This window comes from Lepidochelys olivacea (assembly GCF_965140295.1).
Source record: "Lepidochelys olivacea isolate rLepOli2 genome assembly, chromosome: 7".
Taxonomy (NCBI): domain Eukaryota; kingdom Metazoa; phylum Chordata; order Testudines; family Cheloniidae; genus Lepidochelys; species Lepidochelys olivacea.
Genome location: NC_140417.1, coordinates 9,743,940 through 9,888,118, shown reverse-complemented (window position 1 = coordinate 9,888,118; position 144,179 = coordinate 9,743,940). Strand labels below are relative to the sequence as shown.

At 40.7% G+C, this 144,179-nt stretch overlaps 1 protein-coding gene across 1 annotated transcript; it reads left to right on the top strand.

Annotated features, from left to right (window-relative positions):
• Nucleotides 1–59,000: 59,000 nt before the first annotated feature.
• Nucleotides 59,001–111,798, top strand: MDFIC2 (MyoD family inhibitor domain containing 2; the record flags this gene model as incomplete). The annotated part of the gene is made up of 4 exons (XM_084632804.1): nt 59,001–59,088; nt 89,613–89,651; nt 105,797–106,018; nt 111,539–111,798. The coding sequence occupies 4 exons, from the start codon at nt 59,001–59,003 to the stop codon at nt 111,796–111,798; spliced, it is 609 nt and encodes a 202-aa protein (XP_084488930.1).
• Nucleotides 111,799–144,179: the final 32,381 nt, after the last annotated feature.

Sequence of the window (144,179 nt, the reverse complement as noted above, 5' to 3'; positions counted from 1 at the left end):
TATTCCAATGCCTCATTTAGCAAGTGCTCTGGAAGACTATTTCTCCCTCTCTTACTCCAAGTAAGCCACAGGTCTGTCCTCCAAAAAAACTTGATTGAATTAGAGATGGACTCAAGCCACAGAGTTTAGATCCAAACACTGAAAATGCCAGGATGAGAGCTGGAGTCTGCTCATTATAAATATTGGGGCCATTTGCTAAATTTGGATCTGGACATAGTTTTGGATTCCAAACCACACCTCAGAGTTGTACATAGCTGAGAATTTGGTTCAGAGCCATCTAATTAAAGCAAATAGGATGAAATTCAACTCTGTGCAGAGAAAACAGTACAAGCCCAGCAGAGCACTTATGTCCTGCTTAAGCTCTAGTCTGGAGAGGCTAAGGAGGTCTTAAGTGGCACATAGGCCTTGCGCAGGTCCTTGGCTAGAGATGAATTTCATCCTAGGATAGGGAATAAATCTCCTCCTATTCACTCAGTGTACCTGGGATTTAGAAAGTAAGGCTAATGGATCCATGTCTTTACAGATTAACTGTCATGCTGAAATGTGCCCTGCATCAAAATGTGACCTTTTTGCTGTGAAGCATGTGCAAATTGCTGTGAACATATCTTGTGGGCATGTGTACATGTGCATTGAGGAACTGACATCTCAGTGAAGCCCCTGACCTTAACCTGCCCTTTGCCCTCAAATTTCAGTGAGTGTTTCCTTTTCTTCTGTGCACACTGAATCAGTGCAGGGATTCTGCAATACTATGTGAGACTGAACTGTGGTAGATGGGGTTAAGCCTCCAGAAAGCCCCTCTCATTCAGATTCTAGGCATTTTTGTTCGCCATGGAACCTAGACTTTGGACTCTGCTGTATGACATGGGGGTTAGCTTGAGATCTACAGGAGGGCACCTGTTGATGGCTATGGAGACCTCATCAAAATGTGCCCACACTCCCCTAGTTTTCACCCCGGTCCCATAGAGAGCACATTTTGATGGGCTCCCCGTGCCTGTCAAAATATGCAACCACAGATTACACTGTCTGAAGTTAAGATAGCAGACAGGCATATTTTGAGAGGAGACCACCCAGAGTGGAGAGGTTCTTATCCAGTCAGTGGCCTGAGGGCAGGATCCTTGGCTGTGTTCTGGATGCTACTGAAAGCACTTTCTACTTTTGCAAACTACTTTTTTACTTCATGAAAATGCGCAAATCTGAACCTTGTGAAGAGGAGATTTTTATGTTCACTCAGAAAGGGTGAAATTAACCCCTGAGCAGAGAGCCTGCACAAGAACTATGTACAACTTAAGCCTATATAAGCCTTCAAAATATGGCTGAAGCAGCACAGAGGTCTTTGCGCTGGGTTTGGTTTCACCCCATTGTATGAAAAAGGCATTTCATGTAGATTGTGCTGCATGCACAATTTCCCATACAGCTGGATTTACCACATACTGTAGTGGCTGAGTGAAAGCAGGATATCTAATGGAACAGGTAACTCGTGTGTCCACCCAGGAGGAATGCACTGCCAGGAATTATCATATTTACAATATAAAGGGAGACATATTTTACCTTTGTCCCAATTAACCTTGTAACGAGATGTATTGGTGTGCTTATTAATGACAGTAATGAGATGCAGACAAGACAATGCATAAAACATCATTGGGATATAAATTAAATTCAAACACACAGATACCTTTATGCACTGGACATGAAGGGAAATTATTAAGAGGCAATTTCATAAAAAAAAGGCTAATGAGAAAGAAAGTTCAATATTTTTCCTAGCTCATACCCATCAGTGTTAGAAACCTGTTTGACCACTGACTGAGGAACTGGTCCCATTGATATTACTGTGTAAGCTATCAAATTAATTTTATGATTGTTCTCCTGAAAGGTTTAGTTGCTACAAATAGTTATATGTCCATTATCCTGTGACTATATATTAGTCTACATTTTAATTTGCTTTGGTTTGTATGCATAATTTAAAAACAAAAATGTCTTTTCTTATCGTTAATATAAGCTAATGTAGATTCGGAAAGTTTGTTTCTCTCCTGAATCAAATCAAGATCACCTTACTCACGATACTTAAGGTTTTATAGATCAAGGTGAAGGCCCCAATCCTTTAAACAGTTTCCTCAATTGGCCTGACTAATTTTGTGCATGTGAGTAGTCCCACGGACGATAAAAGGTTAACTCACATGCTTGAAATTATACACGCATTTAAGAGCTTTCCTGGATTATGGCCTAACTCTTTCACTTCTACTGGCCCTCATCTTCATTAGAGTCAATGGTTAACTCCCATGCAACTCTGAAAATGTAGTGTGTACCTCTAAGTGAAATGCAGACTTTAAAATGCTTCTCATGAACAGTGATAACAACAAACTGATTACCATGCTGGGCTTTATAATAGCATTTCACTATCTTTTCATTTATTAGAATTATAACAAACAGATAAATTACAGACACATACACAAACAGCTATGTAAGCACAGCTGATATATCACTTTATCAGAGGAGTGATTGGATCTCAATGGATACTGGAAATTATATACAGTACAAGTACTAGCTGACGGCATGACTTATAGTCATCATGAGAGGCAGGAGGCCAACGAATAGCGCTTCAGATACATAGGAATTGTTCATGTTATTACAATCATACCCAGCAGTGTTATTTATTACGTCTTTAAAATACTAAATGAGCGGAAAGCACAGAAAAAATTGTTTTTAAAATGTTGCTTTATTTTGAACAGCATCGCACACCCATATGTGCTTTCTACAGTAAATGATTAGTGTATTATACTTTTACAATATTTTTCCTCTGTTTAATTCCATCAATTAATTTTAACCAAATGCAAATCCACGACAGCCTTGATTTTCAGTCAACAGGAATAGATGCTACTCAGCACCTCTGAAAATCAGCCTCTAATATTATTACTCATATTACGATAGCATCTGGAGACCCCCATTGAGACTGAGGTACTATTGTGCTAGGCACTGTACAAATACTTATAATGGAAAGAGACAGCCATTGCCCCAAACAACTAGCAATATAAAAAAATATATACAAACCAAAGGTGAATAATGGCAGAGCAGATATAGGTTATGAGCAGTGGTGAAAGATCACTGGGTGTGCCACCTTCACTTATACCTGTTGGCTTGAAAAAGCACTATTGTTTTTAAAACTGCTCCAAACCACTCTACAGTGATGAACAATGCAAATACAAGGAGTAGCATGAGGCAATCCCAGCACAAAAAGTTGGGGTAACCATGTTTAAATATTAAAAGGCCTGGGCCAGACTGTGACTAGCCCCTAAGATGGCAAACAGTGACGGAAGGAAGCTAAGAACTCCCAACTACTACCCCAAGCTCACACTGGGAATAGAACACAGTTTTTTTTTGACTCACAGGTCAGTACCCAATCCACTGGGTCATGCAGTAGCTTTCTTTTAAGAAGCGAACACCTGCCGAGCCTGATTTCCTTGCCAGTTGCAGTGCTATGACACAGTGCAGGATTAATGACACAGAAGTCAATAGAACTACACTGGTGAACGAGAGCAGAACTAAGGCACGCTGAGTGCAAAACTAGTATTTTTCATGAAATCAATGTCTTCCACTCAACATATGCCAGCCGAGTGGGTATAGATTTTGAAATCAGTGCTGTTTGGGGAGATGTGAGTCTGTTTACAGAAACTCTTATTTCAGATCAATGGCATTTTTTAACCTGCAGTAGTTTTTACAGTCTTCAAAATTTGGCTTGTGATCATGAAAAATTCTGTATCACTCCGCACGCTGCTTATTTCAAATCGCTTTGAGTCAAAGAAGAGAAGCAAAGTTATGTGAAAGCCTGTCTGGTTTTTATGCTCCTAGGACGAGTTACTGTTTGTTCACCAATGCCTTAGCTTGTCCATTTTATTATGTAATATTGCACGAGTGAAATTATAGGGAAGGGATGGTTTAGTAAGCTAAGCACTGGGTTGGAAATACAAAGGCTCCCTGGTGTGATAGGATTAAATCTCAGCAAAGTCAAATCAGCTCTTCTTCCCTAAATTAGATAAAGTAAGCTCCAAGCAATTTACTTTGCAGGGGTCTTTCAGGTGCGACTTTAGGCCATGTCTACATTACAGCAGCTATGGTACTGCTGTAGCACTGTGGTATAGACACTTTCTACATCAGGGATCGGCAACCTTTGGCACCCGGCCCATCAGGGTAATGCCGCTGGCGGGCTGGGACAGTTTGTTTATCTGGAGCGTCTGCAGGCACGGAGCCCCGCAGCTCCCACCAGCCGCAATTCGCTGTTCCTAGACAATGGGAACTGTGGGAAGCAGTGGCTAGCACCTCCCTCGGCCCGTGCAGCTTTCCGGGAACGGCGAACTGCAGGGCTCCGTGCCTACAGACACTCCAGATAAACAAACTGGCCCAGCCCAGCCCACCAGCGGCGTTACCCTGACGGGCCGGGTGCCAAAGGTTGCTGACCCATGTTCTACATCAACAAAAAAAGGTTTTCCATCAATGCAGTTAATCCACCTCTCTGAGCAGTGTTAGCTAGAATTCTTCCGTTGACCTCACTGCTTCTGCAGGGGGAAACGGGGGTTAGGTTGACCTAACTACATTGCAGAGGGTGCAAAAAATTTTCACAGCCCTGAGTGATCTAGCTAGGCCAATCTAGTTTTGAGGTATGGACCAGGCCTTAGAAACAACTTGGTGCAGACGTCAAAAATCCCCTTGCATTTTGGTTTATTTTTTAAAGGGTAAAAACTGGCCCCAGCATCCTTGGTTAAAAATGTCACCTTGCCACACTGTTCTGCAGAATGATGTGCGCTCACTATCACCCTGGAGGCTGCTGTGTGACTCTTGCATATATATGTCTTGGGAAACTTGATGATAAAATGGCCATGCAGTTTATGGCCCTGATCCTGCATTGAGAATCACTTGGGCACAGAATTCATGCACAAAGTTTCATATTTGGGATCTTTAAAGGTAAGAGTGTTATTGTTGAGTTCGCTTGTGATTTATGTTGAAGCAAAACCAGAACCAAACTTAAAGCTAATGGTGGCAAGGCCAGGAGTGATAGCAACTGTAATGAACGCAAGACATAAGTCCAGGGGAGGAAAGTCTGGTGTCCTCATATTAAATGATCAATTCAGTTTTAAATATAGAAAAATTCTCCTAGGAGCTACAACTCCTGGAGCATGGCTCACCTTGCTGGGCAGAGGCTGCTATGACATACAATCCCAACAGGGTTTTGTCAAAACCAGATATCTCTCTCTATCTGGAACAGAGACAGTGAGCTAGGTCCCCTCCCTGCTGCCTTTATGTAACTGTATAGCAAGTAACAAGCAATCTGTTTGCACCTGACATTTTAAGTGCCAGTTGATGTGGGCCACCAGGAACCAAAAGGTATTTTTAAATTTTATTTTCTAATCTAGTTATTTTTTAATCACAGCAGCTAAGTGAACCAAGGAAGAAAACAGAGCTGCTGAACAACAAAAATTAAATTAGTAACTGTGCACCCATTGCCAAGGGCAACATACATTTGACAGAGGATATGATAATGACAGATGAATCCTCACTCCCCACCTAAATTCTCTCTCTACAAAACAAATGCAGTGTCTTAGATATTTTCACGCACATTCCAGTCACCTTCCTTCCACAGCAGCTGCTTGGAGCTTTGTCAGTGAAGGCCAATAGAGGTACAGTTTCCTGTCATTAATATAATGGGGTCACCCCAGTTTTCAGCTGACAGCACTGGATTTTTATGGCTTCTCATGCCTTTTCTTTCCTGTTCCACCTTTGTCCTTTTTTTCATTTTTTTCTGGGAATTTTGCTCTCTTCCTCTCTCTGTTTCCCCTGTTACAGTCCCTGGTGCCCACACTTTGATTCCTACACCTTCCACACCTCTTCTCTCTTTTGATAGAGTTGGATTGTCGGACGCCCGCTGCAGGCCATAATGGCAATGAAACAAAGATAATACAATCCCATTTGATTTTGTTCATTGTCTTTCAAACTGCTACAAACCACTCTACAGGGATGAACAATGCAAACACAAGTAATAGCATGAGGCAACCCCAGCACAAAAAGCTGGTGTGACCTCATGTTTAAATATTAAAAGGCCTGGGCCAGACTGTGACTAGCCCCTAAGATGGCAAACAGTGAGGGAAAGAAGCTAAGAACTCCTGAATGCAAGGGCAATTCACACTTGCAGTTCCTGAACTCGCAGCATTGGAATATGTGTCCCTGCTGGTGGGAAGCAGGCATGGCACCACAACCAGCCTGCAAACCAGGCTAGATACAGCTGGGAGGTTAGGGAGAGTCTCAAAGGTGCTAGCCCACTGTCGCACTGGGGTCTTTAACAGTTCATATGACCCAATTTTGCAGCTCAGATCTGAAACAGAATGGTGAGACGATGAGGTGGAAAGATGCAAGAAGAGTATTCCAGCTGCAGAGGAGAAGGCTCTTGTGGCAACAGTCTTCAGAGGAAGAACGAGCAAAGGAGTGTTAGATGAGCAAAGGAGTAACAGAAGGCACAGAAAGCGTCAAGGGCAGATCAAGTGCAGAGCAAGTTTAAAAGAAAAACAAACAAAAAAGAGGGCAGCTATTATACCTAGGAACATAGGAACTGCCAAACTGAATTAGACCAATAGTCCACTGAGTCCAATATCCTTTCTCCAACAGTGACCAGAGGAAGGTACAAATAATCCTGAAGTCAGCAGTTATGGGGTCACCTATCCTGCTCACAGGTGCTACCTGTGATCCTGCTACCAGCCAAGATCAGCTTATATCCCAAAACTGGAGGGTCCACACCCATTATCCCTTATGTATGGTAAGGAGCTAAATCAGACTCATATGATCTCTATAATGTACCTGAGATCTCCACCAGTCTTGAAAGCGGAAGACCCAATGCTTTTCCTAAGCCCGGGCCTATGCACTGTTGTTGCTATGCCACCAGGTTGGCAACAAGTATTCATTATAGTTACTAATATAGGCCCCAACTCTTCTTGCCTTAGTCACAGAAATACTGCCATGTGCCTAGATAAAGTGACTAGGTTTGGCACCTGTCCGGCAACTAAATTTTCCCTTTAAGCTAACCAAACACACACCTAAGCGATGTATCAAATACAGCATACACCACTTACTAATGATTAATAGAAGTTTGGATCAAGCTTTTGGCTTTCCTAGGATTATCAGACACTAATACACAATATTTAGCAGGTTTCAGAGTAACAGCCATGTTAGTCTGTATTCACAAAAAGAAAAGGAGTACTTGTGGCACCTTAGAGACTAACCAATTTATTTGAGCATGAGCTTTCGTGAGCTACAGCTCACTTCATCGGATGCATTCAGTGGATGAAGTGAGCTGTAGCTCACGAAAGCTTATGCTCAAATAAATTGGTTAGTCTCTAAGGTGCCACAAGTACTCCTTTTCTTTTTGCGAATATTTAGCAGGATGTTCATGAAAGTGCACCCAATATAGAATACATTTTATTCCTTCAAAACCTCATTTTATGTAGAGAGAAGCTTTCTCCTTGTTTTCCTTTGCCAGATAAACTCCAGAGCTGGAGAGCTTTTGTAACAAGGGGCTAGCAAACAATATAGAATTTTGGAGTGAAACCACATTTAGACAGGAGACATGAGTAACAATACTGCGTGTGGCAGACAATGGAAAGGAGGGATTGCAAACTAATAATGACAGAGCTATTTTATTATTGAATAACCAGCCTCAAATTTTAGAAACATAAGCTCTTCCATTTTCTATTGTTAATTTTAATTAGTATTTTCCCTCAATAGTGTCCCTCTTTCCATATGCTATTTATACATGTGCAAAGAAAATATACAATACATGCAATGTTAGCAGAATGTCAACAAAGCGTGTTGTAAGCAATATAAGAGTTCTACTATGTCTGGATTGGGGAAGGTCCTGGCAATGATTTTAGCTTTTGTAACAGAATATTCCCTTTCATGCAACTCCCTTTACTGTGAGCAAAACAAATTGAAAAATTGCATACATTTAAATTTAAATTTGAAAGTAGATTTTGATTTGACTATGGTTACAAGCCTTTTCTGTTCACTCTCTAGGAACATCCTAACACACAGGTTTACTAGCACAACTACTCACAAAAAGCAAATTATCAACTTGATATTGGCAACAAATTGTTAAATCTGTATTGCTGACCACCAAAATTCAAAAATCATGAGTCAGACCACAAGAAATCAGGAGATCAGCCCCCAAATCATGAGTTTGTTTTTTTAAAAAAAAATTACATGGTGTTTTGGTGTGTCTTATGAGTTTTGAATTCCTCCTGCCCACCTATGTATACTTAAATATGCTATCTATGGTGTGTTGAGCCCTGATCTTGCAAAAACCATAGCTCCCAAGTTTTGTGCGGCTCCATGTATGACGTTTTATGCAAATCATTTCTAGATACGAAAAGTACATAATTTGCATACTGGCAAATAAAGGGAAGTTTATGGTCATATAAAAATTAAGGTCAATATACCCAAGGAATGGTGGGGGAAGGACATGGAGTGGCACAAAACTTGGCCAGTGTATTGTTAAAGGGTACGTAGGGAGAAGTGGGAAGCCAGGGCAGGTCTGTTTGTGGGGTGTGTGTGTGTGGAATATGGGAGTGGCTGGGGCTGCCAGAGGCACTGGGTGGGTGGAAGGGTCAGGAAGAAGCTGGGGGTAGCTAAGGGAAGCTGGGTTTGGGGGTGTATCCAGGGGAGGAAAGTAGGAGTAGGAGTCTAATGAGGGAAGTGGCGCTGGGGACAGCTGAATTTGCAGGGGGGGGTCCACAGAGGTAGATGGGGGGTGGGTGCTGAGGACTGGGTGGAAGCTGTGGGCAGCTGGGACCTGTTCAAGAGGGGGTGCTCAGTGAATAGGGCCCCTCATGTTCTGTTTCTCCTGCCATCTCCCTTTTTCTGCTGCTGCTTCCACCACCACAGCTTACTTGCTCTTCCAGGTGCTTTCAACCCACTAGGAGCCAGCTGGAGGAGCAGTGAGACAGAGGTCACTGGGGTGCCTGCTCAGCAGTTGTCAAAACAGCCTCTGGAAGTAAAGAGCCACAGTCGCAGGCCATCCCTACAACCCAGCTGGACACACAGCCTTCAGGCTGAGTTGCAGCAATGCACAAGGGGTGGTGTGTGAATGTTGCACGAGGTGCATGACATTTGGAAGGTGTGTCAAAAACTTACACAGGAACTTAAACATAAGACTTCAACGTCTAACATGCATATGTCTTTCTGGAATCAAGGGCTTTGTTAATAAATTAGCTCTCAATGAACACAAACATTGCTATGTGACAAGTAAATAATCAACGTAACAAGAGTCATGAATATTTACAATTAACTGTTTGCACACAATCTACATGCCTAAACATTTGTCATTATTTTTAAATACCTGAATATAAAAGCAAGTTAACATTTTCAAACAAATATTTTTGGGTCAAAATTTTGACCTTTTGGAAAAGAATTTTTTCAAGATAATTTTTCAATTTTTTTAAAAAATATTATATTATTAGGAAAAATATTTAGCCTGTTGGTAGTTCTGTTAACTGCAGTTTGGAAGATATGGTTTTGGTTTTCAATTTTTTAGGCCTTGCATTTGAATTTTGATTGGTCCGCTTAATTCCAGGGTGGATTTTTTTCAAAATTAAAAATTTCAGTTTTGAATGTTTCCAATGACTAATATACATATTTTCATTTACATTTTTTCTCACATGAAATTTAGGGAAAAAATTACCAAAAATAATGGAACAAAAATGCTTTTGAATTTGCACAAATGTCCACGGTTTAAAAAAAAAATCAATGAGTTTTAATAAATGCAAGATGAAAAAGAGCAAAAATTTGTCAAATAAATTATCTGTTGTGGAATATTTGCTCATCTCTATTGTGAAGTGAAATCTAGGCCATTATCCTGCAAAAACTTACACATGTGCCCAGTGCAACCAGTCCCACTGAGCTGGCCTTAATGTCTCTAACCTTAAGATAATTAAGTACCATTTTCATCACACAATTGATTAAAATGGCTTGACCCTACTCCTTCTATAGAGTCATTGAGAGATTGAAAGAGAAGCAGTGTCTGCAAAGTAATGAACAAGTTGCCTTGCAAATGGAAATAGAGAAAATATAATGTTCCAAAATAGATAAAAATAATATTTTCCACTCATATTAGTGTCTTGTCCTAGGATCTAAAAAGCACTTTACAGGTGGCTATTGTTATCTGCAGTTGACAAATGGATAAACCAAAGCATAAGGGGTTAAATAACTTACCCAGTGTCACATAGGACATCTCTGGCAGAGCCTGAAATAGTAGCCCCATTGAAATTACCGGGAGTTTTGCCATTAACATCAGTGGGACCAGGATTTTACTCCAGATTCCTAGGCCTGTGCTTTCAACAGCTAGAGACTACTGTCATACTTCTTCCCAGCTTCACAATTACAGACCTAAAATTGGTGAGCCTGCCTACCTATGGGTGACTGAAAGTAATGTGTCCAGGGGAGTGGAAAATACTTGCATAGAAATAGTACTGAAAAGATTACAAAAATGTATTGACAACACAACCAAGTATTGATTGTACCCCTGAGGTGAAATTGCAGAACAAATTAAAGACCCATCCTTGCAACATTCCAAAGACTTTGACCAACAGTGTTATCTGTTACAGTGTAAACCAATGATCAAATATTAAGCAAACCTATATAGAGTAATTGAACTAATTTGTGGTCCGCATGCATGTGGAAAAGGGGGTGTCAGGTTTACTGCAACATTCATTACTCAAAGGTAGTTTCTGTAGACTATCTCCAAACCTATGTTTTACAGAAGACAATTTACAATATTGCCTGCTGTACACACAAGTAGATAATTTTATTGTTCAGTTTAAAACACATTAACTAATAAGCTATAACAACTCTATCTTTCATGCTGCCAACTTCATAAACAATGCCTAAAGATAGAACAGCCACCAACATCCCCAGAAAGTACTCTTGGTTGGCATTAATTCATTCAGACAACTCCACTGAAGAAAATGCATCTTTTTAACTACCTGCACAGTAAAGAACATATGCTTCATTAATCTTCAACAACTCAACTTGAAAACAAACTACTCCACTCAGAATAATAAGTCCATGACTGTCATTTCAAAGATACCAACCTACTACCCATAGGAATTCAGTCACCCAGAAAGCATCCCTTACAGGCAGACACATTTTTCTTGCTTTAAGGACCAGAGACAAAAAAAGGGAGCACACATGAACATGTGCCTAAATGAGAAGACACTGAATTCTGGAAGCAGATGTTTCAGGAATGCAGGGATACCCTCTTGTGTATTTGCAGGAAGGGAGAAAGAGAGACTTTCAGATAACTCAATATTCCTAACTTCTGTATGGTTGCAATTTTCAAATGGGCCTAAAGGAGCTGGCCTGTATAATCCGTATTTAAAAACACAGTAAGGAAGAATTAAAAAGAACAGAAGGACAGTGACCCAGAAGGCCTTGAGTGGAAATCTATAATTCTCGTCTAACTTTGTTGATTTCACAAAAAGAAAACAAGTGCCAAAATCTTCCACAAAAGCTGATTGACTTGTTATTGATCATAATCAGGAGGCAGTGATATGATTTGCACATAAGTAAAAAAATTAGTCACCAAAGTATGAAAATGTAGAAACAAGAATTGAAGGTGAAGAGTAATTTCTTCTTGCTATGGACACACTCCTGCAGGCTAAAACCCCACTGCTATGTTTACTGGTCTTGCGAATTGCAGAAGGGACCTCAATTAAGCCTTGAAAAGAAAATGCTTTGCAAAATGTGCACGTCAGTGGAGAAGTTGGCATTAGCTCCTTTAACTTATTTTTCTTGGGTTAGACCTTGAGTTGGAAAGAAGTTTAGTGAACATTATTTTTCAGTTTTATCATCATTATTATTATTGGAGGGAAAACTCCAAGATGCTGCAACCATTTCTGGAGATTGAAGTCCTCTGGTTATCCAGAAAATACGGATAGTATGTGCAATTCAGTAGAAGCTGCCCTCAGATGGCTTCTGTCATGGTCTGAAGATCCGTCCTCTGTGAAATTAGCAATATCTGAGGCATCAATTTTGCTGAGCTCTATGGCTCAAGCTCCGACTGTTTGCTCTGGAAAACTATTTCTCTCTCCTCCTATCCTGCTGCACTATTGAATATTCAGGGTGGAGTAGGGTTTAGAATCCCAGACTATCACTTCTGACTGTTAGAGTAGCAAAACAAGACACGCTCCTTTATTTTTAAATTAAGTGTTAGTGCAGACGTTAGTTTATAATAGAACTGGTCAAAAACGGAGAGAAAACAATGGTGAACATTTCATTTTTGCTTCATATTTTTGTTTATGTCAAAAATTTCTGGCCTTCATGGCAGGAAGCTGGAGGTGGAAATAAGTAGACAGGCAGTTCATAAAGAATTGTTTTATTTCTCTTTGCTTCTTCTGAGTTTTGCTTTGAAATCCAAATTCAAATACACCCAAAGTTTCAATAGGAGATTTAGTTGAAAATCCGGGGTTTGGACTGGTCACAATCAACCAAAACTATCAAGTTTTGCATGGTTTAGGTCCCTGGGGTGACAACTCATCTTTTGCAATCTTTCAGCCTGATTTAGGTTATTATTATTTGTATTCCAGTAGTTCCCAGAGGCCCCAATCAGTATTGGGGGCCCGTTATGCTGGATGCTGTGCAAACACATAGTAAGAGACAATCCCTACCTCAAAGAGTTTACAATCTAATTTAACAATAGATGCAACAAGTGGGTGTAGCAACTACGCAACTGGAGATAATAGGTAAGGAGATAGAGGGTAACAGTGACAGGTCATTATATAGACCCAGTGTGAACACACCTAGATGATTTTGAGTCATTTACACTTCATATAATATATTTATTTATTTAATATCAGAAATCACTACCTTGACATTATCTGCTAGTAGTTTCCCATAGCCCTCACAGTAGAAGAGGATCCTGAAGAGGTATTTGAAGGAGAACAGAGTAGTAGCTTTATGGATTGGTCTGGAGAGTGAGTTCCATATGTAAGGGAAGAATGCCTGAAGACTATGGATGGAGAAGTGGAGACAGGGGGCCAATATGATAAGATACAAGAATGGACAAGGAGGTGGGGACAGAGTTGTAAAGGGCTTTGAAGGTGAAGGTGAAAGCAAGAAGCTAGTTTATGAGAAGTGGAGAAGATGGAGCCAGTGGAAGGACTTAAAATAAACATGGTGGCTGACATAGTCAGAACAACAGATATGTAAATAATTATAGCAACAATATTTTAAATGGATCTGAGAGTAGAAAGGGGATTTCATGAAGACCAGAAAGGATAAGGTCTCACCGGTCAACATAGGAAGTGATCAAGGCCTGGATGAGAGCTTTAGGAATAGGGACTGAGAAAAAGCGCTGGATCTTGCCTTGGAGGAAGAAGACACAGCCTGTAGGTGTGCTCTAGAGAGAGAGGGAGGGAGAGAGGGGGAGGAAGATGCTGATACCCAAGTTACTGGCATGAGTAAGAGGGAGAATGACTGTGTTGTTAACAATGATAGAGAAAGGGGAATGAGAAGGTTTTGGGAGGGAAGACAAGGAATTGAGTTGTGGCCATGATAAATTGAACTTGTCAGCAAGACATCCAAAAGGATGATTTAAATGAGACTTAGCTACCTGGTCTAGTAGACGTGTAGAGTCTTGCTCTCCACATGGAACATGCATGGAGAAAACACACTTGTTATATATGTAACCTGCTGTTCATGAGTTCCCAAAGTGCTGATTGTTTCCTATTTTGGGCTCTCAGTTAAAAGTCTATGGTTATGGCAGGCACCATCAATTGGTGCTGTTGCACAGTCTCCCAAGTTATTTTTCTTAGAGTGAGAGCAAGTTTTGATGTTTGAGAAGACACGCTGTGTTGTTAGTTTTGTGTTATGCAAGGTTCTGCATCGAGGTGCCTCACTCTTCCAGGCTAACTGGACCTCTGAGAATTACATAGGCAGCATAGGGAGTTCCTGAGGTGGAATGGGAAAGAGGAAGAGAAGAAAAAAGTTCCCTGAGTCACTCTTAGTTAGCCGTTGCTTGGAGAGGCAGAGGAAGAATTAATGAAATATGAGCCTTTGAGGGTGGCAATGAAGGGGAGCATATATGGGGGGGGGTTGTTACAGAAAGGATCACAGAAGACTACATAGAGAAAGAATACAAAAACACATGGCCTTTCAAAGCTACTGAATGGTGAGATTCTGATATGGGGTGGAAAGAGAAAAAGCAAGCATTGATATATAAGAGAACATCAATATTGATGGATTTTTAAAAACTCTCCAATTTTGAAGACTGTTTTTAAAAGCATTTTAAAAAAATCTCTAAAGAGTTTTTTAAAACTATGATTCCTATTATTATTCCCCATATCCATATATTACCATATCATTTAGCACAGAATAAAGACCCATCAATTTAATTACACAGCAAAAGACAGGTGGTTGTTGTTTTCTTTGATGATGATGCACTGTAACAATAAACAGGCCTGTTATTTCGAAATTAGCATATCGGTTATTTCTTTGATGATACAACACCTGTGGTTAGAGTGCATGTTAAACCTAAGAAAATACCTTCTGGAAACATCTCTACAGACCTAAGATTTCAAATTTAGAACAACAAAAGCTCCACTCCAATCCCCTGTTATTAGAAGGAACAGCAATTAATTATTAAAAAAGGAACCAAAACATCACCATCAATCCTGCTGACAAGGGGTGCTGTTGGTTACAGTGGACAGAGACAATTATGCACATATCACAGGGCTACAGACAACTTCTGAATTACAATTACTCCAAGAAACTCACTGCAAATATCACACATGAATGTAACTGAAAAACATTATCAGAACCGGCTTAAAGCATATGTTGCACTACAATTAGCGGGGGAAAGCCAGGCACCAACCTGAAAAATTATACTCACCCAAGCACTTTTTATATGTCTCAAAACTCCGTAATTCTGGAAACTGTGCCAAAAAAAATTTTAAAAAATTTAAAAAATTCAAGTACTGCACTGGGCCATGGTACATTAAATGAGAAAGTATCTGGGCTGATTGGAGGGATTTTTCAGGTACTTAGCTCAAGAAATTCAGATTCTCTTTTCTTGAAGAGATTAATCACTGCAGTGTTGGTAATATATACTATAAGAGATGGTTAAACAGGACCTTGCAAGACGTACTGCAAATAGAACAAATTCCAACACACAGATTAATGTTCCCTGCTTGCCCACCACATATGTGCTCTATTTGGCACTGGTGAGGCCACATCTGGAGTATTGTGTCCAGTTTTGGGCCCCCCACTACAGAAAGGATGTGGACAAATTGGAGAGTCCAGCAGAGGGCAATAAAAATGATCAGGGGGCTGGGGCACATGACTTATGAGGAGAGGCTGAGGGCACTGGGCTTGTTTAGTCTGCAAAAGAGAAGAGTGAGGGGGGATTTGATAGCCTTCAACTACCTGAAACGGGGTTCGAAAGAGGATGGAGCTCGGCTGTTCTCAGTGGTGGCAGATGACAGAACAAGGAGCAATGGTCTCAAGTTGCAGTGGGGGAGGTCTAGGTTGGATATTAGGAAACACTATTTCACTAGGAGGGTGGTGAAGCACTGGAATGGGTTACCTAGGGAGGTGGTGGAACCTCCATCCTTAGAGGTTTTTAAGGCCCAGCTTGACAAAGCCCTGGCTGGGATGATTTAGTTGGTGTTGGTCCTGCTTTGAGCAGGGCCATGGACTAGATGACCTCCTGAGGTCTCTTCCAACCCTAATCTTCTATGATTCTATGGTATGGCTTCCATGGTATTGGCAGTGGGAAGAATTTGTTCACAAACTAATTCCATTATAGAATGCTCACGGGAAGAATAAGAAAAGGTCCTAAGGAAAAAAGAAAACTGATAGGGAAAGGAGAATATAAATAAACTGGGGAAGATTAGTGAGTGGGTTAAACCAGTATCCTTGGATCCTGACACTGAACTGAGAAGGTGCCTGGATGCAGGACTGCATCTGAGTGCAGTGCACAGCCAACTGGGGCTGGAGGCCCCCAGGATGGGTTCAGACTGTTTCCAATTGGAGGAAGATCAGGGACTCAAGAGTGGATAAAAGACATTGTCCATCAAGGGTACCAGAGAGGAAGTCATCTGGGCCTTTGTTAGCCTTAATTAAACCTTGGATAAAATGAACAATGAGCAAAGGAGAATCTGCAAGTAGAGTAGAAGGGGAGGGAGAAAGAAATGTGGAGAATGAGATTAGAAGGAAAGGGGGAAAGGAACTAGCAGAGAGAAGAGAAATGAGCTGATTTCTCCTTCCCCTACTATTTCCTTCCCCCTTTCCTTCTAATCTCATTCCCCTCATTTTCATGAATATATATATCCTTACACAGAGTGGGAAAGAAACCCCACTAATCTCAGTAAAAATAAAAACAGTAATAATTAGAATTTCTCAAGCCCAGTCCAACTCTTCCAGAGGATTCAAAGTATTTTACAAACATTCAATGATTAATACTCTTCTCCTGAGCCCCCATTGAAAAGAATTGGAGAGTCACACATTTTAAGGAAATAGACTACTGGAGCAGAGTTTTGCCGCGTGGACCTGATATGCCTTTGGTCATTTGTGATTTCATATATCCATTCCTCCCTCTCCCCAACCACCTGCTAATCGAAATCTCCAAGCCAATCAGAACCTGAGCCACCAAAGAAGGAATCACTTTGTAACCACCAGTTACATATGCAGGGAAGACTATAACTATCATCCAGTGCTAAAATATGGAGATACTGACAACTGAGAATTAGAGAGAGATCATGCCAGTCCAATTCCAACAATCCATTTAGGTCACCATTTACTAATATTTCCTGTCCCATGACTTCCATTTGCAATATAACTTGGGTTGTCAATTATAGTGTGCTTCAACATAACAGGCCAGATTCCACTGAAATCAGTCACTTATTTATGCCAGTTGAAGATCTGGCCCATTATCATTGAGAAATATCTCTCTCTCCTCTCCCCCACCCCTTAGCTGTATGTGTCAATGAGCCCACAGACCCATAGAACTTACATTTCACTCTTTCACTAAATATTTTAGAATAGTGAACACAAAAAGAACAACCAGAACAGCCTAACAGTGGAAAGGCCATGACAGTATTATCTGAGCATCACTTAGCATCTCTGCTATAACCTCCTCCAGCCATGTTCCCCTTCTTCCAGAAAAAAAATCTATAATATGTAATGATTTAGAATTAATATATTGATTCCCTAGGTCCTTTAATGAATTCAAATACACCTAGGGAGTCTAACCAAGACATCTGTTCATGAATAGTGAGAATTATTACTAAGTCCTCATGGAGAAGGCAAGATGCCATATCTTCCCAAAGCATCTCCCAACTGAGAAATCAACTGTCTCATAGCTGAAGTTCCCTGTGTCAATGTTTTTCAGTATTGTGCCTTTTGGGGTTGCTACTAACAAGATCCCCCTCCCTAACTTATTATATCCCCCTGAAAGGAGGAAGAAGAACCCAGCAAATTTGATTGTCCAACTAAATGTGCATACCTTTATCATATAAACGGGTGACGGCCTCAATTAATAATAATTACTGCTCCGAAGTTTCACAGATCCCTTTTTAATCATCTTTGGGCTTAACTGATTTACCCCCAAACTCCTCTGTCTGCCAAAAAATTAACATTTCATTAGACAAATCCTAACCTACTCCCTATTCTCCAATATCCAACCCATCTGGAAATATTATTCCTCATCAAATGTCAAGTTTGCACAATACAATGGAAAACACTTATACATGTATATAACAAGAAATAATGTGTACACATGTGTAGATATGTTTTATATTAAATACACCCACATTCCCACCCATCCCTCAACACTCTGCAAAAGATGTCGGTATCTTCACTGGTTACCATTTTACCTCATCTTCATTCTTCTCAATTCTTCTTTCTCCCCACTCCAAGCACCTGGCAGAGATTAATTTACCTCTACTGTCAGAAATGTAAACCATCAGCAGCCTGTAATATTGAAGAGGTTAAATGAAACTTTTGACAAGACTTGTGTTTAAAATCTATCTTTAGCTGATGACATGTCATCCACTAGAAGATGTGCAATCAGGATAGCAGGCCTGAGAGTCTGAAAAGTCAGAGAATGTGAAGTTCTACTAGAGGATTTTTTGGTTTAGCAAGTCGTAAAATATATTTTCTATTTATGGTCTGAACAGTGACTGTGTAAAAATGGCACCTTCCTACTCAAAAGATCTGCTCCCTGTGTGGATTCAGAGACATTTTTATTACTGTTCTCAGAAAAACTATGGAGCAGATCCTCAGCTGACTTAACCAGTGTATGCAGATTTACACCAGTTGAGGATCTGGTTTATAGGGTTTTTCATTATTAATACTTTTTATTTATGTTAGCTCTGAAGAACATATAGTCCTGGGAGAGAGGGACATTAACACAGTCATGTGGCTGTTAGAACCAATTTTTTTAAAAAGCAAAACATTAAAATAATCTTTTCCTCTAAATATTTTGAAAAGTTTTCACTAGCTCTAGTTTTGGAGCCATCAGCAGCAACGAGCCGCACATAGAAGCATATGTGGTTGCAAAAGAGGTAAGTGTCTTAATAATAATCATATAGTCACATACAGTCGCATTACCTCCAGGTATAGTGAACACTACAGTATTATCCCTTTAGGTGGCTACCAGCATTGATGCTATTCTGGCCACATATCAATAGAACTTTTTGCTAAATTCCCTTTGCAGCCTTGCTACCTTAAAGTATACATCTCAATTGCACTTTATATGTACGCTTATTACCATCACTTCTCAGACTGAAGCTAGAATTTCACTGTGTTGCACAGAGATTCCACATTCCTGCCAAGTAGCACCTTTCCCTTTGAAGCATATTGTAACGGTGTTCACATTTAAAAGCATTGCTTGAAATTATACACTTATTTTGTTATGTTCAGTGCTTTTTTCATGCTGTAAGGACGTGTTTTGGTCTCCTCCATATCACTTTTGTTTCCCATTAAACGTATTTGATTAAAATATATTATTAGGCATATTATTCTCCAGTTTCTACCTTTTGTTACCTGAGAAGGATTGATTAAATCAGCATGATGTCAACCGAACAGTGTTTAAGACTCAGTGTGACCACAGCTGATTTTTATAAAGGATTTTCCTTTCTCTGGATGCCAGAGGGGTGCAAATTTATTTGGTTCAGTCATTAGTGCCTTTTCCATTACGGAATTCTAAATCAAGAGACTAAACATGTCCCAGATTAGTTTTTCTGTCAATACTGTGTTAATTTTACCTGGCACTTCTGATTAACCAGAGAACTTTAGATTGCAGCCGTGCCAGTATTAGGTGCTCCAAGGTAATTTTTACAGGTTTGTTGTAACTTGCAGCACAGTTACAATAATAATACCTTAATAATAATAATACCTTACATTTATACAGCACTTTTTCTCCAGAGCTACCCCAAGGCACTTCACTGACTATATATAGGCTTTACTTCACGCACCGCCGATTGCAGCCACCTCGGGGGTGGAACAGAACAGCCTTTCTGTTTTCATCTCTGTACACTAGCTTTTGGGAGGTGGAAGAAAAAGAAAAGGTATTTCCCCCTGTAGTTTCAGGTGAAGGAATTGAGTATACAGAAGGCCAATATTCAAGATAGGTTTTAGCCAAGACATCACACCTCTGTTCTGGTCAAAATTTCTGTATGGTGTTGGATGAGCGTTAGTGGCCAGGGATATGTTTTTTATATAGAAAGTCAGAATTGTGTACTCTCCTAAAGATGTTGCTACCTGCAGCAAATTCATGTGAAGTGAGAGTAGTGCCCAAAGTGCTGAATTTCATCACAATAACCTGTTCTAAAGGTAAGTGTGTGTATCTTTTCCATAATGTCATTTCACACAAGGCATTTTCACATTCATATATGAGATTTTTATTCAGACACACACACACACAGGCTGACTCATTCACAGAGGTACTGCTGATATAGCCTTTGGTAGGTTGCAGGTTGGTACATGCAATGCACATTCATGTGTGTCCTGACTCATGCAATTCTAAATTGTCCATGCATGTTCACAGAGATTTTCATGACCTTCACACTTGCACAAGATATTGGGATTCATGTCATGTGCTTGCCTCTAGCCTGTATTAACTGACAGATGCTAGGGAGCTTTCACCTGCTTCCAAGTACTCCCCAAAATATTTTCTTTCTGCATGCAAGCACCAGCTTTTGTGATGTTAGAAGTAGGGTTTCCACATATGCTCTCTCCCTCCAATCAGAGCCTTTACAGGACTACTTCATATCACAGCCAGAGCACATGCCTGCTAGCTGGCTGCCTACAGGAGTCTGAACCCCCCTTCTCTGAACTAATATCCATCAACAGTTTAACAAGGTGTCTCCCTCCATTCCTGACTAGCATCCAGGACATACCTGCTGGCCCCTATTCCCGCTTGGAAAGTTCCTGTCTACATAGGTATTTACATGGTCCTCATCACCATACTGTCATGCCCCCTTGTGCTCCTACCCCACCACCCCACCCCATCCAAGAAGTCTCAAACTTTCTGCAGTCTGAAGCATCCCAGCATCTTTATGCATCAGGTCATGCAAAAATTCAGGCATCAGACCTAGAAGATCTCCCATATTTTCTGGAAGTCTATCCCTGAGGACACAGGTCTGTGCAGTAGGTCAGTGAGGCTAGACAGAGATGGAGACCCAAGGCAAATAGCTCTTTACCCATGGCACATATGCTCTATGATTTAAATTACCTGAAACTTATGCTTTGCAATGTGTGCAACTTTATGAAATTTAGGGTCCATCTCCTGGCTATTAGGGTCCATCTCCAACACGAAGCAAGTCAGGGGGCCCAATTAGAACACATGTAACTATGTGTACCTGGGAGGAAACAGTATGGTCCATTTGTAGGGGAGTGACTGGGACTCAGGTGGCCTGGATTCCGTTCCTGGCTCTACTTCTGTTGCAAATTGCTAGAGTTCTCTGTGCCTCTGTTTCTCCATACTTAGAAGGTCTTCTTGATGTAGATCATAAATTCTCTGGGGCGTGGCTGACTTTGGGGAACTACAGACTGGTCAGCCTCACCTCAGTCCCTGGAAAAATCATGAAGCTGATCCTCAAGGAATCCATTTTGAAGCACTTGGAGGAGAGGAAGGTGATCAGGAACAGTCAACATAGATTCACCAAGGGCAAGTCATGCCTGACCAACCTAATTGCCTTCTATGATGAGATAACTGGCTCTGTGGATATGGGGAAAGCGGTGAACGTGATATATCTTGACTTTAGCAAAGATTTTGATATGGTCTCCCATAGTATTCTTGCCAGCAAAATAAAAAAGTATAGATTGGATGAATGGACTATAAGGTGGATAGAAAGCTAGCTGGATTGTCAGGCTCAATGGGTAGTGATCCACGGCTCAATGCCTAGTTGGCAGCCAGTATCAAGCGGAGCGCCCTAAGAGTTGGTCCTGGGGACAGTTTTGTTCAACATCTTCATTAATGATCTGAATGATGGCAGGGACTGCACCCTCAGTAAGTTTGCAGATGACACTAAGCTGGGGGGAGAGGTAGATGTGCTGGAAGGTAGAGATAGGGTCCAGAGTGACCTAGACAAATTGAAGGATTGGACCAAAAGAAATATGATGAGGTTCAACAAGGACAAGTGTGGAGTCCTGCACTTAGAACGGAAGAATACCATGCACTACTACAGGCTGGGGACCGACTGGCTAAGTGGCAGTTCAGCAGAAAAGGATGTGGGGATTACAGTGGATGAGAAGCTGGATATGAGTCAACATTTGCCAAGAAGGCTAACAGCATATTGTGCTGCATTGCCAGCAGATAGAGGGAAGTGATTATTTCCCTCTATTCAGCACTCGTGAGGCCACACCTGGAGTACTGCATCCACTTTTGGGACCCCACTACAGAAAGGATGTGGACAAATTGGAGAGAGTCCAGTGGAAGGCAACGAAAATAATGAGGGGACTGGGGCACATGACTTATGAGGAGAGGCTGAAGGAACTGGGCTTATTTAGTCTGCAGAAGAAAAGAGTGAGGGGGGATTTGATAGCAGCCTTGAACTACCTGAAGGGTGGGTTCCAAAGGGGATGGAGCTAGGCTGTCCTAAGTGGTGGCAGATGACAGAACAAGCAGCAATGGTCTCAAGTTGCAGTGCGGGAGATATTAGGAAACACTGTTTCACTAGGAGGGTGCTGAAGCACTGGAATGGGTTACCTAGGGAGGTGGTGGAATCTCCATCCTTAAAGGTTTTTAAGGACTGGCTTGACAAAGCCCTGGGTGGGATGATTTAGTTGGGGTTGGTCCTGCTTTGAGCAGGGGGTTGGACTAGATAACCTCCTGTGGTCTCTTCCAACCCTAATTTTCTATGATTCTATGATACAGTACCTAGGACAATGGGGTCCTGATTTTGGTTGGAGTCTCTAGGCACTTCAGTAATAAAAACAAGTAAATATTAGTAAATTAAGGAACATGGCATAGATTCTGTCTACACTACAAATTGTAACCATGCTGCAACTGGGTTCTCTGACTCTTTGGATTGTAGATAGACCCTAAGAAAATGGCAAGGGAAGGAAAGAGGGACTGCAGCACCTATGTCTCTGATGTTTGTATCCTGTAATATACCACTTCCTCCCCCATCTACCCGAAGTGCTTGTTTAATTCTGTTTTAATATGTAGTTTTTAGCCTCTAATGCTGTCCCTGGGAGTCATGCTCTAGTTTGTTTCCTCAGAGTTTCTTTAGTGTCATCCTTTCTTAACTGTAGATATCTCCAGTAACTCAACTATATACAACTACAAGGATTACTGAATATCCAATGCAAGAGACAGCAAGATGAGCCGTCATGCCAAAACTGTTCAAGGAGAAATTGTTTAGCCTAAGCAGTTTGGTCCAAGTTTATCCCTTGTGCAACTCCAATGAAATAAATGGAGTTGCAACAAGGAGGAAATTGGCCTTTTATGTTTGCATTGAACCTGAGAATGACAAACTCAAGCTGTCATTTCCCACAGTCAAGACACATGCAATTAGATAACTTCAACAATATTACAGTTGAGAGACAAGGTGGGTGAGGTAATGTCTTTTTTACCTTTTTATACCAATAAAAGATATTACCTCATGCACCTTGTCTCTCTAATATCCTGGGACCAACACGGCTACAACACCATTGCATACAATATCACAGTTGATAGGCATCTGCTTAAATTTCTCTAGTCATTATACCACTTGGAGTATAATCCCCATGTGATTGTTCTGACAATTAACCCATGAATGGCCTGGGAAAACAGAACCATAAGCAAGTATCTAACGCGCCGCACTCAAAAATCTCACTCCAATTAGCCTCGTCGCTAACAGTGTTTTTCTATCTATCACACGAGTGCTTTGTTCACTTTGGTGTCATTAAGAAAATGGTTAAGGGGTAGCCACTAGACAACATTTGCCTGCTGCTTGTGCCACAACACTACAAACATGTGGGGGCAATATATGTAAATGCTTTATAAATAATGACCCAGAAGGGACATAGAAAGGTCAATGCTATTTTCAGACGTGGCAAGGCCTATAAGATTAACTCTTAACGCAAAGCGGCATTGTGCTGGAAGGTAATTTTAAACTGGCATTGATTTGAGGTGCAATTTGAAATTCATGACAGCCTATGTAAATGCGCTTGTGACACGGAACAGACACACAGTATAGATGATGTGTGACATCTTAAGAGCATGTAGATTTTTTTTATACAATATCTTCCTTTTTGATATCGTGGACCAATTCTGCTCTCAGATTACACCCATGAAATTCAGAGTAACTCAGATGACTATAGAGGTGTTATTCTGGATTACATCTTTGGCCTCTGTGGAGTTAATAATGTTCCCATTGTAAATGTAACAGAGGAAGGAAGTTTTAGGGGCCAAGGATGCTGATGATTCAGGTTCAGCACGAGTGTTAGTTCCATCACTTTACTTATCAGGGGTGGGAAATATGAAAGAGGAAAAAAGAGAGAAAATGGAATGAAAGGAGAGGAGGAGTTGGGAGAACACAGGAGAAGGAAAAAAGTGAAGGGACATTAATGCCTGTTTATTTTTCTCATAACCACTTTCTTAATCCTCTTCCCTACCTCTTCCCACTCCCTTGTGTAAAATAAGAGCTATCAGACACAAATGGGGACATGCGGATAATTTTGCTGCTCCTTTTTCAATGCACATTTATTCTTTAACTCCACAGGACCTTCCAAATATCAAGGGAAAACAGTAGTCAGTAATGGGTTTAGATACTGCCATCCTCCTAAAAGAGACAGCGTGCTGACACTTTAAGAAAACTCCAAAGGGGTTAATCTGCAATTAGTTATAGGAAGAGGCTCTCTCATGAGTGGGATAAATATGACTAATGTGCATTTTCCAGACACAGTTAAAAAAACAAAAGTAGAAAAACATGTACCCTTTCACACAATAGACCCATTATTATTTCTACATATTTTGGTATCATTTGCAAATTAGGAAAATCACAATGCTTATATTATTTCAATCGTAGTTACAAACAGAAATTCTACTGTGTTGAGTCAAAAACTGTCCCCTTGCCTCAGCTATATTATGTACAGTAGATAAATCTAATCTGGAGCTTTTTTCCCTCCCTCCACATCATTTAGCGATAAGAATATCTTTTGGATTAATTAGAGAAGTCCTTTCATTCAGTAAAAGTCAATTGTTTTCAGTTCATCCATTATGTATAATTGTTGTCTTTGACTCACACAGATGCTGGCTATTTTTCATGGTTAATTAAATCAACATTTCACCACTGTATTTAAATGTATGTAGCTCAGCTTTAACACCCTGTGTTTTATACCTAACCCTAACCCCTTGAATACCCACTTTGTCTTTTTTGAACTAAGTGCATAATTCAGCAATTCCAGCAGAGGGCAGTCAAGCAAGAATTATCATTTCTTCTTAAGCCTAGAAGCTATGATGTTGCTTCCTTATATTTTTCAAATCAAATTAATGTCTTAATGCTCCTTTTTTGACAAATGTAACTTTGGCAGTCCAGCTCACTACACACTTAGCTTACTATCTAAACCTGAATAGGAGTCCACTGTATTTCCAAGATAACAGACAAGGTATTTATAAAACACATATTAAGAACTAGAGTCACAGATTCAGTGTTAACAACTGATGTTTGTATAACCTTCCCGCCCTCTTTATTCCCCAATATAAATAGGTTTTATATAAATAAACCTTCAAATAAAAGGTTGAAACAAATTGACCTGTCTAGCAGTTATCTCCAGATTTAAAAATCTTACAGCAAATTTTTGCAACAAGAAAGGAATTGTCAATTAAATATGCTTTTTCTTCTGTTTGAATTTAAGTCCTGAATCCTGCAAACACTACTGTACATGAGTACCTTTACACATGGGAATTGTCCTATTAATGTTACTTATGTGTGTAAGTGCCTGCAGGGATTGGGTCCCAAATAATTTTTTAAAATGCAAATAAAAGTGGATTTTAAAAAGCTAGATTTTACCCATCAGTATGGGAAATGTGTATAATATTTAGATGATCTGTTATTTTAATTTTCTCTTTGAGCAGATCGAAGGAAAACTCAGCCAATTTAGCCCCAAACCATAAAATTATAGTGATAAGACTGGAAGGGTCTCTTTAATGAAGCAAATGTGAATTTTAAGCTTATGTGGGATAGACACTACACTGGACATTCTGCAATAGTTCCCTACCTCCCAACTTACTTTACATTAAACAGATATTTGTCAACCTGGGTTTCTTTGCATGAAACATTAAAGGGGACTAATTTTTATAAAATGTTGAGCATCTACCCTCTATCAGGCCTCTTTTATAATGTCTCAAGCTGAGCAACCAAAATCACTAGTTACCTTTGGAAATCATGACCTCTACAAGCAGCATGCTTAACTATATCCTCACCATGATTTGCAATTGTTCACCAATCCCAAAGACCCGTTGAGGGAGGATGGGTTGTCAGTTTTGTGAGTGGTGTAGAACATTTTTTCATATCTCTGAGGTCATGGATGCAATTCTAATCTCACTCACCAGCAGACTTTGATGGAATTTACATCAGCATAAGTGAGATCAGAATCAGACCTGTGATAGCATCCTGATATTTAATTTTATTCAGTCTGGCCCCTGCCCATCCATTCTCACAGCATTTCCACCAGTTCTGCATATACTCTTAATTTCACTGGAACGCAGATATTGAATTTCTTCACAGCTCCCCAAGGGAACGACTTTTTCTGGTGTCTGGGTTTATGGCTATCCTAGACTAGCAATCAGCTTTCTCCTTGAGGAAGGAGCAGCCTTTTCGTTCTACCAAGCAAGTTTCCTGGCTCCAAGTGAATTCTGCTTCATGGCACAAATGAGTGCCTCCTCCTTATCCCAGGAAGACTTAACCTTAAATTCTGCTTTAGAGATCAAACTTTGTAGAATAACTACATTGAATTATAGAGTTAGAAAGCTGTTCTAAATTATGTGGGGACTCCCCCTAAATCAAGGGTCTTCTGTGGTGGTGAGATCCACTAACTTATACTGTATGAAGAAGCCATAATATAACAGTCAGGCCCATGGTTTTGATTCAGGCCCATCCTTCTATATTAACTTTTTATAGAAACCTGTAAACAACATACAAAGGATGCTTTTATAGCAGTGGTAATTATCAGTTCAAGGCTAGTTTTTAAAACCTGCTCCTGAAGTGCTTGGAACATTAAACAATTATATATGACCACTTGAAACATTAGCTGTTCCACTTGAAACCATTGGCAGGACTTTAAGAACAGCCCTGGCAACCCTGTGGAAGTAACACTAAGGATGCTCCCTCTAGTCACAACCCCTTTATTTTATTTTTTTTAAGCTGCCATGGCTGTGCCTCAAAATTAAAGTTTCTAGCTATGATTAAAAGAAAACCCCAGCACTAACCTGTGTATGTTTTTCTTTTTAACCCTCAGCTGAGGCGTTCTATTCCCTTCTTGATTGTTCTGCTTGCCTTTGCTTTGCCCCATGCTTCTTTCTAAATGGAGCTGCTCTTGTATAATGCTCAGCTGGGGTGCTGCCTTCCCACCCTCACAGAACTCAGAAAGATTTGCACATCAAGGCGGCTAATTGACACTAGGTTAAATAGAGTTTGTAGTCCTGATTAGGAAATCTTTGATAAACCAACCCCCACACACGTTTGTTTTATTTATTTTTTAAAAATAATAATCTTTCTGAACAGAGAGGGAAAGGGGAGTTCAATGACAGAGACCACTAAATGATGCAAGTCGAGGGGACAGGTGGTTTTTCCTCACATTTAGTAGGTAGATCTTTTCTTCCAGAGGACTAAAGATGTTTATGTTTTTTTTTTTAATTACACTGTCCAGAAGCCACTGCACTAAGCACTGTACAAATACATGGTCCCTGTCCTGAAGAGACTACATTCTAACTAGAAGAGACACACAGAGGGTGGGAGGAAGGAACAGTTATTATCCCCCCGGGACAGCCAGGGAGCTGAAGCACAGAGAGAGTAGGGGCTAGATTCACAATAGGGGACTTGGGCTGAACAGATTTTGACTTTTGAGATAGGAAAACATTTCAATATCTTAAAAAATCTTCTAGGATGGGAGAACCATTTCCTGCCTCTCTAATAGGCATTTGCTGCAGAGAAAGATGTTTTGTTGTTTATGTCAGAAATGCTCCTAACCATGGGAGGAAGACAGCCAAGCAACAGGTATTTGCGGAGAGAATAGTAGTAAGGAACCAAGCCCAGTGAAAGGTAATGTGCAACCACGTCTGTAAAGAAAAGCACAAAGGACTATGTTTAAAAAATAAGTGAGAGAGAAAAAGTAGAGTCTGGAAGACATAAATGCCTGAGGAAATGTACATAGGAGGAATCTGTGAGTAAACAGGCATATGACTGCCGGAGAGAACATACACATAGAATTTCACAATTTTCAAATCATGCATCTTTGTGCTCTTAAAATAATAAATTAGAAAGATTCCTAGATTTACACGTGGGGAAACACTCAGTGCTACTGCTTGTTCAGACAATGGCCTCACTCCTACAAGTTCACTCACACAAACGGACCTCTGTGTCTGCGCAGAACCCCATGGAAATCTTACCAGTCATTTCAATGGGAACAAAATTAAGCCAATTATAAGGGCTTTGGAAAATCCCACCCTAAAAGTCCCATGAGGGAAAATGATAAGGCCTACTGCTGTTGAGACTTATACAAAGGTACAGGGACATTAATTATCATGCACCCTGTAGCCTATTTTAAGATGGCTGTTAACTTGCAAGAGTTACAATGGCAAAACAGTGTAAAAATATTTTATTATATTCAGTGATATTGCTAAGATCAAGAGACAAAGACACATTTGAAAGTGGCTCGCAGTCATTTATATACCTCCTGCCTCCATGCTAGCCATTTTTACTTGCAATAACCATGCATCAGTACCTTCGTTGCATTACCTTATAACTCCTTTTCTCTTTTATGGTCCTTTGTGGACACATTTTTACCTGCTTAAATCTCTCCATACCTACAAGGAAAAATATGTGACAGATACACATGAGTACTCTGCACTGTAATGAATATAACAGAGACACACAAATGTCATCACAGCCCTCAAACAAAGTTTTACTAGCTCCTTCTACAAAGACACATGTAGCTTCCTGGAAATACATTAGGCAAACTGAGAAAGCTTCTAGATCCAAAGCTTGTTTTTTATCCGAGTTACTCAGACTGTGATGACCTTATTCAAAGGATTGTCCCTCCCTTCATTTGGCTATTTGGTGTTATGCTGGTTATTTCCCTAAGGAGATATAAAACCCAGTTTGCTTCTTTTGAAAATGCGAGAGAGCTTAATTTTCTCACTGCAACTCTGGAATTGAACCATTGTTCTTAAAGGCTGCCAACAACTGAGTTAAGCAAATATCTGAGATTTTACCAAATTAACAAATGAGTCGCCCAAAAAGGTCGTCCATTCTTCTAGCGTTTAAGGTGCTTGCCGAGCCACCTCATAGCAGCTTCATCAGCAGAATGAAGGGTCCTATGAAATCTAGTCTGTTAACACTTGTCGACAACACATGCCATTGACTTATGGAGGCCACATTGACAAGTGGGTCATCGTGCAGACCCCATGTGTAGAGGTCGGATGTGCATATTCCTTGACCAGTTTGGAACCTGTTCAGCAGAGTACAAAAGTGAGGTGGCAGGTCAAATACTGGTGGTTGAATGGTCGGATCAGTGACAAGGAAATCCTGCCAAACATCTTCAGCCTATCACTCACTGCACCACAGGGTTGGTGCTGACAGATTCCAATCTGGCAGCTGAGGCCACAATGGATGCCTTGAGGTAAGGCATGCTCTGAGGTGACTTAAAATGTCCATGTACAATGGAAACCCTGGATTGGCAAGTAGTTTTTCCACCACTCTGGCTGTAGACTCTGTACAATGAATGTATGGAGGGGCTATGTTGCTCAGAACTGATAGCCAGGGGATAGCAGTGGGGCACAGGGTGCCTGTGCTGATAGGCATGGTTGAGTTCAATTTGACATTGACCAATTTAGAGTGAGGTGAACGACACCACATAGGGGTACAGTATTCCGCTGAGGAATAGCACAACGCCAGATGTGTGCAGGCATCCAAGAGTTGTCCATGAATCATGATTACAGATATCACAAGTCTTATGCCATTCACAACACCTGCACTGGTAAGCAAAATAGATTAGGGAAAAGTTGAAACTAGCTCCTAGAATGCATATCAAATTTGGCTGAATCGGAGAAATTTTGCTTGTCACTGAATCACTTTAACTAGTGTTAGTCTTGACTCAAACCAGAACAAAAACTCTTTTGGTTGAATTACAATGGAAATCTCTCTTCTCCTGGGACTCTGTATCCAGCTGGTGGAAATACTGTGAAAATGGACGTCGTACATCAACAGGAACTACAGATGCCTCAGCTAATGTATATACTAGAAATGTGGCAGGAGAGCCCATCAGCACTCATTTCTCTCTGAAGCAAAATAGTTAATGTTGACATATACATTATTAAGCTTTACAGTAAATGCTCCATTGAGATGGATGGGGAAGTTCCTGAAGCTGTTTCAATCACTCCAAGGGTAACAAATATTACAGTGGAAGGCTTGGTTCTCTGCCTCTGCAATCCTCTCTTGTTCACGTGTCAGGGTTCCAGTTGGCCACCCCCAGGGCCAGAAAGGGATTTTCCTCCCCTCAGTGTATTCTGGAATTTTATTTATTTTTTATCTCTTTCCTCTGAAGCATCGGGGTGGCCACGGCTGGAGATAGGACACAGAATGGCGAGAGCCAGGGTTCTGAGGTGACACTGAGCATTCTCTCAGGTGCTTGGCTGGCTGCTTCTTGCTCACATGTTCAGGGTCTAACTGATTGTCATATATGGAGTTCGGAAGGAATTTCCCTTGGGTCCGAGTGGCATTGACCTTGGGGGGGTTTCATCTTCCTCTGCAGTGTATAGGTGCGGGTCACTTGCCAGGATTAACTGGGTGTGTCTCACTTAATCATTTCTCTGCCATTGTAGAAGCCTCTGGCACTGGAGCACCTTTGTCCATCCTATTTTCTCCCAGTTGCACATAATTGTCTCATCTCCTGTGGGCTGTATCAGCATTGGTTTAATTTCAGTTGTTGGGTTTAGTGTGAGGATGCTGGGTCGTTTTGGTGGCCTGTGGTATATATGCAGTCAGAGTAGACGTGGTGGTCCCTTCTGGCCTTAAATTCTTTGGCCCTGATCCTCCAATCAGGCAGATCCTTGTTTCCATGTGCAGTCTAATGAAGACAATGGGGATCCACATGGGTGGAAGGGGCTGCCTGAATGTATCTGACTGTAGAATTAAGGCAGCTATATGGCTGCCAGTAGTTTCTTGTTGTCTGCTGTTTTAGCATGTCCTTAAGAGCATGCTTCAAGGCTTATATATTGTTTTGGGCTTTCCCCAAGAGATTGTAGGGGAAATAATGTTTTGGGTGGATATTATTTTTATTTGGCAAATGGCTCCAATCATTGTTCAATGCTAGGCACTGTATAAACACTTATTACACAGACAGTGCCTGCCCCAAAGAGCTTCCAAAAGAGATAAGAAGGTTACAACAGAAGAAAATAAGTGGATGAAACAAACTCAGAGTAAAGAGGCAGAGGACAAATTAACAGTAATTCCAACATATGTTAGGGTAATGAATTGTAGTCACTGCTTACCTCTTGCCCAATCACTGATCCTACTGTTATTTTGCATGTTTTTTTAACAACAACAACAACAAAAAAGAGTAAGACACCTAGAGTATTTTCTAGATGCCTTGGAGTAATCAAAACATCTACAATAAGTGGAGCAGTTTGATTTCCAGTTATGAAATGTGCATTTAGCTCTGCGTGCCTTGGAGTCTGAGTAAAGGTTAAAAATTCATAAATAATATTATTCCTGCAACTTTTGCAAAAATCTTTGAAAGATGAATTTAGCAATATGTGGCTTTTACTGGTATTACATTAAACAGCAGGATTTCCATATGGCATGAATCTGCTGGATTGTATTGAAAATGGGGACTTTGTTCCAAATTTCTATGCCATTCTGTCAGTGTGTCATGAGCTACCCACAAGCCTTTGCTCCAAATGAATGTGCCAAGTAGAATAATCTTGAGTTTGCCTTCCAAAGGGAAAATACTGGTACTGAGGTTTGAAATTTCCTAGCCCCCGACTCCCGGAAACAGAGATTTGCAGCAAGTTCTTTTATCAACAAAGGGTTAAATGAAAATGTGTCATTTTCATACTAATAATGTGTTTTATATTGAAATTTGTTCTTCACATCTTTTCTTTTTAGTATAAGTGTTGGTGTGTATGAGTGATATGAGGATAAGTTTGCTAGGGCAATTACCCATTATTGTTGAGTAGCTGAGTAGTCCCTTGAGCAAACTCATGCATAATTTGTTTGTGCATAAGATACAGCAGAGCTGAGGCTGCAGTATCTTACATGCTGCAGCTTATGAGAAAATGTAAGTTTTTTTCCTCACTATTATGCATTTCTTCCCCTATTGTTTGAACTCAGACCATCCTTCTTGCCCCCTTGATTCTGCACCCCATCACGGAGCAGGATTTTCATAATAAGTAGGTGAAGGTCAAAAATACGTTATACAGGGAAGGGGGGTGAAAACAGTGAATTTCTCCTACAAGATACATTACAATATTCATGTCCAAAAGCATCAATAGAGCCTTTAAAATAAGTCCTACTCTCATTCATTCATGGTGTCTCGTCCTATCTGCATATCCTTGTTATCTAAGGAAAGCACTGTTGTCTGCAAAGGTGAGGTTACCTTTCTCAACGCACGTGTGGAATGGTCTTGGATTAGACAGGTTTGGTTTGATATATAAATTATGTAAAATAATTACCTGATTTTTTTTAAACTCTGACCTTTTGCTTTTTGACATTGCTACCCTTTCCTTACAAGCGGTGAGTTTTCTTTTCAGCTGTCCTTTGGTCAGATTCACCCTGAAGAAGAATCCTGTACAGACAGCAGAAATTGCCCATTTGAAATCTTGGATACCTTCTGTGAGCGGGGTGAATCACTATGGCTGTGTGTCCATCATGTGGACCTAAGCTTGGGATTACCTAGGCCAGAGTCACCATCCTACACCTGTGAATGAAGGTGCTCAGCTATCTCAGGTCCAGAATAGGGAGCTAGCCCCCTTTCTTTTTGGGAATAAGAGAATATGAGTAAAACCCCTTTCCTCACGTCATGATCTTGAGGTACTTCTTTCACTGGTCTGAAATTTAGAAGTGATTGCAACTTCTGATATAGCATGCACAAGTTGACATTCAGTGATTAGCAACTCAAAGTCCTCCCTGTTGTCTTGGGGAGTTGCAATTCAAATAATCCTATTTTGCCAACAGGGCCTGTTAAATGGTGATTCTTATTTGGAGCCTTGATGTAGAATAAATGTTTTCATCCAAATAAATCTATGTCAGGAACTGGGAAGTGGGTGGTTTGACTTAGTGATTAGAGCCAGAGGCCAGCCCAGTGGTCAGATTCAGAGTCAGGAACTGGGCAAATGAACAGGGCTGGAACAGGACAGGAACCAGACTGGGAACAAGGCAGCCAAAGGAGAGATCTCAGCTGTAATCATAACTGTTGAGCAACTGGCAACCTGCCACTGCAGATGAGCTTAAATACGGACCTGTTGGCGCCTTGCAGCCAATCGGGCAGGCTGGCCAATCGGACGATTCTGTCACAGCCTTGCTGGGCTCATTAACTGGCCTGAGGGCTGGGCTTCCTAGCCCAGGCCCTGCTGAGGAACTCAAGCCCATAATTCCTGACAACCTAGTTTTATGGGTTCCTTGTCTTTTGGTGTCGCTTTGTGTTGGCTCTGTCTTGACCACTCATTCGCCTCAGTGACCACTAAAGACCTGGGTGTGGGATGCTAATAAAAATTGTTTGAAGCCCTGGAAGGCACTTGGTAGCAATGGCCTGCTCTCTTTGAGCTTGGTGCCAGAAAAGCAAGCATCTGCCAGAGCAACTTTTCCAGCTCTAAAAGCCCCTTGCTGATGAGCATTGCAAAAATTCCTGTTCTGGATTTGTGCAGGATGTCCAGCAACCTGAGAGATTTTATCCTCTGGGCTCTAGACAGATGATGCAGGAACCACAGCCTCACCTGGAGATGATGATAATGATATGTAAGCCAGAATAGATTGTCTTCTGCTTGTAACAACCGATCAGAGCCATGACCAATCTGTTCAGCTGGCAGTAGAGCAGCGCAGTTCCAGCTGTAATCTGGGAGTGCCCTCACACTGTGCTCTCTTTGGTACCACAGGTATGCTTGATAGGAGTGCAGGAGTAGCAGTCAATACTGAAGAATGCACCTTCACTACTGCTAATTGTGAGGAGTCCAATACCAAAGAACCAGTAGATCTTTCAATGCCAGATAGGACTCTGGTACCAAATACATAAGTGCCAAAAAACAGATGAGTAGGTGGCATAGATACCGGAACAGGAGTACTGGGAGGCCAGTACTACGGAATTTATGCAGTACTGAGGGAGCTGGTCTAGAGACACAGTGACTGGTGCCTGACTGGGTACCAGAGGTATCTTTATGCTACCCTTTTCATTTGAGGTTCTACAGGATTTATGGCTCCTCGAGGAAGGACCTGGTAAAGGAGACCTAGTTCTCTTCCCTCTGGTGACTCAGTAGGATTGTCTTTAGGATCAGGTACTTCATCTCCATTCACAGAGGAGCCAGCAGGAGAACTTTTAGATGACAAGTGATCAGATTTTTCTGTCTCAGGTATCCCAGAGTTTAATGAGAGATGCATTGATTTCTCCAGAAGGAACATTTTCAGCCAGACTTCGTAGCTCTCCGGGTTCTCTGATATAAAGATTTACAGATGGCACATCTTTCAGTAATGTGCTCCTCACCCAGACACAGCACACATCTGGGATGCCCATCATTGAGAAGCATTAAAGTCTTGCATGAAGGGCAATTTTAAAGCCTGTAGACTTATGTTCAGTCATAATGACTGATCCTGGTACGGGTGCTAAAACTCAGGGAAACAAACAAGCACATTTCCTTCTAAATGAAGAAAGGAAATGCTATCAAAAATCTCTAACACTAAACCTAATGACTAACTGCTAATTACCTACCTATTGACAAAGAATAGGCCACACAATGAGCAAAGACACTGCAAGTTCCAACTCATAGGACTGGGCAGTGAGAAGCAACTGCAGGGTGGCTGAGATTGCCTCACTCATTATTCTCTCAGTTGGAGACACGAGGACACTTGGGGTGCAGGCGTGGCCCCTAATGGACACTGCTGGACAAAAGAATCTGAGCCCAAGTACACTGGGCACATGCACACAATGGAATATATATACACCTAGACAAGTCCTTGAAGAAGAACCAAATTGTTATACAATATGAAGAATGTTATACAATATGAAGAAACAATTTGGTTACAATTAGTATTAAAGGATTGATCCTGCACTATTGAAGTCAATGGGAAGTTTTATAAGTGATGACAATGGAAGCTGGGCTAGGCCTTAGAGCTTATTAGACATATGCTAGGAAAATACTCATTTTAAAATGCTGTATATTAGTATTTATTTGCTAGTTGTCTTCACTAGAATATAAGAAAGCATTTGAATATATACTTAGGAGGATGGATACCTTCAGTCTATCAGATAATTGTAGAATAGAGGTTATTGTGCATTGCAAAAAGAAAAGACTCTGTAAAAACACAATAAAATTAAGATATAGTTCCTATTCCTTGGCTCAAAATCCTTTCCAGTCATTTATATTAACAATATAGCTTTAACACCAAATTTCTGTAACCACAAGAGGTAAAAGAAGCAATGATTCTAGCCACTTGCAATTAGGAACCACTACTAGAGAAAATAGAATTTTAATGGGACATAGAAGTTGTTTGGGTAACGATGGTTGAGTCCTTTTGGCTCTGTTTTTCCTGAGAAAAACACAGGCTAAACCATATAATGGCATATCTGAATATGGAAAATTCCTCTGCTAAAAATATCCTATGTAAAATTGTATGTGAATTAACATCTGGGTTTTTCAGCCATAAGGTGTGAAAAGCTAAAGGAGTTAGTCTTGTACTGGCTGGTTTTGTATTTTTTTTTGTTTGTTTTGTTTTGTAAGCAAAAAACTCATAAGAACAAACAGGACACTTGGGATTCACTTGGAAAATATGGCTTGTAGGTGTTTGTCTCTGTCTGAGGGGTTGGAGCAAATGCGGTTGTATTGCAGAGCTTGGCTGTAGACGATGGATCGTGTGGTGTGGTCAGGGTGAAAGCTGGAGGCATGTAGGTAGGAATAGCGGTCAGTAGGTTTCCGGTATAGGGTGGTGTTTATGTGACCATTGTTTATTAGCACTGTAGTGTCCAGGAAGTGGATCTCTTGTGTGGACTGGACCAGGCTGAGGTTGATGGTGGGATGGAAATTGTTGAAAACATGGTGGAATTCCTCAAGGGCTTCTTTTCCGTGGGTCCAGATGAAGTCCTTGAGGAATTCCACCATGATTTCAACAATTTCCATCCCACCATCAACCTCAGCCTGGTCCAGTCCACACAAGAGATCCACTTCCTGGACACTACAGTGCTAATAAACAATGGTCACATAAACACCACCCTATACCGGAAACCTACTGACCGCTATTCCTACCCCCCCCCCCCGGATGTTCTGGTTAAACTTGGATTTGTGCTGGAAATGGCCCACCTTGATTATCATACACATTGTAAGGAGAGTGGTCAGTTTGGATGAGCTATTACCAGCAGGAGAGTGAGTTTGTGTGGGGGGGGGGGGGGGCGGAGGGTGAGAAAACCTGGATTTGTGCTGGAAATGGCCCAACTTGATTATCATACACATTGTAAGGAGAGTGATCACTTTAGATAAGCTATTACCAGCAGGAGAGTGGGGTGGGAGGAGGTATTGTTTCATGGTCTCTGTGTATATAATGTCTTCTTTAGTTTCCACAGTATGCATCCAATGAAGTGAGCTGTAGCTCACGAAAGCTCATGCTCAAATAAATTGGTTAGTCTCTAAGGTGCCACAAGTACTCCTTTTCTTTTTGCGAATACAGACTAACACGGCTGTTACTCTGAAACCTGTCATTATGCAAGGCACTGCATTTAGCCGTATGGAGTGGAAATCTATCAACTGCATGAAAAAACTTGTACAGATACAGATAGACATCATCTTCCTTTCCAAATGCAAACAGATGGACATCATACCAAAAGGACTGAAGGTAAAAAATCCATTACGATCTACATACCATACAGACTATGCTGACAGCTTGTGCCACACGCTCTCAAAGAAACTGCGGAACCACCTGATCAACATCCTCTACAGCAAACAGGGAAAGATTAAGAATGAGCTCTCAGAACTGGATACTCTCATAAAAAACCAACCTTCCACACAAACTTCCTCGTGGCTGGATTTTACTAAAACTAGACAAGCCATTTACAATGCACACTTTGCTTCTCTACAAAAGAAAAAGGACACTAAACTTTCTAAACTACTACATGCTACAAGGGGGCACAGCAATGGTTCCCTCAACCCACCCAGCAATATTGTTAACCTATCCAACTATACTCTCAGCCTAGCAGAAGAAGCTGTCCTATCTCGGGGCCTCTCCTTCTGCCCCTCCACCCCCACGAACATGATACAGTTCTGTGGTGACCTAGAATCCTATTTTTGACGTCTCCAACTCAAGGAGTATTTCCAAAATACCTCTGAACAACATACTAATCCACAGAGGCCTCCCTACCAACATTACAAAAAGAAAGATTCTAGGTGGACTCCTCCTGAAAGTTGAAACAGCAGACTGGACTTCTATATAGAATGCTTCCGCCGACGTGCATGGGCTGAAATTGTGGAAAAGCAGCATCACTTGCCCCGTAACCTCAGCCGTGCAGAACACAATGCCATCCACAGCCTCAGAAACAACTCTGACATCATAATCAAAAAGGCTGACAAAGGAGGTGCTGTTGTCATCATGAATAGGTCGGAATATGAACAAGAGGCTGCTCGGCAGCTCTCCAACACCACTTTCTACAAGCCATTACCCTCTGATCCCACTGAGAGTTACCAAAAGCAACTACAGCATTTGCTCAAGAAACTTCCTGAAAAAGCACAAGATCAAATCCGCACAGACACACCCCTGGAGCCCCGACCTGGGATATTCTATCTACTACCCAAGATCCATAAACCTGGAATTCCTGGGCGCCCCATCATCTCAGGCATTGGCACCCTGACAGCAGGATTCTCTGGCTATGTAGACTCCCTCCTCAGGCCCTACACTACCAGCACTCCCAGCTACCTTTGAGACACCACTGACTTCCTGAGGAAACTACAATCCATCGGTGATCTTCCTGAAAACACCATCCTGGCCACTATGGATGTAGAAGCCCTCTACACCAACATTCCACACAAAGATGGACTACAAGCCGTCAAGAACACTATCCCCGATAATGTCACGGCTAACCTGGTGGCTGAACTTTGTGACTTTGTCCTTACCCATAACTATTTTACATTTGGGGACAATGTATACCTTCAGATCAGCGGCACTGCTATGGGTACCCGCATGGCCCCACAGCATGCCAACATTTTTATGACTGATTTACAACAACGCTTCCTCAGCTCTCGTCCCCTAATGCCCCTGCTCTACTTGCACTATATTGATGACATCTTCATCATCTGGATCCATGGAAAAGAAGCCCTTGAGGAATTCCACCAGGATTTCAACAATTTCCATCCCACCATCAACCTCAGCCTGGTCTAGTCCACACAAGAGATCCACTTCCTGGACACTACAGTGCTAATAAACAATGGTCACATAAACACCACCCTATACCAGAAACCTACTGACCGCTATTCCTACCTACATACCTCCAGCTTTCACCCTGACCACACCACACGATCCATCGTCTACAGCCAAGCTCTGCAATACAACCGCATTTGCTCCAACCCCTCAGTCAGAGACAAACACCTACAAGATCTCTATCAAGCATTCTTACAACTACAATACCCACCCGCGGAAGTGAAGAAACAGATTGATAGAGCCAGAAGAGTTCACAGAAGTCACCTACTACAGGACAGGCCTAACAAAGAAAATAACAGAACGCCACTAGCCGTCACCTTCAGCCCCCAACTAAAACCCCTCCAACGCATTACTAAGGATCTACAACCTATCCTGAAGGATGAGCCAACACTCTCACAAATCTTGGGAGACAGGCCAGTCCTTGCCTACAGACGGCCCCCCAACCTGAAGCAAATACTCACCAACAACCACATACCACACAACAGAACCACTAACCCAGGAACCTATCCTTGCAACAAAGCCCGTTGCCAACTGTGCCCACATATCTATTCAGGGGACACCATTACAGGGCCTAAAAACATCAGCCACACTATCAGAGGCTCATTCACCTGCACATCTACCAATGTGATATATGCCATCATGTGCCAGCAATGCCCCTCTGCCATGTACATTGGTCAAACTGGACAGTCTCTACGTAAAAGAATAAATGGACACAAATCAGATGTCAAGAATTATAACATTCATAAACCAGTCAGAGAACACTTCAATTTCTCTGGTCACGCAATTACAGACATGAAGGTCGCTATCTTAAAACAAAAAAACTTCAAATCCAGACTCCAGCGAGAAACTTCTGAATTGGAATTCATTTGCAAATTGGATACTATTAATTTAGGCTTAAATAGAGACTGGGAGTGGCTAAGTCATTATGCAAGGTAGTCTATTTTTCCTTGTTTTTTCCTACCCCCCCCCCCGACGTTCTGGTTAAACTTGGATTTATGCTGGAAATGGCCCACCTTGATTATCATACACATTGTAAGGAGAGTGGTCAGTTTGGATGAGCTATTACCAGCAGGAGGGTGAGTTTGTGTGTGTGTGGTGGGGGGGGGGGTGAGAAAACCTGGATTTGTGCTGGAAATGGCCCAACTTGATTATCATACACATTGTAAGGAGAGTGATCACTTTAGATAAGCTATTACCAGCAGGAGAGTGGGGTGGGAGGAGGTATTGTTTCATGGTCTCTGTGTATATAATGTCTTCTGCAGTTTGCACAGTATGCATCCGATGAAGTGATCTGTAGCTCACGAAAGCTTATGCTCAAATAAATTGGTTAGTCTCTAAGGTGCCACAAGTACTCCTTTTCTTTTTATTAATTATTAAGGATTTCTAGGCAAGCTAAGCTGATATTCTTGGATGCATACATAAAAATTGTCCACCTATTAAAAAAATAAACATTATAAGATAGGTTAGGCAGCCCAATGAGTTCCTTTAAAGGTCCCAACCACATCTCACTGATGTCAAATGAAAAATTCCCATAGTCTTCAGTGGGGTTTAGGGCAGGTCCAAGAGAGACAAAAGGAAGGGGAGAGAGAGGAATGAAGGAGAAGGGAGATGTTCTGCAAGGATTGGTTGGTTTGTTTTGGGTGAATGGAAAGGCAAGAGTGAAGCTTTTTTCCAGCTTGGATTTTTATGTTAGAAATTTAGGTCTTGTTTTCCCTGTTTTTTCCTGATTCTATGGACAAGTGAAGAACAGAATGGATTCTGACACAAGAGATGCCATACAAATGAAACCAGCTTGAGAGCTTGATCCAGTGTCCATGAAAGTCAATGGGATTCTTTCCACTGACTTCAATGTTTTTCAGAGTGGGTCCTAAGTAACAGAGGAACCTATTTAGTCTGACTGTTTAAAACACTTTGGCTTGGGCTAATTGTTTTAAGTCCTGTGTAATTTCAATTGCCCAATAAACAATTGGGAGAAGAGCTGTTTCTGTATTTTTTTTTTTTGTCAGATTCAACATTTCCAGCCCTTCCAGTTAAGGCTAAGAAAAGTTCCACAACCCATGAGACTTCAAAAAAGTGCTACAGTAAAACCATGCAACACCAGTTAGACATTCCTGATTTTCCTAAGGTAAATTACAAGCAGCAAAAATTAACAAACAAAAAAACCCTACAGGCTTTGTACATTATAAAGAGGCAGTGGAGGTGGCCAAAGCTCATTTTTTGTTTCCTTTGCAGGCCATCTTTCAACCTTGTCCATGGTGCGTCCTGTTTTAGTTTTAAATAACTCTTAAGCTTCTTCTTTTGGTAGAAATGAAGAAAACCATAAAGACCAGCTGTCTAAATGTTTGAGGGAAAAGAGAAAATGGCAGACTAGATTTGTATACAAACCTTTAGATGTGATTAAATGTACCCAAATAAAGCTTCTCAATTTTCTATTATTAAAAGCAAGATATAACAATATTTTGGACACTCAAGACTTTGAGCTGTTTATTCGTTTTCTTTCTTTATGCTTTTTTCCCCTGAGAAACCTAACAACTGAAATATAGCAACAGTGCAGAATATTTATCAGGGAAAACAAGCACTTAACAGAATTGCAACTTTCCAGCTTCCACATTTTCAGAGAGAAAAAGCAATAGACAATGAATCAACAAGCTGCTGATACTGTATTTACTCCTTAGAATACTGGAACACAAGAGAAATTATTTGCTTTAAAAAAAGAAAATTAAGTATATAAGAATAAAAAAGACAAATCCAAGTTTTTTCTTTCAAACTACACTCTTGAAGGAGCTTTAACCACAGATCTACAAACCTTCATGTTCTCCCATTTTGATAGTATTTGAAAATAAGGTCAATATTGAGAAGATCTATCTAAGGAAAGAGCTAGTTCAATTGAGTCTCAAGTATTCCAAATATGGAGGGTATCCTTAGGCCCACAGGTACCACTTATACATCATCTTCTCACTACTTATTAGGGCTGTGCAAATTAGAATGCTTCTGCACAGGACCAGGGCCAGGACAGACACAGTGCTGACAGGAAATTAACCAGACAGTCCACTTCCTGCCTCTTTTGGGTCTGTATTAATCCCTTCTGTGCTTTAACGGTACAACTCCATACCAATCTCTAATATATTTTTTGTACCCAGCCTTCTGCCCTTTAGAGATTTAAATTATGATAATTTACACGCAACTACAACCCTGCCAGCTTGCCAATATACAACTTAAATCATTCACCTCACTTATGATTTTTGATCCATGAAGTGCTATATAAGCATATTGTATTGTCTGTCACAACACAAAATAATTGCAAAGCCTCTGTAGCAGATTTCATGAGATTTACTCTAAAATCTTGAACAAGTAATAGTTTGTTCTTTTAAATTCCATACTTTAGCAGCACTTGATCAATACAGATTTGTGCTATTGTCAATACAGGTGATAGTCTTCTGCAAATTTAGGCAATTGGAATTTTTTACTACGATAATGTTAAGAAAAGAAAGTAGATGATTCATTTATTTGATACCACTGAAGGAACCAAAAAATTGCTACATTTTATCCATTCAGTGAAATTTCTAATACCAACCAGCTGCTGGGAGAGAGTGGTTTTCAATGGGACTAGTCATGGTAGTAAAGTTAAGCATGTGTCTGCAGGATAGAGGCCATAAGACATAAACTTAAACTGAGTGCATATTTGCAAACTCCAGAACTGACTGGGGTTTTCCTCTGTTGTTGAAATTGTTAGTATATGCACCATCAATAATTAACTGCATGGTAGAGCAGAATGTTATTTAGGCCCCAATCCTGCAATGAAGTCTGCCTGCATGGAGCTCTTTTAAGGATCAGGGCCTAAGAATTCCTAAATGCAAGCTGGAAAAACAGGGGTATAGTAAACACTAGCTCCCTTACCAGGTTCCCACAATGTGCTAAGGTCTATGTAAGCTTTAGTAGAACACATGCAATAATACAATAAGCTTGGAGCTTTATTTACTATACAGTGAAATCAGATTTGACCAGTTTGCAGCAAAGGTAAAATAAGAACAGCAGCAGCCTGGAATCACACAGTGAGTAGGAGAGAGAGGCTGAAAATAAATAGTGTGTAGAAGGTAAAGGAGAATAAAAGTAAACTTGCCAGTAATATGCTGAAAGTCATAATCAAGGCAAAGAATAATCATGACGATTTCTGGGAAGCAGGATGGGGAGCTACTTCACTGAACAGAATTAAGAAATCTGCAAACCCGTGACTCTCCCTCCGACACTCAATGGGATCAGAGTTGAGCTAATTGAACTCAGCTATGCAGTGGCTTTATATTTATTTTTTTAAAGCTCACTGTGCTGGGTTGTAATAGTTTGTATTAATAACTCAATATATATTTCTGGCTGTATGGACATCAAAACCAACTGTTTATATGTTAATAGGCCCAATCCTACTCCTTTTGAAGTCAATGGGTGTTTTGCCATTGACTTTAATGGAGTAAAATTGGACTCAGAATGTTATATATTTATACATTGTTATATATTCACTTTTTAATGTTCTTGCTCTGCAGAGTTCTACGCAAGTAAACGTGACTTCTACCAGAATCAGTTAAGAAAAGGAGAGGACTGTAAATTTGTGTGTATTAAACAATATGAAGCAGTGTAAACCTACAGCAGAGAATCTCATGAGTATAAGATTAAAGAACATACTGGCATGTCTAAACTTACCTCCGGAGTGATTGATCCAGCAGGGGTCGATTTATCGCATCTAGTGAAGACACGATAAATTGACCGCCAAGCACTCTCCCGTTGACTCTGGTACTCCACTGGAGCGAGAGGCACAGGCGGAGTCGACGGGAGAGCATCAGCCGTCAACTTACTGCAGTGAAGACACCACGGTAAGTAGCTCTAAGTACGTCGACTTCAGCTACGCTATTTTCATAGCTGAAGTTCTGTAACTTAGACCAACTTAGCTCACCCCTCCACCCCCACCCCAGTGCAGACCAGTGCATTTTTGTTTAATGCCGTATTTTGCCTTTGCCCTACCCCTTCATCAGTAATAAGGCACACATAGTACAGATTAAGGGTCAGTGAAAGTGAAAGCAGTTTCCAGATGCAGAATTAAGGGTATGTCTTCACTGCAGAGTTAACTTGAGTTTCTACAGCTGAGTTTCTCCACTCAAGCTAGGCTAGCTCAAGTGAGAGCATCCACACTGCAAAGGATAACTCATGCCATATTCTAGTTACTGCACCCTCACATGCTGAACAAAGTGAGGAGCTGAGCCTTCTGGGAGGCGTATCCCTTGCTTTTTAGCACTGCATGAGTGTGAGATGCTCTTTGAAATCTTTCAGAGGTTACTTCAGAAAACGTTCTCTTTCTTTTTTAGGCACATGAGAGAAATGGTGTTAGACCAGCAGCTCATTATAGTACAACTACTTCCGATTTTGTGTTTGCAACCTGCATTCTGGTGCTAAGGCATAGATCACGCTCAGAATGATGACCTGTACCAAATGTTGGCATTAATGGAATTCTCATTTTGGGAACAGGAGGCAGATACAGGGCATGAGACGCAGAAGAGTCCTTTTGGCAGTGACTTCTTGCTCTCAGAATAGGGTGACCAGACAGCAACTGTGAAAAATAGGGATGGGAGAGGGGGGTAATGGGAGCCTATATAATTTTAAAAAAAAATCCAAAAATCGGGATGGTCCCTATACAATCGGGACATCTGGTCACCCTATCTCAGAAGGTGGCAATGTGTTTTATCTAGGACAGTGATACTCAGACCTCAGTGGTTCAGGAGCCTAATTAGCTATCAATATTATCCAAAGGAGCCACATTAATGTGAATAAATTGTTCCATTTACTATTTAATATATACATACATATATTATAATTGATAAAATAATAATACTATAATAATATATATTATTCTCACAGCAGAAGACTGACCAAGTATTGTTATTTTATAAACTACAATAGGTTAATAACATAGTAAAAGCATCCTGACTGGTTAATAACTTAGATTGGTTAATAATTAAATCACACAGGTTTTTTATATCATGTGCTGCAAAGAGTGGCAGGAGTCACATTGACAAGCCACTTGCGGCTTGTGAGCCTTAGTCTGAGTATCACTGATCTAGGGGATCATACAGATGCATTTAGACATCACGGAAGTGGAGACAGCCCAGGCAGACTTTCCTAGCTGAGAAATATTTGTATGCTGATTGGCGGTTGTGAATCAGACCACGAACACAGAATGGCAGTTGTGAATCAGACCACAAACACAGAATGGCAGTTGTGAATCAGACCACAAACACAGAATGGCGGTTGTGAATCAGACCACAAACACAGAATGGCGGGACTACATTGTCATGCAGACCTGAGATGACCAGCAACAAGGTGAGGAAGCAGGGACCAGGAACAAGGCAGGGTCTGTTTTAGCAGGTCAGGGATCTGCCTTATTGTAAAGACAACTTCCTGGTGCTCCTTCCAGGCTTAAATAATAAGTTTGTGGCAATCAGAGGTCACAGGAGGAGCTGCCAGTTATCTCTACTGTGGGCAGCACTTCCCACAGTGACTGATATTCCAGGATGTATGGTGTGTTGACCATAGCTCTGCCCAGGCTGCCTAATGGCAGCATGGAAGTGCTACTCATCCAGAGCCCTGCACACCCAGGTTCAAGGCCCAAGAATCCTTATAGAGAGTTGCCTGTTGAGCCTGGCCCAAGATCTGTAATGAAGTGGACAAAGAGGCAGGTGCAGTGATGGATTACTGAATTTACTTAATGGGTTAGACTCTCTTTCCCGCTGATGCTTCCACTCTGTAAGAAGAATGTTTTCAGTTCCCTGTGGGTGCTGATCCTCCATGCATGCTAAAGGGCCAGTGGTGTGCCATAGTAACTGGAGAGGCAATAAATTGGTTTAACCTGTCACAGCTCTCCAGGCAGATGTCACTGTAATGGCATCTCATTGAAGGTCTGACGGAAGTATGTGTGGTAGCACATACAGACTGGAGGTTAGCCAAGCAGCTACTAGTAATATGAATGACCAAATTCAGCTGAGCAGGGTGGCTGGGACTCCAAACTGCACAACAGCATTCAGCTGGAGTAAACATCAGGGCCAATACAGATGCATAAAGGACCAAAGAGTTGGAAGGTTCCTGATTAATTTACATATCAAGGCAATGCAGAAAGATCTTTATTTTCAGGTGTTTCAGGTGAAGCCAGCATGTGAGACTATGGTTGAGTTTTACTCCCAAGCATGTGACAACTGATTGGAATGGCAGTAGCGGTTCTTGTATACGGATGAAGATGCACGGATTGGCAGAATGATTGTTTAGATGGAAAAGAGTTGCCACTGTCTTGGTTTCTTTGAAAATTAGTCTCCTTTGCTGGAAGTAAAAGGTCAAAATATCCATGTCTTGGCTGAGATTCCCTTCAATCCTATGGAAGTAATTTCCTGTGTCAGGAATACAGATGTCATCAGCATACACACACATGTCAGCCTTCATGTCAGGAAGGTCCTATGTGTATACGCTGAAGAAAAGGGGAGCCAAAACTGGCCCTTGTGGAAAGCCACTGCAGAGATGTTTAAGGCAACTGATCCCACTCCCCCCGCAATTTGCAGGATGAAGTGTTAGTTATTAATAATTTCTTGGATGAAAAGCACCAACTGCCTACAAGGAATAACTTGCAGCAGTTTGGCAGTCAGCCTAATATATCATGCAGTGTCATAGGCTTCCATTAGATCAATAAGAACTGCACTAACTTTCTTTTCTGACTCAAATGTGTTTTCTGGGTCTTGAGTCAGACACAGTACATGATCTTGGGTGCATCGTCCTCACCTGAATCCAGCCAGAACTCAACAGGATTAGTCTATCAGCTTATAGATAACATACTGTGGAGAAATTGGTTTTGTCAGTTTGTGGTTTTTCTGGCTTGGGAAAAACCTATGACATTTGCTCTGCATCACACTTTTGCAATACTGCAATCCTGAGTATAACAAATCAGAAACTGAAGCAGCCAGCTTTCCGTGACTGGGTGAAAGTGAGAGGCACACTTGTGGATGTTATATAGACCAGGAATCTTGTTAGGCTGAATCTGATGTATAACCAGATGGAGCTCTTGATTAGTAAAAGGGGCCATCAGGTTCGTGTCCACACTCGGAACCTGCAGTCTCTCAGCAACCATCATTTAACTGCATGGTTGAAAACTTAGTCTGGGTTAGGCACTCTGCTGTTGGCACCACCTGGGATGTGATGGACTTTTCTGTGAACGGGGAATGGGTCTCTCTTTTGCCCAGACTAGAATTTCAGATCAATCTCTTAATAGTTTGACAGGCTTTGTGACTGGAATACATGAAGTTCAGTTTGTAAACAGGTTCTTTTAATCACTCTTACTTGGTTTGGTCTGGAAGGTTAAGAAAGGTCTCTAATTTAGTCAAAAACCTCCTGTTAGTTCTTGGCAGATTTAAATTTGTGATATAGTCTGGTTGCATCAATGATGATACAGGAATGAATTGTTGATTAAATAAATCCCCAGGTTATATATTTCTTTGTAGGAGCTAGAACTTTATCACAAAAAGTTTGGTGGATGGCACTAATTTTGTTCCAAATAGCTGATTCCAAGTCTCTATCCACAAGAGACTCCCAACATGGATAGGAACAGATCCCACCTTGCTTTCTGGAAATTCCAATGAGGTGTGTGGAGGCTGCTTGTAATTGGAATTTGCATGACTGTTGTGATCAGGCATGACCAATGCTGGAATTGAGGAAATATATCAAGCACTTTACGCTTGATAACCATGGGAGGGTGTTGTTCAGTTGTAGAAAAGGTGAGGTTGGGAAAAGAATGTGAGGTCCATCCTTTGCTATGGAAAGTGGGTGGCTGCTAATGGTCATATAGAAGCTGCAGGTCCACCATTGACATCCACTCCTCTAGCCTTACTCTATCCACATCATCATCGGGTAGCTCCAATGGGAAAGGTGTGAATTAAAATCTCCACAGTAGAGTGAAGGACCTGAGAAGATGGTGTGCCAAAGTTCCTCCTCTGCCTTGGTGAGTCCTGCACTTATTGGCGGCTTTGCTCACCTCAGAGGTTCATAGCAGCCCTCAGTTTGGCCACTTTTGCTAGTGGCTCAAACCTGCCTTTTACTCAGCTAACCTCATCACTGGCCAGCATGGGGAAAACGAAGGAGAACAATCCCTGCAGTTTCTGCTGGTCCACCTAGTGGGTCGGGGAACAGGCCAGGGACCTTCCCCTCTGGTGGGACCCACAGTCCAGGTCAACTCCTCTTGTATCCAATAAGGGAGATGGGGGGAACGCAGGCCCACCCTCTACTCTGGGTTCCAGCCCAGGACCCTGTGGATCCAGCTGTCTACTGTGTTTCTTCTAACAGCTGTGTGACAGCTACAACTCCCTGGGCTACTTCCCCATGGTCTTCCCCCAGTACCTTCTTTATCCTCACTGCAGGATCTTCCTCCTGAAGCCTGATCATGCTTGTACTCTTCAGTCATCCAGCAGCACACCTTCTCACTCCCTGCTCCTTGCGTGCCCCCCCCCCGCAACTGATGGGAGGTCCTTTCTAAACCAGGTGTCCGGATTAACCTGTCTGCCATAATTGATTCTAGTAAGTTCTTAATTGGCTCCAGGTGTCTTAATTAGCTTGCCTGTCTTAATTGGTTCTAGTAGGTTCCTGATTGCTCTAGGCCAGCCCTTGCTCTGGTCACTCAGGGAACAGAAAACTATTAATCCAATGGCCAGTATATTTGCCTTCTACCAGACTCCTGTACCCCACTGGTCTGGGTCTGTCACAATGGGTAAGTTGGCCAGTTGGCAGATGCAGTTTTGTAGATATTGATAAGTCATTTGCTTCACTTATATAGCCTGTCATTTGATGACATCATTTGGTGCTGATGATGAGACTGGAGTTACTGGAATACCTTACCTGACATAGGATGCCATCCCATATTGCCACTCCCCTGGTTCATGAAGCCCTGTAAGAAAAAGGTTTAATTTTACACTAAGCAAGTGCAGGAGAGTGGTGGGATGTGTCTTTGGCCAAATGGCACTCCCCACAAACCCGTTTGGACTGCAGCATGTATAATGCCATTCATGTTCTTGTGGCTGAAAAGTAGCCATCTCAAAAATATTAATGAATTGCTAATCTGAAAAACAGTTTAGATCAGGTCAACCAAACGTTTCATTTTTATAATTTTGAAATGTTTCATTTCTATTTTTACCTTTCTATATTTATTTTTACTTTTCTATTTTAAATTGACTAAAAATTTAAATGAAAGTTGTTTCTAACTGAAAAAAACTTATTTAAATAATGTTAAAATGGTATTTTTGACAATTTTGAAACTTATTTCAAAAATTTTTTTGAATGGGAAAATTAATCAAAACTGACCCTTTCCTACAAATAATTTTAGTTGTGAGGAACTGGCGTTTCTGAGGGGAAAAAAGTGTTGTCAATAAATTCCCAAGCAATTCTAGCAAGTGCACAGGCAGTTCAATGCCATGTCACAGTACTGGAAGTGGACATCATTAGAGTAGCTGCTATACCTCCACCACAACTGCACAGGGTTGGAATGAATAGGATACAGTTGACCACGTGCAAATCCATCCATGGAGTGGCTAACGTCCCACCCCGAGGTTACTGGTTTCAGGATGCGGTAGCATGGAGGGGATGCCATGATAGGAGGCTTGGGTGGAACCTTGGCTGGGGCCGGACCTGGATTGGTCTTGGAACTTTTGGCCATCAGTCTCAGCATGTGCTAAAACAGGTCACTTTGTTGCTGGTGGTCCTGCTCCCTCATGGACAATGCAGTTTGCAGCTATCCTCTGCTCCCTCTCCAGCATCTTCTCAACTGTAGCTTTGTTTTGCCTCTCTTCTCCATCATCTCCCTCTGCAGATCAAAGAGGCAGTCTGACCTACTGATGAAATCCCAGTGCATTGCCATCAACACATCATCCCTTCTGCTCTTCCTTCTGCTTCGGAAGTTCTGGACCCTGGTGCTGATTGTCAGTGATCTCCTAGGTGGGTGTCTGGCCTGCACTGGGGCAGATGGCCCTGAAAACAATGAAATAATTATTCCTCTCCCCGCCCTCCCCCCCAAGAGAAAAATAATATTTCTTCCTTTCCATTTTCTGCACCACACAAAAGGAAAAATTGCAACTTTTATCACCTTGGCATTCATTCTCCGCCATCTCTGCATTCCTCTGTTCTAAAGCTGCTTCAGACTTCTCAGGGACGCTAGGCTTGTATTAATAATTCTTGGTTTTCACACAGGCAGCAGTGTGTGCCGCATTAAAGCAATGCTTGCATGTTTAAAATGTATTAAAAAATCTTGCATTGCCCTTGCCAGGGGGAAGAAGGGTTTTGGGGATCACAGAAGAGGGCAATTGTCAGTAATGCCTCCTAGTAGTAAGGTCTAGTGGTTGAAGCAGAGGTCAAAGCTAGACATTGGGCTGGGACTGGGCCAAGGGTGGTGCTGAAATCAAGATCCACAGACAGGCTGGGGTCAGAACTGAAATCTGCGGGAAGCGGCGGCCAGCACATCCCTTGCTATTGCACAGGCTGATTTGCAGCGCTGGTGGGGTTGGAGAAATGCCTGAACCCAGGAGTCACCTGAGTCGTGTTGCATGCCTGGAGGCTTTGTCACTGCAGGCTCTGTGGGAAGGGGAAGCCAGTGCAGCTGAGTTGTTGCCATATGCCTGAGTCATGTCACAGGCCTGCCAGAACTTTGGTGTCAGCCTCAGGCCTGCTAGCTGTATGATGGGAGGACATTCTCCTAGATGCCCTTTGATCTGACAAGTGCAATACTGCTATAAAAAATTCTACAGGTATAGAGAGCCACAGGCCAAAGCAGGCTTTTCATACTGGCTGGATATAATTTCTGATCCAGAACCAGTGAGTAGGTAGATAAACAGAACAAAGGTTTCAGGGGGAGTTTTGGGAAGGCATCAAGGGATTAGCAGCACACAAGTGGACTCTAGCTGTATCTAGGCAGCTAGCAGTAGTTTGAGCATTAGAACCACTCCAGTTGACCCACTGACATGTCAACCAGCTCAAATGTAAAACATCACCCCACTCAAGTTAGAGGTTTTCATATGTGAATGGGAGTCAGGTTAGAGCCAGCACTCAAGTTATAACTTGAGTTAACTTTGCAGTATAGACAAGCCCATAGTAGGAGGACATTTTCTATGCCTAAGTTGTCCACCTTAGCTACTTACATACACTTTTTACTTCTACTTCTTATGTAGATTACTACTGAGATATTTCTCTCTTGAAACTTCTATGTGTTCTAATCAATACTTTAAAAGGTTGTGTATTGTGTGTGTGTGTTCTGTGGGGTGCATTCAAAAAATTTTAATATGTGTTCTGAATACTTCAGTGTTGATTCAGAACATGAATCCATGTTTCATATGGCAAGTTACAATGTTCCCTATTCTATCTTTAAGTCCATATAAGCATTTTGTTTGTGCAGAGATGTATACAGTTTGTGTGCTACATGCCATAACTTTGATAGAAAAGCAATTTGCTGTCACCAATTTAACAAAAGTTCCCCCCACCATGCATCACGTTTTCCTTCTTAAAGTCTGATAAACCACATGTATCATTTAAACAAAATCTCATCACCAAGGAGAGAGGCAAAACACTCAAAAATATACTGAAATACAGCATAAAGTTGCAATGTGTGCAAACAATGTGTGTGAGAGAGAGAAAGAAAATTTTGTAGGGTGGATCCAACAACCTTTTACAAGAAGTTCTAACATCTCCATTGTTTGCATCTTTGAAATTTGTCAGAGAGAACACCTTTGGGCCAGAGAAATGCCTTTCTTTGTTCCATTAGTTTCCATGCAGGTTTGACAGAGATATAAACTTTTGATAATTCCCTTCTGTCACTTTCATGGTCAGCAAAATATTGGCAGCATGTCAAAATAATAACTCAACATGAACTGGCCCCATGCCTCCATCATAGAAGATCATGGTTGGAAGGGACCTCAGGAGGTCACCTAGTCCAACCCCCTGCTCAAAGCAGGACCAATCCCCAATTTTTGCCCCATATCTCTAAATGGCCCCCTCAAGGATTGAACTTACAACCCTGGGTTTTGCGGGCAAATGCTCAAACCACTGAGCTATCCCTCCCCCCATCAGCTGCACACACACTGCACTGGGAGCAAATAGCTTTTCTGGAAGTGGGTGGAATAGAGTCAGACCAGTCCCTCATCTTGAACCCAGCATATGGCAGAGTCCTGTGGAAAAAACTATAGCTGCTCATATAATTTAAAGACTGTAGTATAATGCATATGCACCAGGGAGCAGAAATAAGGTTGCCTGGGCAACCTAATTTTGGCATTTCCTACTTTCAAGTGCTTGACTTTGCAATCTAAATGTTCTTTTAACACAAGTGGAGTTTTTTTGTTTTGTTTTATTCAGTACAGTCTATATTACAGAGAAAGGAAAAGCAAAGCTTATATTTACATGTAGCTATAAATGACATCTTTTTCCAAAGGAAGAAAGCAGTTCTTTATGCAATTTGGGGTTAGAAATGCAGACATTGCTCATTCATTCATTGCATCCGATGAAGTGAGCTGTAGCTCACGAAAGCTCATGCTCAAATAAATTGGTTAGTCTCTAAGGTGCCACAAGTACTCCTTTTCTTTAGACATTGCTCACCCATCTTTGTGAATGCCTGCAGGCTCATAGGAAGGACCACTGGCTGACACAGCCCCCAGTGCAAGTTAGAGCACCCTCAGGACTGCTCCAACTTGAACCAAGTATAATGGCTCCCCAGAATGCATTATATTCTGGTTCCAGTCCCTCCTGGCCCTGACACACCTGCTCCCTGCCCCTGGAACACCTCTTGTGGCAGGGGGACCAGAAGTGGCCAAACCACAGAGTTTTAGGCTGGGGCCATGAGGCAGAGTTTAGTCTCCTTGATATCACTGAAACATTCTGAGAACTGATGACATCTTCCATTATCTACCTATAGGAAGTCAAAGACCTAGAATTGGTAACAAATATATTCAGCACCATTTTTTCTCCCATACAGCTGTAGCTAGTTTTATTTTTGACAAACGCTGATAGTTATGTAAAATTATTTTGTTTTGTATTAATTGTATTTTTATGTCTCATGGTTGTTTTTGAAGTATGCGGCATCATACATTGAATCAGAAAATTCTGATCTTTCATCTACGCTCCAGAGAATGACCTGAACTTTTTAAAATGAAATTCTATAACATTTGTGAATAAATGGTCCAAGTTTAAAGCTACAGACCACCCCCCCCCCCAGTTCTTGTGCTTTCCATTAATTTGGGGTTGTATTGGTATTCTGTTCCAATTAGACTCTGTTAGTGCTTCAAAGCTTTATCTTATCTGCAGATAACATTAGAGATGAGAGCTTCCAGTTTTAAATTTGGTTTGTAGTTATTTTAAAGATACAAAGACATCATTTGTGAATAGCTGATCAAATGTTAGAATAAATACCTATTCTGGGATCCAAAAGAACCAGAAAACTATTTCCCTTTTTGAAGTTCAGTTTCATTTAAACACTGGGCCTGATATTCGGAAGTGCTGAATTCCCACAGCTCCTGTTAACTTCAGCGGGTGTAGTAGGAGCTCAGTAACTCTGCAATCAAGCCATGTTTCTTTAAGGATGACTGGTGGAAAGTAGTTTACATAAAAGCAGGAGCTGGTTCGCACCTGTTCGCACGAACCTGTTGTTAAATTTTGAAGCCGGTTTAGAACCGGTTGTTAAAGGGGGTGGGTAAAGTCCGGCCCGCAGGACCATCCTGTCCGGCCCACCTGAGCTCTCAGCTGGGGAGGCTCCCTTTTTTAATTTTTACTCACCCGGCGGCGCTCCGGGTCTTCGGCGGCAGGCCTTTCACTGGCTCCGGCTCTTCGGCAGCACGTCCTTCAGCGACTGCAGGACCTGCCGCCGAAGTGCCGCCGAAGACCAGGAGCGACTGAAGGAACTGGTTCTTCAGCTTTTGGCAGCTCATCACTACATAAAAGTGCAAAAAGTCAGGGGAGAGGGAAAATGCTTAGGTCTGGTTTTCTTCCAGTTTAAAATCACAGTGCTTTCATTGAAACTAAGACATAGGGTATGTCTTCACTTCAGAGTTGGCTCAAGTTATCTACACTCCAGCTAATTTCTCTTGAGTTAGTCGAGCTTGAGTGACAGCAACCACACTGCAAAACACCACTCAAACTGACTGGATTAACATCAAAGACAGCTGCGTCCTCTCTGCATTGCTAACTTGAACAGCCATGTTCCAGCTTCAACCCATACCCCTATATAGGTCAGTTCGCTTGGGTTTAAAGTGCCACCTAACTCAAGCTGGAGATTTTTGTGTTTGGACAGACATTGGATTGGGGGCAACACTCATGTTACACCTCAAGCTAACATTGCAGTAAAGAGAAGCCCATTGAGGTTAACTAGCCAGGAAGGAGATGGCTGGAAAATGTAGCTGAAATAGATTATGTTAGGAGAGAGGAAGAATGAGAAGGCCAGATAACAGAGAGATCAAGGAAGAACTAACACCTGAAAGGGCAGGCAGAGTTTGCAGGTCGGTAGTGCACTGGACTGTGGGTTAGGACACCTAAGTTTCATTCTCATCTTGGCCACTGATCTGCTGTGTGACTTTGGGCAAATCGCTTCACATTTCTAAGCCTCTGTTTTTCTTCTTACCCCCTTTGTCTGTCATCTATACAGGTTGCACATGGGTTGGGAGAGGGAGCTCTCTCTTGTGTAACTACAACACCCAGCACAGTTGGGCCCTGATCTCAGTTGGTCCTCTAAGTACTACTGTGGTTCAAATGATAAGTAATAAAGGAGAAAAGAACTTGGCGGCAAAGAAAACAAGGCTTAGCACTTGAAAAGACCTTCTGCTCTCATAGTTACTGTTGCCCCTTGGGACACAAACACTTAGTTTGCATCAGGCTGGGGTGTGACTCTACCCCATACTAACCTGCTACACGTTAACTGCCCATGTGGACCCTATTGACATGCACTAACAGTTCTCTGTTATAATGACCCACCTTCAAATGGGAGCAGATCAAAGTGCACTAAGGAACGGATAGTGCGTGTCACGTGGACACTCAGTGCACGGCAGGCTAGTGCGGGGTTGATTTACATCCCAGCTTGCTGTAAACAAGCTGTTCATGTAGAAATTGGTATTTTTCTTTTTAATTTTACAGTGGAAATATGGGAGCATTTGGGGTACTTTTCTCCTCTGCTTCCTCTATGACATTAGTAACCTCTGGCTAAACTTCTACTGCAAACCCCTACAAATGTCTATGCCCCATTTCCCCCTCTTTAAACACAGTACCACGCGTCGCCAGTCTGCTATGCCAGTGAGTAACAAAGTAAAACAAAGTTCCACAGCTCTCAATGTGGTACACAGAGTTTCTGCAAAACTCTACTGTATAGAAGATTGCTTCTCATTAGCTTTCTGAAGTTCTGCAAAGTCCTTATTTTCTTTGTACTGCTTAGAGTGGTTGCAATATATAGAACATTTGTTTGATATCTCAAATTTGCGGAGGTCCATACAAACAAGCTATTTTGCATTTGAAACATTCACAAGACTGGATGGCGTGGCTGAAAAGAGCACACACGGTACATGAAGTCACCAGGATAATTTGGCTGTACATTTTTATATGCCCACAATTTAATATTCTACCTACAGAAGTGTGATTAAGAAGAGAGTCCTTAACTCTGACAGGACACATTATACATTGTTATTGGAAATGATCATGGAAAAAAGGTAGCAGAGGAATGGAACTTCTCATGCAAATTTACTATAGCATGGGATTTTCCAAAGCTACAAAGCACCGCTTGCCAGCACACACTGAGCTGGCTACATGCTGTCAGTATAAGGCACAAGAGAAATATAACTGCTTGACCGAATGCTGTGCTTTGGACATTTCATGTGGCTGTTGATGCAAATGTCATCATTTACAAGACCTCTCTCGGAAATGAAACCACTATGGATATACTTCATATATTCAGATAAAAGTCACTTAAGACACAGAAATATAATGTTGACCTCTTTGCCATCTGGATACACCTAGGACTCTTAGACCTTTATTCCTCACTTAGATTCCGAGACTGAACATGGTCCCGGACTCTTGACCTAACACTAAGCATGTGAAGCAGTCCTGACAGTTTGGAGATTTGCTAGGACTGGGATTGAGATGAATTTTTTCTCTGGATTTGATGGATACTACAATCTATTAAAGGATCCTTTTCTATGAAGTCCTTGAAAGCATTCCTAGTTGAAGAGACCAGAAAAATAAACTCTTTTATATGCCTAAATTTCAACAAGCATTTGATGCAGTACATTTATCTGGCAACAGATTGATATCATATCTATTTTGGCATGATGATTATTTTTTATCCTCCATATAAATGCCCTATTTCATAATCTGGAAGAAAAGGAACAAGTGATGGCCCATAGCCATTTAATAGCTATAAAATAAAACCTATAAAATAAAAATGAAATGAATTATCAACCCATAAACTAAAGTTCGGTTGCTTAAAATGGGCCATGGCTTTAAAAATTCAATTACCGTTTTAATAGAAACAAGTTTACTCAATATATTAACTACCTTCTTGCATAACGTTATTTTTTTCTCCTCTTCAGAGCCTAACACTGTTGAGAATGTATGATAGCTGGCCTTTCCTCTAACTATTTTAAGACTGATTAGGAAATAAAAATATTGATGCATTCATCCAAAATAATTAATTGATGCCAAAAATAGCACACAGGAACATGTCTCAGTTGAAAACTAGTTGACCAGGATAATAAAAGTTTTCAGTTAATGTTCCTGGATAGAAAACATACTAGGACCATTCATTGAAAGTCAGCAATGGAGACCACTTTGACCAGGAAATTCTTCTGACCTTCTTCTGAACCACTTTGGAGGCTCCTTCTTTTGCTACATATTAAACCATAACGTCAGTTTTGTGTCCTACGTATATTGCACTATTATTTTGAAAGGGATCCTATAGCAAAGATCAGAGGAGACTCTTTTCTTTCTTCTGTTATAGAATACATGCCCCAATTTATTTAACTTTTTTTGACAAACAGAATCCTTACAGGTTATGGGGGAGACATTTGCCAATGGAATGTCGATGACTGGCAACAATACACATATTTTTGGATTCCAGAAGATAACGCCTACCTGGGAACACTTTTGAGGTGTGGTAGTTCTGGGGGTTGTTTGGGCTTAAGGACTTTGAGAAAATCCCTGGAAAAAAGCACGGCCCGAATGGATACATCTAAATGGGTCTGTTTCTAATATATTTTAAATCAACAAATCTCTTCATTTGACATGGCACTTCCTGATAGAACACTAGCACTGGCCCTGATTTTGCAATCAGATCTATGTAGGCAGACCTATGCAAGTCTAATTGATTTCAGTGGAACTCTACACAGAAATAGGAGTCTGCCTGCAACAATGTGGATCCAATTGCGGTATCAGCACCGCTATTTGTAGATTCCAAGCACTTGCCTCTGTTCCCCACCCAAAGTCACAGGTGTAACCACATTAAAAAGATGTGTGTGTGTTGAAGGGGAAAGTCAGGGGGTGAGAACACTTGACTCCTGAAGTTCCACCCAGGATATTAAAATGCCAGTGTGGACATACTCCTTTATACCTCCCTGCCACCCAACCAGTGGTTGCAGTTATTCCCAAATTACCCTGTTTAAATTATGTTTTTTAAACCAATGTGAGTCTCATCCTTGCATCATGCTGATATATAGTAAGAGCCGAACCTGCATTTCACAAACTAGCTAAGGACGGTAGAAGAATCTCAGTCATGTTGGACAGGAGATTTAAAAAGAGAAAGAAACAATATTTTCTCCCTGTGAGAAAGAATGACATGTGATGGGAGAGGAGAAGAAGATATTGTCATAACAAAGGGAATGTGTTATTATTTATTGGCCACACTTAAGCACTGGGATCTTGGATTACGGTATCTAGTTACAAATACTGCTTGAAATTTTGTAAATATTGCAGAAAGGTAAGATAACTGGATAACTCTGAATTTATTCCATAATTAATATTTTCAAAATTCAGCCCTAAAAATGAGTGGCTTTTTCTTTCTTGCTGCATATTACACATCTTTTTGTATACAAGATCTTGTGGGCTTCTGAGCCCTCAAATCCCACTAGCATTGGGCTTGATCCTGCTTCCAGTAATGTCAATGGGAGTTTTGCCAATGACTTTGATGAGAGCATTATACAGCCCATTAATGAAAGCATACAGCACCTCACAAGATCAGGCCAGAGAGAGACAATAGCTCTGCACCTATGAGGCGCTGACTGTAAGCTCTTTGGAACAGGGACTGTCCCCGATTGAGGCCCTACCGCAATACAATTAATAATTATAAATAAATCCTGCTTAATCCAGGCCTGCTCCCTTTGGCACCCTTGACTAGAATGACCCACTGAACTCACTGGCAGTTTGAAAGAGCACAGCACTTCACAGGATTAGGTTAGATCTTTCCTAAAGGGGCACTTCTGGACTAGTTTGCACACATCCATTATTATTTTAACTTGCATTTAGCCAAAACATTCTGGTACATTTACCTGATTTGTCGCTATTAATTTCCCGGCTCTTTTCCCTTCTTTTACAGAGTCACTGAGTTATGAACTGCAACACTAATGTGTTTCCAAACTGTTCTTGATTTGGAAAGATGACATTTTTATGCCACTCTGATAAGGCTGGGATGTTGTTCTCCGCCATCCCCCACCCCCAACCCTCCACGTTTGATAGTGCATGGAAAAAAAAAAACCCCAAAAACCAACCCAGCAGTAAGTTGGCTGATTCTGGCAGCAAGACAAATCCAGCACCACACGTCAGGGAGGAAGAGAGCGCATTGCTCATCCTTTCAGTTTTGTCTGTGTAAGGGAATGCTGGACATCAACAGACAACAAAGGAGGCTGCAGGAAGAGCTGCTGAACTGCTTCCAAACCCCACTACTTTTACCTCTTCTGATTGTAATATACAGGTAAAAATATTGAAATGCTTTAGCAACTGGACTTAGTGAATAAAAAAGCAGTTAGAAGAAGACTAGACAGCCTAATTTTATTCCTAGCAAACAATGGAAGTAAACTACAATGTATGGTCTAATAGTTACTGTATATATAATACCCTCAGGTACTGTAACTTCGCATGCTTTGGGTTGGATGATTCTCGTTAGAGCAAATAAATTGCTGAAAGTGTTAGTAAAGATTTTATTGGTTACACTTTGCTAAAGTTACCTTTATAAATACTTTATTATTATTTATTTAATTATAGCTTACTTTGATAGCATTCTTTATAACTGCATTAAATAGGCAGTGTGGATATTTTTAGCCATAGTGGATCTATGATATGTGTTATAATGTACTTGTATTACCACCATGTTAAGAATTTATTATAAATGCATTTCATAATATAATTTATAACAACATTACTGAAGATTGCATCTACAATCAGCAATCATTTAATATTGATTTAGAAATGCTATATTAGTGTATTGTGTGAGAGATTATACAGTATATCATGGATCAGAAAAAATAGTATATGTATTCATAGTTCATTACATGATATCAGCAATCTAAGAAGAGAATACACTTTTTGTTTGGAACCTTGGTTTAAAGAGGAACTTTTGACATCCCCAAATTCTTTTCTCCCAAATAGATGTCAGAAGACGAGACAGACAAGGTAAAAATCAGAGCAACGGAAAGCTTTCAAAATGACAAGCAAAATATTCCTTGGTTGAATGAAGGTAGGTTGCATTGTTATTTATTACATTTCTATTTATATTCAGATATAATTCTTTTGGTTTATTAAAACTGATTGCAGCATAAAGACAAAAGAATGTGGATGAAACTCCCATTAACTTCAATAGGGCCCAGATTTCATCCCGAGAGTCCTCTAACTGGAAGTCTCCAGTACATGCAAGTAATTTTGTTTAGTCTTTCAGATGGCCTAAGTTGTCAGAATTTAGAGCTGCTCAAAGGTTTGATTTCTTGATATAAATGAGCTTGCAATCATCGGGGAATCTTTGTTATTTATTAATTATTTTATTATTTATTATTAATAATTATTATTTTGTAATTATTATTATAAGCCTGCTACAGCCACAAAGCATTATGGACCAAACCCCAAGCTCCTTTCCAAGGTTTTACTAAGTCAAACTACGAGTTAAGTGAATCAAAGTTTGTACGGGTTATACAGAGTTGGGTAACAATTAAGTACGTACCTTGGAGTTTGGCCCTATATTATCTATGTTAGGGAAAGACAATATTATAATCTACTTCCAATATCCATTTGTTAGCATTGTTTTCTTTTTGCATATAAGGAAGATGACCAAATGTTAAGAAAAGTGAAGAGAAGTACCACAGTAGGAGACCGCAAAACTTTTCTTTCTGTAGGAAATAAATTGCTAATAATTATTAAAAGCATTCAGATTTTATTCAAGTGCAAGATTTGTTTAAAAGCATTTAAGAAGAAAAATACATATAAGATTATGTTACTTATTTCATAATTGCACATAGCTACAATTATAAAGATGGAAGTTTCTTCAATATTTTACACTCTAAAAATTGATCTTCCAGGTTAATACATAACGAATTACAAAATATAAACAGACACAAAGACTATCTTTGACTAGTAGAGTCACTGTATGTTATTTCACAATACGTCATGGAGGTATATATGATAACTATATGCACTAACGAGTGGCGATTCTAAGGCAAAACGTTACAAAATTTATGAAATGCATTTCTCACATACTCCATGCTCAAGAGTGTGTTATGGTTTGTATTATAGAAAATGACTTTTTAATTCTAACAATTTTTAGGAGGGGTAAAAAGAAGTGATCTGTTATTTTGAAATACTAGATGCATAGGTTTGCAAGAATGAAGAGCTCATTTATATTAATGATTATATTGTAATCTATAAAATGTGTTTTATTATATTTATGTTATTCCTACTGTATGTTAACTGAGTGGTAAGGTCTAGTCATTGGGAGTAATTCGCCCTGCAATTAAACAGAACAAGATTTTATTTTTTTCTTGTTTTTCACTCCCTATGCTGACAAGATCATTGTAGAAGTGGCACTTCCAAGGCATGAAAATCATAGCATTGGGTAAAACTGATTGGGCAACATAGATCCTCTTTTTGGTTGAACAGTAACAACTTCCTTCCTTCTGTACACAAATCCTGTGTCAGGGGGAACTCTGTGTATGCGAGGTTTGCAGGATGAGATTCACAGAAGGCAATAGTTCCGACGGAGACAACCAAAGAAGTTTCTGATGCAACAAGACAATGTTGCACTGGCACTTGTAACATCAAAACTACATGAATGAGACCAAATCCATTCCAGCATAACACACAATTTGACATGATGCAAAAGGTGAATCATTATCATCATTTTATTGATAGGAGACTAAAGCACAGGGAAGTTAAGAGATGAGCCTAACATCATAGAAAGACCCCAGAGGGGTGGTGGGGAGCTTGGATCTCCTGACCCTAGTCATATCCATTTGTCGGCACGGGTTCAAATAGGATTCAGCTTTATTGTGTCTCTTAGATCTGCAGATCCTTGCATTATAGGCTGATGATTCTCATCAACAGTATTTGTCAAACTAACGTGGTATTTTTTTTTGAAGCAATTACAAGTTTGGCTGATAAAGGTGTTGAAATAATGTACTTAGACTTCCTTCAAAGGCATTTGACTTGGTTGGTGTAACATGACATTTTGATTAAAAAACTAGAATGATATAAAATGAATGTAGCACAAAGTAAATGGATTAAAAACTGGCTAACCAATAGGTCTTCCAACTATATGAATGGAAGCATCATCGAACAAGTGTATTTCTAGTTGGGTCACACAGGGATTGGTTCCTGGTCCTATGCTATTTAACATTTTTATCAATGACCTAAAAGAAAACAAAGTCATCATTGATAAAGTTTGCAGATGACACAAACATTGGGGGAGTTCAATAATGAAGAGGATAGGTCAAAAACATGCAGAGTGATCTGGATTGCTTGGTAAGGAGGGTACAAGCAAACAATACGTGTTTAATATGGTGAATGTAAATGTATACATCTAGGAGCAAAGAATATAGTTCATATTTACAGGGTGATGGACTCTGTCCTGGGAAGAGTTACTCTGAAAAAAGATTTGGGGGACATGATGGATAATCAGCTAACCATGAGCTCCCAGTGGAATGTTGAGGCCAGAAAGGCTAATATGATGTTTGGACGCATAAACTGGGAAATCTCCAGTAGGAGTAGATAGGTTATTTGGAACTTCTGTGACTACTGCTGGAATCCTGTGTCCAGTTCTGGTGTCCACAATTCAAGAAGGATTTTGATAAATTGGACAGAGTTCAGAGAAGAGCCACGAGAACTATTACAGCAAATTCTTTCCCAGGTATCTGCCTGGTGGTCTTGCCCACACGCTCAGGGTCTAATTGATCACCATACTTGGGGGCGGGAAGCAATTTCCCCCTGGGCAAGATTGGCAGAGACCCTGGGGGTTTTTCGCCTTCCTCTGCAGAATGGGGCACAGGTCACACGCAGGTTTAAACTAGTGTAAATGGTGAATTCTCTGTAATTTGAAGTCTTTAAATCATGATTTGAGGACGTCAGTAAGTCAGTCAGAGGTTAGGAGTCTATTTTAGGAGTGGGTGAATGAGGTTCTGGGGTCTGCAATGTGCAGGAAGCCAGACTAGATGATCATGAAGATCCCTTCTGACCTTAAAGTCTATGAGAATGACTAAAGGATTAGAAAACATGCCTTATGATAGGACTCAAGGAGCTCTATTTTTAGCTTAACAAAGTGGTTAAGAGGTGATTGATTACAGTCTATACGTACCTATATGGGGAACAGGCTCTTCAATCTAGCAGAGAAAGTTATAACAAGATCCAATGGCTGGAAGCTGGAGCTAGACAAATTCAGACTGGAAATAATGCATAAATTAGTTAACCATTGGACCAATTTACCAAGGGTCAGGGTGGATGCTCTATCACTGGCAACTTTTAAATCCAGATTGGCTCTTTTCTAAAAGATATGCTCTAGGAATTATTTTGGGGAAGTTCTGTGTTATATAGGTCGACTGGATGATTACAATGGTTCCTTCTGGCCTTGGAATCTATGAATCTGTTTCATTATGTAGGGTAACCAGACAGCAAGTGTGAAAAATTGGGATGGGGGTGGGGGGTAATAGGCACCTACCTAAGACAAAGCCCCAGAAAATCAGGACTGTCTCTATAAAATCGGGACATCTGGTCACCCTATCATTATGTATCTACTTCATTCTCTTGAGGAGTGTGTTTCAGGGATGCCTGATTGATGAAATGATAAGTAGAGCCGGGGTCCTATGTTTCGTTAGCATTAATAATATTTTTGTCACGTTATCAGTCTCTTCTGGAGGTTAAGAGCCAAATTCTACCCACTGATGACAATTTACTGTGAAATGCAACGGAGAGTAGAATTGGGCCTGAAAGTTTTTCACAGTGACTGAGTTAATAAATGGTTGTGAAGTTTCTTGGAAGAGATAGACATTTTTATTTTTCCGTTATTTCTATTGATTTTGTATGTTTTATTAATAATTTTTACAATATTTTTTGTGTGCAAACATTTTAAATACTTGTGTATCGCTTCTGGTTTTCAAGCTAGGAGCAAACCAAACAGTCTCCAGCAGCAGCTCGACTTCTATGTTTAAACATTTTAAAAATAATAACATAGCTTTCAGCCATCCCAATAAACAATGAGTTTTCTTTAGGCAGAGTAAAAAGCTGTATGTTCTTTTAGCATTCACTTTTAAAGACAAGTTATTTTTATTCATGGTTTTGTATTGATTATTTGTTCCTTCTGAAAAAACAATCATGAACCACATAGTAGCAGAAATATGCATAAGAAATATAGTATGGAATTTGATTTTTATATAGTGTCTGTCATACTGGAGGTTTCCCAAAGTGCTCTATAAAGTAATAACTTATGTATTGTAGTGCAGTGACTCTGTATGCAAATGAGAGACCCATTATGTACTCATGGGCCTTGAATATTAGAACCTGTTTAACAGAGGAAATGTTGAGCCAAATATCAGCTTTATTTATTCTCTACTCTTTTGGAAGGGATATTTAACTTCCACCTTGCCAGCACTAGCTGAAAGGACCTTAGTATTAAATTAGTTCCAAAGAATGGCACTGCTAACAGGAGTCTTTTTGACTCTGCCTTATAGCATCGGCATTGGGTAAGAGTCAAAGCCCTATACTGAGGATGAAACTTCTGGCCACAAAAACAAGAGGGCCATCAAATGGGCCTTAATGGCATTATAAAAATATATTATGTTCATTTGACAAACACAGTCAGCAGACCTGCAGAGCTTTGCTCATCAGTAACAACTCTGACTGTATTGATACATTTTAACTCTTTTCCTCATGCTTTGTTGGTTGCTCATCTTACAAGCCAGTCTTCAAAGCACCGACTGTCTCTTCCTATGTCTGTATAGTATCTAGCATGTTGTGGGCACTATTGTAATTCAAATAAATAGAATAATTATAGAGAATTAAACTAGAAAATGAGTGGCCCTGTTTTGCTAGCCTGTTAAAGGGTCCTAGCACATTTATATACATCTTGGGTCAAACTTGTAGACCTGGAACTAGATTACCATATGAGAGACTCCACAGGTTTAGAACCATAATACTGCTGCAAGGGCTGCTGTAAGTTAAGTCAGCAGTAATGGCCTCATTCCACCAGTTAGGGATCACTGGAGACTTCAACCACAACTCTTCCTGCCAGTAGTCCATTCCCAATATATTCGCTTCACTGGAGAGCTGGAAGTGGGTATGTAGAGTTTGGTATGTCAGCTTTTTGGCATCTCATGATGCCCCTCTCTCTTTCAGAGTTGCTTTTCAGCTGCTTTGTGCTCCCAATGCAGTGCCAAACAGCTAGAATGGGGTGCCAGGATCTGGCCCCACATATTCCCACAAATGAGCTGTTCTGATTGCTGTTCCCATCCGATGAGGCTGCCAACTGGTCTCAGAACAGGCATAACTGGAACTACTCTCTCCGTCACTCATTCCAGTTGGATTGGGACTGCAGAGATTGGTCTATGCACCTAAAAATAATCAGATTTCCTGCAAACTGAAGGTAATGGGACTCTCAATGGGTCCATCTGTGTAGATCTGATTGCAAGATCAGGGCCTTATGTATATAAAATACTGGTAATTAAATGCAAAACTACTCAGAATTCAAGGATTTTTGCATTTCACTGTGTACTCAAAAATGGGCCCATTTGTGAGGAAAATTTTGCTAAGGTACACAGACAGTTTTGTGAAGCAAACACTGGCTCACTTTCTACTGAAATAGGCCTGATAATAACGAGGAGTGGACCTATATCCTAAGCACAAACAGCTTTCACAATGAAACCATGTATTTTGTCCTATTGTAAAACTGGAGGCTGTGAAACTGCACAAGGTCAAACAGTGAAGACATATATGAAACATCTCAACTCAAGTGAATGTTACCGCATAGGATCATTTACCTACTTCTCTCTAAAAAATATGATAGGCCAAACTCTCTGCTAGCATAAATGGATACAGCTCCTCTAAAGTGGAGTTTTGTCCAGTTATACCAACGTAGAATTTGGATCAGTATCACCATCATTTTATTACTATACTAAATATGAATGAGTAAAGAGACACTGATGTAACTTGCAGGTAGTGTTAAAGAAATGTCCTTTGAGCGGTCGTAACCCATCGTTCCCACCGGTTTCACACTCCAGCCGGATGTGCAACCACCAGACCATCACACCCCAGGTAAGAAACAACACTGAGGGCGATTGAACACTCTTGAAATGTTTAATTTGAATCAAGACAATATTAGAGCATCACAGAGAGTCTTCTGAAAATGTGAATGCACGGCGGAAACTAACTGGGCAATAGCCCCCAACCTCTCACTTGCATCATTGTTGTGGTGTAGTGGTAACACAGTAGCGGTCAGAGCCTCAGCTGGGGTAAAGAGGAGTCAATAGACATATACCAATTTACACCAGCTGAAGAGCCGGTTCAAAGTTCCAACTGGAAAGAAGTCCTCGGAGTTCTGTACAAACACTAAATTTAGTCTCACAACATGAGTTAATTATGTCTGTATGGATAAACTAAGGCAGAGAGAGATTACATACTTGCCTAAAGTAGTAAGGGTGAAACTGATCCCTGTGCCAGGGGCCAGAACAGGTCTATGCATCACTTATGTCCCACAAGTCCCACTGAAGCCCTTACAACAGGCACATAAGAGGTGCATAGGCCTCCTGCTGGCCCGAAGCACAGCAGTCGGTTTCACCCAAAGTGATTAGAGCAAGGACTATAACCCAGGAACTGACACTAAAACAGTTTTATTTGTGTAAAATTCATATTTCGTTCCATGACATTTTCACACAAAGATCTACTGTTTCAGTCAGCTCAGCTCTGCACACATGCATCCCCCTCCAAATGTAACTTCTGTGAAAACTGAATGAACTGGCTTCCTTGCTCCTCCACCAAAAGTGTGAAAAAATGCTAATCTCCAGCCTTTCCCCAAAATAGCCCCTTTCCACTCTAAAGTTCTTATTCATTAGCAGCATTTTGGCAAAAAAAAAAAAAAAGCTCTTTTTTGGTTCATTTTCTTACAAATAGTGTGTACATCTCTAGTCCTGACTTTTAATCCCCTGCTCTAACCAATAGATCTTCACCCTAGAGGGAAATTGAGCCCTGGGCAGTGGGTCAGAACAGTGTCAGCGCTTAACCACAAACTAGGGTTTAAGCAGTAGATAAAGACTTCTGCATAGGGAGTAAATTTAACTCCCAAAGAAGGCAGTACATATAAAAGTGAGTCTTGCTTATTTTATGGACCTGATTGTAATGATGATATTCACACCAACTAGTACCTTACTCCACAAATAGTCCCACGGGGTGAGGTTCTGTGCTGCATCTCTTAATGGCACAACACAGAATTATCAGCCTGGAGCAGAGATAAGATGGCTTTCTGGGCTGTTCTTGGAGTTTTAAGCAGCCCTTACCATAACTTAGGGGGTCTAAGCATAAATTGGGTCCACTGACTTCCAATTCTTTAAGAGAGTCCAAACCTCTTTAATTTACCTCCTGATGGGAGGCTATGCTACACTGCAAACTAAGGCGTGAGTGTGATGTAGGTAGGCATACCCACACTAGCTTTAATCTAGCTAACAGAGGTAACAATATGAGTCAAGATGTCGTGACATGAACTTCCCTGCAAATAGCAATCTGAGTGCACCCCCAGTGAGCTTATACTAGGGTACTACGTCTCTACCGTTGTTACCCATGCTAGCTAGATTAAAGCTAGCGCAGGTATGCCTACCCACACCACAAGCACACCTTAGTTTGAGGTGTAGACCTATCCTAAATTCAGGAGGTTAATTAAACAGATTAGGACCCTGAAAGATTCAAAATCAGTGGACCCAAATCTGCTCTCACACCTATAAACTGGCTTCCCAAATTAAGCTGAAGGCAGGGATTTGGTCCAGAAGTTTTCACTCTCTTTCCAGCATGAATTATGGTAATGGATTTGGACAGTAGGACCTTTCAGGTCTATTCATACAGCAACCAATAAAATAACTACACAATGAATGCTGTAATCTTAGCTGATGCTGTCCAGCTAGGAATGACAAGAAAAAGAAGACGTAAAAACTGATGCTACTGATCCCAGAGGGTTGGAATTCCTGGAAGGTGCCATGTCAGCTTCAGGACTGTGACCAAATGAATGAATTAAGACAACCCTTCCTTTAAGTTGTAAAACAGTAGATTTAAAGACTCTCCTCCAATGGAAATGGAGTATATGAAATGTAAAATGATTCCAGTTCAGTGCTCCTAATGGCAGTTTTATAAACTGAGTAGTCCTTGATCTCTGTACTGCAGACCCCTTGGAAATGAAAAAAAATCAACGATAGTCATATAGTGTGAATGTTCAGTATCTGAACGAGAAGGCACACTATTCTCCAGCAATAGTAAGATATTTAAAAGTAAACTTCCACTCTGAAAGTCAACTGTAAAAATGGTTCCATGTCTGTTAAGTCTCATTTCCTTTCCATTCAAATTTGCTCAGTTGCCAGGAAAAACTAGTTTTTCTAACTAGCATTTTGGTAAACAAGCCAAGATCTGAAAATAGGCTATGTTCTTTTTGTCTCATGCATCAGTAAAGATTTTGCAGGCCCAATTCTGCTCTCAGCTGTGCCTGTGCAAAGTTATTGTCTTTAAACTTTACCCTTGGTGGCACAAGTATAAGCAAGGGCAGAATTCTGCACCATAGCTACGATTTAACTGGTGATGTGCAATCCAGAATAGACTCCAACTCACATTTCCTTAGTCCTCTTGGGTGTCAACAACTAAAGACTGCAGAATTTGGCTCAAGTGTGCTTACAAGCTGCTGGACCAAGATCTTACTGAAGCAGTCGCAAACATTCCATTCACAAGGTGGCTCAGTCGAAGCATTTTACCATCTCGCCTAGGTTAAGGACCTATTAAATGCAAAACAGGTCTGCTGTACTCCTGTAGAAGCCAGAAAGACGCACGTATGTGATTAGGCACAATAACTATACTGGATTATAAAGAACGTTTACTACCAATAAAAGTTGTGAGTATTTCAGAAGACTCTTAATAGAATTGTTAAAGATCCTGAATATAAAAATCCTCTCTCTAACAAGAATTTGTTGGTATTTGATTCTAGTACATCTCCCATTTCCAGTAAGCTGTTTGCTTTTCTTCTAAGGTAAAGGGAAGCATACTGTTATTTTCCTTAACCAATGGAAACATTTTTGAAGGCTCAAAAAACAAATAATAACTGACACCAGTTGTGCTCTGGGGTAATTGCACTGACTTCAGTGGGTAGCTTTTGATTTATACTGGTCTCAAAGGAGGATAAGGCCTGATGAAGCCACATATACAGCATGTGTATCTGAAGGCTTACTACTGTGAAAAAGCAGTCTGCACTCCTGTTAGTGAGAATTGTCCATGTCTCACTGAGGTTTTCCTAAAATTCATTTAGAAATCTTTTTTATTACTTAAGAGATAACCCATCAGAAATAATCTGTTGTATAGGCCAGATTCTCAGCTGCACCCAGCCTGAAGGGGAGTTATAAATAAGTTGGTGGCAATCATACCAGCATAGGTTAGAGCAAGCTGCAGCCTGCTCTGAACTACTGTACCTGGTGATGGACCCCATTTCATGAATGAGTTTAGAGTCCTTCTGAAAATAAACAGGCTTCAGATGTATACATTCCAAAGTAACCTACGCAACTTTTCAAATGGAAGTACACTTTCATCCATTGGCCGGGAAGTATTTCAGTGCTACACCTGCACGTATTTTACCATTTAAGATTTTTTTCATAGTTCAGAAGTTTCTTTTTGCACAGCTACAATTTTCAGAAAATTGTTTTCAGTTTTTCCAGGTTATGTATTGATAAGCAGAATGAATCAGGCAGAGTCAATCATTCTGAGGTGTGCCCCTATGACAGTTAAAGTAACAAGACCTGATTGAATTCCTCAAAATGAAAAATAAATGGTAGCTGAGGCACTGATCAGTTTTTACGGAGGTTCAAAGGTCTCCCATTTTTCTTTTAATAAAGTAGGGCCTTAATTCACTACAGGTGGAATTCATCCCCGTGCAAAGGACCAACATAAGATCTATGCATGACTTAAATACCACTTCAGTGGTGGGCAAGCTTTGGCTGGCCCTCTCCACAAGATGATTTTCACCCTACTTAAGGCAGCAGCTCTTCAGGTTTCTAAATCTCCCTTCTAGTTTCTGGATTTAATCCCGTTGAACACATTCAAACAATGCGGAAAATTAGGTAAATGATAAATTCAGACAGATTGTTTATTATCTTCTTAATGCACCCATGATTGCACTGTCTAAGAAGATAATGTTATATATTCTTACACACACACATTCTATATAGACACACTCCAGAAATCTGTGTAACAAAAAACCTCTGCGTGAACATGTTGACAAGCTCCAGAGATAGAAAAGTAGATGAATTCTTCTCTGTTGAGCTCCTCCAGCCAAATAAAAATGTTTCAGTGCTGATGATGCATCTTTGAACTGATTACTAACACAAATTAAGCTTCCCTACATCGTTGCTGAAATATGCCCATAAGCAATTTGAAAGGAAATATTGTTCCAACATTCTCAGAAGATGCAGGTGCCAAGTTCTCTAAAGTTTTTAGAGATTAAATAGATGTGATGGGTACACAATTTAGCAGTAGCACTGCATCCATAATGAAAAGGAAAATATGTACTCTGCTTCAATATGATCATGTAAGTAGGGTCTAGAGAGTAAAATAATACAGGGCCTATTAATCTCTTCCCATTGAAGCAAACCAATCAGGAATAAAAATTAAGGTGAGAAAGGTCCTATTTGGTAATTTATAGAAGGCAATGTTCTAAATAAAAAGTATTGGCTCAAACAAAACATTGAAAAGCAGTTACAGAGGAAAAACAAAAACAAAATAGCTTTATGCCAATGGAAAACAGACAATGTGTGTGGGCAAAAAAGATCACATAACCTACAGGAACCCACAGACATTTGGATGCCAAAACCAAAGTTTGAATCTGCAAATCTCCTTCCTATTCCTGTAGCATATATAAAACAAGTAAATTACATTACACACAATCACTGCATTAGCTGCATGCATATTTTTCAGCTAATTGCTATTCAGTCTTTACAACTAATGAGTAGGGTTTTTAAAAATGAATTTTCAGTGCAACGTGGGGGAGATTTTGGACCTGCACACTTTCATTTAATTTAAAACAGAATATCCCTTTGGCCCAAAGCAGAATCATTTATCTTCCAACCTTTGGTTATTCCGATACAGAACCCCGGTTCCAACCACTCTTATTTTGCAAACTAAAAAAAAAAAAATACCCAATGAGACTTTCCAAAGCCAAATGCAAAATCATACTGGTATTTCCCATCTCTGTTTTTCCAAGTATTATTCCAGTTGGTGAAACTTACCTCTGTGTGCTCAGAGCCAGCACAAAGTCCATGCATCAATTAACTCCCACTTAAACCTCCGTGAAGGCCCTCTGCATGGAGATGAATTTCAGCTACAGAGGGCTTAAATACCAAATAGATAGGTGCTGCATAAAAGCCTAGGATACACTCTCATGTTATTCCAATTATGCAAAGACAAGCCTGATTTATCTACATACACCCATTAGTTGCTTTTCCTGAGATCACCTTCACCGTTCCACCTTTGAGTTAACACTCATTTTGCATACCCATTGAATGCCAAACTGGAACAACTTACACTACTTTATTATTAACGGGCCACACCACCTTGAATGGTCCCTGTCATAAATATAAAGGGAAGGGTAAACACCTTTAAAATCCCTCCCGGCCAGAGGAAAAATCCTTTCACCTGTAAAGGGTTAAGAAGCTAGGATAACCTCGCTGGCACCTGACCAAAATGACCAATGAGCAGACAAGATATTTTTAAAAGCTGGAGGGAGGGAGAGAGAGACAAAGAGTCTGTCTGTGTGATGCTTTTGCCGGGGACAGAACAGGAATGGAGTCTTAGAAGTTAGTAAGTAATCTAGCTAGATATGCGTTAGATTATGATTTCTTTAAATGGCTGAGAAAATAAGCTGTGATGAATAGAATGGATATTCCTGTCTGTGTGTCTTTTTGTAACTTAAGGTTTTGCCCAGAGGGATTCTCCGTTTTGAATCTAATTACCCTGTAAGGTATTTACCATCCTGATTTTACAGAGGTGATTCTTTTTTACTTTTTACTTCTATTAAAATCCTTCTTTTCAGAAACTGAATGCTTTTTCATTGTTCTTAAGATCTAAGGGTTTGTGTCTGTGGTCCCCTATGCAAAATGGTGAGGATTTTTACCAAACCTTCCCCAGGAAGTGGGGTGCAAGCGTTGGGAGGATTTTGGGGGGAAAGACATTTTCAAACAACGCTTTCCTAATAAATAAACCCAGATAAACGTTTGGTGGTGGCAGTGGAAGTCCAAGGGCAAAGCATAAAATAATTTGTACCTTGGGGAAGTTTTAACCTAAGCTGGTAAAAGTAAGCTTAGGAGGTTTTCATGCAGGCCCCCACATCTGTGCCCTAGAGTTCAGAGTGGGGAAGGAACCTTGACAGTCCCATAGACTAAGTGCTAACTGCCTGTAGTAAACAATCTGTTCCATCTTGTATTTAGCTGTGACTCTTGGAGTACCTTTCCCAGACCTGAGGAAGAGCTCTGTGTAGCTTGAAAACTTGTCTCTCTCACCAACAGAAGTTGGTCCAGTAAAAGATATTACCTCACCCACCTTATCTCTCTAATACCTGGGACCAACACGGCTTCAACAACACTGCATACATATCGCCTGCAAACTGAATCTTTCTTTTCATCAGATTCTGACTAGCATTTGCAATCATCGCCAATACTTTTTCATTGTTTATGCAGTCCATTCTTATATTTTGAGAATTGTTCTATAACACCATCATTAAAAGGATTGTATCTGATTTTAGGAGCCATGTATTGCTAGCCATTATCAATAGTATCTGAGCATCTTTTGCGTTAAACAGATTAGCAATAGTGAAGTCCCTAGGGGAGTTCAGGGAGTCTCTGTCTTTCTATTTCAGGTTATAGAAAGATCTGCTTGAGGTAGGGATGATTTTAAGTGGCTAGTGTGAGTTGGTTGTGGTTGAGAATGCCACTCTCTTTATTGTGATAAAGTTTTATCAAATAGGAAGGCTTTGCAGCATTTCCTAAAGGTGCTCAGACTCTGGATTTGTCTAATCTCCTCTGGAAGTTCATTCCACAGCTGGATCCCCTCAAATGAGAATGCTTTGTCCCTGGCTCTCATATGCTTTGCCCTGAGCCATGTGATCTGCACTGACCCAGAGGAGAATTTATGCACAAAAGAGATATAACATAAGCAGCAGTGCAAGCTTCTCCACATTGTTCCAGTCCTGGCCTGCAGGGAACTGCCAGTAGTCATGAAAGGATAGTATAGTCTCCATGCCTTAAAATGTTTTCATGTAAAATAAATAAAATATAAAACTAAGCAGCGGTTTTACAGTATGACACAGCAGTATTACTTGCATTAGGCCAATTTACCACTTATGATAGCAGTAATAGCACTAAAAGCCAATAAAAACGGTCTGTTCGTTCAGAGATTGGCTTTTATGGCTTATTCTAAATATTATCAAGTGAATCAAAAGCTGTCATTATAGTGTCTAAAAAGCCTTCGTACCTTGTAAGCAAACAGTGTGACTTTGACAAATAATCATTAATATGCCTGTGTGAGGCCAGGGAAAAGAAAGAAAGAAAAAGGAAAACCCAATATTTCACCTAACATAACTCATTAAGATCATTTCAGTCAGATTTTAAATAAGATAGTTTTATACATAAACTGCCACAATTTCCCCCAATTGTTTTATCTGTGTATAATTTTCAGACAATCAGAAATGTTTAGATAGCGCAACAATGAGATGTTTAGCTGGATATAGTGACATATCTTCATCAGCTCTGGAAAATGCTTAGGGCTAGATTGTGCTTTTAGGCCCAACCCTGAGCAAGGGGTAGCGCTCAATCCCAGGAGGCATTTTGTCTCACAAGCATTACACTGAAGCACTCTTCCCCTACGCTCTTCTTGCTCCACGAGGGAAAGTATGCTACTGCAACCCCTGAAAGAGTATAATTTATTTCCTCCCGGATACCTACCCAGTTAAGCTGCCCAGCAAGAAGGGAGAGAAGAGGAGTATCCCGAGAGCACGGCTGAGTAGGCCTAGCAAAAGGATGGGCGATTTACTTTCCCATGCTGCCCTATGCAGCTGAATAAGACAAGCTGTTACATATTTAATTGAAACTCCACCAGACCCAGTCTCAGCCATCTACATTTGTCCTTTCTAGCCTTCGAAGCCCTGACCACACTACAGCTCGAAGTTCAATACCTATCTTGAAAATATGTATCATGGTCTGTGCTTGTAACTGACTTGCAAATACAACTGTCGCTAGCATGACTGCAGTGACTCTAGCAAAATTTCTCTAACCCGTTTTGACAAGGAAAACAGCCATACTACTGCACTTCTACAGACCACCACAGCGTGGAACAGTAGCATAGCTTCTTAACACGATTGGATCACTGTGTAACCAGGTTAGGTGTGCACGCTTGTTAAGCCTGAAGTTTCAGAAATCTGGAGATTTTACTCACATGACTTGCTTGCTGAACATGCATCAGCCTGTTTACACAGATGGCAGCAAGTGTCCTGCTTACCAGAATGTAAGATGGATGAGGCTGCAGCCTGGAATGAGTTTTAAGGACACAGGAATTGCTGTGCTCCTGCTGACTCGCCTGGTGCCCTGGTAACTCGGATGGTGCCGAGAGGCTCTGCCCCTGTTTGCTCTTTGTCCTAAAAGGCCTATGGTGGGGTTGTTAGGAGTGCTGCTTGCCCTGGGCTGGGGCGTGGAAGGGTAGGCTGGCTCCTGAAATCAGCTGGGCGAAGCTCCGGCTGGGCTGCTAGCTCCAGCTGGGTACCTAGTCCTGGCTGCTTAGGGGCTCTAGCTGTCCTGCCTATTGCTCCTAGCTATAGCTGGCAGGCCCCCTGGGGTCAGGGAGAAATGGCTGCTCCATGTCACTGTCGCCATAGCTCCACTCTATGGTTAAAACCTTCAGGGGGAGACTTAGAGTCTAGAGTCCTTGAGGGCTCTAATCCCCGACTAGAGGAGCAGCCTAGAGTGTGTCCTCAGCCCTCCAAGCTGGGCGAGTGTTAAGTCCCTAGCCATGGGCCTCCCAGCGAAGCTCATAGCCTGAAGGGTCTGGGTCTAGCCCATGTTACCATAGCAACAGCCTTACCAGGCCAGAGGTCCTGGCGGGGGAGGACCATCATTGCAGGTTCCTCTCTAGGCTCCCCTTCTTGTTTTGTTGGGTTTTTCGTCATGAAGGCCCTCTGCATGGAGGTGAATTTCAGCTTAAATACCACACTGATAGGTGCTGGTTGGGGTCCCTCTCTATCCCAGTACACACTTCAGGGATCCGAAGTGGCAAATCTATGCATGGGGACCAGTCCCCTTGGATGCAACACATTACCTCTGATGCCCTTGGAAAAGCAGGAATTCTCTCAGCCTCACTGAAGCTTGCAGGGGCTTTGGACATCTCTCATGTTCAATCAGATAAAGATATTGAGTACAGTTTAGATGCAGATGTCTGTGCAGAATGAACCAAGCTCAAGCCAGGATTAATCCATTTATTTTTTCACTTCTGAACATCGTCATTCACAGAGTCAGATTTCGTGGCCTAAAGGGACAATTATATTCATCTAGTCTGACCTCCTACTGAACTTAGACTTCATCCAGAAATTCCTGCATCTGGTCTAACAAGAGCAGGTTGAACTACAGCATATCTTTTAGAAAGACATCCCATCCGATTTAAAGACTCCAAGAACCAGAGAATTTACCATGTCCTTTGTTAATCCGTTCAAGGGGCTAGTTACCCTCATTGTTAAAATTGAACTGCATAAGCTCTCAAGTACACTTCATGTCTGTCAAGGTTCCTTCCCCACTCTGAACGCTAGGGTACAGATGTGGGACCTGCATGAAAAACCTCCTAAGCTTATCTTTACCAGCTTAGGTCAAAACTTCCCCAAGGTACAAAATATTCCACCCTTCGTCCTTGGATTGGCCGCTACCACCACCAAACAAATACTGGTTACTGGGGAAGAGCTATTTGGAAACGTCTTTCCCCCCAAAATACTTCCCAAAACCTTGCACCCCACTTCCTGGACAAGATTTGGTAAAAAGCCGCACCAATTTGCCTAGGTGACTCCAGACCCAGACCCTTGGATCTTAAGAACAATGAACAATCCTCCCAACACTTGCATGCCCCCTTTCCTGGGAAATGTTGGATAAAAAACCTCACCAATTTGCATAGGTGACCACAGACCCAAACCCTTAGATCTGAGAACAATGAAAAAGCATTCAGTTTTCTTACAAGAAGACTTTTAATAGAAATAGAAGTAAACAGAAGTAAAGAAATCACCTCTGTAAAATCAGGATGGTAGATACCTTACAGGGTAATTAGATTCAAAACATAGAGAATCACTCTAGGCAAAAACTTAAGTTACAAAAAAGATACACAGACAGAAATAGTTATTCTATTCAGCACAATTCTTTTCTCAGCCATTTAAAGAAATCATAATCTAACACGTACCTAGCTAGATTACTTATTAAAAGTTCTAAGACTCCATTCCTGGTCTATCCCTGGCAGAAACAGCATATAAACAGACAGAGACACTTTGTTTCTCTCCCTCCTCCCAGCTTTTGAAAGTATCTTGTCTCCTCATTGGTCATTTTGGTCAGGTGCCAGCGAGGTTATCTTTAGCTTCTTAACCCTTTACACGTGAGAGCAGCTTTCCCCTGGCCAGGAGGGATTTCAAAGGGGTTTACCCTTTCCTTTATATTTATGACAATGTCCCATAAATTACACTGGGAAATTGACATTGGCCCTTATTGACACACAATATCACAGTGGAGACCAGTCTAGCTGCCCCATCTCACTTAGTCTTTCTTTGACTTGTGTGGTAAGAAGATCCAGGGCAGGTGCTTGCCTGATGGTAAAATAGTTCATTGTGGGTTCAGGGCAATCCAGGGAAAAACACTTCCCAGGATGGCTTGGTTTGGAGGTGACAAGGGAAAGATTCTTACCCAGTGAGAGTGAGGCACAGCAGATGCAGGATGCATCACTCCCAAGTACATCCTTGTGTCTGGTTTAAAAGAAGTCAACATACCTCTTACTCTTTGAAATGTGCTATTAATTACAGGCTTTGAAGGACTAGGCCCCATTGGCAGAGCTATATAGCTTGGTAGAATCTGGAGGGAAAGATGTAGTTTTCTGCCCAGTATCACTTTTTGTGGATTTGTGCCTCCTGAGTTCAAACAACTCCAGAAACAAAAAGTGAAACTCAGCTGAAACCACCACGTTTCACTTCATTTTATTTCAGGGTTGGAGAGAGAGTGGAACAGGTGCAGGGAAGGAGGCAAGACTCCTCACAGGAAGACCGAGAGGAGGGGAAGTGCTAAAACAGAGTTTACTGATTCATAAATAACAGTAAGGTGTATGATCCTTTTTAATGCTCTCTGAGTTCATGCAAATATCTCAGAGTACCTAGTAACCATTTATCCACATTACAAACGCTGCCCACAGACTGAACAACTGCTGTTCGGTGCCCAGGAATAAGCGGGTCAGCAAAGGTACAGTAATTCAGGATTGAGGAGTACAGGCTGCCTGTTGAAGATGGTAATATCAGTGTCACCTATCTGTCACTTTTAATAGCACTTTCCAATAGTGATTCATCACCCCTTCTTCTATCTCAAAAGTTACTACAAAGTTAAGAGGTAAGAGAAGAGTCTAATTCTGTGAAGGTTTCAAAGCTTGAGAACTTTGAATTTAATCTTATGGATTTAATGTGTGTGTGTTGATCAGATGACTAGCTCGTATTCAGCTATTAGTCACAATTCTCTCTTTTAGGGTGAAACTCATCCCAGTGCAGAGGACCAACACAACTCCAATCCACACTTTTAAGCCCCATTTTAAGCTCTGTTTTGAAGACACTGTGCTAGGCACAATGGTGAATTTCATCCCTAGAACCAAAGCTGCATCACACCACTGCCACATGCAAAGACCCAAATGCAGTGGAAATACAGAATTTTTGTTACAGTGGCAGGAAAAAGAGTCAGCACAAGACATTCAACTATCTGTTGCACACCACAAGGCGGTGGTCCATGGTGACTGGATGCAGAAGTGTTGAGAGAGGCATTGTGGGAGGGCCACATGAGTATGGAATATGATTTTAAGCAGAGTTTTATGACAGAGGCCCCAATTCAGCAAGATGCTTAATTCAGTGGGACTTGTGCATTTAAAGTTAGGCACGTGCTTAAGTATTTTGCTGAATCTGGGCCAAATAGGATGGGAAGATGAGGAAGGCTCTGGGCATTATTTCTGCCAATAGGCTGTAATAGAGTCTGTGGCCCAGGTGCAATGTTACTTAGCACTGTCTCTCTGATTTTCTGAGGGGATAGGTACGAATCTGTCCTCCCCACGACTCCACCTGCATAAATCCACTGTGGCTTTGCCCAGCAGCCCAGGACTTGGCCATATTTTCCATTTTTTCTTTTTAGTGAGACATATTGATATTTTTACCTATGTGTATTTTGTTTTGTTAATGGGAACTTTTTCAAATACGGTGTGGTAATGGACTGTGGCGTATGGGATTATACATTCATTATTCTCAAGAGCACTGTGTAGACTGTACCATTAAGACACGAGCAAAACAGCAGATCAGGGGCTTGGATTCTGGCAAATGAGCCCTTCTAAGCTCATTGCTCTGTGCCCGGTAGGCTTGGTTTGGCTCCCCTTTAAAGCTTTGTGCTGACTGAGTTCCGATTGCTCCAGCCAAATGTGTTAGAAAAAGGCTGAGATCACTGAGCACTCTGCTCTGGGTCAGTCAGATCAAATCAGGGTGAAGCCATGACCATTAGCTTGAAGAACAAAAAAGCACTAGAAGCAACTGGCCATTTGGTGTTCCAGTTTAATAGATAAACTGTTCTTGGGGTTTAGGAATGACAACTTACTAAATCAAGGTGGGGTTCTATTACTAGAGGAAGGACACTTATTATTTTATATCTGCTGATTTCAACTATACCTTTATCTTCCTTGGGTTTTTTGCTGGCTTTTACAAAGATAAGAGGCAATTTAACACAAGTAAAAGATTGCCATTTTACCATGAAAATAGCTGCTTCACACCCTGAGGGGCAAATTGGCGGGGGGTGGGGGGCTGGGTGTTGGAGGATTCATGATTTTGCCCTTTGCGATATTTCACTTTATCTGCACCAAAAAACGAGATGGAAATAGATGCATTTTGCTAATGGAAATAGACACATTTCAGCTTCGATCAAATTCATGAGTAATTGTGAAAAAGAAAATCTCAGGTTGTGCCCATGAATACTCAGCGAGGGGGAACACCTAGTAATTTTGCATAGTTCTGCTGACTGAACAGTTTACAGCGCTGCATAGAGAACTTTAAACAATTGACTTTCCCAATAAGACAGGCGAGGCGACACTAATAATGCTTTACACCTTCCACTATATGGTCAATGAACTTTGCTGATATTAACAAGCTAAGCCTCACACCTTTGTGAAGAAGGTTGGCCTGAACCAAAACTTTGGAAACTTAAGTGAAGGTCTGCTCCAGATCTGAACGTTGTGGCTGGATCCTATTTCTATAATGGACCAAGCCAAACCTTACAGCTGAACCTTCTTGAACCCTGAGGAAGTTCAGATCAAAACTTTGCAGACTGGGTTCATCCTTTCTATAACCTCTATATTATAGGTTGAGAGACTGAAGCACAGAAATGCAAACATTGAAAAGTGGCCACTGATCTTATTTATCTCATTTTAGAGTGCCCATCTGGCACCTTATTTTCTGAGATGTCGAGAATTGCAACTCTCATGGAAAAAGAAAAGGAGTACTACTGGCACCTTAGAGACGAACCAATTTATTTAAGCATAAGCTTTCGTGAGCTACAGCTCACTTCATCCGATGCATCTCTCATGGACTTCATTTGGAGTTGTAAACGCTATGACAGTTAGGCCCCCTATGTTTTAAGTTGGTCAACCAAAACTTGTGCCACCCAAAATCACTGGCCCTTTTTTGAAAAATGTGGTCCAACATCACAAGGAGCTAAAACTGCCACTGGCTTCACTGGGAGCAGGATCCAGCCCAAAGTGACCTAGTGTCGGTACTGTATTATTAGACTCTAGGTTTCCTGATTCTCAGTCTCATATCTCAGTCAGGACTCCTATTTACTTCAATGGGCTTTGGATCAGGCCCTTAGTGCTTTCAGGAAGGAAAGTTTGGTTATTTTAACATGAACTGGATGAAAATACCGCCCTCTCTGGGTAGGGGATGTGTACAGGTTAGGAAAAGTCAATTTCCAACCTCTGCTGTAGCTACACATTCTCCTCCTTGCTAATACCTCTCACTGTTTGTTTCTCTCTCTTTGTATTATTTAACTCTTGAATATTTTGTTATACAGGTTCCATAAAAAACACTATATAAAATAAGAGTCTAATCCTGCAAAAAGCTCAGCACTCATGCTTTGAATGCTGGGAAAACTGAGGGCATTCAACATCAGGCAAGAAGGACCATGTAACTGTTTGCAGAAAGGACATTTGTAGTACACACGCACACAAATATGCCCGTCAGTGAAACATACTTAACCTGCTGATTTTCAGTTACAGCATCTCTCTACATCCTCAATCCATAATGCTGTGCGCTGTGTTTGCTCTGCAGCTAAGATTATTCTAGCAGTTGCTTTGGAGGAAGGCCATCTTCATCCTCGAGGCAGTGTAAGCTCTCCTGTATCCAATGTCAACTAGCATTATTAGCATGTCTCTTTTAGCTGCTTATTCCCATTAATTTGTAATAATATACAAACCCATTCAAATAAATAATTGCACAGAGTGAATAAAAAAGCAATTTATACTGTTTTTTTATCTGCGACAATTTTTACAAATAGTTCTTTTAAGTAGTCTTAATAGTATCTCTTTAATATTGCCATTACAATTCACCAGAGTTCAAGAGCAGAGCAAATTTACATCTGTTAAAATAATGGAATTGACACTGATATTACATCATTGCTATTTTAAATAATCATTCTTCATAATTCCAACCTATATGCCTCAAACTGAAAATAAAAGGCTTGATCCTGCTCCCACCAAAATCAATGGTAAAACTATTGACTTCCAGGGGAGCAGGGTCTAGCCCTAAATGTGGGGCCTAAATTGACCTTACAGTGTCTCTTTGGATTTGACAGTGTTCACTTATGTAGTAAAGAAGAAGAATTCTCTTCACTGAAAGAATTACTGGGTGAAATTCTATGGCTTGTGTTGTGCCATGATAGATGATCAAGTGGTCTCTTCCGGCCTTACAAATCTATGAAGCTAGGTAGACAAGTGTGAATTTCAAGAGAATAATAGTTATCTAATTTTATCCTTTTTTTTAATACAGGAAAATAGTATTTTATAGCTGTATTTTGTTTTGATTTTAATGGAATTTTGTGATTTTGCTTCTTGGTGATTTCATTGGGATTTTGTTTTAAATGAGTATAGTCTGAAATTTCACAAATTCACCTTCTCTCAGTGAAATTTCAGGAGTGTCACTGGTCATTAAGCAAATATTTACCTGTAAAAATAAAAACAAAACTAAAAAGGGGCTGAAATGAAAGATAAGGTGTTCGTGAGGGTCTTCAGTAAACCATGAATGCAGTGTCACCGTAGACAGCATAGCTTGTAAGAGGCTAGTATTATTGTTGAAGATAATGAAATGAGTTTCCTCCATTTTCAGACATAAATCATACATAGGAAATGTAAAACCATAGCCCTTTCTCCGATCAGGGAAAAAAGTGAAATGATAACTTCAGGAAACCCAGTGTAGGATGATGATAATTTTCAAGACTATGTGATATTGGAGAATCATGGCTTGTGGTTAAGGTGCTGGCCTACAGGACAGATGAGCAACATGCAGTTCATGGCTCTGCCACTGACTTCCTGTGTGAGTTTGCACAAATGATTTGATCTCTCTGTGCTGCAGTTCCCATGTGTAAAATCCTCAGACCTCCATAGGCTATTTAGATTGTAAGCTCTTTGGGACTGCCTCCATCTAAGTGTATGTAGAGCACCTGGAGCGCCAATCATGGGGTCTCTAGCCTCTGTTGTTAATACTACTATTAATACAATGCCAGGTCACTGTATTTTACTAGAAAATCAAACCAATCAGGTGGTTGCTGGAGGTATTTATGTACTATAATACTGGGCATGTTAGATGTTTTTTGGGTGCCAGCTACTGAGTACCCTACAGAACTGTCTTATTAGAGCTAGTCTAATAACTAAAGTAATTTCAGTCTTATTTTATTACCACTGCATTGCCTAATATAAATAAAACAGCTACCATAGCTCAGCAACTTGGAGCCAAATTCAGATCTTGTTTACATCAGTGTGAAACCAGAGTAACTCCCTTTGTGTCTTGATGCATCACTCCAGATTTAGGTAGATGTGAGAGAGAGAACAGAATTCAGCCCTTTAATATTTTAAAATAAATAAGTAAATCCAGGAACAGGCAGGCTTCACTTTACTGCTTCACAATCCCTTCTCCCTCCCCCATGCTTCCCCCCAAAAACTATATTAAGGTTTTTTTTCTGTTTCCACAGCAGGACACCTGCCATGCTGCTTATTTAGGAAAAGGAAACATTTAGCTTGGATGGTAGAACAATGTCTTAAGAGCAAAGATTATTAGGCAATGGAATGAGCTGCCTAAAGAAGAGGTTGAGGCACTGTCACTAAGAAGTGTTTAAGAAGAGGTTAGAGAAAACACCTAAGGTATTAGCCTACAGGAAAATTTCACTCCATGCAAGGGATTTAGCTAATTGACCCATGGGGTCTTTTCCAACTCCATCCACTGAGATTCTTGTTGGCATTGTTCTTCGGATTCAAAATCCGGGCTCATCCAGTTCACGCCTGTAGCACTAAGTCAACATGATGGCTAGTAGAAGCCAGCCTAAGGGCTGATGCTGACTCAGACTCAGTGAATCTGATTAGCCATGCGCCTCTTAAACAGAAGCTACTACTATAAATGGCCTTTCTGACCAATTTGCCTGTCTATTGCTTCACAGTCACACACACTGCATGCTAGTCAGAGAAAGGGGTGGGATAACTGATGGGGAAGGTGTATTATTGGCATAAATCCTTATTGCTCTGAACATAGGACAATTAGCCATTGCTTCCTGGACCTCACTGGTGAGAGGAAGAGGAACGAAATAAGTGCTTGAAATGATCCAAAAGGATGACTCTTCAGTCCTTGGTCCAAATTCTCCATTCAGTCTGGCTATTTTGTGCAGTCTTTACAGATTACATGAGGATTCCTCCTTCATACAGTTGTCTTCCCAGAAAAAATTCTGTGCCATCTATACACTTGGCTCCCAACTGGGGCATAAAGGGTGTTGCCTTAGCATTCCTACACACCAGCAATCCCCTTTTAAACCCTTGCAGGGGCATCAGAGAATGTACCCAGCAAAGTTCTGAGCTTAAACACGGTTTTTAAATGAATGAGGGGAACAGAAATTGTGGAAAATGCTCACTTATCAAAGATGTATATTGCTGTTACTGACAACTGTGTTAAGAAAAAAATAGCATGCACTTAAAAACAGCCTCTTTCTTGCTTGCTGATTTTTTTTGGAGAGAGATGATTTTTAAGAAATTATTGAGACACATTATTTAAGATATGATTTTAAGAGCCTAGTTTTCCTCTCACATTATCCATGTAATTCAGGAGTGACATTGAAATCAATGGGGTGAGGTTGGTGTGAAACCAGTTTAAATGTGACCCGTATCAAGCACCGAGGCATTTGTGAATAAAATGAATCATTCTTGTTTTGTGGGATGATGCTGATATCCATGAAGAATCAGCATACAAGGCCTGATTCTCCTCTTACTTACTCCATTGTAGATCAGGAATAACTGCATGGAGATCAGTGGAGTCATACTGGTATAAAATCAATGAAATGAAAGGAGGAGCAAGCCTATAGTGCCAGATCCTCAGCAGGTATAAATGGGTTCACCTCTGCTGAGATCAATAGGAGCGGCACCCATTTGCACCAGTTGAGGATCTGGCCCTTTATCTTTATTTTATTTACATCCTGAAGCCCTGCATGTATGTTGTTTTAGGGCATTTCCCTCATTTATAAATGACAGGGGTAGGGGTAGCTCAGTGGTTTGAGCATTGGCCTGCTAAACCCAGTGTTGTGAGTTCAATCCTTGAGGGGGCCATTTAGGGATCTGGGGAAAAATTGGGGATTGGTCCTGCTTTGAGCAGGGGGTTGGACTAGATGACCTCCTGAGGTCCCTTCCAACCCTAACTTTCTATGATTTGAGAGTAGTTATGCTATAGTCACAAAATACAGCATTCTATTGACATCACAGCCAAGAAGTAAGATTTTTTTCCACTAGCATCCAGTGATAGCTATATGGATATCATCATCAGCTGCGTAAGGCTGAAGAGCCACATCATAAATTGTATGGATTGTGCAAATTTGACCACTTCACCTGAACTGTACCCACAAATCCGTCTCCATAGGGACTCCTTAATATTCCAAACTCTGAACAGCTTCTAAAAGCTTCCATTTCAGAAAAGAACTTTATGCTTTACCGCCCCACACTATCATTATTATCTGCATACATATGCACACAATATGTGGTGACGATATAGCCACATGAACTGCAAGACAGGATCAGATTAGTGGTCCATCTAGTCTAACATCCAGTCTCTGACAATAGCCAGTATCAGCTGCTTCAGAAGAAAGTATAAGAAACCCTGGGATAGACAGCCATAATATCCCTGTCATAAATCATGGGAGGAGAAAAAGTGTTCAAAAAACCCCCCATCCATGAAGATTAACCTTCTGAAGTTTCTGAGAAATTCTTCCCTCTGGGCAAAGAAGTCTGTGGCTATATGGAGGAGGCATGTAAAATGGCAGCCTTAAAACCTGTCTGAACCTAAGGATTTACAGGAGAATCTGGTCTCTGTGGTTCTCACTGGCCTCTTCCTACCAGAGGTCATGTCGCCCAGGCTCCCAGTATAACTGTACATTGCCCACTCCTGGGAATGGGGAGGGTGAAAGCCACTTTTAAAGAAGAGTAAATTGTGCGCAGCTGCTCCCTGGCTCCAACTCAACAACCCCCAACAAACCTGCACTGCATTGACCAGCTGCATGACATTTGTACAGAAGGGTTTCCACAGGCTGTGGGTGGGTGGAGAATGTGTCACTTCCCTTTCTGTTGATTTCATGGCCATTCGTTGTTCCATTGCTCCCATCCACACCACACACCAGAGGACACCATGTGACCTAAATTAATTTTTGTGTGATGCCTATTTTTTCTATTAGCACTCCTTGTTGTCACCCAGTCATGATATTTACATTGATTTATCCTCAAGCACTGTGGGTGGGTTCCTCAGTAGTGTAGTCGTTTACACTATGCTTGTTACTATGATCTATAGATTCTACGCACTAAATGGTCCTGTATATTGTACCCATTTCTGACAAAAAGGACACTTTGCCATTATAGGCATATCTGCAAGGTATCGCTTTTCATATCTGTGTCCTGTGGGATCCATGCGAAAATAGAGATTATATTTATTCAGAAATTAAATTAGATTAATAATATTTAAAGTAATTTACAAATAGCAATCAACCTCTGTAATTAAGCTCAAAAGAAAAAGGACATATTAACAATTGAGTATCTCCCCTCCTCTTAAAAATTTTAATACTTCATACCTGTTAATAATCAGGAAAATAGCCCTTTCAAAAGTAGCATTTGCAGAAATTGGTAGGATCATTTTGCTAATTCTAATAGTCTTTTAATGAAATAATTTGAAATAAAAAAGCATGGAGACTGAATGCCAATGGAAACATATTGCTGATACAATAAATTGTTAATGTATTTTCTAAATGAATGATTTAAAATAGCTATTAAAGTAAAGAGAATGAGCTTATGTTTTTAGTAATGACTTTTCTTCAAAAAGAATCTGTAAATCCCTGACTGCAATTTCACATCCCAAAAGGACCAGCAGTCCTGAGACCGGTGCTTATTGCCTTTATGTTTAAAAGTAGTATACTTGATTTTATGTCATGGTTTTAAATATTTAGATTTACGGTTGTTTATGCTTTTCTATTTTAAATCAAATCCTGTTATTCTCTCTGACACACAAAAACAATGCTCTCACCCAGTGAGGTCTATTTTTGTACATATACATATATACACATAGGCAAAATAAGTACAATTTTATTCATAGGAGTGCATAATGATTCAGGCTGTGATTGTTAATAAAAATGCATTTCTAACCATCAAATTTGAGTCTATTATTCTGAGTTAATTGCATTTGCCCTAAAGAGACTTACAACTGGCTGTCAGCCTATTTGTGTCAGTTTCATTTTATTCATCAGTCAATCTTGTCTTCCCCTTTTTTGCATCCCATATATTGATCAAATAGATTTGTTAGAGTGCCTCTGCAGCTTTAAAAAAAGTTTGTGTTATCCATCAAGTTTATTTGATTACTGTATTCGTTTGCATGTTATCTTAATTGATATTTCAGTAGCAAATAAGTGCCCTTTTGATGGTCCCACAAGATTTCCATTACTCCAATCCAAGTAACTAACTTGTGGATGTAATGAAGGTGGTGAGAAAAAATATAAACATGAAGCCTATTTTTTAAATGACTGTTAATCTGCAACAGTGCCATGTTTGAGCATTTTATATGACCGAAAGAGAAATAAGTACGGTATGAAACTTGATTTTTATAAACATCAGTGCTATACCAGTATCTATTATGCTGCATATAAAACCCATTAACAAAACACACACAGTTGGTAATATAAATTAAGATGAAATCAGATCTGGAACAGAGTGTTTTAAGGGCAGTGGGGAAAATGAAACAAGATTATTTAAGGCATAACACCTTGAAAAAAATTGGAGAAGCTGAAATTGAAACATGGGAGGGAAAACAGTGTGTTGCATGGGCCAAGTTGCTTGTAAGGGAGACAAAAATAGGTACAGATAATTACTAGAGCAAAAGGAAAGTGGCTAAATGGTGGTCCTTTCTTCTTCAATTAATAAGGATGTGATCCTGCTCCTAGTGAAGTCAATGGGAGTTCTGCAGTAAGTTATATAGAAAAAATCTGAGTTGAAATTTTGACCCCAGTGAAATCAATGGGAGTTTCACCATTAACTTAAATGGAGCCAAGATTTTAAACTGGTTCTTTTGCGAGGCAGAAGTGGTGCAGTCATTTTCCCATTATGAAAACCAGAGAAGCATTGTATACATTTTCATTATCGACTAGAGTGTGCAACTCTGGCTCATGTCAGTGAGCACTTAATCCCTGATCCTGAATCTGCACGGATGGACCCTGGAGTCTGCACGGATCCCTCGTAGCTTACGGGGTTGTAGCCAGAAGCAATGCTCTGTGACTACTAGTATGAGTAAGTGCTCACTGCTGCCAACTGGGGTTACACAGTAAGTGCCCTATTGGCAAGATTTTCCAAACATCAGCTCCCGCATTCAGATCCAGATTTTTCAGAAGGGCTCAGCTGTCATTTCAGATCAAACTAATTGGCCAATTTTCAAAAATGTGGTTCATGCTGAGAGGATCTGGGGGGCGGGGGGAAAGATGTGACCATTTTAGCAAAAAGTGCATTTTTATTGAAATTTTTTGGAATTTTTGTGGCCAGCTCTACAGCTAGTCAAAACATGGGCTCAACTTTTCATGAAAACGTGTGTGAAAAACTTGTTTCTGGTTTTCAAAGAAAAATGTCAAATTAGAAATTTTTCAACCAACTTTTTTGCTGAGGTCTTTTGATAAGTTGGTCATAAGCATCACACTTCCCGTGCGAGTTAATTGGATACAGAGCACTTTTGCAAACCTGGCCTACTTGAAAATCAGACCCAGATCTGTTTTGGAAATCTGTCTGGTTTCTTTGTATTTCTTCTCTTCAGTAGTCTTTTGTGGGCATCCTCTCATAACATTTCAGACTTTTCACTCAATCTTTTCTTCAAGTGACAACAGGGATTTTAAAACTCAATGTTCTCGAAACAAAAATCAGCTCTGCTACAGTACGAAGGCGGTTAGCAACATTTCTGAGATTCAGAATGGTGTGGAATGATAGAATAGCACAGTGTTTCAAGTCAAAGTGTTACAACCAACCAGAACGCAATATAAACAGGAACAGATGAGAAAAATACAACCTCAACACCTTGGGACAACAAAGAAACAGGGAAATGATTGCCACATAAAAGACATTTCAAAGACCTCCCAGAAAATCAGGCATAAAAATCCCCAATAAAAAGGCTCAGAAAGAAAACTGTCACACCCCCTAAGCCTCAACAGACTTTAACAAGATGTTCACATGAGCCAGAGATTGTCTCCTTCGGCAAAAGACAAAAGGCACAGAAAACAATAGTGTCTAGCGTAGGATTAGGAGGCAAGAGATAGCTAAAAAGGCTTCCTTAACCTTACAATTAGAAATCCAAACTCTCCAGCCAAGAGGATAATCAGAAACATGCTGAAAACCTATGTCACAATAACTGTTGTACCTTTCTTTACTCTTTGAAAACTGATATATATATATATATTGCATCCCCTGAGAAATGCTTTGATGACGACTCGATTACAGGCAGCTCCCGCTACCAAACCACAATCCAGCACATGTGGCAGTAACATTTTGTTTCTCATAGTTCATATTTCCCTTGCCACCCACCAGACTGAAATTAGATTACCAAAACTCAGACCAACTTTCCAAACAGGACATTCCAGTAAATGTTCTGCTAAAAGCAAATTTAAACATAATGCCGACAGACAATTGGCTTATCGTGGCCCAACCCAGATACAAATACAACTCCCTCATGCCAAATACACTAAATTAAATAGATTTTTCTCTGGTTAAAATGGAAACAACTTAGCTAATATACTGGGCACACTGAGTTTTATTGGCATTACTAATGCTCTGAAGCAAGAGGGGGAGTATTGGCAAGTGTAGAAATGAGACTGAGGAAAAAAACAGGAAACTTACAGGCTGGAAAGACATTTGCGAGCCTGTCAAGTTTATCCTAGCTATTGGAGCTAACTAGTGGCCATAAACTGAATAGCTACAGAGATTTAATTATGTGCCACATAATTCACCACAGATTAAACTTTCTGGAGCTGAACTGGCATATCCAAAACGTTACTTTATAGACAGGAATTGTCCCCAGTTTACAGAAGATAAATTTGGACACAAATTTCAGAGTAACAGCCGTGTTAGTCTGTATTTGCAAAAAGAAAAGGAGTACTTGTGGCACCTTAGAGACTAACCAATTTATTAGAGCATAAGCTTTCGTGAGCTACAGCTCACTTCCTCAGATGCATATCGTGGAAACTGCAGCAGGCTTTATATATACACAGAGAATATGAAACAATACCTACTCCCACCCCACTGTCCTGCTGGTAATAGCTTATCTAAAGTGATCATCAGGTGGGCCATTTCCAGCACAAATCCAGGTTTTCTCACCCTCCACCCCCCCACACAAATTCACTCTCCTGCTGGTGATAGCCCATCCAAAGTGACAACTCTTTACACAATGTGCATGACAATCAAGTTGGCTGCAGGAAATAGCCCAACTTGATTGTCATGCACATTGTGTAAAGAGTTGTCACTTTGGATGGGCTATCACCAGCAGGAGAGTGAATTTGTGTGGGGGGGGTGGAGGGTGAGAAAACCTGGATTTGTGCTGGAAATGGCCCACCTGATGATCACTTTAGATAAGCTATTACCAGCAGGACAGTGGGGTGGGAGTAGGTATTGTTTCATATTCTCTGTGTATATATAAAGCCTGCTGCAGTTTCCACGATATGCATCTGAGGAAGTGAGCTGTAGCTCACGAAAGCTTATGCTCTAATAAATTGGTTAGTCTCTAAGGTGCCACAAGTACTCCTTTTCTTTTTGGACACAAAGAAATTGAATAAATAGCCCAGGTTCATTTAACCTAGGAGGAAATTTCAGAGTTTAAGACATCATAATTCTCAATTGTACTTTTAAGACAACTCTCAGTATCCATTTGGAAACGGACTTCGCTACGTAATCCTTTGCTAGATACACTCTTGTTTAAACCATCTTGGAGTCACTGAGGAAGGAAAGTCACCTTTTCACACTCATTCCTTACCTGCTGCTCATGGCGGTTCCTCTCTCCAGCTCCCTGCGATCCCAATGCATATGCAGAGTATTAGAGCAGGTGCTCTGGGCACATACCATTTCATTCTGCCTAGCTATACTCCATCTCGAAAGGTGCAACTGAGAAAGATATTCCTCTTGCTGACCTGGCCTACATTTTTGTACAGTGTTGTAGTGTGGGGGGTTAAACACGTCTGCAAAGCTCTTTGTTTTCCACTGGTGCGTGAAATGATCCCTCTGTAGGTAAAGTGCTCTGGGACCAGCCTACAAAGAGCAATTGAGCACATTCTGATCAATGGGAATTCTGCACATATGGTATGCCAGGGGTACGAAAGAGGACTCTGTCTCTTCAATTAAAATAGTAGGGCTTTAGGATACATACACTGGTTTTCCAAAATACTGATATCCAGGCCATACTAGTGCTGCTACAAAATCCAGCCTCACGATGCTGTTTGTTTAATTCTTGTTTTTCAGAATTGGCCAGTCCTATCTTACAACCTCTTGGAGACTCAGGTAAGCTTCCCCACCTATCTGAGCTACCCCTTTCTGTGAGGAATATTAAATGATGTTACGATAATTATAACTATTTATATAGCACCTGTCATGCAGAAGAAAGAATTATATATAATTTAGTATGCGTAGGGAACCTGGTCTCCATCTCGTTTGGCTTTACTTATTGATCTGTCATCTGAGTCAGGTTTCAGCCCATCTCTAGAAGGTGTGTGCATATTCATTAGAACCAGCAACAGTTTAAGATGTGTAAAATAATATATCCAACTCAGAACTAAGAGGGGAATGTATGTAGGCCACCATACAGTGTATTTATGTCAGTTGTTTGCAATATTGTTGTAGCTATGTTGGTCCCAGGATATGAGAGAGACAAGGTAGGTGAGATAACACCTTTTATTAGACCGTTGGTCCAGTAAAAGATATTATCTCACCCACTTTACCTTAGTTGGGCACTTTGCTTGGATGCCGAGGTTAAACCCTCTTTCTCTTGTGAATATTGCAACGGTACCTTTTGACAGATGGTTTGATAAATAGCCACAAGGATCAGAATGTGAGCTGCATGAAACCAGCTTGTTTCAGTTTGCAGAATTTCAGCTGCCGAAACCCAGCGGTTTACTTTGGGTTGATGCAAAGCTGAGACTTCCGGGCAACTCTCACTGGCTGCCTAATGAATCTTGCTGGTTTTTTGCTTAAGTCAGAATTTAACTACTTCTTATCCCAAAAGATCTCACCTCTGCCCTACCTTTATTTATCTGCTGGAGTGGAAAGGATTGCAAAAGAACGCCCCTCACATCTGGCCACTTCTTGCTGCTTTAGGGGACTCTCTACCCCTTTAATCCAATTTAAGGCTCCTTGAAGGAGTGGGATGTCTGCCTGCTTATCCTCTCCCCATTCAGCAGCAGCAGGATTGGGAATTGTCCATCCAATCCCTCTACTTCTGTAATAGCCTTCAGCATGAGATGCGTCAGACAAAGCTGGCTATTGAGGCCTTTAAGATCACTGCCATGACTCACTCCACCCCACCCCTGACCTGACCTTCTCTGTGTTTCTGCATTAGATTGTGAGCTTATAAGATTCCGCACCAAGGACATTTGGGGATGTTATAACAACAAGCTGCTTACAACAAGCACCACATCATCTAACATATTTGTAAAGCATCAGGAACACTTCTGGCACTCAATAAACAAACCATACTAGTAATCATTGGAATTGGTCTCAGAATGTCCTGATATTGCATTGAATTGAGCTGAATACAATAGCTCTGTGCTGCATTTTTTATTGTTCCCCTCAGCCCCCACTGATTGAAGTTGCTTTGATCAGAAACTAATTAGCAGGAAGCTCATTGAGGGTTAGTTGGGCAAGGTCAAGACTACATTAATCTGTGCCGCTAAACCACGATGAGGCAAATCATTCAGTGTAACTAAGAAGTAATTCAGACTGCACTTTTGGCATTTTTCCCCCCTCTTTTGTTCTGTCAGTCTGAAGAGAACAGCTCGTGTGCTGTAATTTAGAATAGAGCTTTTTTAAAGCTTTCACTCAGGAAAAGCTTCTGGAGCTCTGGGGGTATAGCTTAGCTCAGAGAAATAGAAAGAAAGCAAGTTTGCATTGACAGCTTGATCCCAGAGAGAGGTGGCTGCCTGCTTGTCTAACAGGTCCTTTGGGTCTGGATGAGGCAGAGACAGAGGAGCAGTCATATTAAGTGAACGTGTGCTGCCAATGTTAAAGGAACAATTACCATTATTCTGCATAGTTCACTGTTTGCTTCTGCTATTTCCTTCAATAAAACCTCTTTTCACTTGCCAATTGGAGCTTGTCATGTAACAATATTTCTCATGCACAATACACATACTGAAATGCCCTTGTGTTTTTAATACATTTATAGTGGTTAACAATAGTGGTATAGTGACAGAAAAAACGTACTTGCTTTGAATACAGAATAGATTCAAAGAGGAATAAACCAAGGGCCCTGTTCTGAAAGGATTAATGCCAGACTTAGGGCTGGATATTTGCCTGATTTTGGTGTAAAAGTGGTGGCACCTCTTTCATTTAGTTGATGTCTAAATATTCATCTCCAAGGTCCAGGCTGTGACTTTCTTACTCCCATTGGGAAGGAGTTACTCACATGAGTCTTCAGTGGTGACTTCAGTGCATCTACTCATGTGGATCATCGGTTCATGTTAGATTCACAGTTAGGTTCCAGATTGGATTATATCTTTCAGACATAGTCTTATAATACATCCATAAAATGGTGAACAAGTCCTAAGGGTGACAGAGGAAGAGTGGCATCAAAATAAGTGAACAAGGAATACCGATGCTGGGATGCATGTTGACAAACTTGAGTGTGTCTGATTCTGTTCTGTGTGGGTATCTAAGATGTGGAATAGGCTTCAGAGGAAGATTGTGAAATCCTCATCATTGGAGGTTTTTAAGAACAGGTTGGACAAACACCTGTGTGGGATGGTCTAGGTTTACTTGGTCCTACTGCAGCCAGGAGAGGCTGGACCTGATGACAACTCAAGATCCCTTCCAACCCGATATTTCTATGATTATGTTTATATGGTGGAGACTTGCCCTTAGTAACAGTGTCAATGTATTAATAAAACAATGTCCATTTTTGACTCCTCTATTCTGATCAGAAATTTTATTTTGGAAACTTAATCATATTGGTAGATCGTCTAACTTGGGGTGAACAATGAACCCTGAGAGGAATGCAGGAAAACTGAATTAACATAGCTTTTGCTTCTGCAGCATTGCTGCAATTTCAAAGGATTTTTTAAAAACAAAACAAGCTGAGCAATACAGATAGAAAGATGCATCGTACTCTTAAGCTTCACAAGCTGCAGTGAAGAATACTGTGAATGAGACATTTTCAGTTATTCTTTAACTGTAATAAATAACAACAACGGCTCCCTGGTGGCTTTGCCACAAACTCCATGTGGGGGACAGCACATAGCTGCACTACTGCACGAGTACCCAGGGAAGCATACTGTGACTCCAAATCCACCTCTTGGTTTTCCCCGCTCCAAAAAAGGAGACCGACCTGGCCTCAGCCCTATATTCAGTGCAGTGTATGTCCCCTGGCATACTGGTGTAGCGGTGCTGTCTGGTAGATTTATGGGGCGGTGCCTGCCAGCCCACTCCCCGACCCACTTATGTGCGGGTGTAATAGTGGTTTTGACCACGCTGCTGCCCACAATATGGGTAGCCAGGTCCGGAGAGTGAGGACTGCTTCATGACCTCTTTCTCCACTGCGCTGGTGCCCAGGATAGGCCACAACATGCCCCATTAATAAGAATAAATATAAATCCAAAACCTCAGTTCTCTGTTCAGAAGAGGGAGGATGGTGTTGTGGTTTCAAGCAAAGGCTCGGGTTGATACGTACTTGATCTGAACTGGTTCAATCATCCCTCGAGGCAAAAAGATCAGAAAAATGCACTGTAAGAAAAAAACACTAACCACAACTAATAACAGGACAGCTTCTTTACAAAAGCCCTGTGGGACTGCAGCCCAGAACATAGCAGCTTTGCCATTTAGGAGATCCAAGCTGCAGCTTAACTTCAGGCTCCGAAACAGAGATATAGCTTCTAGGAGTCTCCGAAAGGGGACTCACTTTCTCAAGTGCAGAAAGAGTCATGGCATGATACCAGTGTGCCTTGGCCACAGACAGGAGGGAATCAATTAAAAACAGGGGGGGAAAGATTAGCTATCACAAAGGTGAAATGCCACAAAGACCTGCTGCTCTCTGCACCAGCCCCAAATTAGAATTATTTGCTTATTTTTTAAACTGAAAGAAACATAGATGTTGCTTAATAGACAAATTGGAGAACAAGATCCCTACCCGAAAGACCAAGCAAGATAGTTTTAATTAATTATTAATTATTATTATTGTGTACTATGGTAGCACCTGGAGCCCCAATCAAGGACCAGGACTCCATTGTGCTAGGCCCTGTACAAACATGGAATAGAAAGATTGTCCCTGCCCCAAAGAGCTTATCTGCTTCTCAAGACTTAGCAAATAGAAAAGTTCACCCAGATTTTCTTGCCACCAGCTGAACCAAACAGAATATAAAGTACAAAAATAAAAGGTCGGAGGGGGTCTTGAGGTGGCCAGATACATTGTTATGAGGAAGAGCTTATAGTCAGAAACCTCAGGCCATCACCACAACCACCAAAATGTACAATGCAAACCAAAAAGAAATCTGGTAGGAATTGGAGATGGGCCTGAACCAGAATTCTGGACTAGAACCTCCACACAGTGTAGAGGTTCTGATCCAGAAACAAAACTCTGTGGCTCAGGCCCAAGTATATGTGATTGCATAGCGTTGGACCCAAACGACCAACTTTTCAAACATGTTTCAGAGTAACAGCCGTGTTAGTCTGTATTCGCAAAAAGAAAAGGAGTACTTGTGGCACCTTAGAGACTAACCAATTTATTTGAGCATAAGCTTTCATGAGCTACAGCTCACTTCATTCGATGCATACTGTGGAAACTGCAGAAGACATTATATACACAGAGACAATGAAACAATACCTCCTCCCACCCCACTCTCCTGCTGGTAATAGCTTATCTAAAGTGATCACTCTCCTTAATGTGTATGATAATCAAGTTGGGCCATTTCCAGCACAAATCCAGGTTTTCTCACCCCCACCCCCCCCCCACACACACACACAAACTCACTCTCCTGCTGGTAATAGTTCATCCAAAGTGACCACTCTCCCTACAATGTGCATGATAATCAAGGTGGGCCATTTCCAGCACAAATCCAGGTTTTCTCACCCCCCCCCCCCCCACCACACACACACAAACTCACCCTCCTGCTGGTAATAGCTCATCCAAACCGACCACTCTCCTTACAGTGTGTATGATAATCAAGGTGGGCCATTTCCAGCATAAATCCAAGTTTAACCAGAACGTCTTGGGGGGGGGGGGGAGGGTAGGAAAAAACAAGGGGAAATAGGCTACCTTACATAATGACTTAGCCACTCCCAGTCTCTATTTAAGCCTAAATTAATAGTATCCAATTTGCAAATGAATTCCAATTCAGAAGTTTCTCGCTGGAATCTGGATTTGAAGTTTTTTTGTTTTAAGATAGCGACCTTCATGTCTGTAATTGCGTGACCAGAGAGACTGAAGTGTTCTCCGACTGGTTTATGATTGGTTAGTCTCTAAGGTGCCACAAGTACTCCTTTTCAAACATGATCATCACTGATGTACTTTCAACCCCCACCCCACCCCCAAATTGGCATACATAATTGAATGACTGTCTGCATGAGCCATTTCCCTGATTGCATAAATATCTGGTCACTTATTTTGGTGCAAGCCTGGGAACTAAATACTTTGAAAATCTGACACACATGCACGTAGTCAGAGTCACACACTGCAAATGCATTTGACTGTTTTGCCCAGATCTTTATTCTGAAGACAAATTACACCTGAAAACTGAACTGTATAAGCTAGGTAATGTAATAGGGGTGTTTTGGGATTAACACATCCAAAAATATTCTATAAAAAACTTGGTCAAACTTCTTTCAAGGTCCGTTACAACTACAGTTCTCTTTTGTGTAAGAAAACAAAATAGACACACACTGTTCCTTCCAAGCATGGTTCAAAGCATCTTTAAATTCAGCTTCTTTTTTTTTCAGGCTGAGCAGCCTTACTTTTTATAGTTAAAAGTAATTTTAAAGCAAAAAAAGGAACATAAACAATATACACTGACTCTTGACACTCCATTGCTTTCTTAACCTAGAATAATAAAAATTTGCAAATGAACAAAAGAGTGGGAGGAAGATATCTAATTTACAATGTTTTTGAGATAAAGAACACTACAAAAAAAGATCAATGTGAATAATAAAGCATTGTTAACTGAGTCATGACATTTCTATTCTCAGTGAAGATTTGAACAGTAGAACTCTGCAAATGAGCACCTTATGCCATTTTCAAAGTGGGAGGAAGATGTATAATTATAATTTTTAAAGTGAAGAGAATTAAAAAAAACGCTGTGAAAAAGTTTATTGAAAAACATATCGACATATCAATATGACATAAATTACTTTAATTTTATTAAACTAGGAGGGGGGAAACTCTCTCTCTCTCTTTTTTTTTTTTTTAAGACTGGTTGCAGAATATGTTCCTTGAAAAGAAATTGCTTTATGAAAAAACTCTTTTGCTAAGATGAAACAGCACAGCACTGAATGTCAGCACTACCATATATTTATTCTGTAACTCTTCCAACAGCTGAGATCTATAAAAGAAACATATTTTCAAAACAGTTTTAACCTCCATTGTCTTGATCACTTGCATTAACATTTTTCATGTCACCTACTGAAATCCCTAAAAGGAACCTTTTATTCAGTCAAAATTAACAAATCTATTTTTAAAAAACAGCCACTGAAGCGTCAGAAAGACATAAGGTTGTGTATTTTATTTGACATATATTTTCAGCTGTCTCTCTCGTTTGTAGGATGAGAGCAACATTTTATACTGATGTTATCAACTCTGGGGAGGAGGGTGATTTTGAGAGTGAGGAAAACAAAGTCTGCTCCCTCTGCATGTGTGCCTTAAATTAAGAATAAAAATATAGTGTTGATCAGATCCCTCGGATGGAGCCTTTTACTGTCTTGGCATTCATGAAGCTGGGAGCCAGCTGTAAAATGATAGTTTGGGCCTAATTTTATGGTTAGATATATGCACATGGCTCCCATTTACATCAAAGGGAGTTGCACACATGACCAGAATTTGACCTTCACCTCTTCCATCTTTAAGCCTGCACAGAGCCAGAGTAAATAGGCTAAGTGCAGGCAATTTAATGGAGTTAGGGACATAGGCCAGGATTTTCGAAGTGAGTAGTGATTTTGGGTGCTCAACTGGAGAAATCTCAGCGGATGGGTGCACAGCACTTTCTGAAAATCAGACCCCTTTGATGTATCATTTTGGACACTCAAAATCACGAATCACTTTGAAAATCTGCGACATAGAATCTATTCCCAGTACAAGAGCAAGGTGCAAGGAAACCCCTTCCAGACTATTAGTTCCAATCTCTGGACTGGCTTGGCAGCCCTGCCAAACCCCTATTAACTGGCTCCTTCGGCCCACTGGAACTGTATATGCCCGTGCCAGCATAGGCAGAGCTACTGTGGAGTACAGTGCAGTAGCAGTAGCCCCCTGTTGTATCGTAGCTCTCATTGTGACTCCTGCATAGTATCATGTGCCAATTGGTGAATTTCACCCTTTGGACCAGATTCTGCCACCTTTACTCATCTAGAATTGTACATTATTTCTTGATTAGTCCCATTGACTTCAGGATAGCAGTAAGTCAATATTAGTGTAAGGATAGCAGAATAAATATTCATATAGCATGGATAGCCATGAAGGTATATGACAGAGGTGGCCAAACTGTGGCTCACAAGCCATATTTGGCTCTTTTACCATTGAAGTGTGGCTCACAGAGCCTTCCCTCCACCCCCATTCTCCACCTACCAGACGGGGGAGAAGCTCGGGACCTCTGCCTTGCAGGGGGGTAGGCCTGATCCTGAAAAGACCTTGTCATCAAATCACACTGCATAAAATTAAGCACATGCATAATAAGCCTCTGCTAGATAAGGGCCAGGGAGAGGGGGAAAGGATATATTATAAAGAGTGATCCATCTGAGCCATGGTGCACAAGTATTTGGTACTAACCCAGTTGACTTTCCTCTTTATTTTCTGTCTATATCCATCTATTCCTCACACATTTTTTGCATTCTGCATTTGCCTCCCTCCTGTTTCTGTGCCCAGCTGTTCTCGCTTCCTGAATCTACGTCGGTAAAGGGAAGTAAATTAAACCTTTCATTGAACAGATTTCAATATTAAAAAAAATCCCAAACCCTCAATTTCATTCATCACATTAAAATTCAAAATGAATAAAAAATGTTGAAGGTGGAAAAAGGTTGGCGGGAGGGGCATATTTTTCTTATTTCAAAACCAGTTAAAGTTACATCCATATATTGGCTTAATTAATTTTTATAATATCTGGTATAATTTGTAAGAAGTATTAATGGAACTGGATGGGAAGTGGTCAATCAACGCATTCCTGTCAGACTTTAGGATCTGGGCCAAAATGTTTGGCCAGCCCTGTGATAGACTTATAATGAGTCAATAGAGGACTTTACAGTCTATCGGGTCACTGATTCATGAACTAAGAATTTACGTGATGGGGTCAAAAATCCCCCCTACAGAGATCACACCATTAGCTTTGCCCTTCCAACAGCAAAAAACAGTAAACCCAAGCTTCTGTGAATTACTAATCCATCATCATAAATCAGAAGAGAGAAGCTTGCACAATTTCATGATGCCATGAGAAGCCCAACATGTATTTACAGCCTTGCTTCCATGCTGCAAAAATAAGCCATTTCTAAATCCCTTGTATCCTAAAGCCTGAGCCGAGTAAAATATGGTCGGCATGAGACACTAAAAATGGCCATGAATATACTCTTCTCTAATAGATGGGTTTAGAACAGTTGCAGCTCTCTCTCCCACCTTCTTTGAAATTAATCAGAACAGTTCTGTTAAGGTGTGTTCCCTCAAAGTATTCACAGTGGCAATGAGTAAACAGGGAATGATCTTGTGCAAGATATGGAATTTCAGAGTTCTTAATGCACCAAAATACTGTGAGATTTAAAGGACCATAACAACAGGACCTCCTTACCTAAGGTCTTGTTGCTGAGGGGGAGTTTGCTTGCTAGCCAGCCTTTAGACTGCACTGGGGGGAGATGATGCCCATCCAGCACAGAAGGGGAGGAGTTCCATACAACTGCCCCTGCAGTGACTGGCCCCTGAAAGACTTCAGAGATAATGGGCCTGCTCCTCTAGACCCCCAGAAGACCTGCCACAGCAGGTAAGATATGGAGGCGGGGGCTTGGTGACAGAATTTCAGGACTTCCCCCATCTCCTCTTAAAGGCTTCTTTGCTAAACATTTCAGAACCTCAAGTGAAGTTCACTAGTGTTTGGAACTGGAGATGTGTGATGTTTAGATTCTTGGTAAGACTCCATAGCCTTCCCATATTCTCACTGTAATCCTGTGGACTCTCCTCCTTTCCCAACCTTCAAATTCCCTGTACCTCTGAAAGGCAGTGGCATGCCTGCTTCCTACAATCCTCTATACCCACTCTTCATTTTGAATTCTTTTCCTTATTATTATGGGGTTGGTTTTGCTTCCTTTCCAAACAAGAAAAGCAGAAAAATAGGATAACAAAACAGGATGCACTTTCCTTTTAAAAATCCCCCAACAACCACACTTGCTTCCTCCCACCTTGACATAACAACCTTCAGAATAAACTATTGGCATTAAGCAACTTGACTGATTCATGTGCGGAACCACATTTTATTATGGTGTCTCTCTGTGCTGTGTTGCATTTTTTCCGCGACCAAGACAGCTGCACAAGTTCCCTCCCTCTCTAAGCTCTTCCCATTGTAATTCTGAACCCTGCTGACCATCCAGGTAAGATTCAGCCCTCGAAACAGTATGACACTGAACAAAATTACTGCCTAAATTTCACCTCCCACTTTCATCACAACACAAACCATGTGTGTTAGGCTGATGGGAAAACTGACCCACCTGAAGTCAGTTAAAAGAGCTAGAAAGTTCCACCTTTTCACACGGCAACACAAAACTTGGCTTTTGGTTTTACTTTTGCTGTGATTCTATTCAAGCCAAATGAGCTGAGTCCAAAACATTAAAAATACAAGAAGTATTTTCCTTCCGGTCCAATGTAGTCCTGCCTACTTCATCAAGGGACTGAATGGACATGGCACATAGCTATTACAGTGATGGGTGCATGATAAATTAGACAGACAGAATGACAGAGGTATATGAAATAATGGGATAAAGAAGATCAGCCACGCATTCCCTTTTTACCTTTTCTCCTGATACAAGAACATGGTGACTCTCGATAAAATTAAAAAGCAATATTTTTTAAATTGATGGAAAGTTTTTCATATAATACATAATTAACCAGTGGAACTCTTTGCCACATGATATTAAGGCAAAGATCTTAGTCTGGTTCTAAAAAGGATTGGACATTCATAGGGATATTAAAAATAACATAAGCTTTAATATTAAAAATGTATGAGAGATTTCAACCCTTATGCGTCAGGACTTAGGCCAACCACTAACTTCCTGGGCTTAGGAAGAAATTTGCTCCATATGGATGTTATTGCAAGATTGTACATTGGTGGTGGGGGCAGTTAACACCTTCCTCTGAAGCTTCTGGTACAGTATATGGCTGCACAGACTGACCTGATGAGGTATATGAGTAGACAGAGATTTCTTCATTAGGGTGCATTTCTCCCCCTCCCCGCCCCTTGATTTTTTTCAGTGGATAGTTTGTTGAAGTCGATCTGACTGTTAAAAACACAGGCATATATGAGTATATGATAGCTATGCTACACACATATTTAGAAGGTAACAATGGGGTTTGAACCTCCTGCCAATCTCTAATTGTAAGGGGTTTTTTATATTCACATTTCAAATTGATAATAAATAATATCCACTGTACATAATATATTTTAAAGATTATTTGGCTTCATTTATTTTTCCAAGCACTAACCCTATTACTGACCATTATAGTATCAAACTATTAAAAAAATGCTAACACCTTTTTTATGCTGGTCTAGCATAATCTTTATTTCTTTAGACACTTTGTGCAAACATTAAATTGATAAAAGACATAATGCAGATAGACCCATAGCTGAACTTAAGGTAATTACATAAAAATGAAATGGAGACCTATAACGGTACACTGCATTCTCCCCTATTGCACTGTTTTCTGGAAGCAAGGATCCTGCTTGTCATAGCAAGTTGCTTGCTATGGTGATTGTGCCATGACTCGATCTAGCTGTACAAGACAAGTATAACATTACTTAGGGGGAGATTTTCAAACTAAGAGTCTGACCCCAAAAATGTACTGTATTTTCAAAGATGTACTATTCTTCAAAAAACAGAGGAGTCCTTGCATGGTATCTGTCAAGGTTCCTCCCCCACTCTGAACTCTAGGGTACAGATGTGGGGACCTGCATGAAAAACCTCCTAAGCTTATCTTTACCAGCTTAGGTCAAAACTTCCCCAAGGTACAAAATATTCCACCCTTTGTCCTTGGATTGGCCGCTACCACCACCAAACTAATACTGGTTACTGGGGAAGAGCTGTTTGGAAACCTCTTTCCCCCCAAAATACTTCCCAAAACCTTGCACCCCACTTCCTGGACAAGGCTTGGTAAAAAGCTTCATCAATTTGCCTAGGTGACTACAGACCCAGACCCTTGGATCTTAAGAACAATGAACAATCCTCCCAACACTTGCACCCCCCCTTTCTTGGGAAATGTTGGATAAAAAGCATCACCAATTTGCATAGGTGACCACAGACCCAAACCCTTGAATCTGAGAACAATGAAAAAGCATTCAGTTTTCTTACAAGAAGACTTTTAATAAAAATAGAAGTAAATAGAAATAAAGAAATCCCCCCTGTAAAATCAGGATGGTAGATACCTCACAGGGTAATTAGATTCAAAACATAGAGAACCCCTCTAGGTAAAACCTTAAGTTACAAAAAAGATACACAGACAGAAATAGTTATTCTATTCAGCACAGTTCTTTTCTCAGCCATTTAAAGAAATCATAATCTAACACGTACCTAGCTAGATTACTTATTAAAAGTTCTAAGACTCCATTCCTGGTCTATCCCCGGCAAAGACAGAATATAGACAGACACACAGACCCTTTGTTTCTCTCCCTCCTCCCAGCTTTTGAAAGTATCTTGTCTCCTCATTGGTCATTTTGGTCAGATGCCAAAGCGAGGTTATCTTTAGCTTCTTAACCCTTTACAGGTGAGAGCAGCTTTCCCCTGGCCAGGAGGGATTTCAAAGGGGTTTACCCTTCCCTTTATATTTATGACAGTATCTTTTGTTACTCTTTTGTTTGACAGTGTTGTACTGAAAAATTCAGGTTGCATCTATGCCTTTATATTTCTGGTTTTGATTTCTCTTCAACAGCACTTGAAGGATAAAACTTGACTTGAAACATGAATACTAGCCGTCTAGTGGATACAATAAATGTTAAACTGGCACTTATTGACTATTTCCATCTGATTTTTCAGTCTAGGTCCATTGAAGGAATAAGTGTATTGTGAGGGTGACTGCATTGTTACATAACATGGAAAAGTGAGCACTTGACATATTTGTTTAGTTATTAAAAGTAAAACCCTGCTCAGTTTTTAGGGGCACATTTTGAAAGGGTCCAATTCTCAACCTCTCCTCTATATTTGCAATCAAACACTAGTTTGTGATCACCAACAAATGCTGGTGCAAATGATAGAAATCAAAATTCTAACAAGTCTCAGTCTTGCAAGAAGCTCTGCATAGGATGGACTCCTGGGTCTGCACATTCTGAAATCAGTGAGTCTCAGAGTGGGTATGGAGGGGTCTGCCCATATGGATCTGTTTGCAGGGTTGGGGACTGAGGGACCTGTGACAGTGAATGTCTTTTACACCCACAAATCAGGTCGTTGTCTAAATTCTATCCCTTGGGCCTGCAGTTGGTCATGCCCATCAACTGAGGGAGAAACATTGATGGTGTCTGATTACAGGCCTTCTTTTGAAAACTGGGATTTCAAGTGAGAATTTGTTTTAGAAGATGCCATAGATTCAAATGAAACAAAATGTACTTTAATGTAAGAGAGTCAATATTTGTTCAGTTGTAGGTGGGTCTATCATCAGCAACTCGTACAAATATAATGTAATGATAGCTAGCTAGCTAGCTAGATACACAAGCATATGTACCTACATCCACATTTTCAAATCTATATCTGTATCTATATCTGCACACCTACATTATAGTTTTAACAAGATGTATATGGTAGTAAACCAACCTGCTTCTTGAACTACTTGTAACTGGGATTAACATCAGTTGAAACAAAATATGACCTGAGGGAAAAAGTCACTGATTCTAAGTTTGATTTAAATCAATGGGAGTGTTGCCTTTAACTTTTGTGGAAGCACAATCAGGCTGCTGGTGTAGAGACTTCCATATTTGCCTGTAACATTTCCACTTTCCTGAAAAATGTTCTAACATTTCAGAACATGTCTAAAGCTAAATTCTGCCCTCAGATACACCCATGCAACTCCAGTTTAGGTCAACACACTGGACACCAGAGAGTACTTAGCATGGTACTTATCAACTAATATTGAGGTGAACGTCTTTTATTTGCTTTGTCAGATAACTATGGTGTGGACTATGCAATAAAATGTGTACCAGAGAAAAGTTTACCAATACGTTCAAAGTAAATTGCTTCCTCCAGAGATCTGATACCTCTATTTGTGCATCCTCTTTTTTCTTAAGCCTATCCCTACTTGGAGATGCTACACAGTACAGTGTCATCAAATACAAATGGCAGAGAAATTTGTGATTAGTCCCTCATCTATGTAAGGTGGAAAATGCCAGTTCGTGCACTTGTAAATACACTCCAAGATTGACAATTTTATTGCATTCTGGGCTGGCCGGGCTGGACAATGAATCAATATATGTTTGATTTTATGTGGCTGGTGTGAAAGAGATAGTTACCTTCAGAAAGGATATATTATGAAACTAGCAAAATCCCACTTCTGCTCTGCCACTGATGCAGCCTTCATTGCCCACTTGTTACATTTTCAAACAAGACCTCCCCTGTGCTGCCCCTCACACTTCGGGAGGAGCTCCCCCTAAACACCTGCAAAGCTATCTCATTGTTCTTCCTCAAATCCCTCCTTAAAGTTTTCTTTTGCCTTGGTGCCTATAAAAAACTTGACAACAGCTAAGCAGCGGGTGTGCTGTGAGCACTCTCTAGTGTGATGATCAATACTACCTTATTGTTTCCTTGTGCTCCTTTGTCTGGCTGTATTCACCAGTTGTCTCTTGTTGTTTGCTTGAATTGTAAGCCCTTTGGAGCAGAGAGCGTCTTTTTGTTCTGTGTTTCTATGATGCCTAGCATGATGGAATGGGATGCACAGCAGAAAAGAGGGGAATGGGGGTTAACATGAAGTCATGGGGGAAAATGGGGGACGCGGGAACGGGTGAAGGAGAGAATGAGGGGAACAAAGAATCTCTGAGGGGAGGGAGATTGGGGAAACATGGTATGGGGAAAGGGGGGCACATAGAGCCCATGGCATGGAGGGAAGTGGGAATGGGGTACACACAGAGCAGCTGGTATGGGGAGAAGAATAGGGGATCCTGGGTATGTCAGGAGGGGGCAATGAGGGGCACATGGAAACTCTGGCAGAGAGGCGATGGGAGGGAGTTGCAGGAAGTTCCTGAAATGGAGGGGGATGGGAAGGTGGCATACGGGAAACTTGGTGGGGGGAATGAAGGGAAGCCAGGAGCTACAGAAGCTGTGGAGCGTGCACCCCCTAGTGATAATAAAAATAGTTTTACTAACAATAGCTCTGTTCCCTTAGAAGCCTACGTGGACACAGGAGGGATTTTCACTCCAGCATTTCTTCGTAGCATCCCTTGTCTTCTTTTAAAAAAAGAACTCTTTAAAAAATGGCTCAAAGTTAAAAAGTAAAATATACAGCCCCGTACTTCAACTGTATATTCTCTCCGTGTTCTTATACTTCACTAACCTCTAGCCAACTTTTTGGTCTCTGCCAATTACTTTGTGTACAGGCAATTTAAATTACATGCAGTCTGACTATGTGTGATAATTTAAACCGATTGTTAATTAATTCTGTAAGTAAATAGCTACTGCAATCTCTATAATCATCAAGGTTTCTCTAGCTATCAACCTTTTTCTTAGCTGCTCTTTATTATACAGTATGGAGCAAAAGTATGTGGGGGGGGAAATGATATGCATGATCTCTTGCTGGGTCCTTGCCACAGAAGGCAGCCCCGCTTCTTGAAAACCTTTACAGCTCTTCTTAGAATTAAATGTTTGCAAAACTGAGCTGTTTGTAAAGATTGATTTTCTGTATATAGCTTAAGAGGAAGCATATCATGAGATTTAGGTTAGATAAAAAGTAAGGCTCTGTGTGATGTGAGGTGCCAGTGTTAATCAACTGGAGATAAGAGTTGATGAGGTTATATCATCCCAGTACCAGTGAGACTGGCTATTAGTTATATTTCTTGGCCTCTCGGTCACTTTGGAGAGCATGTTTACTAGTGCTTGAGAGATTCCTCATGGTTAGACTGAGCTCAAAATTCTCTTAAACCATTCCCTAATTGGTCCTTAAAATTAAGATCTATTTGGAAAGCCATAATTTCCCCCCTGGTTTTTAAGCTGCATCTCTCACATTACTATAGCATGTGAATCAAACTATCTTTTAGTCACTATAACTAGGACATCCAAGGCCAACAGTGCAAATGAAAACGAAGTCCTGAAACAAGGTGTAAGGGTCCTAATCAGAGACCATCTGGCTCTCTTGGCAACAAAATTGTGAGCCATTGCGAAAGAACAATCATAGAATCATAGGATATCAGGGTTGGAAGGGACCTCAGGAGGTCATCTAGTCCAACCCCCTGCTCAAAGCAGGATCAATCCCCAATTTTTGCCCCAGACCCCTAAATGGCCCCCTCAAGGATTGAACTCACAACCCTGGGTTGTGATCCATGCTGTCCCACCTGCACACAGGTACCACCTACATGCAGTTGTACATCATGTAGCTGGCTGCCAGTCTAAAAAAAACAGTGATGCAACTGAAAAATAGTAAGATAACTTTTTTGCCTCCTAGTCTACGACCAAGAATTATAGCAGCAATGGCTAGCATGCCACTCCAATTTGGTTCTATTTGAATTAAAGTCTCTGCTGTTTAGCCTCGTTTGATCATGCCCCATTGAAGTCGATGGTAGTTTTTCCACTGAATTCTCTGGGTGTAGGAGAATATCTTTAACTGTAAGCCTGCAAACCCTTCCTTTTTGAATATACTTATCTCAGGCAAATAGTCCCATTTCAAGTCATTGGGACAACTATGATGAGTAAGGCCACGGCTGGGGAGTAAGGGTTTATAAACAAGTAAGGGTTTACAAGTAAGTAAGGGTTTATAAACAAGGGTTTATAGGATTCCCACAGTGGGAAATTCTGAAAATGTCGTTCCTTTGGTCCACTGGCTTAGTACTACATGTAGACCTTTTATTTCCTTCCCCCAGATAACCAGCTTACAAGTGAAAAACATAAAGACAAGAAACCTATGAAAGGTATTATGAGTTCAGTGTCGGAATTCAGCATCACAGACGCTCCATCCAAGGACACCAAAAATGAGAAGAAATTGTCAGACTCTAGTACATCATCATTATCTTCCCTTGAGAAGTGCAGGACACAATTCACCTATATTGAAAATGATGCATCAGTTCATCAGAGAGACAGTGATGGTATGTTTTGCAAAACAGATTAAGTGTAAGCAGATTTCTAAATAATATCTGTTTAAAGAATGCCCTATTTCAGTTGAAACACCTGCTTAAACATTGGACAGGAAGTTCAAGAATCTAAACTAAGCAACCATGAGATGTCCTAGAGATGGTTTACGCTGGAGTTGGGAATCTAAAGAAGATTGCTTTAAAGTGGCCATGACATGAGGGTTCTTATTGGTGGGCCACAATACAAGAATTTAAGTCCAGTGGGGACATGTCTGTGCTTGTGCATAGGCTGACCAGAGGTCCTGATTTTGGGGTCTTTTTCTTATATAGGCTCCTATTACACCCCACCCCCGTCCCGATTTTTTCACATTTGCTGTCTGGTCACCCTACCTGTGCATGGATCTTAGGAAATAGTCTTTGCATAAGGATGGTTAGTAGGCATTGGAAGAACAGACTCCTTCTCCCAAGGCAGCAGAATGGCATTGTTATTGCTTCTGCAGCAGCGCCTATGAGCACGGACGACCCCTTATGCACAGTGGCTTGCCTGCTGGATCCATATAGTTGGGAGTCTATTACCCACAAATCTACCTTTACCCCACCCAGTCCTAATCCTGCCTCTATCAGCCTGCTGCAAAGACTCACAGAGGACCACACTGAAGAGGCCTTTTCGTATTCTGCCCCTACTGATGCAGAATACAGCATCCTGTTTATGCTGCTTTTAAGCCCTGATACGACAAGGTACTTAAACATTTGCCTAACTTTAAGCATGGTAGTAACACCACTGACTTCAAGGTGCTTAAATTTAGGCATGTGCTACTGAACCTAGGTGAAGCATGGCCTTGAGGCTTTCGATTCTGGCCTGCCTCTGCTAGCCAATATGACCCCATATATGCAAAATACTAATGTTATATCAGTACGTCACATGACTAGGGTTTTTAAACATTTGTTTTCTACCAACTTGAAAGCAAAATGCTGTATAAGGCTGTTAAAATACAGAACTTACATGGCTTTTGCATACTTTGTGAGAACACCCCTGACCCAAAGAAATGTTTGCACTTTCTAAAAGGAAATGTATTTGGCTGCTAATCCAAAATTTGCATGTGGCTATTATTTGGGGTTGTTTTTCTTTTACATAATCAAAACAAGTTATTTCTTTCTTGTTCATTATTACACAAGTCATTAATGTGCTGACACAATCTTTGGTTTTCATAAGAATTTCACTATCCACCATGTATCCATGCACCAAAGCAGAACACCCAGGTTCTGTAACTTAGTACAGACTACATCTTGTGTGAACCAGCATAACTACACTGAAGTCAACGAAGTTACACTGATTTACAGCAGCTGAGGTTCTAGCCCTAAATATTCTCATAGACATGATACATCCCAATGAAATATCTGTGATGCTCTTGTTCCGTAGACTAAATTTCCTTATGTGGGCATTTTATAATAAAGCATTGGAGAGGATTTTATTCAATATAGCTGAAACATGTCAGCTATATCATGTTAATGATCCTTGAATTAAGAACTACTAAGTACAGATCAACACAATAAACCACAATGCTCCAAAGGAGCCATTATGATATATTGTATCACTGATTCTGTAATAATTGTAGTGCTTCATATACTTCTAGTGATATCAGAGTGCATTCAATCTTCTTTAAAGAGGTGAAGTAGTTATTCCATTAAGGGGGACTGATCCAGCAGTTCCAACACAAATGGGTGTTTTACCTGTGTAGTGATGACAGGATTGGTCTCATAAATTGTTACTGGTACACAGGAGTGGTACATATGTGAAGTAAATAACAGATTTCACACAGTTAAAAAACGAAAAGCAAAGGAAATTAACGAAAACAATCTGTGCTCAATTAAGAATTGGACGTAAGCCAAGAAAATCAAGGAAACTCAAGATTTGTGTTTGTCACTGAACACTTCGTTCAATCTATTCTGACTAGTTATTGTAGCTGATTGTTAGGCACACATATGGCCAAATCCTATTCTCTGATACAGCCATGGAAAAACCCTAAAGCCAGTGAAGCCAGCTGTGTTACCTGGCTATAACTGAGAGAAGAATTTGGCTCACTTTGCAGAAACTGCTCTAGGAGAGTCTGATCCATGGAGAAGACACCCATGACTTCAATGAGATTTGAATCAGGCCCATACCGAGACTCAGCAGTATGAATTAAAGATGGATTGACACCCACAAGCCACGAAGAGCAAGAAAATGTAGAGCAAAGGCAGACCCGGAACACTATTAAAAATAGTTATTTTGTGGTAATTAATCTAATAATGTAGAAATTGAGAGCTGAGGTCATTGTTCTCACTGAGATAAATGCAATGCCTTTCAAAAGGAGCAGGAAAAACAGAAGAGAAAACAGGAGATTGCATCTTCTTTTGTGCAGTTTGTGGCTAATTTATTTTCAAATATATGAATGAATGCATAGGAATGGATGCTTAATTGCTAATATCTATTATTTATATACATTACCACTTAACACAGGACAAAAAAGCCTCACACATGCAGATTTTGCAAGATGCGTTACATCCATTAGCACAGTTCATGGTGTGTGCTCTGATGGGAATTTAAAAGCATCTTTACTGCACATCACAGACTTTGTGCTGAAACATTACTTTATTTTTAAAGTCTTGTGCTTTTTGTGCGGTCCCTTTCCTCGGTAGACCCTTAAGAACTATTATCTATTCTCATAAGATTATGTGAGCACCACTCAGGTTAATAAATTCAGGAAAATCTGTGTTATTAGAAAACAGATCTTATTTTTTTTTATTTTAGAAAAAGCTGAAAAGATCCCTAATTGCTGTATTATTTTGAATTTGATATATCTTATCAAGGTGCAAGGGGGAAATTTCATAAATATAAGATACCTAAAAAGAATAGTCTTAATTACACCATGGACTAGTGGATAGAATGATTACATTTTCTACACTGTAAATTTCATACAATTAAATGCAGCAGTGTCACCTTATAAAATGTTTCAATTTTCTAATTATTTCAGTTCATTTACTCAGAAAAAAATATAAGCATGAATTTACTAAGTATTACCAAAATCTAGTCATTCTCATTCTACAGAACTGACTGGGAAGTTAGTTGTGCTTGTCTGAACTTAAATAGATCTTGACATATTGAAATAAGTATTAAAATTGATAACATTGCCAATGCTATGCTACTTACGGAAAGAATTTCAATCACATGCTATTTATTCTTTATTCTACATGCTGAATAGACTTTTTTAAAAAAATAAAGAAGTTGGAGTGATTTTTTTTTTTATCATCAAGGAAGTTTTAAAAAAATTCTTCTGGAAAGTGTCTGGCTGTGAACTTGTCAGTTAATTTCATTGGTCATCTTGCATTATGTTACATGATATATCTCATGCCACAACTGAACAAATGCAGCTGAATAAGATGCCTGATAGTTTGTCATACTAGAGCAAGAAATGTGATAATATCCAATATTTTTTCCTGAAAGTCCCAGTGAAAACAATTCTCACTATTGAAACATATTTTCCTTTAAAAAAATTTAAAAAAAACAAAAACAACAGTTGAAAAGATTTGGGCCCTGATAATTAATGGTGTTGATCCTTCTGGGGGAAAAAAAGGAAGACAAAAACCTTTGTTGATAGGCATTACAAGGTGCAGTAAAGTGTGGCTTCTGACATGATATCACCACAAGTATAGCTTAGGAATAACAACCAACAGAGAAAGAGAAACAAAAAGCTGAACGACCAAGGGAAAAGGTCATGTTATGGTTTCTGAAATAAGTGAATGCACAGGAAGGGCAAATCATTGGCAGAATCCACCACACTTCAAACTGCATCTCCGCCAATTTCCGAATAGTTCAGATTTGCCTCTGAACACCTTATCTTGCTTCAACACTAACAAATGGGAGCTGAGCTGTTTGGAAAATCTGGCTCTAATTGTAGAGGCCGAGCACGGGGAAATCAAAGCCTGGGTGAGCACATTAAGGCAACCTTCTGGGGCATGTTATATATACTGTAAATATGAAGTGGCTGCCAAAGCACCTGCAACATTACAGGACAATTACTCTAGTCATGAACTGGTCCTTCTGGGGCTGATGCTTGCTGATATGTAAGAGTGACTCCCTTACACAATGCTGGAAAGAAAACGACTTCCCTTTAAAATGTACCTTTCCAAGTTGATACTCTTTTTCCACATTTTTCCCCTTTTAAAAATTAACAAGCATGTGAATTAGAAGGTGAAAAGCCTATTTAAGAGAGAGGGTGAACTGTGACCCTGGGCAGAGCGTAGAATACCAAACTGCAATGTGTTAACTCTACTCTGTACTGTTCCTTTTCCACCCCCTTTTTGGTAAGTGTTGCAAGCTAGCATTCACTGAACTTCACTGGAAGTTGAAGCTAGACAAACTCAGACTGGAAATAAGACATACTTTGTTTACAGTAAGCGTAATTAGCCATTGGAAGTACTTGCCAAGGGTTGTACTGGAGTCTGCATCACTGACAATTGTTAACTCAAAACTGTATGTTTTTCCAAAAGATCTGCTCTAGGAATTATTCTGGGGAAGTTCTATGGTCTCTTTTATACAGGAGGTAAGACTAGGTGATCACAATGGTCCCTTCTGGTGTTAGAATCTGCGAATCTATTAAATCAGACTCCTTATAAAAATCAGACTAGAAGCATGTGATTAATCTGTGCTGTTTTACACCACTCCACAAGTGAGTTCTGCTCTCACCCATAAATTCATCTAAATCCTCATACATCTGCCATGTCTAATTCTGTGATTCGGCTATACAGCATCATATGCATCCTAACTGACCCTTTCCATCTGAACAACTAATAACTTTAGCAGACTTTAAGGGCTTGATCCAACTCTCACTGAAGTAAGTGGAACTCTTCCTGTTGGCTTTAGTGAGCATTAGATCAGGCCCTAAAATGCTTTGATGGGCTGACAGCCCATAAAAATATTATTTCAACAGCAAGAGTGCAATCCTCAAATCTTTACATGCAGGCAAAATCCCCACTGGAAGTTTTGCCCGCATAAAGGGTGCAAGAATGGGACTGCGGATTTCTACATTGAATTACAAATTCCTATCTGAAAAATAAAATCTATTCTATAGCCTATGGCAGATGCTGTGTTTGAGTGGAATTACTGGCATCACACTAGAGATACATTTATGTAATAATGTAGTACAATGGAGAGTATCCTCACTGAGTGAAATTGACGCCTATGCGGAGGGCCAGCCCAGGGCATCAGCACTACTTACATCCTCTGTACAAAGGTAAGTTTCACTCATATGGAATACTTTCATCCAAAGCATGGTGAGGTCCAGACCAAACAACACAGGACATCATTTTATGTAATATGTTTTACTGCTGTAATTTTTCAAAATTATATTTTAAGCTTAGCTTGCAGTGATCTCTGACTTCTGTGTCTTATTTAAATGACTTCTGTGTCTCCACAGCTGCCTAAATTTGGAGTACTACGATAGTGAATCAAGCCCTCTCTCTTTCCTGTATCTCACTCTTTTTCTTTTTTCTTAGATGAATGTGCATCACTTATCCTGGCCTGCTTGTTCTGCCAATTTTGGGACTTTCTTATAATGCTGCCTAATACCTGTGAAAATTGGTTGATAAATATGTGCTGTCCATCCTATAGATATCACCATACCTCCAGTGAAAACCACTCCAACAATGACTGCAACTGTGAGTGTGACATTGATTGCAGCATTTTTGAATCCTGTCACGAAACCAGTGAATGTCTGGAACTTGCCTTGGAGATTTCTGAAGTCTGTTATCACTAATAGGAAACAATTGACAGAATTCCCATAAACTATCTGAATGGAAACTGACACCGTAAAAAGGATATACAATTTTTTAAAATAATTGGAGTGTTTGCTAACCAGGGCTGTGTGTTTTCTCTGATGTCCCTTTGGAAGAACTGTATAGCATTACCAATGAAAATTTTGTTTGTATGATTTCACAAATCACTGAAGCCAATAAAGAATGAAACCCTGTTTCCTACCTTGCAACAGATGAAAACAAAATTCCTAAATACCAGCTGTACTAATTGCTTTGCTCAGGGTCAGTCTCACTCTTTTATAAAGCTCTCCATTGCATTCAACATGGATTTCCCTCCATCCACAGACATAAGCCAAATTAGGATATTCTTTTAGGAATGATATATATTAAGTCTTCTTCCTAATGGATTATTACAAAAATATGTATTACACATTGTTGGGTATTATTAATAATGTATGCGATAACATCATTTTATAATTAAAAATGTATTTATACAATCTCTTAAAATACACTTATATGCTCAGTTTAGGCAGAAAAGAAAATTAAGTGAGTTAGAAACCATGCTAGATGTAATTACAATAAAGGTCTCTAAAAAATCTCCAGTGAATTTTGAAGAGGATGCATTTTAACAGGGTACTGCAATTCAACAGTGTATTAATATGTGTGCCTACCATTATATAATATCAGGTTATGCCTATTGTTCATTAGTTATAGGAAAGAACTCCTTAATTCTAATTAGCATTAATAGAAATTGAATGCACACTTCTAGAGGAGAATTTTCCTACGGATAGCCAGTAATGTTTTTTCCCAACTTTTGTTTGTCTGATTTTTTGTAAAGAGCAGAATATTGTAAGCAATAACAGTGTGGGAAAACAGACATGAGTGCACAAAAGATTAAAAAATGCATAAAAGATAAAAAATGACAGTATCCAACTTGGAGGCACTTACTACAATCTGTAACACTCTCTGTATTTTTCTTTTCTGATAATGGGTCTGATTAATAAAAATGAAATGAACATTGTACATTACATGTGTGACAACAAAAGGATGGAAATTCAGCTACCAAGGGGCGGAGAATCTGCACATTGAGCAAAAAGGAAAATACAAAAGTTGCTCGTTCATGTGGGAGGTTTACATACTGAAGCTGGCCTGCTCTGTGGCAGCATTTGCCTTCTTTGTGCATTCACAGATTTCCAAGCAAGCTCACTGATTTCAGTACGGAAGAAATATAGTGCCTATAGGGGCCAAAAGAGGCATCCTCATGGAAAGCGTACAAGATCAGATCCTCATCGGGTACAAATCAACATAGTTCCATTGAAAGCAGTGCAGCTATAATGGACAGTATGTCTGCGCTACAGGGGGCGTGACTGCAACTCAAATAGACATACCCTAGCTAGCTTTAATCTAGCTAGCTCAGATCCCAGAGCAGTGACACTCTGGTAGCACATGCTTCAGCTCGGGCTAGTTCCACAAATAATTACCCATGGTTCCACTCCAGCAAAAGCTAACTTGGGTATGTTGACTCGAGCTGCAATCACACCCCATGGCAATACAGATACCACCTGGGATTACAATATAGACATACCTTGATTTATACCATGGGAGCATCAACCCTGAAATTTACAAGAGATTTGAAAAGATGTAACAACTACTTGTGTATTTCTTTTCTAGTAAAAAAGACTGTACATAAAAATGTTAGACTGTAATACTCTTCTTATAAATATTTTAAGGCCATATAGTCTCCTTTGCAAATTCAGCACTTTTTATTGTAATAAAAATAGACTGTATTTGGGAACAGGTGCATTAGACTCAACTGTACCTGATTTCTGTGCTTCTTGTTGAGCTGGGGGGCTGGAGTAGAAGAGGCCTGTTCACACTTTGTTGTATTATGTGCCATACAACGTCAAGCTTTTCTCAACTTTAGCCAGTTTAAGGATTGAAATGTGTGTTTCCAAATGGTCTAGCCTGTGCCAGATGTCCTACTGGGGAGTAAATTTTCTGTGTGGAGAACAGGACACAGAGGTCTGCATCTGTCAAACCCTTATTCACATTAGTTGTCCTTTCCTTATTAGTGCAAATAGTTTCATTGATTTCAATGCACATATGTGAAAGGGTAAGGAAGGCTACTCATGACCCTGACACTGCAACGTGATGCATAGAGGAGGACCTTTCACAGTTGGCCTCAGTCAGATTCATCAGGAGCAAAGAGGTCTGTCCATGTGCATCACCTAGCAAGATCAGGGTTTATTTGACTAAGGCTTTGTAGAATTGGGCCCATATTTCCTATTACCTTTCACAGCCAGCTTTTCTTCATATCGGAATCCATAGGGGTAGTGGAGAAATGGCAAGAACAGGACCAGGAGAGTCACAACCACAACAATGACTAGATGGGACAGGTCTCCCAACACTTCTTTCGGCTGTTACATGGGTTCACCACATGGAAAAGGTTGAGAACCACTGCAGCAATCGATGATGATCTTTTAAATAGTACAGAAGTGTCTCCTCACCTAATGGTTATGGGGGCATGCTATCTGGTTTCTTGTTTTATAATGCAGATGGATATTTTTGTGCCCTACAGCATGAACTAAGACACCCTGGAAAATGTTCTTCATCCTTATGTTACCTTAATGACCGAAAGGACTAACAGCTCATGTCTTCCCTCATAAAACGGTTAATTGCAAAATACAGCATACTGCATTTTCATGACACAGAGGAACTATTTAGCACATTGAGATCAGACAGCAGAGCAAGTGGGCTAGAATAATTTTCCCCCTGAAATATTCCAGAAATTAGCTTTTCTATTTAGAGATCCATCTTATTCCCACACATACCTGACTTTCACAAGTCAGACAAAATCCATTCATCAGATTCAGACTTAGACAGACAGTGTTCAGACAGGTTAAGCACAGGTACTCAAAGCAATTCTGAGCTGCATTTTTGGTTTACCTCAGAGAAAGGCCTACTCACTCAAGTGGGAGGCATTTGGGCTGCATCATTGGTCCATGCTGTCAGAATCAGCTGTGCTGCCAAAGTGAATGTCAGCTCTGCAATGTGTGAAACCTCAACTCTTTAAGACAAGGAATAAAATATCACCATTTTGTAAATGGGAACATCTCCCTGATACTCTGCCTTTCTTCAGCAACTTTATTTTTAATCCACAAAACACTGACAGATTGGGTGGAGAAGAGAGCCAATCACAACGAGCCACTTGTTCCCCTCCTACAGAAAAGGATAACGTCCACTGCAAACTTTCCGAGAGTCTCCTCATGAAGATTCCTCTGCATCCTCCTCTCCCCCACTCCACCCGAGAGAAAATGGCCTTGCACTTCACAGAAGGCTCATAGGGCACAACATGAATGAGGCTGTAATCACTTTAAAGGCAGAGATTGCCATTCACTGTATGTTTTACAGGTCCTAGAACAGTGTGGTCTCTCACTGCTGCTGCAATATAAACGTTAAACAATAAAATAAATAATAACGATAATGGAAATCCAGGCTTTGCACTGCAACTAAATTCTGTGACCACAGGCCTGGTGTCTGCTTCTCCATGGCAATCTGAATCCCTCAAGATGTGCAAGAGAGGAACCCAGGACCAGTGTCCTCAACCCAAGAAGATGGCCAGGTATAAAGAGGAGAGCAGGCTGCATTAGCCCCCTTCATTATCCTCCAGCTTCTGAGAGCTCCGGGGCTGATTTTTACCTTTTGACACTATCTCAGGTCAACCAGGATGACCAATGTCTTTCAAACTGTAAATTGGTGGTGTGACTCTGATTAGGATCCTCAGGCACTGCTGTAATATAGATAAATTACTATTAATTATTATTATATCATTCCTGTGTTGTTGTTTTTAAATAAGATTTCTACTGAGAAACTACACACTCTTTTAGCATACAGCATATAAATTGTACAGCCTAACAAGTACAGGCAAAAAATAACGAACCCCATATTGACCTGGATTTTCTAAATATTGTGTGTGAGTAAGAAACATTGGCATCTGATCTGTGTTCCATGGCCTATATAAAATGAGTTGTGGACCGAGGCCAACTCCTAATGGGCATGTGCCTACATCATAAGCACCATCAATATAACATGCAACCCGAGCAATGATGCCAAGGATTGAGTGTACACAGAGCCCTTCCTGGCCCTTATGGTAGCTCCTCTATGCCCTGGGTCAAGGCATAATGTAAAGAGCAATGCCTGTGGTGCATCAGCTCCCTTAATAAAGGGCTTTCTTCTCCAGAAACATCAGTTGGTGTCTGATATCCACTTTAAAATGAGGGTGGTAATAATTCCGAAATCTAGAGATCAAATTCTGCCTCCCCTCTAAAGCCAATGGGATAGATTGGGGGGAAATGGGGACATAATTTAGGATGTATGCATCAGAATTCATCTCAATCTCAAAATGCTTGAGCATCCATTATTATCCCAATTTTACAGATGGGGAAACCGAGGCACAGATGTCATTGTGATTTGCACAGGCACCAGGCCTGGGAATAGAACCCTTTTCTTTTGACTTCCAGTCCAGTTCACTACCCAGTGGATCATGCTGCCTCCTTATAGAACTGAAAGGAGAAAAAAAAAAGATGTTCACAGACATTGTAGGGAAGGCATGCCAGAACAGAATGTGGTAAATGACAAAATAATATTGAAAAACTATGCTTCTGTCTTAGACAATCTTGCAACTGAAACATAGTTATGTTCATTCCCAGACAGCATTATACTAAAACGAACATGGCACAAAAGGAAAAAGAATCATATGAGTGCACAAGGAAATGATCATCAGTGTCATTAAACTGTATACACAATGTATATTGCCAGCTTTGCCATGTTTTTCTATGAAATAAAAATAACAGCAAAGAAGAGAGAAGATTTTATGAGATCAACTGTATAAAAAGCATGAATGGCTTCCATTAGCACAGCACAGTTGAGAAAGGACAAGATTTAAGTCTAATATAAATATGATAAAATTATACAACTAAAGTGACATGTCCTGTTTAGAAAAGACAGAGCACAGAGAAAGGCGTAAGAAGACAGCTGAGAATTTAGTTTTATAGTGTTAAAATATATGTTTCATCTGGCACAGTATTTACAACTCCCTGGCTTAAATGTACTGCTAATGCTTCTATTTTATACTGTATCTGCTGTAGCTATGTAATAAGTGCCCAGCTAAGTTACAGGAACATCCTTTGTTCATCTTTATTCCAGTAAATGGGTATCATCTATCTCCCCAAAGTTTTAGTATTCCTTATCAGTTAATAAAGTAATTATACACACACACACACACTCTAAATATTATAGCTGGCTGGAGAATGACAATTACAGGTTTTGAAATTTGTTTTATTTCTGCACTAGAATGGAAACAAAACCTTTCCAATGTTTTCACAAAATGCACTTGTATCAAAATATCTGTTTTTCAGATTTAAAATGTCAGGTTTTCTCTTCTGGTCTCCCCCTCTCTGGAAGTGACTGGACAGTCCACCCTGAACCTCAGGAACTTTCTTGTCAAAAACTTTGTCAAAATCAACATGCCTCTGCAAAATATTTCACCTTTGCCAAAACACCACATTTTGACAAAAAAAAAAAATAGTTAAATAAGTTTTGGCCAGCTCTACTAAATATACACACACACAAACACATTTAGATAGATCGATCGATAGGAGTGTTTACATGTGCAAATGTATGTAATATCATATGTAAATCAATTGTTATTATCCAGTAATAAAAATGGCAAGTGATCTTTAATTTTCCAGGAATTCTCTTGGTGGTATAATATCCACCCTTTTCTGCTATACTGGAGGCAAATGTGTAATGCTATATGCTGGAGAAGAATTTGCAAAGCCACATCTTATTCTGTCGATATGTACTATTCACTAACCCTTGTAGTTTTCAATTTCTTCTCTCACTATCTTATTTTATGACCTGCTCAATCATTTCCTAGTTTACATCTAGCTACGGTTTTTAAAACAAGTTTTCTAAATATTTCATTTCGGTAGAGCTTAAAATCAGGGACACGCATCAAGATTAATCTTTTCAAAAATATAATAACCAACAATTAATCCATTTCCAAACCCTCATTTTTAATACAAAATTCAGAGTTTTGTATAGTTTATAACCCATAATACCCATAAAGTCATTATATGAGAGAGAAAACTGGAAACATCCAGTTGGAAAGCAGAAGGTATATTTTTAGCTACATCAAGCCAATTGTATGCAGCTCTGCACACTTGTGTAATTCCAACATCAAAAATAATCCATAATATTCCAGAGGAATAAATCCAATTCTTAGTTATATACATTTTCCTACAAGTCGATCAAAACTCATTCCAAAAATGTCTCAGTCTCTTTGAGAGTTAGAGTTGGAGCAAAAGACTGATTCCTTTAAAATGCCTTCAGAGCTTCCAGAGATGTTAAATCTAATTGCCCATAGCATAGCACTGATCCACAAAGGTTTAAGTCATGGAAAATGTATTTTATCTTTATAAAAGTTTTCCTACACAAAGTTTATCATGGCACAGTAAAGTCAAATACAACTTGCTCCTTACGTATTCCAGGTGGAAAGAAATTAACCTTTGATGCTTCACCTTGATTGCCTAGTCGGGCCAGAAAAATGTATTTTCTTACTAAAGAGCTAAATATTTTTCCTTTTGAGTAAGAAATGACTGGAAGCCAAGGCACATATAAAAATTATGCATGAGGAAACTGTGGAAATCAGGCAGAGCCAAGATCAGGGTCATTTGATAACCTTAAGAAGCTGCTTTATTATTATTAATTATTGGTATTGCAGTAGTATCTGGAGGCTCCAACTGAGATCAGGGCCCTATTGTGCTAGGCAGCGTACATACACCTAGGAAGAGACTATCCCGGCCCTGAAGAACTTACCATCTAAATAGACAAAGGGTGTATTATTATTCTCAGATTACAGATGAAAATCTGAGACTAAGGCCTTGTCTACACTATGGGGGTAAATTGACCAAAGTTACGCAACTCCAGCTGTGTTATTCAAGTAGCTGGAGTCGATATAGCTTAGGTCGACTTACTGCGGTGTCTGCACCATGTTGGGTGTCTCTCCCGTTGACTTACCTTATGCTTCTTGTTCCGGTGGAGTCGATCTGCGGACAATTTAGACCCGCTAAATCAACCCCGGGTGCATCGATCACCGCAGCTTCAATCCCCGATAAGTGTAGACATGCCCAGAGAGATTCAGAACTCCACTCTAAGGTACTTGCCCAAAATCAGAAAGGAATCTGGGATAAGCCAGGAACTGAGCCCCAAGCTGCTGAGTCCCAGCCCAGGGCCTTAATTGCAAGACATGGCAGAATTCCGGATGGACATGTCTATAGAAAGGAGAGAGAAGGAACAGGAGGAGGAGACACAAATCATTTTAAAACATCCTTGCAATCATTCAAAAGGTATCTCGGTTCTAATTCTTTTTGATATATGTTAAGTTTTTAGACCTTGCCCCTTGCATTCTGCAGATCTGAGCCATTTGCTTCTTAGGGCAGGGTTAGATACACAGGCGTTATTCAATGTGGACTTCAGTTAAGTCTGGAGTCAAGCCCCAGCAGCTGAGGGTAGGCTAAGAAACAGGGACCCCTCTCATCGTGGTTCTAACACCAAATCCATCTGCAGCCTTAATAAGAGATCGCTACATAGCTGAGAACAATGTTTATGGCTCTCTGTGCTCCAGTACACCTCAGATTGATGTTAAGTTTATTTTTTAAGTTGAACTAGATTGCCCTGCATCTGTATCTTGTTCCCTCCTCACTAATTACCTTGTGAAAAGCCAGGTGATTCAGCCAAAAACTTTAAGACTTAACTTGCATTTGGAAAACAATTAATAGACCAATATGACCTTGGAATTCTTCCCCTCCCACCACACCAAACCTGTTCTAGTTCCATTAAGCATCAAAAGATCATACTCTCCCCCCCTTATGGAACCAGAGAGTTTCCCTCCTATAAAGCAGAGTGTAAAGGCCAGCTGCACTCCTGTGGCTGCTGTTACAATCTGCAGCCTCACTTGCCAGACCCCAGGATCTATATAGGCTCACAAAGACTATAAAACATTTGGTGCAGAGAGGGGGGGAAGGGGAAAGAAATGCCTGAGAGCTCTGCTTTATAGGACATTTTATACTTATTTGCACCCATGCCAAATGATTGGCAACCTCTTTCAAGGGGCACCAGAATGTTACCCTGAATATACCCTGGAAGTCAAAGCCAGCTATCACCTTCTCCGATGTCAGCTCTCTATAAGTCAGGACCAAAACAGAGCTGCCCTGTCCCTATGACTTGGTTAATTCTGGGTTACGTGCACACAACTTCGGCAGGTTGAAGCTCAGTTAAAGTTTTAGTCTCTCTGGCAGTCTAAGAAACAGGGACTCCAGGATCCTCATCCTGGCTCCGACGTCAAATCCATCTGCGGCCTAGGACGAGTCACTTAACAGCCCTGCCTCAGTTTCCCTTTCTGGCAAATAGCACTAATACCTACCTTGCAAAACTGTCCTGAGGATTCATTGAAGGAACATTGTCAACTTAATAGACAACCACACTTCTCTCTGAAATATTCCTCTCTCCTGTTGTTGCAACCCTAACAGCTACGGGGACTGTGACTTGAAAGCAGCTAGCAGGAATTAAAAATGGCTGGCGTTTTAGTTTGTTTGCTCTGTGCTTTGGGCAGTACTTTGTGAAGAGTCAGCATTCTTGTTTTGATTCTGGTTATTGGCACTTCCTACATCTCACAGTGGTGTGATGACATCGCCTTTATACACGGCTCTGGAGGGAGCTCGTGTGCAAGCTCTTCCCCAGGCCTAGCATAAGTTGTAGAACAGCTGCTGTTTCTCACTGTGTGTCTAGAACAGAGTCTTTTCCTGGGACCCCTATGCAGAGCCAGAGAACAAGAGAAGCCAGGTAAGAGGAAGCACAGATGATGGCTGGGGGAAAACTCGTCTTTGCTCCCCAGACAAGCAGAGGGCTGATGAAAAACTCAGACCAGGGGGCCAAGGAGCAATCGTCCTGCCTCTCCAGACCTCTGCACAGTGGTAGGTAACATCAGCAGCCTGGGGCGTGGCCACCAAGGGTGGCCCTGTCTTTACATGCTAAGCTGGCTGGAAGGAGTGAGTTTTAAAGAGATTTAAAGGAGGTGAGTGAGATTGCTTGTGAAGAGGGGTGAGGGAGGCAGTTTTAGGCACTGATGGCAGCATGATAAAAAGGCTGGTGTCATAACTGGGAGAAGAAGACTAGAGGAGCGACATGCACAGCACGTAAGAAAGAGACGGTAACAAGCCGAGATCCAGTCGGAGGCTGAGCTGTGTAGAAAGGTGAGGGCAAGTAGCTTGAATATGGAAGAAACAAGAGGCTGAAGGTTTGAGTGGTCGCCTTTGCTGTGATCACAGCTATTGCTAAGGGTCTAAAAACAAATGTGCCCTGTCCTGACATGAAAAAGGAACATTTTAACTCAGCACCTCTTTGGCCGTCATCCTTCTTTTTTTCACGTGTGTGTGTGTTTTATTTGCAATTTTCCTCTCTCTGTGGGTTGTTCTTGGCAACACACGTTCAAGCAGTTTGTGCTTTTGTGACAGCCGTACTTTGTATTGCAATGAGACAGGCTGAGTTGCTGATGTTGCCAAGAGTTGAGACAAAGAATATTTGAAACAAAAGAAAAATTATTTATATTACAGGAGCACCCACGCTTTGCTAGGTACCATACAGACATCTAAAAAGACATAGGCCCTATCCGGAGGATCTTAAAACATAGAAAGACAAAAAAAAGATGATATGGCAGGGAAAGAGATGCAAGATTCAAGTGCAGTGGTCAAGGTGATGATGGGCAAATGAGTTGTTAGTTCCATATTTTGGGTTGTTTGGTATTTGTTTGTATTAAAGTTCATTTAATTCTTCCTAAATGCCCTTCACCCTAGTCACTTAGTTCTTTTTTTTTAGTTTTTTTTTTAATTTACAGTGTAAACACTCATTTTTTGAAAGTGATGCTAATGAAAGCAGAAAATTAAGAACTCAAAGCTTAATAGTAACTGTGGCTCTGACCATCAGATCTGGGCAAGATCTGCTCAGCACAGGATCGGACAGGGGGGAAAGATGGGCAAAGGTGACTGATTTTAAGAGCAGAAGGAATCATCATGATGGTCTAGTCTGACCTACATTACACAGGCCATAGAATATCACTCAGTGTTTATGCATCAAGCCCAAAGACTCGGGATTCAGCTAGAGTATGTCTTTTAGAAAGACATCCAATTCTGATTTAAACACAGCGGGCCAGATCCTCACTGGGGGCAATTGGCGCAACTTCACTGAAATCAGTGGAGCTCTGCTGATTTACATCAATTGAGGACTGGCCCTTTGCGCTTACCTAAGTGCTGGGAAGGCTGGGGACTGCTTTGGCTCCAGACGCAAGTTAGAACAACCTCCGGACTCCTTTAATATATGCCACCTTGTGAAAGCCCCTTGGGCGTAAGGCACTGTGCGGGGGTGAGAGAAGCATTGACCAATAAGTACATCCCCTTGCTCCTACCCAAAAGATAGATTTGATAAGAGTCACAGGGTCCCAGTTCTATAATTTAGGTCTGTGAAGTCTCAAGGCAGGCAGAGTTACCAGTGCAGGTTGAAGAGAGCTTACTTCCCCCAGTCCAAGTTCTGTCTTCCTTCACTCTTCCTGTGCAACATCTCTCACTTCTTCCTGTGCAACCTCTTTGCTGCTAATGGAGTAGCACAGGCAGAAGTGAGAGCAGAATTTGCCCCAGTAGCGTGATCTGAGATTGTTAGTGGACTGAATTTTGTCAAAACGACTTTGTTCGACCCACTATTTTGAACCTTCCTATGTACAACAGTTAAGACTCAGATTTGTCAAAACAGGATAGGTGCTGCCAGAGGATTAGTAATTCATTTTTTGTCCCTGTACAAAGCCATTTTAAGGAAAGAAACAACATGTCAGAGCTATGCTAACAACTGACTGTACCAACAAGGAGGGATTTGACGTATTTTTCTATGCTGCAGTGACTGTTATAATAAAAGACAGCAGTGCATTAGTGAAAGATTTATGCTAGTATTTCAACAATGGAAAACATGAGGGTGACTATGTTCTCATTCTCCCTGAGACAGGCAGCCAGGACACGTCATGTAACAATATTGCCAGGAATGAAGTTACAGCTGAAGAAATGCTGATTTGCTCATGCAGTAAGACAGTTCCAGGAAGCAGGACAAACCCTCGCTTTATTTGTGGTCTCAGATGGAGAATTTCATAAGGGAACTGCCCATCCCCGCCTGTTTAGGAAAAACTACTTTCCTGATCCCAGAACATGATGAGAAAAGGTGACGCACCAACCTGCCTAGAGTCACCCACCCTGCCTTGAAGGGCCCAAGTTCTTTCATGGTCCCTTCCTAAATGTAGCGTCCTTGGTGGCATCATAATTGAAGCCATCTGTACCAGGAAGACAAGCTGATTGAATTTACTAATGATACATTCTCTAGAAACCTTTGGTTGCTGAACCCAGCATTTTGTGCCCACAATTAAATTACAAACAAAAAGGGCATTTGGTAACATTTGACACCGTGATGTCCAAGTAACTGGTTTATAGGAAAATCAGCAATAAAGACCCACTCTGTCCAAAGCCAAAGGGAGATTTGACTACCGACAGAGATAAGAACAGGACTGGGTCCCTATCAGGGGTATTGGAGCTATGCAAGATTACTATTAATGTTTTGATACACATTTGTATTTAAAAACCCACCCACAGTCAGATATAACCAAAATGAGAGAAAATTATATTAAAAAGTGAGTGAGAACAGCCATGTCATCCCAAAGCAGAGAAGGGGCTCGCTCCTTTCCCACCCACCATGTACAGATTGCCCAGACTGCATGGAAAAGTGGGGGTAAAGGCACCATCCTCCCCGTTCCTTGGTGCTCCAGAGAGCCTTATCTAGGGCTGGGGACCTATGCACAGGAAGGAAGACGGGTGCATGGTCTCCATTTCTAACAAACACTTTGAGGCAGGGGCCATGCCTTCCTCATTATTTGCAGAGCACCTAGCTCAATCAAGATTGCGGTCTCCAGTCACCATATAAAAGATTAAATAATAATAATTCCTCCATGACCCTTCCCAAAAAAACAGTGGGTTGTTTACGAGGGCTATACTGACTGTTCACTTCCACAGGGAGACGCTTGGCACAGGCAGAAACCCCTAATCTCCTTTACAAGGAGGCTTGGGGGGCAGCTGCTGGCAGGGGAAGTCCTGTGAACTGTGAGGTATCTGCAAAGGCAGGCAGCATAGAGTCCCAGGGTCTCCAAGCTACAACTTGGTGCCTCCATGAATCTCCCAAGCTTTCTGCATAAATCTTGGGGCACACGTGTGTTTCAGGTGCAAAGCCCTCTACTCCGTTTCATGTTGAACAGTAGTAGGGCAGGCTCCATGAATTTCAGTCATCGGCTCACGTTTATGCAGGTACAGGAAGGGTCCAGCGAAGAGCAGTTAATGCAGATAAAAATACAAGGGGAGCTAACCAATCCTGGCGGCTGTATGTTGTTGTCAGTGTTGCCATCATATGATATCAAATTTCTGAAAGACTCATAGCCAACCACACAGCAAAATGAGTGTGTGTGTGTGTTTGTGTACACGCTTAGAGCCCAATCCTCCATGGAGGTCAATGTTCATTTCAGGTGTATCAAAGATGGAGTAGTAGTCTCCCAGGTTGCTCCCAGGGGTGTAATGAATGGGGAAGAGGAAAGAAAAAGGGCAGAGAATTACAAGGTGAGTTAAACCTTGTATCCCTCTTGGAGATAAATCTGAACTCAACCCATTAAGTTCAACAGGACAACTGTTGTGAATAAGAAAAACAGGGTTTGGCTGCTTATTTGTCTCACTTACTACTGACAGCTCTCTGATCTATAGAAAGGGCATTCTAGCAGTAGGGATGAGTAGAGATAGCTCCTATAAAAAGCCCCTGATAAAAAGAAAAGAGCACATATTTATGAACAAGCCAAGTGCTTCAGTGAACATTTTCCCCCTCTATAGAAGTCTGATCCAAAGCCTATTGACGTCTATGGGTTTTGAATAGGGTCCTCATAGAACAGGAGTATATAAACAGTAGGATCTGGCAGTTGTAATCATTTAATGGAACGGACTACATATGTCCATGGACTTAAAAATAAAGCTTTGAGGGGCTAGTTGGTTTTTTTTAAACTTCCCTACTTGCAGGGGGGACCATAAAACCATTCTAGCATGAGTCAGAGAACCAGACTTGGCAAAGTTAAGCCTGCCACTTTAAAAACAGAACACTAATTAAATAAACTAGCAACAGGGAGAATAAAATAGCTTTCCCCCCAGCCCTCCCCCCCACAGTAACTAATCTAGCCTGAAGTGAATTAAAAAATATTTTACGTGGATCCCATTCATATACAAAATAAAGAAAAAAACATGCTTGCAAAAATTCACTTGGCAAAAGTCTAACTCAAACTGCCCTGGCATAAAAGTGCAGTATTATTTTTTTAAATCCAGTCTAGATAGAAGGAGGATTTAGCTCTAAGTGATTGCATCTCTGAGGAAAGGTCAAATGAATAGACTTTGTAGAGCTGTTCTCTGCAGAGCTCATGCTGATTTGTGGCCACTCTGCTCATCCATTGCAGTGTTGGCAAGTCTCATGATTGCGGTATTTGGTGTTTTTCTAAAGCCTCAGCTCGTGGAGTCATGTTATTACATGAGAATGTTAGCTTTCATATTTTTTTAAAGAATATATATTTCCAGCCCTCAAGGTTGAAGAGAAAAGCTTAAAAATGTAAACCCTAAAGGCTCCAAACCCAGAACTCCAAATTTACTATTATTTAAAATCTCAGGATTTTTAAATTAATCCCAGGATTTCTGGAGGGGCTTGACTCATGATTTGAGAATGCACGGAGTTGGCTGTACTGGTAACAAGCTTATGAAGTGTGTGCCACGTTTCCTTCTAATGGAGAGTCAAAAATAGAAGGTAACAGCTTGCTACTACTGTCACCTAATGGAATTGCTCCTTTAGCCTGGGCTTTTGAACTAAAGGTCCTGTGTACAAATGTTAATGTGAGGGTTATTGCAGATCTACTGGCTACATTCCTGCTCCCTCCTACAACATTCCTCTATGTTTCCAGGGATGGAGTGCCTGTAGAGCAAAACTCTGCAATGCATAGGAGGTGTGAAGGTCCACATCTAGGCTCTACTTTGGTCTGTCCTCCTCTGCACATTTGAGAGCAAGCATTCCAGAAAAATAAGACCAGTTCTGAAGTCACAACAACATGCAAAAATGCTCCCATTTTCAGCACTTCAAATTGTTTTATGGACATTTGGCAATTTTCTTAGAGATTAGCCACCAATTTGTATCATATCCATTGCTTATAAGCAGCAGAATCCTAAGAAATATTAGGAACAGCGAGACACTACAAAGATTCGTGGGACAAAAGCACCAATAATTTGACAGAAAACAATCTATTTATCAAATACAACTAACTCCCCAGTAAAGCACCCTACACTTCTGGTATTAGTCAGGAGTAGATGTGAAGCTTGATGCAAGGATCACTGGGTGCGGTTCTGCAGCCTGTGTTATGCAGGAGATCAGACTAGATGAACAAAGTGGTCCGTTCCTATAAAAATATTTCAGCCAAAATTATGCAGAAACTCTGCTCAATTTACCTAAGGGTCATCCCATTAACTTCAATAGGACTCCACTTATGTGAATAAAACAAGCAGGACTTGCTCCAGAATTTCTGTCATCCCAGATAAGCGACAATGGATACAAAGCGCACAGCCTGAAGTTATTCATTCCCAAGATTTATTTTTATTGACCGCTATTTACCGAAGTATCTGCAGCTGAACATTTGGGACTGTCTCTATGGCCAGCTTAACCTGCACAACGCTTCCCCAAGCATGAACCCAAGAGCAGGCATGATGCACTCCCCATTTTTACACGCTGCAGCCTGTGCACTGTATGTTATTGTTATGGGAGGACTGTGCACTCCCCATGCATCTAAAGCTTCCAGTAACTTCAGCGGGAGATGCAAGCGTACAGTGAATGCAAGCACAGGGCTAATATGGGGTGGAGCACATTCTGTCCAATATTATAGGGTCTTTATGCACATACATAAATTCCATTAATGCTCATTAGCATTCCAGGCACACATTGTAAGGGAAATAATTGACTGGGGTGCAAGAGAGTTCATAGTGAGTGAGAAATATGTGACTCCTATTTATGAAGTGTCTCTCTATATTCCATGGACTACATTTGGTTTTCAGTTACAGCTGGGCAAGACCATTGGCTCAGTGGCTTATGCAGTCTATATGTCTGGAACTTATATGGCCCCATCAACAAAACATTCTGAGCCCCTCACACACATTGTTGAATTTACTCTCCCAACGCCCTCTGAAGAAGGGCAGTATTATTATACAGAGGGGGACTGAAGCACAGAGAAATCAAGTGACTTACCCAGGAAGGCTGTGGCAAACCCACATCTCTTGATTCCCAGCCCAGTGCCTTAACCCTGGGCTCATCCTTCCTACCTCCTGTAACAGAAGGTATCACGTGTTTCTAAATTTCTCATTTAAATTACATTTAATAAGGAGGGTATATGAGATTTTATTTACAGAAGTTTCCTGCTCAAGGTAATAGGAGAAAATAAAAATCTATTGACTGTGGGTAGAGAACAATGCAGACACAGATATTGTTTATTGTCACTGTGTAACTACAGATAAAAAATCATTGACTATCACTATTGTTTATGGTTATCATCTGCAGTAGTTAAAGGGACAACTCCTACCTTTTTTCCTCACACACAACTCCCATTGATTTCAGTGGGTAAAATACCATCATAATGTTGTCTCTCTATACGATAATCTTAGTAAATGATCATTTCTTGACAACCCTATACCTGAAGAATTCTCACTAAATCATAGAAGCATAGGGCTGGAAGGGATCTCAATAGGTCATCTAGTCCAGTCCCCTGCACTGAGGCAGGACTAAATATTATCTAGACCATCCCTCAAAGGTATTTGTCTAACTTGTTCTTAAAAACTTCCAAATGACAGAAATTCCACAAACTCATCGGCAGCGAGTAAATCGCCGGCTGGGGGAGGCTAGTCCCCAGCCCTGCCCCTTCTGCCTGAGGCCCTGCCCTTTCCACCACCACCCCGGCCAGAGCCCAGAGCGCCCCCCTCCCCCCGACCCAGTCCCACCCCAGGCTAGTCCCCCAGCCCCAAAGGAGTGCCAGGAGGGCGCACAGCCCCAGAGCGCTGGGAAGGTGGGTGGTGCATGGCCCCAGCCCCCCCAGCCCTGGAGCTCTGGGAAGGCGGCCCCCAGCCCCAGAGGGCGGGAGAGACACAGCCCAAGCACTGGGGGCTGGAGGACTGGAGCCACATGCAGGAAGGGGTGGTAAGCAGGGGGCGGGGGCACGCCTGGCTGTTTGGGGAGGCGCAGCCTCCTCCAGCCTATGTGACCCGCCACCCGGGCACAAATTTCCTAGGTAATTTGCTCCAGTGCTTAACTACCCTTACAACTGGGAAGTTTTTCCTAGCGTCTAACCTAAATCTCCCTTGCTGCAATTTAAGCCCATTGCTTCTTGTCCTGTCTTCCACGGCTAAGGAGAACAATTTATTACACTCCTCTTTTTAACCACTTTTTACATTCTTGAAGACTATCATGTCCCCACTCAGTCTTCTCCAGATTAAACAAACCCAATTTTTTAAAATCTTTCCTCAGAGGTCATGTTTTCCAGACCTTTAATCATATTTTTTGCTCTTCCCTGGACTTTCTCCAATTTGTCCACGTCTTTCCTGAAGTGTGGTGCCCAGAACGGGACACAATACTCCTGCTGAGGCCTTCTCAGTAAGGCTGCGAGTCTGTCAAAGAGATCACAGAAGTCACGGATACCGTGACTTTCCAGGACCTCCATGACTTCCACAGCTACAGACGCTGCCTCCCGTGACATCCACAGCTGCTGGGGTGGCCCTGGGTCAGCTACTGCTGGACCAGCCTCAGGGCCAGCCGCACCAGCTACTGGTCGGGTGGCCCCGTCTGGCTGGTCCAGGGGGCTGCCAGAGAAGCAGTGGTCTCGAGGGTGGCCCTGGAGCGACGGTCTGAGAGCAGCAGCAGTCCTGGGAGCTGCCCAAGAGGCCGTCAGAGCAGCGGCCCCCGGGAGCCTTTGAGCGGGAGGAGGCTGGGGCAGTCAGCTCCTGCCTCTGGAGCAGGGGCCGGCCGTCAGCCCCGAGGGCCCTCCAGAGCAGTGGCACCCTGGAACGCCCGGAGCAGCTAAGATTTAGTCAGGGATATTTATAGTAAAAGTCATGGGCAGGTCATGGGCCATGAATTTTTGTTTATTGCCCATAACCTATCCTTGACTTTTACTGAAAATACCCATGACTAAATCTTAGCCTTACTTATTAGTGCTGAGCGGAGTGGAATAATTACTTCTCATGTCTTGCTTACTCCTGCTAATATATCCCAAAACAATGTTCACTTTTTTTGCAACAGCATTACATTGTCGATTCATATTTAATTTGTGATCCACTATAATATCCATATCCCTTTTTTTCCAGTACTCCTTCTTAGGTAGTTATTTCCCATTTTGTATTTGTACAGTTGATTATTCCATCCTAAGTGTAATACATGGCATTTATCCCTATTGGATTTCATCCTATTTATTTCAGACCTTTTCTCTAGTTTGTCAAGATTGTTTTGAATTCTAATTCTGTCCTCCAAAGTGCTTGCAACCCCTCCCAGCTTAGTATTGTCCATAAATTTTGTCTGTATTCTCTATGCCATTATCCAAATAATTTATGAAGATATCTAACAGAACAGACCCAGAACAGATCTCTGTGGGACCTCCACCCAATATGCTTGAGTGTGAACCATTCAAAACTACCCTCTGAGTACAGTTTTCCAACCAGTTGTGCACCCGTCTTATAGTACTATAGGTTCATCTAGGCTATATTTCCCTAGTTTGTTTATGAGAATGTCATGTGAGACCATATCAAAAGCCTGACTAAAGTTGAGCTATATCACTCTACTGCTTTCTCCCTATCCACAATGGTTGTTACCCTATCAAAGAAGGATATTAGGTTGGTTTGACATGATTTGATTTGACAAATCCATGTGACTTGTTACTATATTAGCTAAATGCTTACAAATTGATTGTTGATTCATTATCTTAATGCACGTTAAGCTGATTGTCCCCCTCCTCTCACCCCCCCCTTCCGGTTGTCCTTATTCCTCTTTTTATAGATAGGTACTATATTTGCCCTTTTCCAGTCCTATAGGATTTCTCCTGCCCTCCACAAGTTTTCAAAGATAATTGCTAGTGGCTCAGAGATTCCCTTCAGACAGATCCTTAAGTATTCCAGGATGTATTTCGGAAGCCCCTGCCAACTTGAAGACATCTAACTTGTCTAATTTCAGAGTAGCAGCCATGTTAGTCTGTATTCGCAAAAAGAAAAGGAGTACTTGTGGCACCTTAGAGACTAACAAATTTATTTGAGCATCCGATGAAGTGAGCTGTAGCTCACGAAAGCTCATGCTCAGATAAATTTGTTAGTCTCTAAGGTGCCACAAGTACTCCTTTTCTTTTTGCTAACTTGTCTAAGTAATTCTTAACTTATCCTTTCGCTATTTTAGCCTCACGTCCTGCCCCATTTACATTCTGTTAGTTTTCTGATCACTGCTAACCTTTTTGGGGAAAACTGAAACAAAAAGGGTATTTAACACTTTGGCCATTGCTGCATTTTCTGTTATTGTCTTTCCCTTCTCATTGAGTAACAGGCCTACCATGCCCCCAGTCTTCCTTTTGCTTCTAATGTATTTGTAAAATGTCGTCTTGTTGTTCTTTCTGTCCCTAGCTATTTGGGACATTTTGGGCTTTGGCCTTTCTAATTTTGTCCCTACACACTTGTGTTGCTTTTTTTATATCCATCCTTCATAATTTTAACTAGTTTTCACTTTTTACAAGGCTCTTTTTGGAGTTTCAGGTCACTGAAGATCTCCTGGTGAAGCCAGGGTGGTCTTTTACTGTACTTCCGATCTTTCCTGTGCATTGGGATAGTCTGATCTTGTGCCCTTAATAATGTCTCTTTAAAAACTGCCAGCTCTCCTTAACTTTTTTCCCTTAGACTTGCTTCCCATGGCCTCTTACCTACGGATTCTCTGAATTTGCTAAAGTCTGCCTTCTTGAAGTCCATTTTCTTTCTGCAAAAGTGTATGTCCCCAGTGGAGTAATATTTTTTGAAAGAAATTAACTGTAAATACCTTCCCTCCATCTATATTTCTACACTTGTTAGCTTTTCCTCCCAGCTCTCCTCTGCCTTTCAATATGCTAAAATTGAGCCTGGAGAAGAACAGGACATATGTATTATGAAGAGTTTCTGCCTATAGGCTTAGCATGGGACTTGAGCACATGCATAAACTTAAGCACATGCCTAATTGCTTTGCTGAACTGGGAGTTAATTTTTTTTTATTCCACAGAGGGTGTAAAATCTATTCAAATGAATTCTTATAGTTGCCCTGTGAGTCTGTTTTGTACCAACATAACCAATTGCCCATTGTAAGAAGACTGTAACAAACTCACAATACCTCCTATTCCTCATAGTACATGCAAGTAAGAGAAACTTAAGCTGTATTTGAATCAGCATTTCTTTCTGTGCTTACTAGTTGTAACACTCAGACTAATGCCATTGACTGAGCTGTATACACTGAAATATAACATGCTTTTCTATATAATTAATGGAACTTTGATTCAGGAATAAAAATAATGCAGCAACAATTCTCTTGGATCTCAGACTCCCATCAGGACCTATAGCCCTGTCTTTCTTTTTCTCTAACATTGGTCATTCTTTTCCAAAGTAATATCCATTTGACTATCAAAACTAAATGGTTTATTTTTCAAATGGTAAATTTTTTCAAAAATGTATTGCTGTACAAAATATGTCCATCCTCATTAGATCCATTTTCTCAATTAAATTCAAGTTTCTGTGTCCAAAAGGCATAAATCTGGGTATTGATTTGGTCATAAAATAATGAAACTCCCAGAAGCCTTCTAAACCCATTTTACTTGGATGAGCATATAGGCTTTTAAAATATCAAGTTATTCCAGTATTTAATACACATAACTGCTTTCAGAGGTCTAAGGCAATAAGGCATATTTCCCCACTCCATTTGAAGTACCACAGCTACAAGCAATGGCCCCCTACTATTTTTAAAGCTTTGGACCATATTTTATTCAGTGTGAGCATGATATTTTTTTAACATGAACTTTATACCCTGGAGCCAAAAATCAATAACCTATCGAATCAAAGGTCTGTAAAGCAACAACAGGCTCCTGGTGTTGTGCACCCATAAAATGCATTTCAGTCTAAATCTACACTTCCAAAATAGTCTAGTTCTGAATTTATTGCCCTGTTCCGACAAGATTACTGGATAATCAATGTGTACTTCCAAAAAACAAACTTTTTTAGGGAAAATATTGTCTTCCCTTCTTATCAAAGCAAAGAACCAAAATCAATCATGCTACGTTTTTTATTCTGGGCCCAATTCTACAGTCCTTATTCACACTGAGTATGACATGACTATGCAAGTAGTCCCATTAATTTCAGTGGGGCTGCTCATACAGGGTGAAATAGATCCTTGTGCAGAGAGCAAGCCCTAGTCCTGTGTACCACTTACATCTCACTTAGGCTCCATTTTTGAAGGTTTAAATTGGATTTATCTGGTAAATGTACATAGGATTTAGCAGTACATAGGTCTCATACTGGCGATTTGCACAGGAGTGAATTTCAACCATTGTAAAGATGGTGGAATCAGACCCAGGATAAATATCACAATTTTGCTTGATTTTACTTTGAAATCCCATCTACATTCCAGTCACAGCTTGACAAAAAATAATCACACACAGTTAAATACAGTATTTTATGAACATTCAGAAATGTTCTTTTCTAGCGTGAAGTGAAATATACATGAAAACCTATTTTGCTAAATCAGCATATATGCTGTGTAAACATTTTTTTCTTCAGTCTACAGAGTTTAACAAACAAACCTGCCTTGAATAGTGCATCATTTACTCTTTTGATAACTGGGAACAGCACTCTAAATTTGGTGCTTTTGCAACGTATTTGATGCTCCAATTTCCTTCAAATAGCTACTATGTGCTATTTCCTCACCTGCCTTTAACAATAGAGGGCTTGATTTACCATTGGTTCACAGTGGTGTAGCTCCAAGAGTTACCCTGATGTAAAACTGGATTAACAGCCCCTCTACTTGTACATGTAAGTGCAAAAATAGCTTTTGAAGGAACTTGAAGTATCACGATCACGTTTCAGTGGAGTTACACCAACATGGAGTTACAATGGGGCATTGTAGTAGTGAATCGAGCCCAGAATATTTATATTAAGATTACTAATGAGCATAGAGAAACATAGGGACTTTCATTTATGGGAGAGTCATATCAACTCTTTAAACTATGATCTCAGAACCATCTGGTAGAGAATATACAGTACATATAGTAAGCCAAATTCTGCAGTCCATTAAACTGACAAATACAAAGTGAGACCGAAGACTTCAACCAAAGCTATGCTTATTTTTGTTTGATGTATCTTTCACCTTTCAATTCCCTCCCATAAATATAGCCAGGGTCTTGTCTTTTTCAGACAGCAGACACATCTCCCCTCTGTACTAACCATCACAGACTCTAGGAGACAGACCACCTTTTCTTGCTTGATCTGTCATGTGTTTCCCAAGAACATAGTTCTTTGAATATGTTGATACCCAAGCACCATCACTATTGTATGTTCATGATCCTGTTCTCCAAACTGAATAGTTTCAGTGACTCTTATTAACTTAAAGTAATTCTTCAGACCCAGAGATAATGACAGGATTAACAGCACCTGAAATGTGCTTCTTCCAGAATTAAATCCACCACTGTAGCTTTGCAAGGCAATGCCCATCTTTGAAAGCTTGAACAGCTGCAGAATGGGAATGCAGCCTTTTCTTACTTCTTTTGTGACATCTCTTGTTTTGGCTGGTGCTTTTTTGTTATCAGAGAGATGGTCAACCAAATGTGCCGGAAAGTCCATTTCTAGCAGAGTGGACCAGAGTTTTGCATGACAAACTGTAACATTTGATTTTTGTGCTGCACCACCTGGCCTGTAGTTTCCTTGGTCTCAAATCAGAATCCTGATTATGAATGTTCTAAGCTTGACACTATCATTTATCAAGCGTCTTGTGGTTAAAAGGATGCAAGCGGCACATAACAGAAAAGGAGACACTGATGCAGAAGCATCCACAGAAAGCATTGCTCGAGCTGTCTACAGACTCCAAGATTAAGTGTGAAATCTGACAGGAAGAATATGTATTAAAAATATGTGTTGACAGAATGATTTAACTAATATTTTAAAGGCAAAACATCAACTGCATTTCCATATCATTTATAATCTTGGTGAACAGGGTACTACAGAACAGGCTATCCCCTTCTGTCATCATCTCCTTAGTCTCTACTTCATTTTACAGCTCAAGTATGCTTTAGTAAAACAAAGCTTGAGCTTTAGGACCAGATTCTCAGCCGGTGTAAATCAACATAGCACTATTGATGCCACTGGGGCCCAGATATCAATGAAGCTGCGCTGATGTACAACAGCAGAAGCTCTTAACCATAATTGTTATGCAAGTTCCTGTAGATACAGACAAAAGTCGTCTCAGGAAACAAATATCAGTGACACAAACATTGGGAAAAAAAAAACCCCTCAGCACTCCATCTATGAGAAGAATCTACTATATGGATTCCACCGTGGTGTTTCCATTATCCCATAAGGGTGAAAGTATCTAGGTAAAATGGCTGGCCACCCTTCCTGCTAGAAGGGTCTGTCAGGTGATCGTTTTCCAAATGATGCTCAGTTCTCATTTTCTTTTTCCTCCATCTCAGATTCCACAGTCTCTTCACTCTCCCAAAGCCAAGTCTGCAGCTGGTGTAAATTGGCAAAGGTTTATTGAATCCTGTGGAGCGACACTAATTTACACCAGTTATAGATTTGACCCCCCCCCCCAGTGTCTGAATGAGGCAAGTATCTCGATGAAAGCAAACTAACTGCAGTTCAACACAGAATCATTGGCACTGAAGCCTGTTGGCAGGATTGCATTCTCACCATCTACTGAAGATGCGTGCCCACAGTCTCAGGGTCCCATTGGATCCATTACTGCTCCTCCACTCTCAGATGACACAGTGTCCCTTCATATTTCTGGCCACACGCATTTTCGGTTACAGTACTCTAAGACCATCTTCTTCGGGCTAGCCTTGAAATCCACCTTGAAATTCCAGCTGGAGCACAACACTACTAATCTGAGTTCAAGATTCTGCACCGGCTTCCGGGTACAATTCAAGGTAACTCATGCTCTGGGAAGGAATGATCTGAGAGATCATCTATGATCTGCTGGGACACTTAAGATTGGCTGAGATGTTTTGTGTCCTGGGGCTGATCTTCCCAGGGTTGATAGGAGAGCTTTCACGTTGGAGAGCTCACCCTTTGGAGGTCCAACTAGGCCAAAGAAAAGTAGCAAACAACACGGTCTGGCTCTTTTTTTTTTTTTTTTTTTTTTAAGTTTAGCTTAGCATTTAGTTCACTGGTTTTGTTTATGTGTATGTTTGTTTCTGGTTATGGTCCAAGTCATGTTTTCTTCCTAACAGCTCAGTAGCCTGCCCTTCAGAGTAATCTTGCCACTGGTAGCAGTTTTAGTTTCATTGTTGCATCCTGTTGCAAGTGGCTATGTACTGATGTGTTTTACCTTTTGTTACTGAAACACATAATGGTCAGGATTGAAGGCACTATATTGAATACAATAAATAGGCAACTACACCAGGAATAGGTGAGGGATATGAAGATGTGAATCATCTCTGAAAGGTGGTACATCTAAGAATGTCACAGTGTTAGATCATCCCTATTGCTAAGAGTTGAAACATCAGTTGTAGAGATGTTTGTAGTAGAAAGTACATGGAATAATTACCAGAATAGTAGTGGCCACCCCAGTTTAGAGGTGAATGCTAGGCAGGTCTCTAGGTGAAATATATCTGGAGGTTGCTACAGAGCTGAAATTGTTCAATCCATATAAAAATGTCAGCGCTTAGTTTTGTGAATGGAATGATACTTGTGCTGCATGCTCAATATTAGCCTTTCATATTAGCAACTTCATAGCAACTCTGTTTCTTAAAATAGGGAGTTACAGTGCAAGCTTTTATCTTATATAATCCTTTAGAAAAGAAAGCTCCGACACCTTTGGGGGGTTTAAAACATCAAACTTTCAGCCACAGACCTGTCTTATCAAAGGAACTAGCAGCTCTATCTAGGGTTTATGGTCATTAGAGGAATTCCAAATTGCCTGTTTTTTATAGACTACCTACATAACAACCTCCTACTGTATTTAAATTTTTGTAATTTTCTACCCCGATGCGATCTTCATATCTAAATGCACACAGAGTATTTTACATTTATCAGTTTAATCCCATAGTTATGTCTTTCTTTAAATGCCTGTTGCTCAACAATGTATTAATAGTGAATTGTTTTTTGGAAAGAAGATATTTAAACATAGTCAGTTTATGATGATTCCCTATATTTTTTTAGCCAGGAAAGACATCGTTAATGGCACAAAAGGCTATATTTATAAAACCTGTTTACCTATTTAACCTCATATATATCATTATTATGGGAGAACTAAAGCAATTGCATGTCTTCTTTTTACCAATGTTTGATTTTTAGGCAATAAAAAATACCGCTCTCTATTTATTATTGGTAGTTAAACAGTGCTGGCATATAAAAAATGGTAAATGCACTCCCCACCCCTATCCCCATAGAATACTGTAAATCTTTGAATTATAATCCACTAACACAAGGAGGTGTGCTGGTATTGGCAAGGAGTTTCAATTAGCTGACAAATGAAGTGAAGAGTTATAACCGGGTTGCAGCAGGTACTAGATTATCAGAGTCTAACCCTCCCACTGCAGTCCTCTTAATCTTGAGTTACAATTTGGTCTACGGCTGGGACTTACTCAAGAAAAACACTAAAGCCCAAGCTTAACTTTAAGCATGTGAATGCTTCCCACTGAATTAAGTTAAGCTTGTTCTTAAGTGCTTTTCTGGATGAAGGCTTTGGTCCCACTGTGTTTGGGGAGCAGGGAAGTACTTAACGTGGGTGCTGGTGACAGACTCTGGTCACAGAAAGAAAGAGAAAGATGAAGGTTGATGGAGAATGATTAGACAATGCAGGATTTTAAAATGACAGACATAGTGTCAAGATGTCTGGCGTGGCTCATGCCTGCGAGTGCCAACCTCAGGGCAGACTGTTAAGAAACAGGGCACAACCCCCAAATTGTCTGTGTAGTCTATAATTAGATTTCACCAACCAAGTATCAAGTGTGAACTCCTCAAGCACTATAGCAGCCTTAACATGGAGTCACAGGCAGTCCCTTGGACAATCTATCTCACCACCTAGGCAAGTTTGCCTTTGTGATAGATGGTCCCTTATATCAAAAATCACAACAGTATTCAGGTTATTCCCAGTCCCAAAGAACCAGTCACTTACCCCAGGTCCAATACACCCTGATCTCTCACCAGACAACACTTGTAGTAAATCCTATAATAAATTAACTAAAGGTTTATGAACAAGGAAAAAGAATGAGTTATTTACAAGGTTAAAGGAGGTAAACATAAACACACATGAGTTACGGTCTTAGGCTTCCAAAAGTAATAGAAGCTGCTAACATGCAATCTCTATGTGTCCTTTAGAGCTAACCCAAGCCAGGGATGCCTTGTGTATGCTTAGAAGTCTTGTCCTATTTCTGAAGTCCAAGCAGCACAGAGATAACATTTCTTCTTGACATGGATTTTTATTCCCTTCCCCCAGAGCTCAAGCTGATGGGATGAATGTTTGTGCACCTCTCATCTTCATGGGTGTGGGGAGAGCAACCAACAAGTATGTTGGCCACTGATGTTCCACATTGGCTTGTCTGGTATCTCTGGGCCTTCTTTTGATGGAGAGGAGTTGACACCTTTTGTGGTCAACTAGCATTTCACACTTGATAATGCTTCTCTCCTGACTGTGGGTGTTTACAGTTTTAGAGCAAACACTTTCATAGTTACAGAGCAAACACTTAAATATTGCCTTATAACCTGGGATACAGATGTCATAAGTGAGATTAATGCAGGAAGCAACTCACAAGCATTTCATAAAGTCTAAACCCATTTTTATAAATACTAACACACAGGTGAGCCAGACTGGTTTCCAGCTCTGCAAATTTGTCAGTGTCCAGTGAGGCCTAGGCATGAGCTGGCACCTGATCTGCCAGCATCACAAATACTATCAGGTAAATAAGAACGGTGGCTCCAAATTGTATGTTTTTTATTTAAGTGTCCCTCTTTGCTTTAATTACCCATTCCCACATACATATGAAGAGGAGGGGAAAGCAAGTGCATAGCTTTTGAAAGGCCACTGGTCTGTCCATAATCGCCAGGAGACTGGCTGGCCACTCTGATGAGCAGGAGAAAGACATGGGCAGGTCTTCCTAAGTAGCTTAGATCACATAGGTGGGCTGACCCTGGACTTTTTCCACATCCAAAACTCCCATCGATACCAGTGAAATTTTTGTGCATACAAAGGGTACAGGACAGAGCCCAGAGAAAGCCTTTTGAACCTCAAGCTCCACAGGGACTTCCCTCATTGCTGTCCTTGGCTTCCCCAGTAATGTACCTCCATAAGCAATGCTGCCACTGTCTGTCCCCCTCCTGCTTAGCTCACATCCATTCCCCTCCATTGTATGGGCAAGCTGCAAAGGAGGAGTTAGCGGTGTTCAAAGTGGAAGCTACTTACAATGCAAATACCACACAAGGTTAGGTGGAGCAACCAAATTGCTCCTACAGTATTAGGTGGATCCTGGGGCTACTCCTCTAGTAAAACCTCTTTGCTATGCAGAGCTCAATTCCAATGTAATGGCCATGGGTGACTGCAAGGCCCAGGACTACATGCCAGGCACTTTCTCTCTTCACAGCCCTATCTGTGTACAATTAGACTCTTCCTTGTCCCCACTGTGCTGTGCAAAAGGACACGAGTATACATGGCCCTCTCTTTCCCAATGTATTGTCACTTAACAACAGAAAAACTTTAGGAAAGCACAAGCCCTCTTTTATTTACTTAACAAGCATAATTTCCAGAAACTAAATCATATTTGAGCAGTAATGTATACATAGGTCTGTGCAAGGCAGCTCAGCTCCCTGAAAAGTTGATATGTGCTGTCGATTTGCAGTGTATAATTACGAGAGAGGAAACGAAAGGGGGGCAGGCTGTCTCAGCTACCGCACAAGCCAATTTGACTATTGCAAAGCTAATTAAATATGTCTGCTGTGTATAAAATATATCATCTCCAGATCACAGCATACTGCTAAATTCTTCATCTTATTAAAAGCTTACATTAATGCTTTTCCGACATAAATTTTAATATTGGACAGGTACTATTTGAGGAGCCTGACAATAGGAATGACCTAGATTAGGCTGACAGTGCCAAAAGATGTATCACCTAAGGCCGTCTTAAAGAGAAGAAGGATGAGGAATACAGTCTCCATTATTGCTTAGCCCTGATGTGCTGGCATTATCTTCAAAAGCCCGATCTTGCTTTGCCTCCTTCTCTTTCGGTACAGTCGGTGGCTATACCAGGGAGAGGAATGATATTCCATGCTTGCCACATCTTATTCCCTGGATTATAACTCAACTGTAGAGGGATTTAATGGAGCAGTGGATGATGGTTTAAATCTGTTGACATGTCCTCCTGTAGTTTAAAAAATTACAGGAGAAGTTGGATAGTTCCATACTAATACATTTATGCACTGGGTGCAGCATGCTAAGAGAGGCTCAGAAACACAGTAATATGAATTCCATCTCCTTAAGAAAAAAAGAGAGACCTAGAGTCTGATTCTTAGTTATTCTTTCCATGTGCTTGGGTTTGGAATACACTGGGGAACAAAGGTGATTCCAATGTGACTTCAATCTGGCACCATTCCAGATCTTCGTTGTAAATTGGAACAGCCTTGGGGGTGCTTTAACTTACACACTGCTTCCTGTGGGTCCAGAAAAACAGAGAATAGTGCATTGCATGTAGTCTTCTCCCTATGTGAGGAAGCAGTGCTGGCATAGAAACCTTGTACCAGCTGGAGTATAGGGATCTGCACAGAGTGTATTCTTAGGGGGGCGTTTCCTCACACTTTACATGGCCGGAGTGGTGTAAAGGGGCCTTAGTGTACCTGCACAGAGGTGATCAGAGCTCTCTTCACAATGTCCTTATTCCCAAAGGAACCAGCAAGTAGATTTAGAAAAGTCTTTCACTTTCACACCACTTCTAATGCAGAAAACAGGAAGATTACCAAACAGCAGCACTATTTCTTACGTGCATTACTGAATATGCAAAATCAATCAATCAATAAATAAATCAATAAATAAAGTGAAAATAGCTTTAAGGATCCAAAAACAAAAGAGAAATTCCAAACTAATAGAAACTCTTCCATTGACTTTCGCACAACACTTGCATTGACACTGTAAGCTTTCTTGGTATTAGACACTTGATTGACATTGTGATGGCTCATTCAAAGCATAGATGATGTCAGTGCAACTGCATTATGGTCTTCTCTTGACATTGTAACAGCTTCTTACGATTTTTTTTTAATTCTTCCCGTTGGCATCCCAAGGGCAATTGTATTGACAGAGTAATGCTCCTGTTACAATGTCAATGTATGAGATCGTTTCCTTTCAGGAGAGGTGATGGAAAAGGGTCTCATCACAAAGCAGCTCCTGGATAAAGAATTCAATATATGGTCAATGGAACCAGGAGATGGCGTTGTAAAGGTCACACATCCTGATATTCAGCCATGTCTGGGAATTCTCTACACCAAGAACAATTTGGGGCCTGATTTTCAGAGGCGTTGAACACACCAGATTTAAGTGAAAGCTTGTGGAAGCTACCTCTGGAAATCCAGCACCTGTGAAAATTAGGCCATGTAAGCTCTCTGCTATTGGGATGATAAGGTCAAGAATCTTTTTAGAAGTCACATTTTTCTTTTGTAATTGGTGATGGTCTTTCCACTAAAAGGTCCCAATGTAGAACAGCTTTCATAGACCTCTTCCTTTTCACTTAAAAAGGCTACACAGGAAGCACTCTCGTAGCCAGGTTAATTCCCCTACAGCTGTTGTGCGTGGGGAAAAAAGAAAGGGAGAGTCACACAGATAACATTTTGTCTTCAGAATTTATTGACTAAGAAAGTGAGGAATACAAAAGAAGCCCATTCCAATGATATCCCAGAAAGGAAAATACTCCATTGGCACCCTCTTTTACTGTACCGCTGGGTGACAGCGAGGCAGGGAATGAAAAACCAAGACTTACCTGGGATGAAAGATAAATTATCCAGGCTCCCTGTAGCTCTAAACTGATAAAGTGAAAACAAGTGTCACCGTATGTCACCTAGTGATTGTATCTGGTAAAAAGAAAATTCAACATGAATTCAAAACACAGGAATGAAAAACCCACTGAGTGACAACGGAGGGGACTCTGGGCCCAGATTCAGCTGCTGTAAACAGCTGTAGATGTGCTGAATTCAATGCCCATTTTCACCAGTTAAGGATTTGGTCTCAGGTCTTCTGACAATGTCTTTAAAATAATGGTGCAGTCCTAAAACTGAAGTTACGGGCTAGAGTCTCATTTGGGCTAAGTCTCTTTTACAACACTCTGTAAAGTGGATGGAAATTACATTTACACAAACTTCAAGGCCACTTTACAATGACAGAGTGGCACAAAGTGACCTTAGTGTAAATGAGAATGCGGCCTTGTATTTTTAGAAGGAAAAGCATTATTTACCAGGAAAATCGAGGACAAACTGTTCCCCACCAGCTGAAGTGACAAATACAGTTGGGGTACCCAGAAAAATATTTGAAGCTACCCCCAAACTAAAGGGAAAAAACAAAAACAAAGAGTAACAATAAATGATCAACATAATCTGGCTGGCGGACTGGAGCACAGAAACAAAAAATTCTGCCTCTTAAAATAGGAGCTTGAATTATCTAGATATGTACATAGAAATAAGTGACAACAGCTTTGAGATAACACTTCTCCTTTTCTGCATATTTCAATAAAGTCAAAGTTGAGTGGGAAAATATTACTGCCTTGAAAAATAAATATATTACGATATATCAGCTATAAGAGGAATATGCGCCACTGCATAAATATTTAAATACAAATTTACAAAGTGTATATTTTGAAGAAACCCAGGCCAGTAAATTTTGGATTATAAATGTATATTCAGAATTTCATGGGGTTTTTTTAAAAAAAAACATGAATTCTGTTTCACTGAACAGAAATGGTAATAATTTGTTTGTGTTGTACTGATATTCATTTTGCATTCTGTACTCCATGCTAACATTTTCCAATTTCCTTTTAACCAGAAAAAAATGGAAAAATTCACCTTAAATATTTCCATTTAAATTCCTTCTATTAAATTATATACTTTTATAAGACCCCCACGATGATCAAGATTGATTTCCTCTAAGGAATTTCCACCCTTTGAGAGATTGCCAGCAATTCAATACATATAAAACACAATAAAGTCACTAAAATTTGGTAATGGAAATTCGGAACTGATATACCAGAAATACTTTTTCCCCGTGCACCACTCAGATAGCCTATGGAATGCATTGCCACAATACATCATTGAAACCAGGCACTCAGCAGGTTTTAAAAAAAGAATTTGGCATTTATACATACAGCGAGGGTGACCAGATATCCTGTTTTTAAGGGGACAGTCCTGTTTTTTCTGGTCACCCTATGTAGATTCAGAGTTATAACAGTTACAACAGTAAGGATTAAAAAAAAAACACTCAAATGTTTTTGGAGGTGATATAACCCTCATGTCTCAGGGTGTGAGCCAGCCTGTAATTAGTGTGAGCTAGGAACAGACTTTTTCTTTGGACTTGTTATTCCCAGTTATTATAACTGCCTACTGTAGGGTTTCTTGCCTCTTACTCAGAAGCACGTGGTACTGGCCATGGCTGTTGGACTAGATTGAGTACTGGTGATTCCTACGTAAACTGTTAATATCTGAAATCCTAATTCTACATTCCTTAATCAGGCAGAACTGCCATTAGGCCTTGACTCTATAAAGCTTTGCTCATGAGCAAACAGGTTGAAAATATTAAAACAAGACAGTGAATAATAAATAAAAAATTGAAGTCAGCCTGGCAAGTGTCATGAAATTGAAAATGTGAGGTGTGCCAAGAGTGTTATGATTAAGCTTGGGAAGGAAATAGACTCTGGTCTCATAATTTATAAGAAACAAAACTGCTTAAGTGGGGCTAATAATAAAATGGTCAAGGAGAAAAATAAAACTGGTCTGCTATGTGTCGACCCCGTCCTGCAAAATGTAAAAGTCACTTTTACTCAGTTTGTCCTTGCGCTTAATGCTGGCCAATAAGTGGTTCAAAGGGGGTGGGTTTTTTCCACTGCATGGAGGAAAGAAATTGAGGAGGCAGATGGGTGGGAGCATGTGATCAGATTTTGGTTTTATGTTCTTAACTGGAAAACTGACTTCCACACCATACAACACTCCACAGGTTTCAGTGGGGTAACAACGAGGTTGCAAAATTTCTTCTTTCCCATTCAGTTACTATGCTTGTTCATTAACATTTTAACTTAAAGTCCAATTTGCTGCCAATCACAGTGTGGGTTACCTTTTTAAATAAATAATGCATAATGTGTACAATAAAGGCCAAGGTAAAAATGCAAAAAATTTTAATAGGGGTGTCTTGATGAAAGGTACCAGTCATGCTTTCTGAATACTTTATTAACCTCAGAGCGTTGTGGTTTTTTATTTTTTTAAAGGCTCATAATGAACTACTAATATACCTCTAATAGTAGAAATAGCAGACTTCAGACGTGCTATTCCGATTACTGTTCTGTCTGAGTTAGAGCGCTTAAGCCCTGTGATAAATGCTTATGTGGGGCTTAAGCGATGCACAGGGTCTTGTGCAGGCCTTCTTCACTAGGTGAATTTCAATCTCTGGGTAAAAATGTGGATCCCAGTTTTTAAGGGTGGAATGTTGATCCTGAGAGAGCCAAATTCTGGTCCCATTGAAGTCAGTGGGATCTTGCCCAGCTTACAGGTAGATACTAATATTGCAGGCTAAGAACAGTAGTAATAGAAGGGTTTCATTTTGTTTTTTTACTAGGTTAATGCTCCGGGAAAGTTCTGCTTTACTCTTTCATCATATTTGGTCATCTTTGATATTTACTTAATTTTTTAAAAGGCTACTCATGGCAAAAGGTGGTCAAGTTATGCAGCTTTTAGAGTAGCAGCCGTGTTAG